General features: G+C 43.5%; 2 protein-coding genes and 1 non-coding gene across 3 annotated transcripts; 1 reads left to right on the forward strand and 2 right to left on the reverse strand.

Annotated features, from left to right (window-relative positions):
• Positions 1-18,414: 18,414 nt before the first annotated feature.
• Efcab2 (EF-hand calcium binding domain 2) lies at positions 18,415-105,554 on the reverse strand. The gene is made up of 7 exons (XM_057770645.1): positions 105,413-105,554; positions 71,246-71,330; positions 49,681-49,757; positions 27,158-27,233; positions 26,380-26,422; positions 26,221-26,287; positions 18,415-19,898 (listed from the first exon to the last, which is right to left on the reverse strand). The coding sequence occupies exons 1-7, from the start codon at positions 105,441-105,443 to the stop codon at positions 19,783-19,785; spliced, it is 495 nt and encodes a 164-aa protein (XP_057626628.1). The 5' UTR covers positions 105,444-105,554; the 3' UTR covers positions 18,415-19,782.
• On the forward strand, positions 89,464-89,941 carry LOC130875025 (60S ribosomal protein L27-like). Its single transcript, XM_057770646.1, has one exon. The coding sequence runs from the start codon at positions 89,501-89,503 to the stop codon at positions 89,909-89,911; it is 411 nt and encodes a 136-aa protein (XP_057626629.1). The 5' UTR covers positions 89,464-89,500; the 3' UTR covers positions 89,912-89,941.
• An 11,533-nt stretch (positions 105,555-117,087) lies between the features above and the next one.
• Positions 117,088-117,193, reverse strand: LOC130875277 (U6 spliceosomal RNA). Its single transcript, XR_009057206.1, has one exon. It is a non-coding gene; the product is annotated as a U6 spliceosomal RNA (small nuclear RNA).
• Between the last annotated feature and the right edge of the window lie 26,986 nt (positions 117,194-144,179).

The following is a 144,179-nucleotide window of genomic DNA, read 5'->3' on the forward strand; positions in this document are numbered from 1 at the left end:
ATCATTCCTACCAACACCCCCCTCTCTGTGGTTTTTAAGACAGGCAGTGTTTGGGTGGAGAGGGGTCTAGTTGAATGACAGGTGGGGTGGGTGGGGCCTAACCCTGCTCTTGGGGCAATCTCCTTCAGCCCATACCACTCGGGCTCTGGTCATCAGACTCCATCCCAGTTAGGAAGTTAGCTCAAAAGGCTCCTCACCTCACAAGGAGGCAGATGTTTTCATGTGTGTTGTGGAGATGACAGTGGTAGCTAGGCATGCGCATTTCATCTTGGGTCTCCTAGAGGCACCCAAAGCCAGATACTTTAGACACAGACACAATGAAACAAAAACAAGCAAAAATGTACCAGGCAAAAGAAAGTAAGGAAAACACTGAGTTCTGGTTAGGTCTGGGCCAAATGTCCCCATGTAATTTAATTCAGACCTTATGAAATATTGAACCTAACAGCAGAACTCCTTTTAAAGTGAGTGGTAGAATGAACTATGGCACAAGGGATATGCAAGGCTGGGGTGCAGCTCGGTGATAGATCACTGGTCTAGACATGGGAGACCCCAAATACCGCCTTCAGCATGGCAAAAACAAGCATACACAAAAAGCTATGCAGATACTGGCATGGTTGAGACACTTGTATATTTGTGGGCTGAATATATAGAATCTGTTGCCTGGACATTTTTACTGTGGCAAACGAAGCTCCCCAGCTGGACGATGGTGACATGTGCTTTTAATCCCAGCACTTGAGAGGAAGGTGGATCTCTGTGAGTTCAAGGCCAGCCCAATCTACAAAGTGAGTTCCAGGACAGTCAGGGCTGTCACACAGAGAAATCCTGTCTCAAAAAGAAGAAGAAGGAGGAGGAGGAGAAGGAGGAGGAGGAAGAGGAGGAGGAGGAGGAGGAGGAGGAGGAGGAGGAGGAAATAAGCTCCCCAATTTCTTTTTTTTTTTTTTTTTGAGACAGGGTTTCTCTGTGGCTTTGGAGCCTGTCCTGGAACTAGCTCTTCCCAATTTCTTGTTATTACTTTCTGGAAAAGAAATCTGGGGTCAGCTACCCTTAAGGGTTACACTCAAATTTGTATTTGCTATCATTACAACCATCAGAAGCAAGGCACTATTTTCCTGAAATATGGCTATGCCTTGGCAAAAGGTTCACACTTTTTTCTGTTTATTAATAATAAATATCTATTATGATAAATTTCAAAGCTACCTATGATTTCTTTTCCTGTTGCCAGTCATTCTTGCAATCTGGAATTCTTGAACCCCCAGTAATAGCCAGAGGCATGAGTTGGTCTCTGCCTACACCTCTTTGCCCTGGGCTGCAGGTACCTGAGGCATCTTCCAGAGTTCTCATTGGTTGTTAAAGGCTGAGATGGTTGTGTCTGGGTTCTCACCGCTCTCCAGAAGGCAGTGCAGGGGTGAACTTCATAGACATTCAGGTATCCTTACCACCTCACGTAGACAGTTCTTAGCCCCTCTCTCCCTCTCCCTCCTTCTACATCTACCATTCACAAAGGGGTGCAGCTAGGGTAGAGCACATGCTTCCCACACAGGAAGTCCCGGGTTTAATCCCTAACAGTTCTCAAAACAAGCATTACTGAGAGTCAGGGTGGTGGCACACACCTTTAATCTCAGTACTCAGTTGGCAGGGGCAGACAGATCTCTGTGCGTTTGAGGACAGCCTGGTCTACAGAGCAAGTTCCAGAACAGCAGGGGCTACACAGATGCTAACCCCGTCTCAAGAGACAAAAACAACAACAAACAGTATTACTGGCGTCCTCCTGGAAGAAGCTGCCCTGCAGTTTCCATCTCAAACATGCTTATTAGTGACGTGGCCCATCCCAAACTCCCTTCTTCTTTTTCTTTCCTGGCTTTGGGGTCTTCCAGATGTCAGTGTAATGGCAGTATGGAGAAGACAGAACAGTCAGGGCAGGTCCCTTTCATAGCTAAACTTATTTAAGCTTTGGTATTTCTCAGGGACCAGGACTGTGACTTTGATTTGAGTAGTTGTGCCCAGCCTGGTGATGCTCATTCTCCACTTAGGGCAGATCTAAAACTAAGAGAGGGATTGGGTGTCGCTCACTGGTCTAGCACACACCTCGCATTCATGGAGCACTGGATTCTGTCACCAACGCAGAGGGCAAACCAGCCATATGGTTGTACTTTAGTGTCTCTATCACCTACCTTATAATCCAGACACAGTGGTGGTCTTTGCAAGAACTGCCCATCCCTGACTGTCTTGAGGAAAAAAAAAATTCTTTACAGGGCTTAAAGACTTTTCTGCTGCTATTTCTGAATGTCAGAGAAAATCTTTGTTGGCTTTGTACGTATTAGCCTCAAGAAGAGAGGTAGGGGGAAAAGCCACCTTGGCAGACCACCAACAGCCGAAGAGCCGGGGTTTCATTACACGGCTCTTCCCAGGCATTTAGCTGATAAACATTCCTACAAGCCCAGCTCTTCTGGCGCTTCCACGGCATCGATCTCCATGTACATAGCTCAAGACAAAGATTTTAGCCAGATACTCAAGGTGACTGAAAGCCTCAGGAAAATATAAATAAAAGTTTTTAAATTTATGGTACAAAATAGAAACAAGAAACACGGGCACTTTCCCCTGGCCGGAGAGGATTTATGACTTTGAACTCTCCATCTGGCTGAGGAAGCCTCGGCCAGCTTCCTAAGGCGCTGCTCCCCACAGCTGCTGACTCTACTGAAACAGCCCCACCACTGCTCCTTAATTCAGAACTCCTGGAAGACCGAAAACCTCGATGTTCCTTACAAGGGACTGGGCAAATAAAATATGCTACAACCATGCCACAGAATACTACGCAGGACAGTTCTTCGCGAAAGTTCCACTGGTCCTTATAGCCCAGCTCATGTGCCAGTTCCCTGGGCTTAGGAGCCTGTTCTGGTCTGAACACAGAAGGCCACCACCTCTGCCTGAAGTCCTTGTTTCACACGAGCTGGTTCCCAGCTAATGGTACTGCTTTGGGGGGCTGTGGGATCTTTACGTGGCATCCCTGATAGAGAGGTGTCTGGCCCCCAGCCGATACATGTAGGGCATTAGCATGCACTTCAGCTGCCCTGATCAGCTCTGTCCTGCCTTTTCACCATGATGGACGGGATGTTCTGAACAGGAGCCCAAACAGGCCTTCCTCCCTTGTTTCTGTCAGGCATTTATCCCGGCAATGCGGGGAATAACTAGCATGCTGCCCCACAGGACTTTGCTGTCTCTCACCCTGATAATGGTCACAGCTGTGGTGCTAGCACATTGGGACTTCTCTATCCCTCAGCAGACAGCAGGCCTGGAGAGGGAGGGAAGCACGGTGGATTAGCCCCTGATCCACTCCACAGTTTGGTGCACCATGTTCAGGGAAGGGGTCTACCAGGGGGCAAATAAATGCACGAGGTTACTGAAAGATTGGAGGAGGCGCACCGGTCGGTCGGTCGCAGTTAGCAAAGGCCCCAGCTGCACTCCATAGCTTGTACACACCCTCGGGTGTCTTCCCAAGTGGTCAGCTATTCTGGAAGACTCGGAGACACTTCCTCCACCATTGCTCGCATGAACCTTTGGAATCAAGGTGATAGATCATATCTCTCTTTCGCCAGTTCGAAGAAATAAAAACAGCTCCTTTCACAGGACAAGCAGACAGGGACCTTTCAAAACACCAACATTCATGAGGGAGACATCCCCATATCTGATGTGAATAATGGCAGAAAGAGACAGCTGGTCAACCACTCAGCTATAGGCAATGATTTCCACAGGGCGGTCATGTGGGAAAGGCTCAGGGACAACCCAGGAAGATAGCCTTACAACAGAACTCCCATGCACAGAAGCGTGAGGGACGCGGGGCAGAGACTACATGGTGGTGAGAAAGCGTGCTCCGTTTGCACACAGCCCCCTCTCCGCTCTCAATGAAAACTAAATGTCAACCATGCAGAACTCACCTCACTTCTGGGATGATGGTAAAACACCCTGAGTGATTTCATGGACTGCCTATGGTTGCCCTGGCAACAGTGACAAACAACACACTTGGACCCTGGCGTCAGGTAGAACTATCTGAGTTGGGATCTGCATTTCATCACCACCTGGTCCCATCCCTTAGCCTTGTGGGTGTCAGTTTTCAGCAGTAAAGCTGGGGATCATAACAGTGACGAATTATAAGGATTTGTGAGGATTGAACGAGATAACATGAGTGAGAAGCCCCGGTACACTGCTTGGCACATAACGAATGCTTGATGACGGTTAGATGTTATTACTATCACACCATTTCCAGTGTTTCCTGGAAAACTATTTTCCTGTCTGAATGCACTAATCTCCATTTTCTGCAGACAACTCTCAATGCTGGACTGACATGATCCTCCTCCTGCTGCTGTGTTCTCAGGCAGCAAGGACTTCTTCAGTGTTCTCCTTTCCCACAGTGCTGAGTAACGTCTCCTGCATCTTTCTCACCTGGTCCAATACCCCTGGGAATATCAAAACACTGGAAGTGCCTTTCTTAAGAAGTTTGATCCTCCACTGTGTGTGTGCATCATGTGAAAACAAAGTCAGATTTTTATATTCATTCAACTGAATTCTAATTGTAGAAGTTCATGGAGGTTTTACTCCAAGTTAGACAATGGGCCAGGCCGTGAGAGAAAGGGGGCTCACTTTCAAAGGAACACTCCATGAAGCAAGTGGCCATGCTGCCAGATATACCAGCCGTAAACAGGCACAGGCATCTGGACATGGTGGCACACACCTTCCATCCCCAGCGCTTAGCAGGCAGAGGCAAGTGGATCTCTGTGAGTTTGAAGCCATCCTGCTCTACAAAGCCAAATTCCAGGATAGCCAGGGCTATTCCACAAAGAATCTTTGTCTCGAAAAACAAACCAAAACAAAAGGCATAGGTATAAAAAGGAATGCCACCCCGTGTGAATGCCCACAGTCTGTGCCATCACCTGCGGCCATGTTGATATCAAACGACCACACTGTCACCGGGGCCATACCCATCTGAGTGGTCTGCACAGTCACTCAGGGCCACAGGGATGTCCGTGCCCAAGCTGTGACAGAGGCGCTGTCTGGGTTCATGGTCCTACCATAGCTGGGGTCTGTGTTGATGTCTGTGACCCAGTATTACCGCCGGGGGCCACAGGAGAACTCTGGAGAACTGGCCCCGCCCCTCTCCGGCCACCTCAGTTGCTCCCCCCAAAAGACTGGCCCAAGTGGTGTGGCCACAGGAGAGCTGGTCTCCCGAATAGATGGCCACTATAACAGCGAGCTGGCCCCACCCCTCACCATGTGTGCAGAGAGCTGGCCCCAATGGTGAGGTATGAGATAAACAGCCCTGATCCTCTCCTGAGGGGTGCACTCCCAGAGGAGGCCAGAACGAACCAACTCAGCTACACCCAGTTGGCCCACCCCAACATCTACCCTATCTATGACCTGCCAGAGTGTGTGAAGAAACTGGTCCTGTAGAAGCATAGTGGTAGGATCTCCATGACTCTGGGCAACAGCAGGGTATCTGAGAGAAGTTTCCGGGAGAGTCCAGCATTGATGGTGTACCAGAAGTCAGAGGCATTGAGCCAAACAACTCATTGCAATGAACATTTGCAAGTATGTTGTTTGGACAAAAGGGTCTGCTCTGTGGTACCCCACAGCTCCCAAGGCCACTGCACCAAAAGAACATATGAAGGAGAGGCAGGAAAGACAGAGGAGTGAAATGTTTTCCTCTTTTTTTCTTCTTGGGTTGGGGGTTAGGCTACAAGGGCAGAGGGTAGACACGAAAGGGCTGGGAAATGAGTGTAACTGGGGTACGAGATGTGAAAGTCCCAAAGAATTAAAAAATTACTTAAAAATAGAATACCTTCTATGTAAGACAAAGGGGAGATGCCTACTGGATTCAGAAGCAGGGAGAACAGGCCGATGCTGAGGTGTTGAGATGAATTAATAATATGAGGGACCATAGGCTATGGAGCCAAACCTGAGCATCAAGACGTGGCCTTGCCACTAGCTAACTTTGTGCCCCTCCTAGACTTAACTTTCAGCTCACCTCTCAGAGTCTCAGTGTCTGACCTGTGTAGAGACAACCATGTAAGTCAACTCACGTGCTAGTATAAGGGTTACATCACATTACTCCAGCATGTCTACCTGAATGCTACCATGCTTCCCCCCATGATGCTAATTGACTGAACTTCTGAAACTTTGTGAGACACCCCAGTCAAATGTGTTCTTTACAGGAGTTGCTTGGTCATAGTGTCTCTTCACAGCAATAAAACCCTTAGTGTTTCAGGTGTCTTAGGTGCTCACCCTTGACCCACCACTGCCTGGACATGCAGGACGAGGAGGCCTAGACACTGATCACACGCCTTTCTTGGGCATTCAATTGCAACTGTTTGAAAATACTTCTACTCCATATATCAGATTAATTATACTGCTAGCCAATGATACACAATTGCAGTCCTAACCCTCGGGGAGGCTGATCTACTAAAATTGTCTCAAAATAAGGAAACAAATAAAAAGACTATAGTTGTTTGAATGAGAAAGGCTCCCACAGGCTCATACATTTGAGTACTTGTTCCCGAGTTAGTGGGTAGGATTAGGGGATGTGGCTTTGTTGGAGGACCTGTAACTTGGGGGAAGGTATTGAGGTTTCAAAAGGCTCATGCTATTTCCATTGGTCTCTTTCTGCCTCATGCTGTGGACCAGACGGTGTGCTCTCAGCTATAAATGTCTAACCCCCCATAAGGCAGAGGAAATGCTTTTTTATAAGCTGCCTTGGTCAGGGTGTTCTAACACAGAAGCAGAAAAGTAATGAGGACCAAGACCAAAAAGAAATCTCCTGACTTGCTCTGGTTATTCAGGAATCAAACTCAGGTTTCTGTCTGGTTTACAAGTCCAAATTCAGCGTTAACCAATGGCAAGTTTTTAACATATTGTAGAAGGACACAGAAATTACAGATTAGCACATCTCATTTGTGTGGACACTTGATTCGTTTCATATATTTGTTTGTTTGTTTGTTTATGTTCAGTTTTGGTTTTTGGTATTGGAGACAGGGTTTCTCTGTGTAGCCCTGGCTCTCCTGGTACTCATTCTGTAGACCAGACTGACCGGAAACTCAAATTTACCTGCTTCTGTTTCATGAGTGCCGGTATTAAAGGCAAGCACCATCATGCCCAGCTGAGCAGTGTTTTGTTTGCTTGGTTGGTTTTGGGGTTTTGGCTTTTTTGGTTTTTCCAGGCAGTCCTGGAACTCACTTTGTAGACCAGGCTGGCCGTGAACTCACAGAGATCCACCTGCCTCTGCCTTCTGAGTGCTGGAACTAAAGGCATTTGTCACTACCACCCAGCTGATCAGTTTTATTTTTAAATACACATTCTAACATGCAAGTAAAATATATAATATCAAAATATTGTGCAGTATAGGTACATTACATATAATTAAAATACATGCAATATCAGAATATATATTTATTGGTTGATTATTTAAAACTTGCTTAGGGAAGAATCATTCTGAATTATAAACTCTTGGTGTACTGGGTCTTGCCAGGTTATCCTAAATCTTTGTTTTCTTATTTCCTGGGGTTTGAAACCTGTTTTATAAATTTCAAGCATTTCATTAAATCAAATGCAAACACTTGGTTTCCACACATTAAGAATACAGAGGTGCTGTGACAAAAATAGCCATGTAACTGTTAATTCAAACACTGCGATTCACAACACAGTGAGTAAGGAGGTTACCAAGAGTGGCTTTGGTGGCATATGACCAAATGGGAATCTATAAGGGACATTGATACTGTCAATGTCAGTGTCCAGAGACGACATCACCATACAACTGTCAAGCAAAAATGCATATTTTAAAAGAAATCAAGAAACATTTGCTTTTTATTTTAAATTAAAAATTGGGTGTGGTAGCTCACAAGCCAGCCTGTCTACACAGAGAGTTCCCGGCTATTCAGAGGTGCATAGTGAGGTCTTGTCTCAAACAAACAAAATCTAATTGTTGAGACCGGGAGATTATTTTTACTTGAGTTTCATTGGGTGTGATAAGCTCTTCTTAAAATTATCAATGAAGCTCCTAATAAAATGTCTTCTGTGCCAACTGGCATGCCCAATCCATGGTTTGCTAGCTACAAACGCATTTGTAGATCACAACATCGTGTCTTGATGTCAAAAGGTTGGACACCTGTGACACGGAAAGCATTGGTGGCAGCCAATGGAGATGTTGCGTCCATTAAATCAAGCTTGCCACCCCTGGGGCTGAATACCGACAAAGAAATGGTCCAGACACACCGAGCCTCCAGGAGGAAAACAATTGAAATTAATCAAAGGAGTTGATTTAGTAAAGAAAAGACTAGAACAAAAATAAAACTGACTTTGAGTTGATCAAACCCCAAGATATAGAAGTTGGTCAATATATATGTAGGAAGTAGCTATCTTAATACCACAAAAATACAACCAAATAATCCCCAAAATGCAAAGTTCTTCTGGATCAAAGGCTAGGAGAAAAACAGTTGGATACAGGAGAGGACTGTCCTGGAGTGAAGACATACAAACGCAATGGCAGACCGTGTTTGGATCTAACTGGACTAAAGCAACAGAAAAGGCACCCTGGGAAGACGGTGGTAGGTCCTGGAACGATGTGTATTGGGACACTGGAGATTTCTCTTGGGTCTGACAGCTTCTAGTCTACTAGGGAAAGGGGAAGGAGCTCCTTACATAGCCAAGACATATCGAAGTTCTTATAGACAAAATGATGTAATGTCTAGAATTTGTTTCAAAATAACCTGCAAGGTGAGGCTGAAGGTGAAGAGAGACAAGATGAAGGGCACTTAGCCACGGATTAACAGCTGGTGGAGGCATTTGGGTCCTATTATCCTTTCTGGATTGAAGCTTAGCAAAAAGCCTGGTTTTCATCACCTAAACTGGTGCTCACTGCCCTACAACGGTAATTTCCCTCGTAACTTAAGTGTGTTTGTGCTCTGTCCATAGCTACCTGCGACCCCCACCTTACCCATCAGAGAAGCATCCATTTGTCCAAAGAAGGAACTTTGACTCAATTGGTCACTGTCTGGTGTGTGTTCAGTCTGCAGACTCCCTTTACCCTTTTCACTCTGCGCTGGGTGCGCCATCCCTCCAAGGGCCCACACTTACAGAATTTGGAGCAAGAATTTGCCTTCTTCTACAAGTATCTTGTTTTAACTTGAAGCTTAAGTATCCCCTAGGGAGTTGTGGGCTATTAAAAGCGCGGTTCCTAGCTCGGCACTGCTGAGGGGCAATGGAGCCCTCGTGAAGCAGAAGCCAATGCGACGACTTTAAGGCATTGGAGTCTTGCCTTTGAATGGGATTATGGGATGCACCCAGCCTCCTCTTCGGCTTTTCATCAGTCATGATCTGTGCATGCTCCTACCATGACTGACACACCACAGGTTCCAGAGCAAGGGCACCAGGCAGTCATGGTCTGGACCCTCCAGATCTATAAGCCAAAGTCATTATTTTTTCATTAGAAGCTGATTTGTTTCAAATGTTAATCATTGTGATGGAAGCTAACATACTTTCTGAACAGCTTCTTGGCAGACACACCTTGCCCTCTCCTCAGAGGGTCCACTCCCGCACCCAGCAATTTCAAGTCCAGCGGATTCAGACTCCTCACCCTGGCTCCTAACTGCAGAGCGCTTATGATCCTCTCCGTAGCACAGGAGACTTAAAGCCAACAAGCCTTGCTGTCTACCGCTAGCCTGCTGCTTCCCTTATGGGAGACTAACCTGGTTGGTCAGCCATGGGTCATGTTTACTTTGCTTACTTCCTGTGTAGCTGTTTCCTGGAACTGGAACGTTCCCTCCTGGAGGGCAGAGGAAGGTTTATAAGACCAGGAAATTGAAAGCCTCACAACATGAAAAAACTGAAACTTACAGGATTCATATAGCTCCCTCCACAGTGTTACAGAAGCCATAAACAATTGCGACTCAGACTCCCCTACCTGACAGAAACTGCCCGAGACTCCTGCAGGGAGATACAGGCATGCGCCGTCATGAGTTCTCACCCAGGCTGTGGTAGACTATCCAGTGAAGTCACTGCCCTCGAGCCTTCCATGCTCCCCTAATAACCCAGTGAGTTCACTGGTTCACCAAGTTAGACTTGGGTAGAATCCTCACTGCGATCTGTCATCAGTGTCCTGTCTGGGTTTGCTCAGGTCTCCCCAGAAAAAGTCACACCGTGCTATTTTTTTTAAGTCCGTACTTGGCTTACTTCATAGTTTTGTGTTTTTTGTGTGACCAACAAGTAGAGTTTTAAAACAAATTTATAGTCCCCACCTCTACCAATGGGAGTGATGACTGCACCCACGAAAAGTGAGCCTTTATTTAGATCAAGCCCTCAGCCAACTGCCGATTTACTGCTGGACAGAACAGAGGAATGCATTCACCACGCCATGCAGACGCCACCAGCAAAAGCCACGTGGGAGAAAATAGACAAGACAAACATCTTGGGTTCTTCAAAAAATTCCAAAGGAGAAAAAGGAATTGGAAATTAAAACTATGCTTTAAAGGCTTAAAAACCATGTTAACCAAACATAATAGTGTCTGTTGCATACACATATATGTTATGTTATATTCATATACATATATATTCTCTGCATTAGTGGGGAAATGATTGTTTCGACACTAGCAGGATAGCTGGTAACATTAAACAATTATTAAGAGTGATCACAATATTGCGGGCACTATGGCTTGACTGTGAAATGTTCTCCACAGCCTAACGTATATGATCACCTGGTTCCCTGCTGGTGGCATTGTTTTGGGAGGCTGTGAAACCTTCAGGAAAGGTACCTCACTGGAGGAAGTAGGTTGCTGGATAGTAGGGCTTATGTATTAGAGACTGCCCCGTGCCTGCCTCAATCTGTCTGCTTGCTGCTCTACTGAGATGCAAGCAAGATACCTCACATTCTCACGGCCACAGAGCTTCCTGGAGCCATGCCTTCCCAGTCATGATGGCCTGTATCTCAACCAATGAGCCTGGGTACTCAGTTAGCCTCTCCACATTAACTCACCCAAACCACACTCATGATTTCTCCCCAAACCTTAGTTGTTCTGCCAAATACTGTGGTACCCTTCCTTCCTCAAGGTCCCCCACACTAGGAAATCCCTTTCACTTCACCTTCCAAATGAACTCCAAATCCTATCAGTTCTCATCACACCCACCAATATTACGACTCCATCCTGTTGTGTTGACTCAAGAGCTGGCTGAGTACCATCCAGTGGTTTCCCTTCCTGTATCGCACATACAAAGTTCTTTCCCTGGCTACCTGACCCTTTGTGCTCTGGGCTCTGCCAATCTCCCATCTTTGGTTTTTTGTTTTTGTTTTTGTTTTTTGTTTGTTTGTTTGTTTGTTTTTCGAGACAGGGTTTCTTTGCAGCTTTGGAGCCCATCTCCCATCTTAACCTTTCATTCCTTCCTCTACTCTAGTGGCCAAGGTGGCCTCTGTGCTGTTCCTTCAGGCTCTTGATGTCATCTCCACGGGGAAGGCTTTTTCCAAATGCACCTTCACTCCCTTAAGGTCATTGCTCAACTCCTTAGATAGGATTTCTGATCTCATCATAGCTATAAAATACCTTTTCACTTCTTACCTCTCATCTTGCTTTATTTTTTCCATATTATTTCTCCTCATATGGCATATATTGATTTACATTTTATCTGACTCCTGACCAGAATTTAAGTTCCATAAGGGCAATGACATTGTTTACCAGAACAGTTGTTAGCACAAAGTATTATTAAAGAAATACTGTGAATTAATGAATCAACAAAGTGAAAAATGACAAAGATGGCTTTTTCATGAAGTTTCAAGTTTATGAATTCTAGGAAAACAATTCATTCATTCCTAGAAATACTATCCCTTTAGCCAACCTCATACAACTGAGAGATAACCACACCAAGCGTAGAAAATGTTTGCATTTCTTTAGCAGATTTGTACTGAGCAACCTGCGAGGACTGACGCCTCTTACTGAGTCCCATGTGAAGACAGCTTTAGTGTGCAGAGTGACTCCCCAGGCATATCCCCTACATCTGGAACAGCTGGGACTCAAAGGCAGCTGGGTTCCTTACCCTAAGCCACACGACAGCTCTTTTAGCTTTAGCCTCAAGCCTTCTCATTCTGGAACGTTTCCTCCACCACCCCCCGCCCCCAGCACTGGCATCAGGACTGCCAACATGAGCACAGGAAACACTTGAGGCCCATCTCTCGCTTCCCTTGTGAGGCCCTTTGTGCCATAGGCAAAGCTGGCTGCCGGCTGCTCCAACCCCAAAGCCCTTTGTTAATGTTGCTGAACAACTAACTGCTGCTTGGTGTCTTTGTCCTGCTGCCTCTCCCTAAGTCTTCAGTCTCTCAAAGACGAGGCTTGTCTGTCTCTAGAGCCTAACACAGCATCTGCCGTGCAGTGGGAATTCAGCAAATGTTCAGTGAGTGAGCAAATGGATTCCATGAGGAGACTTCCATGCAGCGTGCTGCTTATGGAGCAGATGGCCAGCTGGCCTCCTGCTCTGTCAACCTTTCAGGACCCTTCTTCGCTGCATATCTGCATGCACATTTCTGCACTTCCTATTTCCTTGCATGAGCTTTTGCAACATTTCTGTGCCACAGGGGCTCATCTGCATTCCTTCTGGTAGTAACTGTTCTGAAAGAAAATGTCTCTCTCGATGAATTCAGAATCTGCTGAAAATATCATGCCTCATGGGATCCTATTTCCCAGTGATCAGAGAGGTCCTTGTCTGAGGAAAGAGCCAGTGAGGTGCAAGTTTGGTGCCTCCTGGAGCAATTCAACTTGATGCTTTAGTATAATGCCACGGGCCTTTAAAAAGCTCCAGTAATGGTAGGGTTAAGTGCTGAAGGCAGTGGGGAGGATGAGGCAACTAGGTATGGTGTGCACACTTATTATCTGCGCTCTCGGAAGGCTGAGGCAGGAGAATTGTAAGTCCCAGGCTAGTCTGGGTTATACAGGGAGACCCTGTCTCAAAGAAGAAAAAAACAGCACATTCTAGGTGTGTATACATTAACATGGAAAGACACAGTGTAATAATTACTAGCAGATTACATAACATTGTGGTTTGAGATTGCAGTAAGCACGTTGTGTTTATTATTTCTCTTCTCCACAAAGACTCTGATTTCTTACCAGAGTATTCTTCCCTGAGTGCGGTTGTTGGCGGTGAGATCCTCAGGTGAGATCCATCATCTGTGATGGATGCTGAGGAGCAAAGTTGTTCTTAGCAGGTGCACGGGCCAGCAGCAGCAGTCTGCACAGGCAGCTCCACCCAGAGGATGACTGATATGCTCTTGCTCCCTGTTGCTTTGTCCTCCAAAGCCTAGTGACTCCAGTCTGCCCCAGCCCGCCCCACCTAGTCCACTGCAAGTTTGGAGCTCGGTGCACAGTCCTTTCTCTGTCCCTGTATCAGGTCCCTCTTTGCTTCTACAAGGCCACCTTGCTTTCTGCAAGTCTAAGAAAAACCCTGTCCACTCCACAGTGATATTCTGAGGACATTAGAGACATACACACATTTGGGAGAAAATTTCAGAAGAGATAAAGCCAAGTGTTAATTTACAGAGCAGTTGAAACTTCACATTGTTTCTCCAGAGACCCATTCCCCCAGAAAGTCTTAGTTTAGACTTTCTAGTGACATGAGCCAACCTGCAGGGGACACAAGAGAAAACACTGGACTCCATTTATATACCGCACACGTCAGAATCAGTTCTCATGGACATTTTCTCTGAATGGCAGGCAAAACCGCTATGGTAAGTAAGCACAAGTAGCTTCAAGAAAGCTGTGTGCTGGGAATGTGGCCCAGGGGTGCAGGTCAAAGCTAAGAAATCTACTCCTGGGCTGAAGACATGGCTCAGAGGTTAAGAGCACTGGCTGCTCTTCCAGAGGTCCTGAGTTCAATTCCCAGCAACCACATGGTGGCTCACAGCCACCTGTAATGAGATCTGGTGCCCTCTTCTGACTTGTAGGCATAATTGTATACATAATAAATACATAAATCTTTTAAAAAAATAGAAAAAAAAGGAATTTATTCCTGCGAGCTCTTTGCCAACTATGACATGAGGTTAAACAGCAACGGTATAGTCAGATTTGATAAGGAGCTAGAGAAATGAAAAGGTCGTGGATCAAGAAGACTCTCAGAGACAGATTTGCTTCAGTGAGGGTCATGCCCTGAGCAGGTAACCAGAGCTGGAATGCACTTATGACAACTAGCAAGACATTTAAACTCTAAGCACTCGGAACACAAAAACAAACTTCAGCATGCTGTAAAGCTCCATGATTGTAGACAGAGTCTGCTTGTTGTTTCCCAGCCACCCAGACCTGAATAATCACATAGAAACTATATTAATTACAACACTGTTTGGCCAATGATTCTAGCATATTTCTAGCTAGCTTACATCTTAAATTAACCCATTTCTATTAACCTGTATATCACCATGAGGTTGTGGTTCCGGTAAGGTTCCAGTAAGGTTCCTAAGGTTCTGGCGTGTCCTTCTCCTTTGGCAGCTACATGGCGTCTCCCTGACTCCACCTACTCTCTCTCTATATCTCTGTTCGATTTCTCATTTGGCTTTATTCTGCCCTGCCATAAGCCAAAGCAGCTTTATTCATCAACCAATAAAGCAATACATATAGAGAAGGACAACCCACATCACATGATAGTGACATGATATTTAACACATACTTAAATTTCCCAAATAGCAATAAATCAGTTCAAGATTTCTTACTGATTGGTTGAAAACCTAACAAGCAACATGATAGATTTGATATTTGGACAAATCATTTAACGTCCTGATTTTATGTGCTTTTTTTTCTCTTGAGTTAGGAGGGTCTCATGAATCAGGCTAGGTTCAGGCTGGCCTAGAACTCACTACATAGCCCAAGATGTCCATGAACTTCTGACTTTCAAGCATCCCTGACCCCAAGAACTGGGATTGGAAGCACGTTCCTCCATGCCTGATTTATGCAGTGCCAGGGACGGTGGAGTGCAGGACTTTATATGCTAGGAAAGCACTCAGACAACTGTGCTCCACTTCAACCACAGTCCCAAATGCATGTCTGTTCTCACTAGATCAGGTGAATGACTCATTTGCTATAAATGTGCTGTGATTGATAGCAATTCTAAAATGGAGGGAAGGAGAGACAGGAAGGAGGGAGGGAGGGAGGGAGGGAGGGAGGGAGGGAGGGAGGGAGGGAGGGAGGGAGAGAGGGAGGGAGGGAGGGAGGGCCTCCTAAATGCCCCACTTTCAAGTCCTTAACATAAACATCACAGCTGACCATTCACGGTGCAGTGACAGCCAACCTTTTGGTATCTCTCTATCAGCACCACCCTCACCTAACAAATGAAGTTTTTTTCAGCTCCCTACTTTCCCACACTCTGGCTGTCCGTATCCAGGCGGCAGGTCTCCATCTCCACCCCACCCCCGCCTGCCTGCCTAGCTGGTTTTCTATAAATAACATCTGCCTCCATCCACTATAGCTTTATGCTATCCGTCATCACACCAGCCCTACACAGCAATTCTTTCCACTTCCCACGCGAAGATGCAGAAGCTCAGTAGTACCAGTGCCAGTTACACACTCTATAAGGGCAACGTCCAACCCCAAATCCCGTCTCCGCACCATGTGATATTTCCCAGGGCAGAGGTTCGGTGGGCATTTAAGTGTGCCTAAGCCTCTCCCGCAAATCCAACATCCATTACAGAGGAAGATTTGGGGGCTACACCTCCAGAGATTCTCCTGAGGAGCTATATGATCATTCTTGGCTACACAGTTACTTTCTAAAAACCACCCATCCCCCAGGGGGCTTCTGAAGCAAGTGACTGGCAGCAGTGCTTTTAGAAACACTAGAGACCGCAGAGTGTAAGTGTGTAACCCGGAGGCTGTTTTAGCAACACTGTAGCGTGACGACGACCTCCAAGGAAATGTCTGCATAAGTGGTGATTTCTCCTGTGGAAGTTAGGAAAAGAAAGGAAAGGAGAAAGACAGAAAGGAGAGAAGGAGCCAAACATATTCTGGTCCACAGGAAATAGGCCTGTCCTTGACAATGGGTCATATTCCCAGTTAGTCTGCCTTCCCAGACAATCCTTTTGTCTCTCCTAGGCACCTGGCATGTGAACATTGGTGCCTACAGACGACAAGGCCCATCCTGGGCTCTCTGACTTCCAGGGTGTGGTGCAGAGCTCCAAGTGAGTCACAGGCGCAGTGGGATCAGAGTATGGTCCCCAGACTCGCAGACTCATGCAGCTTTGCCTGCTGAGAAGTGTGAGAACATAGCTAGCTCTCCACAGGCAGGCAGGGCCATGCAGGAAGCCAGAGGACCCAGAAGTGCCCAGCCTTTCATGTGGGTGCTGGGGCCTGAAGCCAGGTCCTCATGCTTGTTCATCAAGCACCCTTACCACTGAGCTATCTGCCCAGCCCCCGGGAGTAATCTTCATCATCATTTTCATGAAGCACATGCAGGCTGGGTCCACCCAGGGCAAATGGAGACATAAAGTCATTCCACTTATGAGAGAAGTGAAGGAAGACAAGCCACAAGGAGCAGAGTCCCAGCTGGCACCAAACTGAACAAAAAATGACTTGTGTTGTGAAGGTTTGACGTCACAGCATAACCCATGAAGACTGATCAATACAGTCCCCTATAGCTATGCAACCTCTTTGTTACTCCCTTGGAATAAAGGTACCTATTTGATTGGGTCATCAAGAGGGTTAAATGAGTATATTTAAGGAAAGCACTTAGCTAGTCCTGGCACACAGTGAGAGATGAATAAGCACTGTCGACTATTATTAATTAGTAATAGCATAGAATAAAGACATGCCCTGTAGCAATAGAATGAAGGCAAACAGCAAGCAGAGCACATCGTTTCCAGGAACGGCAAGCCATCTGAGCACACATAGCAGTGTGTGCCCTTTGGAGTCTTACAATCCTCCGTGCAAGCCTGCTCCTAGCCGGCGTCCCCTCCCACCTGAGCCTACAGACCATCGCTGTCACTCTTCTCTCTGACTCCTCACCAATCTTGACCTTCCGTCCTTCTGTTTCCCACCGTGACTCAACACTTTCCACAGTTTGCTGCTGGGCCTGAGTTATTAGAACAAATCCTCCAGGGTCTCTTGAAAACTCTTTAGTAGACTACTCCCCAGCTCTCTCATTCCCCACAATATACTGCACCATCTCCTCTAGCCTTACACCCTACCATCCTCCTTCTCCTTCACAGAGACAGCACAGCCAGACGTAGAGGCTCGGGCTGGATTCCTAGCACTGGGGAGAAGCAGCGAGGTCACAAGTTGTAAGCAAGACCCTTGTCCCTCAGAGACAGGTTTTCTCTGTATAGCCCTGGAACTCACTCTGTAGACCAGGCTGGTCTTGAACTCACAGAGATCCACTGGCCTCTGCCTCCCGAGTGTTGGGATTAAAGGCGTGTGCCATTATCACCTGGCTGCAAGACCCTATCTAACAAAAGACAGTAAAGCTAGAGGCCACTATAAGAGACTAGGACATTAGTTCACATCCATAACCAAGGTCAAGACCTTTGTAGCCCTGGATCCTGGCCCCTGTGAGTGGCCCGTGTTCTCTGCCATGTCTCAACCCTTTAAATACAAACACAGAGCACACTTATACAGTTCCTATCTTCCAAACTCCCTCCCTCCACCTCTCTCCTCTCTATACTGCCCAGTAGCCTGTCCTCCAGGTTCTTTCTCACATCTATTTACTCCTGAAGCCTCCAGACTCTACTACCTGCCACTTGGAAAGTCTGCCCCAAGGGAGGTTCCCAGTGAATGTGTTGGTGCTGAAACTGAAGGATGTTTCTCCATCATCAATTACTTCACATCTCCCCACATCTGGCTTGGTTCCTGCCTCCCCAAGAGTCTCTCCTCCCATGGCTTCCCTCTGGCTTTCCCTCCTGCCAGGCTTCTTCCCATGCTCTGCAGGCTCCTCTTCTGAACCCCACAAACTTACTCTCTCCCCCAGTTTTGCTCTTGATCATTGTATTTTCCTTCCAGACACCATGTGCTGACAACTCCAAAGCCCATGTCTCTAGCAGATGTTCCTTTATTTATCTATTGATTTTCTATGTCCTACAAGCGCCTTAAGCCGGAGATGACCACAGTCAGGCTCATCAGCCTGCTCCGTGGGTGTCTGATCTGAATGCCTGGTATCATTATTTACCAAGTGCTCAAGCCAGAAACCCAGCTTTGTGCTTGACTTTCCCTGGTCCATCAGTCGTGCCAACCAAACAGCCTGCCAGCTGGTCTCCTTGCCGCATTCAAGTTGTTTCTCAGGCTATCTGCCACTCCAACTCCTTTCTCTGCATATGCAGAATAAAATCCACACTCAAACACTGAAACCTGAACCCCAATTAGCCCATTATCTCTTAGGACATAGTTCCCTGCTCCAACCCTGTCATCTCTCATCAGGTCCCAAATATCTATAAACCAGACTTTCAATTCCCAGATTCTTGTGTTTCATGACACCTCTGGGGTTTTGATCCGCTGTCCTGCTGATGTGCTCTGTGCCCTGAAGTAACTACTCAGAGTATGACTGTTTTTCCAAACTTAAGAACTATTAAGTTTGTAAGTCATGTGCTACTTGTCTTAGTCTGTCCTCTAGAAAGCACCCTCAGCCCACCAGGCTTAGCCACCTGCTTCTCTTGTCCAATATTCAGTCCCCTGATGTGATTGCTGATTGACTTGCAAATCTCCCTCCCTAAAATGTGACCTTGATTAATTAGAATTTCTCCATCATCCACCTCCAGCTTCCAGCATGCTATCTAATGATACTCAGCAAATGCTTTTACCCACTGAGCCATCTCCACAGCCTAGAGAGTAATTCTTGTGAGAGGACCATTGTAAACGAGCAAAGCTGACTCCCTCCCAGCCTCTCTCTCCTGCTTGCTCAACCATGTGCTCCTGTCTGGCTAGCTGCACTTTGGCGAGATGCATGCAAGAGTGGCCCTAGCTCAGGGTACACAATGCTGCCTGGACCTTGACCATCTATAATGTGAGCTAAATGAACCTCTTTCTTATGGAGTCAGTCCATTTCAGGTACTACATTCTGATAACAACAGGCTCAATACACTCAGGCCTCAGGACAATATTCCCATGACAGATATTCTGAATAGCTGAGGATTCTAAAGAGGAATTGCCATTATCAGTTCTCATTCAGTCTTCCTTTCTCTGGACTCAATTATCTCACCTCCTTTAGCTATTCCATAAATGGCAACATGCTGGATGAGCAAATTTCAATTTTACACAAAGTTATTAGACTCCCAAATGAGATTTGTAATTGGCATTCACAAGAAATCAATTATTAGTGGTTACTCCAGTCGCTCTCCCTTCACACTCAGCCTGCTCAAGTGTTTACGCGGCTCTAAAAAGCAGCCAGCACCACAGTGCCGTCCATGTCCAGGCCGGGCCCATTCTGCCCCACAAGAGCTTTCCTTCTATGCCAGTCTTAGGGTGCTAGGATCAATCTTCATTTTTTGTTTAATTAATTTCAAGGTAACATTGGCCTAGTTGTGGAAAATAAGCAATAATACATTTAATGCTAAAATATTTTATAATTTCTTTTAAATAATCAACTTGTCATTCCATGAATCTGGTCATATTAAACAAATTTATGTTTTAAATTGGTCATCTCTAGAATACCTTGAAACAATTATGGTACAAGGCACTAAATATAAAAATTACAAGCCAAAATGTGAAATTAATCAGAACAAGCAATTTTTCAAACTATCTTTCAATTAGTTTACAGTTATCTTAAAAGAAGAGAAAAGAAATTAAGTCTTTGGAACATTTAATTTTCATCTATCACCATCATTGTTATGTAGTCCCTGTAATTGATGGAATTTGATTCAGGATCAATTGCAGCAGATAACATTTCTTCCATTTCCTCTTGAGAAAAAGGCTCACCTGGAGAGACAAGAAAGATCATCATTTATGGTCAGGAGTTTTTCTCTTCCCACTAGTCAGCTTCCTTGCCATGGAGCCCACGGGCCCCCAGCTGTGTCCTTTCTCCACTGGAGCTGTGCAGCCAGCATATGAGAACCTAGAGGTTCAAAAGGCATGCTGCCATACACCCTGCAAGACTGTAGACTTACTATCCTGCTGGGACCTATAGAATACATATTTCAGTCAGAACACCATGAACAAAGTTGTTTATTCACTTAAATTAAAATTATTGAAACTGCAAAAGTATTTGCTTGAAGTTAAAGTCTTATAAGAGAATCTAATTATTATGTCTAGTGAAAGTGTGGAGAGATGACTAGATGGTAGCTATTGCTGAAGAGGCTACTACATCAGGTCTGTCTCACTCACACTGGCTTAATCAATACCACGCATCAATCATCCTAAAACTCCCCCTTGTTTGAGTCTGGGCTAGTATTGATGTCAGATGAAATCAAAAGTTGGAGAGAAAATCTGTGAGCTTTAGTTGGACTCAGGTAACAACTGAGAGCCATCTTGGAAACTGGCTTCACCAGGGTAGGACACAAACTCCAGAAGAATGTAGAAAAAGCTGACTATTTAATACAGAACTATATCCCAATGCTAAGAAAAATACAGGACATCCAAGTCATCATGCTAGGCCTTTAAGGGAAAAATCTTATGCAAACCAAGGTTTGAGGGTTACTGTCTTAGTTAAGGTTTCTACTGCTGTGCAGAGACACCATGACCATGGCAACTCTTATAAAGGAAAACGTTAAACTGGGGTTGACTTACAGTTCAAAGGTTAAGTCCATTAGCATCATGATGGGACATGGCAGCATGCAGGCAGACATGATGCTGAGAGGGAGCCGAGAATTCTACATCTTTGATCCACAGGCAACGGAAAGTGAACTGAGAACTGAGACTGGGTAAGGCTTGAGCATATATGAGACCTCAAAGCCCATCCCCACAGTGACAAACTCTCTCCAACATGGTCATATCTACTCCAACAAGCCACACTTCCTGATAGTGCCACTTCCTATGTGCTTATGAGCGCCAATTACATTCAAACTTCCACATTCCACTCCCTGACCCCCATAAGTTTGTAATGATATCAAAATGCATTTAGTCCAACTTCAAAAATCCCCATAGTCTATCATAGTCTCAACAATGTTTTAAAGTTCAAAGTCTCTTCTGAGATTCATGCAATCTCTTAATTGTAATACTCTATAAAATCAAAGTAAAAAAAAAAAAAAACAGACCACATAGTTCCAAGACATAAGGCACAGGATATACAATACTGTTCCAAAACATAGGGAAAGGAGCATAGTGAGAAAATGCTGGACCAAAGCAAGACCAAAAACCAGCTGGGCACACTCCAAACTCTGCATCTCCGTGTTTGATGTTACATTTTTCTTCAGCCCTCTAACTCCTCTCATCTTTGTTGACTACAACACACTTCTCTCTCTTGGGCTGGTTCTACTCCCTGTTAGCAGCTCTTCTTGGCAGGTGTCCCATGGCTCTGGCATCTCCAACATCTTGGGGTCTCCAAGGTAATTCAGGTTTCAACCTCATAGCTTCACTCAGTGGCCTCTCTAGGCCCCATTAAGGCCCCACTGACACAGGCCTGGCCTCGGTGGCTTCCCTTAGTTGCAGAGGCAAAGTCCATAGCCCCTTTCTTCTCTCTTTAATTCCAGAACCAGATGGCCAAAGCTGCCAAGTTCTGCTGCTTTCTGCAGCTGGAACATGGCTCCTTGTTCAATTACATCTTTACCAACTTTCTGTTTTCCATGGTTTCCTTCACTGATTAAGTTTGGCTCTCCTGGAACTTGATTTTAGATCAGGCTGGCCTCAAACTCAGTGATCCACCAGTCTCTGCCTTCCCAGTGCTGGGATTAAAGGCATGTACCACCACACCCAGTTTTAACCTTTTCTTTAATTGCTTTTCATAAATTGGAAATTTAGCAGAGTGGGATCTTCCCCTGAGGTTACCATTCTTACCTGAGGTTACCTTTATTCCATTTCTTAATCTGCTTATCTCCTTGAACACAGAAATTAAACTCCATCCTACTTCCTAGTGCTCCTTCTCTTCACATTGTACATTTTGTATCTTTCCTTGCTCACTGACCACCGCTGTGAGACCGGCACTGATTCAAGTGTCTCACATGTACTAAGTTAACCAACACCTCATAAGAGGGGAGAGCTACTGGAGCACGAACAGTAAAAACCCAGAGACAGATATTGGGGTTCAACCTAAAGAACAGAAAAGCAGTCAAGCCACTAGAGAGATCTTTTACCTCTACCAAATCTTCAGACCATGAATCCTCAGATTTCACACTCCACTAAGTTGCTGTCTCCTCTCACTTTATATCACCTTATATCCCTCTCTCCATCCAGCCATATCACTCCTGTCTCCATCTCCCTAGTGCTGGGATCAAAGGTGTGATCTGGAAAACCTTTCATTTTACATTACCTTTCTTGTAACCTTTGTGTGAGCTCTCTTTCTCATTTAAACAGACTCAATCTTGTGTAGCCCAGGGTGACCTTGAACTCACAGAAATCTGTCAGCCTCTGTCTCCTGAGTCCTGGGATCAAAGGTGTGTGCCACCACACCCTGGCCTGTAGGCTTTATAACCTTCATCAGGCAACGAAAGGAGACAAAAACAGAGACCCACACTGGAGCACTGGACTGAAATTCTAAGGTCCAAATCAGGAGCAGAAGGAGAGAGAGCACGAGCAAGGAACTCAGGACCGTGAGGGGTGCACACACACACTGAGACAATGGGGATGATCTATCGGGAACTCACCAAGGCCAGCTGGACTGGGTCTGAATAAACATGGGATAAAACCGGACTCGCTGAACATAATGGACAATGAGGACTGCTGAGAAGTCAAGAACAATGGCACTGGGTTTTGACCCTACTGCACATACTGGCTTTGTGGGAGCCTAGGTAGTTTGGATGCTCACCTTACTAGACCTGGAAGGAGGTGGGAGGTCCTTGGACTTCCCACAGGGCAGGGAACCCTGACTGCTCTTCTGGCTGATGAGAGAGGGGGACTTGACTGGGGGAGGGGAACGGGGAGGGAAATGGGAGGCGGTGGCGGGAAGGAGGCAGAAATCTTTAATTAATTAATTAAATTAAAAAAATAAATAAAAGCTACCCAGAAAAAAAAGAAAAAACACAAATAATATACCACTATAAACAACCAGTTACATTTACAGCACATAAGCAATGCAGCCTGCCCTGCCAGTGAGTGGGGACTGAGTGTGAAGGCCAGATTACCAACCTTGGTCAAAGCACTCCACTGCACTGCTTAAAGGACAAGCCTCACAGATTCAAGTTCTGGTCCTCTTACTAGCTTTATGATCTTGGGCAGGTTGCTTAACCTCTCTTCCCAGTCTACACAATACAGATGATATTATCATGGGCTTGGCATAAGGATCAAATGTGTTATTATTCAAATAGCACTTCCACAAACATCTGACACATAGCAACATGTATTTGTTTTTAAAAGATTTGAGATCTTCCCTGATGCTAAACACCATCTGATGCAATGTATACCCTGAACACACACGGTTTGCCGTGTCTATCTAACAATCTCCTGGGCATTTAGGATGTACATTCTCAAACTTAAAAATGTGTTGGCTGCTCTGTGGATACTATGAAAAGATTGTGGAAATACCTTTATAGTCCCAAAGCTTGAATATGCTTAAAAACAATTTGGAATTTTGAGAATCAAAATATCACTTATTAGCCATCCCTGGTGGCGCACACCTTTAATCCCAGCACTCAGAAGGCAGACGCAGGTAGATCTCTGAGTTCAAGGCCAGCCCGGTCTGCAGATGCAGAGTGAGTTCCAGGACAAACAGTGAGTGATACACAGAGAAACCTTGTCTCTTAAAAAAAAAAAAAATCACTTCTTAAGCAACCATTTTACTGAATTAGGCAGCTGCATCTAGAGGAAGGGCACATTACATCCAATACTAATGATACATTAAGATAACATGGTTCATCTTATATGTAGAGATCAAACAGAATGGTTCATACAGCATGGAAGAAATTGAATATTTCTATTTCTATTCTTTTCTGAAAAGAACTGGTGCAGGCTCTGTCTATTAGGATATCCAACAGTTGCCCAGGAAGTCTAAGAATTCTGTAAGTATGCCTTCCTGGAAATTCTCTTAAACCAGACTCCTGTGACCCATATGGCTATGTTGTCCCTACACACAACACAGCCAGTGCCTGACTTCACTGTTTCAGCTGATAGCATTTTTGTCCCCTGCCCTCTTGTTGGTCACTATGGCCCAGGGTCCCATGATAGAGTCCTACTGCATTATCCTCTTTCTCTAGTCCCTGTGCCAGGCCAGGCCTGTGTTAGGGAACCCTGGGGATGCTGAAGGAGCCCCACAGCTTATCTTGCTGGCTGAACCTTTCTTACTCGCCTACAAACCAATCAGCACCAGAATCACTTTCAGACGGTACTGCTGCACTGGGTGACTTAGTCCAACTCTCCACCGCCCAGGGGATGACCTGAACTTGAGAGCAGGCCTCCACAGTAACACCAATGCCCTCCATTACTTCCCTGTTGCTCGTCAACAAGACTTGCAGGCTGGCTGAGCTCACCTTCTTCCGTGTGCCTGGCTGCCTATCTTCCAGATTTCATTCCTATTGCATTATCCATTTCCCACAAGCCACCTTCATCTGTCTTCATTCAATCTTACTATATCTGCCATCAATGGCTCACACTATCTTCAAAGCAAAGTAAGCTGGCTCCCATCTGTAATCCCATCTGGGAGGCTGAAGCAGGAGAATTGCCTTGAATTTAATGCCAGCCTGGGATACATAGTAAACACCAGATTCACCTGGGTTACAGAGCACAATCCCGTCTCAAAACAAAAGCAAACAAATAAATCTACCTTCTCAAGGAAGTTATTTTCTCTGTCCTCCTTCCCAGGCCCGGCTTTCCAGGCTAGTTTCAGCTTGCATTGATCCTCTGATAGTTATGTTTCTAATGTCTCTCATTGATCTCGTTCACAAGTTAGCTTTGCTTCCCCAGTAAGACTATATTATGCTCAAGAAAGGGATCAGATTCCAGTATCCACCCACTGTGTTTTATCAATAAACAAACATTGGACACACAGTAGGAGTTGCTGAAGCTCTTTGGCAGTTTTTATTAATTTCATGTGGCCTAATGTACTTTAGGGTTTACTTCCTTTCATCCTTGGTTAATTATTAAAGTTAACCACTCAGATGATTTTAACATGGTAAGTGGTCCTGGGTGGCAGCTATGACTTCCACATATTCCTTCTCTCACTTCCTGTTTCCCGATGGTGAACTGAGTCAAAATGGCCAAACCAGGTGTGCATAGAGCCTTCAACACTGTTCTCCTTGCTCAAAATGATACCCATGCCCATGGCCTCAACTGATGTATGGACTGCTGCATCACTCAGGACTTGGCCTGCGCATCCGGGAGCTGAGCAGAGGAGGCAGAACACCTCTCCTAGTACAGTGTGTGTGTGTGTGTGTGTGTGTGTGTGTGTGTGTGTGTGTGTGTGTGACAACAGCGTTAATGACTTGTCCACCAAGCTGCTTTCAGGGAAAACACATGTATATACTGACATAAAAAGAGAACATTTGAAGGAAATATATAGGTATAGGAGGAGGTCCCATTATCATAAAAAATATAGTTTTGTGAGAATTCACATTCAATTTTGGCTATATTGTTTGCAACTTTACCCCCTAAGAAGGTCTTTTAAAAGAAATTTTTATATACTATAATCCAAATCTTCTGTCAAAAAAGGCACTGGCTTATGATTGACAGTTCATGTTCTTTAAGTGGTAAGTCTTTTATTCAGGAAATATTTTAAGTGACTAAAGTAAACACAACTTATATAAGTAATCATTACACTTCTATTACACAAAATCAAATACCAAACCAAACCAAAATAATAGGAATAATAAATAAATACCTAACCAAACAATTGCTTTTAAAGTATCATCTCTTATAACTTTTGCATAATTGTTTAAAACTTATTAATTGGCACTGGAGCGATGGCTTAGCAGTTAAGACCATGTACTGTTCTTGCAGAGAATCTGAGTTCAGTTCCTGGTACCCGTGTCAGGTGGGCAAGCCCCCGTAACTCCAACTCCAGGGGACACGATGTTTCTGACCTCTATGGGTCTTACACTCACACACACAGACACACACACACACACACACACACACACACACTTTTTAAAATAAAATAAACATCTTTAAGCCTAAATCTTTGCACAAATTACTCTTATAAGAAACAAAGCCCTCTGACCTTCCTCGGTCATGTACTTGACCAGTTCTTCCTTAGTCAGAATTCCTCGTTTAGCTGGATCCAAAACCTGAGGAAAGAAGGTAGATTTTCTTTGTTGAATAAATTCTATATGATGAATTAATTTTTCACATGTACATGAATAATCTGGAAGTTACCCACCTCAAAAGCTCTAAGAAGGACATCTTCAGCAATTGGTCTGTATCTGTAATTTTTACAATAAAGTGACTTAATGCCAGCATATTTATCTCAGCCTCTACATGATAAATGACTGCATTAAACAACATAAAAGCCACTAATATACAAGGCTAATGGTACTTCCCTGGATGAAATTTCTTTGGGTTTCTGAATATGAATGTCAATAGTACCTACCCCACAGGAATGTTTGGTATTACCTATTAGCATTTCTCATTGATATGAAAATAAATTTATCTAGGACCAAAACATCTATAATCAATCAACTGTGGTATGTTAATGCTGTACTTATACTAAAAAAGTAACTAGTGTTAATTTTTATTTTAAAATTATTAACATGATAATTCACAATTAAATATAACTACAATGTTGTTCTTTTCTGTAGCTCCTTTGCCTTTTCATTGCACCTTGCTTAGATTAATAAATACTAGCCTGGCTGGTATTTGTAAGCACAGCCTGAAGCACACTGGAAGGCTAGAGGGAACCAGCCTAAGATATAGACTGGGTAAAAAGTCGAGTGGTTTGGTTTTGTTTTGAGGCAAAACTCTGTAGCTCAGGATGGCCTGGAACTATGCAACTAAGGCTAGCCTCAAATCGGTGGCAATTCTCCTGCCTCAGCCTCAAGTGCTGGAATTACAGGCATAAAGCATCACAGCTGGGAAAGTCAAATGTTTTGAAATTGAAGTAATTCTAGTTATCGTGCCTTAAAATAATAATAATAAAAAAAAAGGATTTGTTTCCTTACTTTCTTTCCAGAAGTACTCTGGTCATCACTGGAAGAAATTTTTCAAATCGAATGTATCCAGTTGGTTCCTCTTCCTCTACCTAAACAATTAAAAACAGTCATTTATTCATTCAACAAATATATTGAACAACTAATTCTTTTTTCAAACACTGAACCCAGTATTGGAACTTGATGATGAGAATATGGGCATAAATGCAGCTTGGGGCACTTGTTTTCTGTAGGAGAGACACATATAATTCAAAATACCGCAACGCTGGTAGTTGTGGAGACAGCTGTCAAAACAGTGCTTGCCAGGAAATCATGAGGTCCTAAACTCAACTCCTAGCCCTCACATCAAAAGCTACGTGTGTAGTTGAATCACAGTAGATTGTCACTCAAAGTTAACCTCTGGCATATACACACACACACACACCACAATACCACATATCCAACTTGTTTTTACTATATAGGGTAACCTCAAACTTGCAATGATCCTCCTGCCTCAGCCTCCCATATGGTGGTATGTCTGACATGAACCACCATGCCTGACTTGAATGTCTAGCTCTAGACCTATGCGAACACCATAAGTAAAGGAGTGCGGGTCTAGAGGAGCAGAGAGCACAGGAAATGTCTCTGATCAGGGCATCAGGGAAGTCACTGGCAAACAGTGGTGTTTGGGCTGGTTTCTCAAGGGTAAGAAGCAGCTGTGAGGCTGGAACACAGATCCCAACAAGGGCAGTTGCTGAGGGACAATGGTCTGTACCCCATCACTATTTTAAATAAACACTGATTGGCCAGTAGCCAGGCAGGAAGTATAGGTGAGGCAACCAGGCAGGAAGTAGAGGCAGGGCAAGGAGAACAGGAGAATCCTGGGAAGAGTAAAGATTCAGTCTGCAGTCATCATCCAGACACAGAGGAAGCAAGATGTGACTGCCTCACCGAAAAAGGTACCAAACCACATGGCTAACACAGATAAGAATTATGGGCTAATATAAGTTATAAGAGTTGTAATAAGAAGCCTAGGCTAATAGGCCAATCAGTTTATAATTAATGTGGGCCTCTGTGTGTTTATTTGGGACTAAACAGATGTGAGACCTGGTGGGACAGAAAACCTCTGTCAAAAGGCAGTGCTTCAAGGTGAGGCTGAAGAGAGACCTTACCATCCACAGGATGGTATCTGTTATCCTGAGAAGAGTGTGAAACCAAATTGGTCTCGTAGGTGCGTGTGTCTGTGGGTGAGGTGGCTTCTTCAGACAAAGGATGATGGTGCCAACTGGGGCGGTGGCCATGAAGAGGGGGTGACAGGACACCTTATGAAGACTTGGCAGGTGAGTGCGCTTACCCATTACAGACAACCAAGAGCGGGCATCTGAGATGACTCCCAGATTCTGACTTGCACAAATTCATTGTCTTCCCTTGAAACGAAGAATACTGAATGAGTTCAGGCTACGGCCAGTCAACATCTCAAGCATCGACCTACATCTTAAATCAGCCTTGGACTTATGAAATACTTCCTGAGTAACAAGAACTCTGTTCTGCTACCCTGAGTTAAGAAAATACTATTCTCAAAATAAGAACTTTTGGTGCCTAGCACTACAAGATAAGAACGAAACAGGTCTTTTTGCCTCTGGTTTCAACTAGTCATAGTTCAGCTAGCCATAGACTGACTGAACAGAGCTCTCTACTGACCTTAACTTCCATGTCAGGCAATGTATATGGAGCTATAAATTCTGCACTCTCTTTCAAAAATCCTATTAAAAGGCTCATAGATCCCAATTCAACAGATGAGTTTTTAAGAGATTTATTGTTTCAACAAAAAATAAATCTATAGGTGACTATTAAGTAGAATGTGCTGTCATTCAAATGACAACTATTTTTAATGTTCATATGAGATTCATACCTAGTGTGAGTAGAGTCTTCAGACTCTATTATCAGAGAAAATCAAACCCATCTAGGGACATCATGTTTCAGAATTTCTGTACCCATTGGTATGTGAACAATTTCTGCAGCTTCTTCTGTCTGAGTTGAGCATTTTGACATCATGTTAATATAGCTCTGTTGTACTTGGGCAGTAGTCTGAAACTCCCAGAACACAGAGACTTAAAAGTTAACTATCTGGATGCAGGTGCAGCTCATGGTAGAGTGTTTATGGACTCTGGGGTTTAAACCTCAGGGCGGACTTCTTAAAAGTCAATCTCAATATCTCCTGAAAACTTCAGAGAATCTATGCCCATGAAGTCCGCCAACATGGCTGCCTAAACATGACCTGAATACGGACAACACCAATACACATGCTAACATGGAATGGCAAATCTCAGGCAGCCTCAACCCTTGACAAAGAACTACAGGCACCTAACAACCTTCTGCTCTACTCATAGACCAGTGCCTTGCTCAGCCATCATCAGAGAAGCTCCCTCCTGCAGCAGATGGGAATGAACTCGGAAAACCACAACTGGACGACGTGCAGAGAGAGAGACCTTGGAATACACAGTTCTAAATGGGATGTCTCCACCAAATCCCTCCCCCAGGGCTCAGGGAACCCTGCTGGAGAGGAGACAGAAAGATTTTAAGAGCCGCAAGCATAGATGACACCAAGAAAACAAGGGCTCTAACTGCAGCAGGTCTGACACACGCAAGCACCCACAAAGACTGTGGCAGCATGCACAGGCCTGCATGGGTCTGGGCCAGAGGGGGTCTTGTGTTGAGAGGGAAGTGAACACAAGCCCCTATCCCTAACCCACACACTATCTCCGATTGACAACCACTCACAAATGAACAATTAGCTTTGTCCGATAGTCTCACTGGAGATACAAACCACTCTTAAGGGCAGGCACCATGCCCAGCAGTAGACAGCCAACACAAGACAAAATCAAGGGCACTTTTGGAGGGTCTTTTTTTTTTTACCTTACAGGTCTTTTGCATATATATTATGGTTTCTAATTTTGTGTTTTCATTATTATTACTTTAGATGCCCATTTGTTTTCTAAGGAGAAAAAGGAAAATGTGAATTTAGGTGAGAGAGGAGGTGTGGAGGATCTGGGAGGAGGTGGAGAAGGGGAAACCATAATCAAAATATATTGTAAGAAGAAAGTCTAGGGATATCCGCTGCTCAGGTGCAGGCCACAGCAAACAAAAGAACAGGTAAGAGGCACACCTGCCCCTGGAACCCTCACACTCTCAATTCTTAACATTTATGTCCCAAATGCAAGGGCATTTGTAAAAGAAATATTACTAAAGCTTAAATCACTCATCGAACCTTACACATTAATAGCAGGAGACTTCAATGCACCATTCTCACCAATGGACAGGTTATCTAGACAAAAACTAAACAGAGAAATAATGGAGCTAACACGTTATAAACCAAATGGACCTAACAGGTATCTACAGAACATGTCACCCAAACACAAAAGAATAGACCTTCTCAGCACCTAATGGAACATTCTCCAAAATTGACCACATACTAGGTCACAAAGCAAGTCTCAAGAAATACAAGAAAGCTGAAGTAACTGCCTGAATCCTATCAGACCACCCCTGGATTAAAACTGCATTTCAACAACAACAGAAACAGCAGAAAACCTACAAACTTGTGAAAAATGAACAACTGCCTATTGAATGACTACTGGGTTAAAGCAAAAATAAAGAGAGAAATTAAAGACTTCCTAGGACTCAATGAAATGAATACACAACATACTCAAACCTATGGGACACAATGAAAGTGGTGCTAAGAGGAAAGTTCAAGGCACTCAGTGACTTCATAAAAAAAAAAAGTGAAGTTCTCATACTAATAATTTAACACCACACTTGAAAGCTCTAGGACAGAAAGAAGCAAATACCCAAGAGGAGTAGAAAGCAGGAATTAATCATACTGAGAACTGAAATCAATAAAATAGAAACAAAGAGAACAATACAAAGAATCAATGAAACAAAGAGTTGGTTGAGAAAAATCAACAGGATAGAGAAATCCTTACCCAAACTAACTAAAAGACAGAGAGAATATTCAAATGAATAAAATCAGAAATAAAAAGGGGGGCATAACGATAGACAGTAAAGAAAGCCAAAGAATCACTGGGTCATACTTCAAAAACCTGTTCTCCATAAAATTTCCATTAAAGAAATGGACAATTTTCTTGATAGATACCTCTTACCAAAGTTAAATCAAGACCAGATAAATAATTGAAACAGACCTATAACCACTAAGGAAATAGACACTGTCATTAAAAGTCTCCTCCCACACACACACAAAAACAGACTTTCACAGAAGAACCAACGCCAATACTCCTCAAATCATTCACAAAACAGAAACAGAAGGAACAGTGCATCATTTTATGAGGCCACAGGCACCCTAATACCCAAACCATACAAAGATTCAAAAAAGAAAGAATTACAGACCAATTTCCCTCCTGAACATTGATGCAAAAATTGAATCCAAGGACACATCAAAAAGATTATGATCTATTTGATCAGGGATGGTTCATCATAAGAAAATCTGTAAATGTAATCTACCATATAAAACAAACTGAAAGAAAAATACCTCATAATCATCTCATTAGATGCTGAAAAAGTCTTTTTAAAAAATCCAACACCAACATCCCTTCATGATAAAGATCTTAGAGAGATCAGAAATACAAAGGACATACCTAAACATAATAAAGACAATTTATAGCAAGTCTATAGCCAACATCAAATTAAATGGAGAGAAACTCAGACAACTTCCTGAATAGAATATCAATAGTGCAGGCACTAAGACTGACAAAAACTTCTGTAAGGCAAAGGACACCATTAATATGACAAAATGGTAGCCTACCAAATGGAAAAGATTTTCACCAACTCCAAATGTGACAGAGTGGTAAGCCCCAAAATATATAAAGAACTCAAGAAACTAGACATCAACAAACCAAATAATCTAATTAAAAAATGGGATACAGATCTAACAGAATTCTCAACAGAGGAATCTCAAATGGCTGAGAAACCCTTAAAGAAATGTTCAACATAGTTAGCCATCAGGGAAACGCAAATCAAAATGACTTTGAGATTCCATCTTACACCTGTCAGAATGGCTAAAATTAAAAACACAATTGACAATTCGTGCTGGCAAGGATGTGGAACAATGGGAACACTCTTCCATTGCTGGTGGAAGGGCAAATTGTACAGTCACTTTGGAAATCAATATTATAGTTTCTCAGAAAATTGGAATTGATCTACCTCAAGACCCAGCTATGCCACTCCTGGGCATATACCCAAAGGACACTCCATTCTTCAAGAACACTTGCTCAACTATGCTCATAGCAGCATTATTCATAATAGCCAGAAATTGGAAACAACCTAGATGTTCCTAAACTTAAGAATGGATAAAGAAAATGCAGTACATTTACACAACGGAATATTACTTAGTTGTTTAAAAAATGACATCATAAAATTCGCAGGCAAATGGATGGAACTAGAAAAAAAACATCCTGAGTGAGGTAACTCAGACCCAGAAGACAAACATGGTATGTACTCACTCACAAGTGGATATTAGCTGTAAATTGAAGGATAGTTGTGCTATAGTCCATAGATGCACAGAGAGGCTAAGTAATAAGGAGGGCTTGGGAGAGGGGCATGAATCTCCCTGGGAAGGGATACAGCATAAATTTTGTGGGTGGACTGGGGGCAGGTGGCAATGAGAACAGGAGGCATCAGGTGGGGGAAGAGTACTGGGAAAGGCAACGGGAATTGGGGGACTTTTTAGGGGTGAGGTAGAAACCAAGTGCAATGAAAACTCCCTGGAATCCTACAAGGGTGACCCTAGGAGATACAGAGCTGAACCAGCCATCTTCTGTAACCAGGCAAGACTTCCAGTGGAGGGATTGGAGCACCAACCCAATCACAAAACCTTCAGCCTACAGTTTGTCCTGCCTGCAAGACGTCTTGGGGTAAAGCTGGCACAGATCTTGTGGGAGTGGCCAACCAATGACTGGTCCAACTTGAGACGCACACCATGAGAGGGAGCCCATGCCTGACACTGGCTGGAAGGTCAGGAGCCAGAGACTGGATAGCCCAGAGACCTAGGACAGAATCAAACATGACTGGCATTTATGAAGGAGTAAGGATGGAAGTCCAATCTTTTAATCTTAATATTTTCACTGTGGGGAAGTGAGATGGCTCAGTGGTAAAGGTGCCCACTGTCAAGCTGAGTTCTATCAAAGGAACCCACACGGCGGAAGACGAGAACTGACTCCTGCAAACTGTCCTCTGACCCCCACACATCTACAGTGGCTCACGTAACCCATGCTGACACACATATTAATCAATCAATCAACCCAAAAATATTACTGCTCTATGAATTATCTCATAACATTGATTCTTTTTTATTTGTTGAGATTATAATAGAATTACATCATTTTCCCTTCCCTTTTCTCTCTTTAGAGTTTAGAATATAACCCTCCCCCCCCCGTGTACCCAACACCTTGTTCTCTTTTAAGTTTATGACCTCTTTGTTACACACACACACACATACACACACACACACACACATATATATATTCCTAAATATATAAACACAACCTGACCAGTACATATAATGTTACTTGTACGGATATTTCAGGGCTGACCATTTGGTACTGGGTGTTGCTCTAGGGAACACTACGTCTCCAGTTCTCAGCAATTCTTAGTTACCTGTATATGTATGTATGCATGTATGTGCATACTATATATATAACTGTATATGTATGTATGCATGTATGTGCATACTATATATATAACTGAAAACAGATTTTTTAATTTATTTTTCTCTCATATATTACATTCCAACCGCAGGTTCTCCTCCTAGGTCCAGAGTAGGACAACCATCCTTCACATCCCTTAACTTGTTTGTTCCCTAAACAGCTATAGAGCAGGCAATATCTACCTTTACAAAGCCAGTCTCTTCTATCCTATAAAGATCTTCAACCTATTGATTTTAGTATTACAAAGTTCAGCTCTCTAACTCCACTTCAATCATGTGAGAACTAACAAATGACACATAGTATGTGCCTTATGCTTCCTCCCCAGATCCCTCATCCTCACAAGGCCTCAGTAATGAGAAGAGTAGCGTTGAACCTCTACAGATGGTTTTTGATTCACAGATAAATTTGAGGTTAAAAAAAAAAGTTTTATACTTGTCTTAATTAGTGTTCTATTGCTGTGAAGAGACCATGACAATGGCAAATCTTTTGAAAGAAAGCATTTAATTGTGGACTTGCTTACAGTTTAGGAGGTTAGCCCATTATCATCATGGTCGGGAGCATGGTGGCATGCAGGCAGCTGCTGCAGCAGTAGCTGAGAACCCCAGGCAGAGAAAGAGGAACTCTGGCCTTGGAATGAACTTTTGAAATTTCAAAGTCCACCCCCTGTGACACATTTCCTCTAACAAGACCAAATCTCCTAATCCTTTGAAACTGTTGTGGGACAATGGTCTTTTATCCTGTCACATGTATTATTTTTAATAAAATGCTGATTGGCCAGTAGCCAGGCAGGAAGTATAGATGGGGTAACCAGGTAGGAAGTAGAGGTGGAGCAATGAGAACAGGAGAATTCTGGGAAGAGGATTCTGCAGTCTGCAGTCATGACCCAGACACAGAGGAAGCAAGATGTGACTGCCTCACTGAATAAGGTACCAAGCCACATGGCTAGCTCAGACTAGAATAATGGGTTAATGTACGACGTAAGAAAGAGTTAATAAGAAGAGCCTGAGATATTTGGCCAATCAGTTTATAATTGATGTAGATCTCTGTGTGATTTATTTGAAACTAAACGGCTGTAGGACCTGGTGGGACAGAAACCTCTGTTAACATCAAAGAGTTCCACTCCCCAGTGACTAAGCATTCATATATATGAGCCTATGTGGACTATTCCTATTCAAACAACCACATTAATATATGTTAAAGAAGACCTCCAACGAATCAGAATAGCAAAAACTGTATAAAGTTTTCTTTTTCTTTTCTTTCTTCCTTTATTTCCCTTTGAGACAGGGTCTTGCTATGTTACCTAGATTGGCCTTAAAACTCTTAGCCTTTGTGCCCCAGCATCTCCAGTGTTAGGATTATAAGTATTTGTCATCATGCCTAGCATACATTTTCTTCAGTTTTTTTTTTTAAAAAAAAAGAGAGAGAAAGGATAAAGAATATAAACAGACTCTTGTGGTTTAAAATTAGGAAAACAGATGGCAAGATGGTCCCAAGAGCAAAAGCACTTGCTGCACCAGCCTGATGACTGTATTCAGTCCCAGGACCCAAGGGAAGGTAGAGAGAGAGAAGAGATTCCACAAAGTTGTTCTCTGACCTTCACATATCCGCTGGGGCATGCGTGTGTGTGGCCACACACACCATACATACACATACATGTGCACACACACACACAATTGTTGAAATCCATTTTGAATGGTTTTTAGAAGTCCATTTTGAAATTGTAAAATTCTTTCCATGACCTAACACTGCCCTCTAGAGGCCATATCTAGTATGTTCTCTATACATGCATAAGCAAAGGCATTTAAAAATGACTACTCTAAATGGCATTCATGGAACGTTTAATGGGTGACAAACTCTATTTTATTATAAATGGTTTTATATTCAAATAATTAGTTTCCTTTCAGGATAGTTTTAACAGAAGTTGCAAAGATAATAGAAGAATTCTCATACTTCTGTTGTTTTAAATTCTTTAGGTGTTTTATTGAAGAAAGAGTGGACAAATTAAAATTGTATATATTTAAAGGATACAGCAAGATGCTTTGATATACATATATAGTGAAATTATTATAACAACTAAGGCAATTAACATATCTGTCACCTCATTAACTTCCTGACTGTATGCAACTTCTTTAAAACAAACATGACAGCGGAGATGTATTATACTTTCCATGAAAAAGCCCAACTGTTACCAAGATAGAGTGAAATCAGTTCAAGAGCCTCGTATTGGGAATGCCCACTGGCTTCTTCTTGTATTGGTTAGGGTCTTTTATAAAATGGACACTGCCTTTTTCATCAAATCATAATCAGGGCTATAGTTGTAGCTCAGTGGTAGAGTACTTGTTTAGCATGGGCTCTGGGTTCAACTTTTAGCACCAAATAAATAAATAATTTATTTACTATGTTTGAGCAAAGATGAGCATAGTCTTATTAAAACTTCATCCTCAAAGTAGGGTGTGGTGATACACTCCTTTAATTCCAGCACTCAGAAGGCAGAGGCAGGAGGAGCTCTGAGTTCAAGGTCAGCCTGGTCTACAAAGTGAGTTCTAGGACAGCCAGAGCCACACACACACACACACACACACACACAAAAAAAAAAAAAAAACACTGTCTCAAAAAAAAAATGCAAAACAAAATCCATCCTCTAATCAAAGGCTGTAGTCCAGCAGCAGAGTGCTTGCCTAGCATGTGGCAATGGTCCAGCCTCTAGCACTGCAAAATAAACAAAACCCTTCTAGATCCTGTGTGTCATTTATGACACAAGGAGAACAATAATGTCTACCTGATGGAGCTGTGTGACAGTTTTATGAGGTAGGATATGACCACTTTATGAACCCCAAGAGTTGATGATAATGACATTACCCATAGTGTAAACCCTTCTGCTTCTATGTGGTACAATGATACTGTTTCTTAAAAGACTATGCAGAAACTCTAGGCATAGCTATGCACACCTCACTAACCATATGGTCCTGTTTCTTCAGAAGTTTGGCATTGTCTCTTATCTGTTGGTTGTTGTTTTGTTTTGTTTTCATGGTGCTGGACATTGAACCCATGGCCTCACAAATGCTAGGCAGGCACTCTATGACCGGGCTATATATTCAGCACCCTGACTTATGTCTATAAAATGCCATGTGGAATGCAGCAACTAAAAATATAAGGCACTAAGATGCTATGTATAAGCCAGGCAGTGGTGGCACACGCCTTTAATTCCAGTAATCGGGAGGCAAAGGCAGGCAGATCTCCATGCGTCCAAGACCAGCCTGGTCCACAAAGGGAATTAATTCCAGAACAGCCAGGACTATTACAGAGAAAGTCTATCGCAGGGGGAAAAAAGCTAGGTATATTGACTACGTTGTCCCTTGCCCTAGAGGACAAGGTATATGTACTGCAGTGACCTGACATCCACACACTCACATATACATTAATTCCCATAATGTCTTTGGACTGCGAAGACACAGGCTAGCACATATCCACACTGTATGGCCCTACTATTCAAAAGTCAAGGCTAGGAGTGGGCAGACACAGCTCAGCTGTCAGCATTTGCCTGCAATGAAAGAAACCCTGGGTTAGATCTCCCACACAACATAGAACAGACATGATGGCTCACGTCTCTAATCCTGCACTGGAAGGTATGAGAACAGGAGGCAAGGTCATCCTCAGTCACAAGGTCATCCTCAGTCACAAGGTCATCCTCAGTCACAAGGTCATCCTCAGAACTTTGAGGTCAATCAGGAATAATATATGAGACCCTGAATCCAAAGCAAAACAACAACAAAACAAATAAATTAAGAAACGAAACGCAGCTGTCCAATGGCTGTAGTAGAGAATGATACAAGGATAATCCAGTTGGTCTATAAGGAGGATCCACACGGTGCAGAGTAACCCAAGCAGCACTCACAGCAAAAGTCACAAAATCCATTTGCAAAGTCCCAAGTCCACTATAAAGAACCATTTATCACAATAGCATGCTGGCTGATGAGCCTGTCTGCTCATCCTCCAGTGGAAGAAGAAACCTTCCTGCCGCCAGAGGTCCCCTCTCTACGGCTGCCATGGGGTCCTCAGATGCTCCAGGGGCCCTGTAACATGGAGCTGACTCAACAAATATAGAAACACTATAGTATCTTCTCAAATGTCAATGTTTAAAACTCAATGCATGCAGAAAACATCATTTTTTCATTTTACTTTAGTGATAAGTCTGTTTTCTTGACCTATGTTGCATCTGAGGAGACACAGGCATTGGGAGATTGAGTCTAACAGAGGGCCTCAGTCTGTCAGGTGTTTGTTGGGAACACATCTAGGCTTTTTCACTAACAGCTGCATGTGAAATCGTAAGTTCCTATCTTCCCACTGCAGCATTATTTATTTTAAGGCCAATCTCTCTGAACTAGAGCAACAAAATACAAAGTGAAAATTCTCCACCTAGCAGTGTAACAATGAGTCAATAAAATGAACTATTTCATGCTTCACAAAAACACAGGATAATATCAGTAGCTAAAATGGCTTATAAAGCACTGCTTCGGATCAGCAAGCAAGAAATACATAATGGATTTTAAAAACTTTTTGCCGCAAAAAAAAAAGTGAGATATTTCAAGTTAGACTCTAAATACCATCCAACACATACATTTTTAGACAGACCATTCTTCAAAACAACATAAACATAGAAAATATTTTAACATTGGATTGAATAAAATATTTTTAAATTGACCAATATTTTCCAGAAGTGTTCCCTTTGCAAATGATTTTTAAATGTTTACTTATTTATTTATCAAATGCCATGCCCGCATATAAGTGCTCCACTATCCCTATCCCATAAATGGAAAAGCTTTAAGCTACTGCCTTCAAAAAAAGTATTAACTCTGAGTGGGAAAATGGCTCTGTGAGTAATGGTGATTGTCACCAAGCCTCAACCTGAGACAATCCCTGGGAAATGAAAGACAGAACCAGCTCCTGCAAGTTGTCCTCCGACCTCCATATATGAGCCATGCCATGCACGTGTGTGCGCACGTGCACACACACACACACAAAATGTAATAATTTTACATTTTTATTTATTCTAGGCCATAAGTTCTTTTTCTATTACTGAAAGAATTTAAAAAATAGACTGAGCTACTCTTTTGTTGACTAACTGTTGACTTCTTAAATAAGCGGTAGCTAAATCATGTCAGTGACCAAGGATCCTTCTAACTCCAGATGTCCACGATTTGAAGTCATGGAGCAAGCGTTGAACAAGAGCCTGAGCAGCCGCCAGTTTCTCCACCTGCCCTCCTTAGGGAGGTTCAAGTGCTGCAACTGCTCTAAACGTCCATCCTCCTTGGCTCCTCCCACCGAGGGGTAACTGCCCCTCGCCCTGGTGTGGGGTTGTTTTATATTTAACTGGCAGCTGGGTGCTTTTATCTCTTTGGCAGAAGGACCAGAGGACTATCCTAGTGAATCAAAAATGCAAAAGAGAAAATTCTTACAGACGTCGGTGATTGGGACTCCCACATCACCTAAGGTGAGATTTGAAACTGACAAGCTCTGCAGTGCAATGGCAGCACGAAGCTTGGGGGTACCAATCAATATCTGACTGGATTTAAGGCTCACTCCATGAGATGGAGCCCATCCCCAACATGCTTAGGTGGCCAAGAACCGAAGACTAGACAGCCCAGGGACCTAGAGGAAAAGCATATACTAAAGTTCTGCTAAGGGAACATAGCAATAAAATAACCCCTATCAACATGCTGTTATACTCATAGACCAGTGCCTGGCTCAGCCATCATTAAGGAGGCTTTCTCCTGCGGTAAATGGGAACAAACACGGAGACCCACAACTGGACATTGTGTAGAGGTTGAGAGACCCTTGAACACTCCGTTCTAAATAAGATCTCTCCATCAGTCCTTCCCTGCAGGGCTCAGGGACCTCTGCTGAAAAGGAAACAGAAAGATTGTAAGAGCTGCAAGGGATGGAGGACATCAAGGAGACAGGGCCTCTAAACACAGCAGGACCAGTGCACATAAGAGCTCACAGAGAGGGGCTGGAGAAACGGCTCAGAAGTTAAGAGCACTGGCTGCTCTTCTAGAGGTCCTGAGTTCAATTCCCAGCAACCATAAGGTGGCTCACAACCATCTGTAATGAGATCTAGTGCCCTCTTCTGGCCTGCAAGTATACATACAAGCAGAACACTGTATATGTAATAAATAAAGATTTTTTAAAAAAGAACTCACAGAGACTGCGGAGCATGCACAGAGCCTACATGGGTCTGGGCCAGATGAGGCCCAGTGCTGGTTGGGGGAAGGGGGAATGGACAAAAGCCCAAATCCCTAATCCAGACACTATCTCCAATTAATAACCACTCACAGATGAAAAACTAGTTTTCTCCAATGGAGTCTAGGGAAACAAACCACTCTTAAGGTCAGGCCCCATCCCCAGCAGGAAAACACAAAACACATTCAGTGTTATCTTTGGACATTCTTGATCTCATAATTCTCTGTTAGGGCCTTTTCTTTCTTTTTTGTTTTTGTTTTAAGAGATTTTTAGAGACAAAGTTTCTATGTGTATACCTGGCTATCCTGGAACTCACTCTGTAGATCAGGATGCCCCCCACCCCCACCCCGTGCTGGGACTAAGGTGTGTACCACCACTGCCCAGCTTCCTTTTTTAGCCTTATAGATTCTTTTTTTTTTTTTAAGATTTTATTTTTAATTTATTATGTATACAGTGTTCTGCCTGCAGGCCAGAAGAGGGCACCAGACCTCATTACAGATGGTTGTGAGCCACCATGTGGTTGCTGGGAATTGAACTCAGGACCTCTGGAAGAGCAGCCAGTGCTCTTAACCTCTGAGCCATCTCTCCAGACCCCTAGATTCTTTGTGTATATATTATGGCTATCAGTTTTGTGTTTAATGGGACTCCTGTGTGTGCAAGTATGTGTGTCTCTACTATAGGTACTTTTTTTTTTTTTTTTTTTTTTTTTTTTTTTGGTTTTTCGAGACAAGGTTTCTCTGTGGCTTTGGAGCCTGTCCTGGAACTAGCTCTTGTAGACCAGGCTGGTCTCGAACTCACAGAGATCCGCCTGCCTCTGCCTCCCGAGTGCTGGGATTAAAGGCGTGCGCCACCATCACCCGGCCTATAGGTACTTCTTGTGTTGTTTCTTTGGCTCTTTTTCTTCTGTTTTCTTGTTTGTTTGTTTTATCCTTTCCTGGTTTGCTTGTTTTTATCTTATTTGATTTACTTTTTTTCAGTGCCTGTTTTCTAAGGAGAAAAAGGGTGTGGATTTGGGATGGGAGGGAAGTTGGAGAGGGATCTGGAGGAGTTGGCAGAGGGGAAACCATAATCAGAATATATATTATGAAAAGAATCTATTTTCAATTTTAAAAATTCACTAGCTCTGTGCATGAGCTATAGGCTCATTAGTTCATTAACATTCAAGGAAACCTCCTTACAAAATGAGCAGCCAAAACAGACGCAGAGATCAACATGAAGGAAAAGGACCATTCAAACAGAGCTTCGGAAGGTAGGGAAGAAGAACATGAATGCTGTTTGCAAAGGAACATTCGAGAACAAAACAAGCTCCCATGAGCAAGTTAGGACTGAGGACTTGTTATCCACCAGATGGCTAAGTCTTCCTTCATTACGTTCCTTTCTTCTGTCCCTCCTACCCACATGTCAAGCTTGCACTGTATTCTGACACTCCTTCACCTCCTCAAGCTCTGACAGTCCCTACTAAGTCTCTCCAGTCTATGGCTCGGGTTCAGCTTCTTAGAGTGTCCACAGGACGACATGTGTCACCAGAAGTGATACAAAGAACACAGGCAGTGAGAGGGACTTCTAAGTCAGGCTGGCTCTTCACTTTGTAGGCCGAAACGCTGACAGAGCGCTGTGGAAGCCTAGTGATAAAGATTTTATGAAGGAAACTGAGAACACGTAAGAGATGCTCGTCCTTACGGGAACCTAACCAGCGCAAGCATGGCAACAGCAAGAGAGAACAGTGCCCGTAAAGCAGAGCAATAGCTGTACGCTGTACTGAGGCCTGGGAGGAAATGAGCACCGAGGGCTTTGTTAAGCGGTTGCTAGCTGTCAAAGAGCCTTGTCTCCTACAGGGAAAGGCAGACTCGGTCACACATCAATCAAACACGAGTGCTGCGACTCCATGAAAGAGAGGGTAATAAATGTTTTAGGGATTGCTGGATAGACAAGATTTTTGTGTAGATTTTTCTTTACTTTTATGATATTTAAAAAGTTGTTAAACCGTCACTGATGCTCAGTCTTCACTGTGGATCTGAGTCTGTTAAGATCACCTTGGAAGACTGCGGAGACACTCAGCTGATGACGGCTCATAACCAAATATCAAGAGTCACTTTGGAAAGTCACCTGTGCGTGCGTCTGTCGGAATGTTTCCAGAAAGGGTCAGTCGAAGAAGGGAGACCTTCAGTGTGGGCAGCATCGCTCCATGGTTGGGGTCCTGGGCTGAATCCTATGGAGAAGGGAAGCTGAGCACCAGCATCCATCTCTGCCTACTAACGGCAGGTGCAGTGTGACCAACTGTCCTGTGCTCCTGCCTCCATCCATTCCCTACCATGACGGACTCAAACTATGTGCCAAATCACACGTCTCTGCCCCTCCTGGGGTTGTTTCTGTAGGGACTTTGTCACAACAATAAGAAAAGTAATGTATATACCATCCTTAGATCGGGCTTCAAACAATAGGCTGCGAGGAGGCACGTACACTCTAGTGTGACATCCTGAAATAGAAAATGCAGTAAAGACACCCAAAGGTGTTGACATGCTCAGGCGAAGCAGATACTTAAGGCCAGAGTGCTGGCTACAAGGCCTGGCACGCTGATGTGTGGGATGGAGAAATCAAAGGGCAGGTCCCTCAACAGACACTGACTAGGCAAATCCCATGGAGGCACTAGGCTTGCATCTACCACTTTCTAACAGGAGGTGGCAGTGTTGTGTCGCAGAAGACTCTCACCTCAGGTAACAGGCACCCTTCAGGAACTGCCATGTCTCTCCTATAAGGTAGACTGGCAATTTGAGTTAAATGGCAGGATAAGCTAGCTGGGGAGGCACTGGCCTAACAGGGGAGGAAGGAAAATGCATACTGAAGGAAGGAATGAAACTAGCTAGGGTGAACAGGAGGCAAGCCTTGCTGATGAGAGGTCTAAAACACAAGACAGGGAAACAAAAACTGTCAGCTACTTCCCAGGACACAGGGCCACCCCTCTGGCAAGACCCCTTCCTCTGGTAAGGAAGACTTATTGCCAGGAAGGCTCTTAGGGGCCTGGGATAACTAAGAGACAACTAACCAGCAAGTGAAACAGAAAGGCCAGTTTTCTCCTCCGCACGGACTGACTGGGACAGATACAGCATTCATGAGTCAGAAAACCACCGGAGATTATGTTCCATGAAGATGGTGAAAGGAACAGTGCCCTGCTCACTGAGGGCATCGGGACACGCTGGCGAAAGCAGCCTAAGCAGCACTCGGGCCCAAGATGGTCGCCTCAGAGAGTTGCCTTGTCATGCCTGGGTTCACTAGCCCCTGTAGGATGCACTAGACCCCATATACACAAACCTGGGCTGGTTAGCATCTGTGGGTAATCTGCCAGCCAGTTCCCTCTAGGCCATGGCAATGTGAAGTTGTTTGACCACAGAAGCTTGAGGCCTCACAGCACTGACTGCTAAGGACAAATAGAGAACCAAGGTGTGCCAGCAACTCTGGCCATCAAGGCGGCTACAGCTGGAACGAGCGGAGCCCAGAGGACTGGGCACACGGGTGAGGGGCTTTTCCTTAATTATCTGAAGTGGAAACACACTTCTAATCTGATCTTTGCAGTGGGGAGATAACACTCTAATCCAGATCTTTCGAGGTGGGAAGATCCACCTTTAATCCGGACCACAGGGGCTACTAGCCGCCTATATAAGGGATAAGGAAGAAGGAAGCTCTCTCTTTGCCTGCTTGAGCAAGTCCATTCCTTCACTGGCATTAGAACCCACTTCTTTGGGATGCTGGTATATACTGAAGACCAGCTGAGATACCCAGACTCATGGACTGACAACTAGTGGATTCTTGAACCTTCCGTTCATAGGCAGCCACTGTTGGATTAGCTAGAACTCTATGTCATTCTAATAAATCCCCTTTCTATCTACAGAGTGATTCATTCTGTAAATTCTGTTACTCTAGAGAATCCTGACTAATACACAAGGAGATCCCAAGATACCTTCTAGGGAACACAGCACATTAGTAGCAAAACAGAGGGGCCAACAGGGACACTGCTTGCTACCCACAACAGGCAAGTGTGGAGGAGCAGGTGGCTGAAGATGTCTCCCCAATAAAAGGCACAATCAGAATTTAGTTCTGAAGCCTAGATCAATAATCCTATCAACACGGGTCTTTTTTTTTTTTGAGACATCTTTTAGCTTTCCTCTATAATACAATTCTCTTTAATTCTATGTAAGTTTGAATTTCAAAGGACATAGACCTTTAAATAGTATTTCTCTCCTCCCAGCTCCCACGCTCTGAAGATCCTAGATATCTCTGTCTTAATATCAGAGGCAGGGCTGCTGGGTAACCTGCGTGCAGTTAAGATTTGCACTAGCCTTCCTTCTCATACCTGCAGGCTTTTATAACATCCTATGCAGAAAGGGGTAACTTGGAGCAAGTTGCTACTTTTAGAATACTAAACAGATGAATCAATGTTGAGGAATTTAAAAACTGATCTATTTTAAGAGATTTCTGATCTTCAGGAAGCAAAGAGCTGAGAATTTAAAAAGTTATGTTAGAGATGTCTCTGTCCTAAAATTTAAGAACATGATAGCTATAGAATTCAATTTCCAGATAAAAACTTCAAAATTTTAACAGAATTATTAAATATATATTATATATGTACTGTATATATAATAATCAAATAAGTGTGTGTGTGTGTGTGTGTGTGTGTGTGTGTGTGTGTGTTTAGAGGTTGGAGAACAGCTGTGGGAATCAGTTTGCTTCTTCCATTACGTGAGTTCCAGGAATGAAACTCAGGTTGCCAGGCATAGCAGCAAGGTCCCTTTCCTGCTCAGCCATCTGCCAGTCCCAGAATAATTTTAAAGCATACATATAAATACATTTAGATTGTTTGCTCTCTGAAGTCATTATAGAACATTTAGCAATATGATATTCACCTTTAGATATTTACTGTTGTGGATTTTCAATGTCCTAAATGTACAAATATGTGTGTACTCTTCTCATTTATCTGGTAAAATTCAAGAAGGGTGGTCAAAGCTGTTGTAACTCTATTGCTAGAATTAACTGGAATAAATTGTGTTGGCACACCAGTAAACTTTTACAGAACTTATATAGGCTGGCAACCCAGTTGAACCACAACTATTATGTATGTAATTTTCAGGAAAAACAAGTATTTCTCCCAATCTTCAAAACTTTTTTCAGTTACTTATATTTATAATAGTTATGGTCTGATTGGGGTCACTGGGCTGGTGGTGCATGCCTTTAATATGCCAGCCAGCACTCAGGAAGCAGAGGTAAACTTATTTCTATGAGTTCAAGGCCATCCAGGGCTACATAGTGAGTCTATCTCCAAAAAATAAAAAGAAAACAAACTACAGATAATATTTACATAAACGGGGTTTGTGGTATTTGGATGGTGTAGGCAGGTTTTTTTTTGTTTTGTTTTGTTTTGTTTTGTTTTTTCTCAGATTCCTAGTATATACTAAAACACACACGCACAAGCCATTCTTCTTCCCTGGTCTTCAGTTCTTAGTCTTGTTCTGTTTACTGAACACACACTAATTCTCTTTTGTTTGTTGTTATTTTTGTTTTTCTAGAGATGGGGTTTCTCTGTGTAGCCCTGCCTGTCCTGGAACTTACTCTGTAGATCAGGCTGGCCTCAACCTCAGAGATTCAGCTGCCTCTGTCTGACGAGTGCTGGGATTAAAGGCGTGCGCCACCATGCCTGCCACACACTGATTCTTATTTCATCATGAATTCATTTCCCAGTTCCTACCTTCCTCATGGCGCCTCTTTGCCTCTCCGTGCACAGTTCCAGCTTTGTGTATAAATGTTTTGAAGCAGGCATCTAGAACACCTTAAGGGGATTAGATGGGTTCACAGGAAAAACAAGCCTTTTTCCTAATCTTCATTCAAATAATTTTTGAGATTCCAAAGTAGAAAAACAATATATTCTTACAACTTAGAATATCTTACTAAATATTCAAATAGTAATGAGGAAATGCTGCTGCTGCTCTGGTCTGTACCTGAAATACCCACAGGCTCTTGTTTTCAACACTTGTTCCCTAGCTGGTGGCACTACTGGGGAGGCCATGGAACCTTTAGAGTGAAGTCTACTAAAAGTAGGTAGCTGGGGTGGGTCTTTGAAGGTTATACCCATCCACTTCCAGCTTCCCTGGTACACCAGCAACTGGCAGGCTCCGCCATGCCTTCCCAGTCACAATGGACCAAAACCCTCTAAACAGTGGTTCTCAACCTGTGGGTCATAACTCCTTTGGCAACATCTCCAAAAATATTTACATTGTGGTTCATAACAGTAGCAAGATTAGTTATGAAATAGCAACGAAAATAATTCTAACGGCTGGAGGTCAGCACAACACGAGGAGCTGTGTGAAAGGGTCGCACGCAGCACTATGAAGGTGAGAGTCGCTGCTCTAGAACCATGCTCCAAAGCAAGTCTTGGCTCCCTCAAGCTGTCTTCGACAGGGACTGTGGTCATTGGAACATGAAAACAGCTAAGAGCTGCCACGGTGCTAATAGCTGAGCAACAGTGTCCATCTGACTGTAAACTGCCTCACTTTCCAGTGTTTTTCCATTTAAAACTGGCTTGTAATACATTACTGAATGTGTCTTTGAGGCAAACTTTGAAGTTGGCATTATTCTGGAGAAACTGATACTCAACAGAAATCAACTGGCTTGCCCTGTTCTAGAATGGATATGCCTTCCTAGTGAGAAATCACTCCACACACTTAGAAACTCATAAAAACTCTCCAGTGCAGCAGCACCCAGCTCTGGCTAATGCTCAGAGGGGCCGGCCTTGAGCAGGTTTTCTAACTTATACACACCATAGGCGTGTGCGTCTCACAGATGCTGTCACCCTCGCGCCTCCTTCAGTTCTCAGCTCCAGGTTCCCTTTGAACAATTTAAACAGAGACAGAAGACTGCAAGTCTAGCCTTTTGGACAGATGGACAGACGGACAGATGTGAGGGTTACACAACAAAGATATTGCCAGAAGCATTTCTTAAGTACCCCAGTGCTGTTCTTTTTGAATAGTGGCTACCCAGGGCCATCTTGTCCACCTGGCAGTGCTGTGCTTTTCCTGATAAGAGCACAGAGACGTAATGGCAGGGTGGTTATAACCCTTGAACTGGCCCTTGGAGGCCTGTTCTTTGGTATGGGATGAATCTAATGGCTGCTTGTAAGTCAGTTCTCTCCTTTTGCTATGGAAATGGAGCCTAATTGGAGGTCAGTGTTACTAAATAAACATTGGCAGAAACTCTCCTAGCATCCCTAAACTTCAGACTTCAATTGTGGTACAAACTTTCATTCCTAGCGTTTCTGACAGGTCTGGTGAGTACAGTACTTATCTCCCAGTCACATTGGGGCAGCACTCCATAATACGTTCTAATTACGGCAACTAGTAAATCCTTTGTAGCATCAACTTTACTACTTCAGGTTTCTCCTCCAGCAGCCTAAAATCCAGAATTTCTTCTTCTTAACCTTCTTACATCATAGAATGGTGTGGAATAATGTTTGTACACTGTGAAAATGTGTCCTCTGGCAAGTGCTGTGGGACAATGGTCTTTCATCCTGTCACTTGTATTTATTTTTAATAAAATGCTGATTGACCAGTAGCCAGGCAGGAAATATAGGCAGAGCAGTGGCAACCAGGCAGGAAGCAGAGGCGGGGCAACAAGAATCCTGGGAAAAGGAAAGATTCAGTCTGCAGTCATCACCTAGACACAAAGGAAGCCAGACACAGAGCAAACAAGATGTGACTGCCTCATCAAAAAAGATACCAAGCCATGTGGCTAACACAGACAGGAATTATGGGCTAATATAAGTTATAAAAGTTAATAAGAAGCCTGAGCTAATAGGCCAATCAGTTTATAATTAACGTAGACTCTGTGTGATTTCTTTGGGAGTTAACGACTGTGGGAACTGGGAAGGACAAAAACCTCAGACAACAGTTAAGGTGCCTTCTGATTGGTTTACTAAAGAGCCAAAAGAGCTGAATGACCAATAACTAGGCAGAAAGAGGATAGGTGGGACTTCTGGGCAGAGAGAGGGGGAGGGGAGAGGAAATGGATGAAGGCATTAGAGTGACACAAGAGGACATGGAGAGGAAATGGGGTACAAGACGGAAGAGGTAAAAAGTCACAAGGCAAAACATAGATTAATATAAACATGTTAATTTAGCCGGGCGGTGGTGGCGCACGCCTTTAATCCCAGCACTAGGGAGGCAGAGGTAGGCGGATCTCTGTGAGTTCGAGACCAGCCTGGTCTACAAGAGCTAGTTCCAGGACAGGCTCCAAAGCCACAGAGAAACCCTATCTCGAAAAACCAAAAAAAAAAAAAAAAAAGAACATGCAAATATAAACATGTTAATTTAAGCTACAAAAGCTAGTGGGACAAGCCAACGCTATAGGTCAATCTTTCATAATTAATAATAAGTCTCCATGTTGTTTTTTGTGAGCTGGCAGCCCAAAGAAAAATCTGTTGGTAATAGAATAGACAAGAGCTCTACCAGTACAGGGAGTAAGGGGATAGGTCAAATTCCACCTCTTAGCTTTTCTCTCTCATCCCTTGTTAATCCTCCAACCAAACCCACCTGGCAAAGAAAAACAACTCTGTGGCCCATGTAGCTTTTCCCCCTTCAGGTGTCCCTTTGTTAAACTAAAACCTTCACTTAACATTCAATCAGAGATCTTTCTGAAAGCCAGACGGAGTATGAAGCTCCCTGGGCACGGACTGCTCGTCCACTGCTTTCTTTCTCCCAGCCTCGGCTTACGCTGCCAGCAACGATTACTAGTGACTTTTGTTTTGGATTCAACTCTTATACTAGGTCCCAAGAATAGACTTAAAATCAAAATGGAGTCACCCATGATAAAGTCAAACACTGCCAAACATAAATTTCCCAGGAAAGCCAGCTTCAATGGGCATGACAATAAATTCCTTCTGTTTTAATCTTTGGCAAAAAAGTTGCCTGGAGTAACTTGATGTTAACTTGTCAGTGATTCTCCTATTGCTCTGTCTCCCTGCCTTATAAGGAAAGTAACTCCAAAGCAGCCAATCAGATCTTTGTCCTTTGTTCCCTAGAGGCTGAGGAAAACATAAACACCAGTCTCCTCTGGTCAGTAATGTTGACCATTTCAAGGAATCTATAACCACAGAAGAAAGCCAATCAAGATCTTTTAACTAGTAGTGGTTAACTTTTTGTTATTATGAATAATAATTTTTTTAGATTTTTAGACTGGTTAGTGTTCTCTATTTTAGTCGATTTATTATTACATGTGCCCTGAAACTTAGTTTTATTTCCTTAAATAAATAAAAATTGCAGTTTCTCTGCATACATTATTACTAAATATATCTATTATTGGTCTTTCCCTATGTGGTCAGACTTCCTTGTCTTCATTGGTCTATCTTGAACTAATTTAAAAACTATATATCAATAGTAGTCTTTTCTTCAAGACTTGATCAAAATGCTTTCAGGTCCCATTGTTGACTTACGTGCATAGCTACCCTAACACTCTCAAACAGCATGCTGCGTAGTGTAGGGAGTTTTTAGTTTTTTGTAAGATTTTTTTTTAATTACAAGGAGTTCTAGACTCGCCGAGTGACACTTCCTCGCCACCTACCTACCTCTGCAATGAAATCATGTAGCTCTCCTTCAGTAGGGCAGCATCCCAGTGACCTGATAATTGTCCCAATCTCTCTAGGAAAAAAACAGTTGTAAACAGTTTCAGAATATAAATTCTGGGAAAGCAAGTATAAATTATCAAATAATTATCTAAATTATCTCAGATCACCAGTAATATTGCAAATCACCTCACTCAACTATTGGCTCACAGCTGTACAAGAAACTTTCTGGGAAAAGTAAAAGGCACACAAGTGAACCAGGACAGACCAACGCTTTCACTGACTGGCAAATGCAAACCCTGACTAGTTCAAAATCTCAAAGCTCCAGAGAAGGGATCAGGACGGGATGACAGGAGGAAGAAAGAATGGCAGCCACCTGATGTCTGATTTCAACCGTTGCTTATCTCTAATGGAGAAGGAAAGAGAATATATGTTAAACATTTAGTATGCTAATATGCACCTAGCAAATCTAACACTAGCCTTATACTGTGGGAGCCTCATAAGTTCTAGCTATAGGACTAAGGAGAGACAGGCTGGGTTCAATTTTACTTCTCTCTGCTCACTGTACTCCTGCTTATTTCAGTTGAATCTTGTCCTCTTATCTTGAAAAGGCAAATGCTTACAAAGCTATCTGTAGAAATAGTTGGCCATATTTGCTAAAGTAAGAAAGACCCAATGGCCACCACAGCATCTGCTTTGGCAAACACACTTAAACTGTAATGTGAAACATCCCTTCAGTGGTCATGAGATCCAGAGACCACCCTCATATGGTCCATGCAGATAGGAATTTCATACTGTTGCTCAATCTATATAAGTTGTAAGAAACTGCAGGATGGGACCAGACTTTGCAAAACACTCGCTTTGGTCCATGCCTAGTGGACTTAAATAAAGCTTTGCTGTACAGCTCTCTGGGTGCTGCTTGGTTTGAAAGATGGATTTCCATAACACTAGAGCCTCAGATTCCACATCTGTAGAATGAGGATGCTGTTGTCTATCCCAGATATTTTCCATAGAGGCTCCATTAGTAACAAAGAACTTAAATCATGGTCTCCAGAACCAAACTACATAGGATCAAACGATGATGCCACAACTGGCTAGACTGGACGAGTTCCCTTCCTAAAGGCAAAACAGCCAGTACCTTCCTCTAAGCACACAAATGGATCTGGAGACACAGGGAGAGTCAAGTACTAGTATAATAGAAAGCTCAGCTGAGGACAATGTAGCCACTTTCTCCATCCTTCCCCATAACAATGAAATTCAATCCACCAAATAACCTTAAAAAAAGTATCCAACTCAAATTCTCTGCAAATAATGATGGGATTTGTAGTCGATTATTATACATTTCCATTCAAACTAAAGTCATATTTGAATGTGAATAAAATTTCACATATGTTCAGCCAACACTTTAATTTCCTTACCATTTTGGATAATTTTAGAAGAATTTTATTTGTTGTGTATTTTAGCAAGAAAAAACAAATACTTTCTGTGAGAATTATTAAATTCTTAGCTTAGCGGCTGTGGTGTGAGCTGACACGAGAGGCAGAGCAGCAGCGGGGAGACACACATCCTCATGACAATTCATCACCACCACCACACCATGCAAGGTGTACTGCTTGGTTCTGTCAACCCGACACAAACTGGAGTCATCTAGAAAGAGGGAACCTCAACTGGAGACCTGCCTCCTTCAGAGTCTTTGTGTTGTGTGATATTCCTGGCATTATCAATATAAAGCTGAACAAAGGAGATTAGATTCAGGGATCTCATTCTAAAACGCAAAAGGGGGATACAGATATGTAGTGATATTTATTTCATTTGTATTTTAATAAATAAAGCTTGCCTGAAATTCAGAGAGTAAAACAGCCACACTGATCAGCCTTACAGACCAGGCAGTGGTGACACAAACCTTTAATCCCAGTAGCCACACTAGTTTGCCATAGAAACTGGGCAGTAGTGGTGCATGCCTTTAATCCCAGCATTAGAGAGGAATATAAGACAGGAGGAGACAGCTCTCACACACAGTCTCATTCTGAGATTCCTGGAGGCAGGATCACCATTTCAGACTGAGGTAGAGGTAAGAGCCAGTGGCTGGCTGTTTTGCTTTTCTGACCTACAGGTTAGCTTTATTTTTTAAAATACAAATGAAATATCACTACATAGAAATGATAGGACAAAAGGGTAGATTATGGAATCTACTTTTAAACTAAAAAAGCAACTACTAGTCTTAAACATTTTACATTGGTATGGATTTGTGTATAGTGATACAAATTTAAAGTTAATTTTTATTATACTCTTGTTTGGGGTATCATGTTTATGCAGGCTCCAGATTCCTGCTTGAGTTCCAGCCCTGGCTTCCCTCCATGATGGACTGCGACACCGAAGTGTAAACCAAATAAACCCTTCCTCCCTTTGGACACAGTGTCTCTCACATCAACAGAAGTCAAACTAATACACGGCCCTCCTGTGGTTTCCTTTGACCCTTCCCTTGTTCCCTCTCATTTCAACCCTCTGTACTATTTTTTTTTTAACCATAGAGTTTATCTAGGCAGATCCGAACATGATGGCCACTAGAAATATTTTATAAGATTATACTTTCTCTTATGTAGCCTCTAGCAGCAACATAAAACTGGGTAACGCCAAGTGGTGTGGGAAGTCCTTCTGTATACGTGTTGTTTTTATTGGTTAATGAATAAAGAAGCTGCTTTCAGCCAATGACGTAACAGAATATAGCCAGGCTGGAAGAGATATGTAGAGAGAGTAGGCAGAGTCAGGGAGAAGCCATGAATCCACCAGAGAAAGCACAAACCACCAGGTGTTGTAAATAATATAGTTTCTGTGTGATTATTTTGGGTCTGGGCAGCCAGGAACAAATAAACAGCCATCCTACTACATATACTATAATAAACATGCTATTGAAACAACACATTAGCTACTTACTGAACACATGAGAACAAATGTTTCATAAAGCAAGGATAATACAAAGACAAAAACCTGACAGCTCTTGCATAGGGAATTTGAAGAAATTAGAAGCGCCTATTGTCCAATACCATAGTCACTATATCTGGCTCTTAACTATTTGAAATGTGGCAGAATAAATACACATAGAAAAAATACACATAGATTTCAAAGCAGTATAAATAGAATATTAAATATCTCACTTTTATTTAATATTGACCATAAATTTAAGATATGTTAAATATTGAAACATTTTAGATATACATATGTAGTACATTACTAAAATTAATTTTAGGGGGATGGAGACATGGCTCAAGGGTTCATACTGCTCTTATAGACCTGAGTTCACTTCCCAGGAGACCCACTTTGGGTGAACCACAAATGACTGTAACTTCAGCTTCAGGTATCTAACACAGGGTCTATACAACTACCTACACACAAAGACATGCGAATATACACATTATATATAGCAAATCTTTAAAGTTGGTTTTAATTACTTCAATGTGGCCAATTACACACTGTATTTATGTATTAATACCACACTGGATTCCACAAATGAGTACATGTGTGCATTTTAAAAACTGTTTTGATTTTTATTTTTGAGACAAGTCTCATGAAAGTATTGCTCAGGCTGGTATCAGATTTCTAAGACCCTGTCTCAAAGAAAAAATAAGGAGGAGGAGGGAAGGAAGAAAGGAAGGAGGGAGGAAGGGGAAGGAAAGAAGGAAATAAAGAAGAAACGAGTTTAGGATACATGGAAACAAAGAGTTCATATTGAATTTCCAGCATGAATATTCCTGCTAGTTATGTCAGCAATGCAAGATTCTGGTCATTTTTTAGAGATGCATTCATGGTGGGCCATCTCAGGGGATGAGGTGATCCCTGCTTTTCCACTGTTGGTCACGAGAGCAGAACACTCCCCATGCCAATGCCGCTTTTCTGCGATGGCCCTACTAGTGGAGGCAGTCATCTAGATTGCTGCTATAGAACCTGGAGGGCAAAGTCATCGCTCATGCTGACTGTGACGGAAGGAAGGCTTTTGTTACTGACCAAGGAATCTCACGTCATTATCCATGAAACAAGAACAGGCTAACCTCTGAGTTCACAACTGAGGAGAAACAACCAGAGATGGAACTTTACAAGCATTGAGTTACAGGAGATCTGAGCTGGAGATGCACATCAGGTATGGGAGCCCCAGGGGCCTAAGAGCTCCTCTAAGAAGAGCACACCAGGAGCTCAAAAGATGGAGCAATGGTTAAGAGCATTTGCTGTTCTTCCAGAGGACTCAAGTTCAGTTCCCAGAACCCATAGCAGGCAGCTCACAATCACCTATAACTGCAGATCCAGTATATATGAAGACCCTGTGTTATCATCTGCTGGCCTGGTCCATCACCTGGGTACCCTGTCCCTTTAAGAGACATGCCCCTCCCTCTCCCATCCCTCCCCTTCTGCCACAGGAAGCAGATATCCTGCCTCCTCCATCCTGGGCTCTCTCTCTTTTCTGTTTCTCTCCCTTCTCCCCTTCTCCCTGTCTCTGGTTCTCTCTCTCTCTCTCTCTCTCTCTCTCTCTCTCTCTCTCTCTCTCTCTCCACTAAATATACACCCACTTTCTCTGCATGGCACATTTCTGTCTCTCACCAACCCTGCGGCTCCCTGCCTGGGATCAGCTGCCTGCGTGGCCAGCTGTGGTCTTATGCCTGCTGCCCACTGCCACCACTCGGGGATCTGCGGTGTTTTATTTTCACCATAACATTTGCTGCTCATGACTCGGCCAGGCTCTCTCCACGTTCCCTCCTGCCTTCAGGCAGGCCGGCTGAGGACACATGAAACCCTGGGCTCGGGAACCAGGTTTCTTTACAATAGCTCTGTGTTCTATCTACCTCAACACCGACCTCCATGCGTACCAACAGCTTCGGTGGTGAGTGCTCCCCTTCCAGTTCCCAACCACAGCCTTCATGGCTACAATTGAGCCCTTTGCTAACATTCATTTCTGGTTGCTTCCCATAGCTAAAAACATGACCAAACTAAAGGGGTTAGTCTTCCCACGCTAGCACTACAAATGCTGTGTGGTGCATTCAATTTGGGGCCCGGAGTCCCTCAGATTTTTCTTTCTTTTTCTTTTCTTTTGGACCACTCATAAATGGTCCCTGTCGTGAGAGACGGCTTGGCGCGGCCTCTCTGGCTCCTGAGTTGCCAGAACTTGAGTCAGTCAAGCTTCAACGCCCCATCTGGAGAGAAGAGACATTTCCTATAGGCTTTGCGGTGTCGCTGTTTCATCCACACCCCGCCTGTAGAGCGGAGACATCCTCCTATTGACCCTGCAGCGTTTGTGTGGGTTTTCACATTTTCAGCTATGGTATAAACCCTCAAACTATCAGCCACCCACCCGTGACTGCTCTGCCAGTGTCCTGTGGGCTCCGCTTTTCCATGCCACTGCTACTGCTGGTCCCGTGGAAACCGACAAGATCAGTCAAATCCACGAGGCAGCTATTTTCAATTCCAGAATTCCAGCCTTTGCTCCCCGCCACAGCTTGTGGTATGGTGACTCAGCAACAGGGAGTATCATGCCTCTAGGTCTCTCTTATTATGTTTAAAACTCCTGTGGCTCAAAAAACATGGCTTCTCCATATAATATGTGACTGCTGCCATTTTGACTGAGGTCAGGTGACCTTATAGCAATCTTAACTGAGGTCAGGTGACTTCACTGCCATCTTAACTGAGAGCCAGGTCAGGTGACCTTGACCCACCATCTCTACTGAGGTATTCCCTGTCTGGTCCCCCAGTGTTGACTCCGTTGCATGTGTGTTGTGCGCAGTGGCATGCCATTGGTAGGGCCCCCCAAGAGCATCCACTTACCCAATTCCTGTTCACTGTGTGTGTGCATACATGTAACTTAAATGCACCTATGTTTACTGTTAAATGTTATGACTGTCTGTTCATTGTATCTCATTTCAGACTATAAAAACAGTAACTCTGATGTTTTAAATTGGTATGTACTTTTAAGTCTCTTAATCCAACCCTGCTTTACCTGTTGAGAGCCAGTACAGTCAAGCTTGGGCCCAGCTCTCCAGACAGATTCTATACTGTAGTTATAACTCATCTATATCCAGTAAACAGCCCTCAGCTGCTCAGAGATCTGGGGAAGATGGCATTTAAATGCTTAATTATTTAAAACTTTTCATAACAAAAAGAGACAGGTTGGCTCCTAGCAGCAGCACTCTATTTCCTCCAAAGAAGACAGGGGACAGATGGGGACACAACAACGTCCATCTGCAATTCGTTTCAACTGCCAAGCACTGACCACTGGGCAAAAATCTAAACTGAAGATGTCCACACAATGGACAGAGTCACTAGAATTAACAGTCTAGCTGCTCAGGACAAGGTAGGTTGATCTTCCTACAGATTTCTTAGCCCACAGGATCTCCTAAAACCTGGCAGGCCCTGTGCGAAACAGCAAAAGGCAAATATGACCCTCAACGACCATGGAGGACCCTGAGGAGGGGCTCTGGGTAGAAACTAAGTAAGTTCTCTTGTCGTTTTTTTAATCAATAACTCCTCAAGTAAAATTTTATCCTTCTCAAAGATCTCTGATGCCGTTTTACAGCTGAGAGGTTTTGTCAGCTTAAAATAACAACTTCACCAAACAAATTTCAGTAAAATACAAATCCAAGTTATTAAGGTGTGTACCTGCAAGTTATAAAGGTGTGAGGACAAGTGCACACTATCAAACTTTTCTCTCGTGCTGCCTTTCATATTCTTAAAAACACTTTTCATTGTGCAAAAATATCTGTCACAGTCATTCTGACATAAATATGCTATTGCTTATACAATGTATATGTCTAAAACTTAGGTTTTCACAAACCCAAAGAATTGTTGTGAGTTCCAGAGAGCTGAATTGAAGAATCCACCTTAAATAGGTCAGATACACCCTTCTCAATTCCCTGGTCCTGAATTTTTTTTCCTCTTCCTAAACGTAACTTTGTCCTCTATTCTGCCAAACCTTGCCAGGTCCAAGAGACACCAGACATTTCCATACCACAAACCCTGGACAGGAGTAAAGTGACCAGCTACTCCAGGATGTGGCCAGTGCCCAGCTTTCTCAGAACCCCCCCCCCGCAAGACAACACCCACAAATAAGCAGGAAGCAGTCTTGAGAATCCTCCATCCCAATTCCTTTAACCTGTTGTGCCTAATTTCTCACCTTTTTATTATAAGAAAGAGATGGGAAGGTTATGATCTGCTGGCGTGGTCTGACACCTGGTTGAGACTGGGCGTGTGTCACGAGAAGCAGGCGTGTCTGGTTCTCTGACGATTGAGTAGCACTTCCCTGCTAAATGGCAGATGGACATATGGCCAGAGAAAACAGCTCATGAGGAATTACCTTCAGTGGCAATCCAGGGAAGGCAATGCAGAGTACAGATGAGGAGATAATAGAAGGGGAAATGAGGAAGGGATAGGAAGGTGGCATTTAAATGCCACTACTTTTAAATAGTTCTTTAGATGGCAATGAAGTGAGATGAAGCGATTCCAGTAGGTCTCCATGTGTGAGGCCCTGGGTTCAATCCTAAACACCAGCAGGGATGGAAAGTCCCCCAAGTCTGTGAGGTGGGAGGAAAGGGCAATCACAGCAGACACCTGGATGACTCAGAGCTTCCCCTGTTTCCCGTGGCCTGAATAAAAGCCAAGGCTGAAGACACAGAAGACTAAGCGATCCTCTAAGCTATTCTCACACGGCACTGGTGCCAGGAACATGGGAACACAGCAGAAGGGCCAGGTGGGCACTGCAGAGCTACAGATGGCTTCTAGATGAGCTGGGATGCTATGCTGGCCGTGGTGAGAAAACTGGGCTGCTGATGCTGCAGCCTTAGGAACAGTGATGCTCCCAGGGGTGGGAGACAGAGAAAAAAGAACACAGGCAAGAAAAAGACTGGGCCTTTGTGATGAAAGAGAGGGGGGCTTAGGAAGGGAGAAAACTTGAAAGAGAAACGTAGGAAAGCACCAGAAGAGATGAAAAATGTCAAACATGGTGGTACACATTCGTGATCCCAGCATTTGGGAAATAGAGGCAAGAGAATCAGGAGCTCAAACCCTCTCCTCAATAGCAAGTTCAAAGCCAGCCTAGGCTACATGAGACTCTCTCAAAAACAAAAACAAAAATGATAAAAATATAATTTCAGGAAATACAAAACAGAAATTCCAACAACAAAGGAAAAAACAAGTGATAAAAAATGTAAGTCGAGAATTAGAAATGAAACAAAAATATAAAATAAGAAAACCATAGTGGGAGGGTCTTCCAAGGAAGGAGAAACAGAATGTAGTGCTATAAAGTATAAAGAGGAACTTACAAGGATTACGTGGGGTGGGGGAAGGAAGGACAGAGTAGAAGAGGGGATATGGGCACGACTACCACTAAAGGCCTTTGAAGAGCCTCGTGAAAACCTACTGCTGTAGCATCCTAAAGTATATACATGTGTAAAGGAACTTAAATGGAGTCACTATACAATGGGGAGAGAATACCCCAAACAGACAGCAGACGCTGCCAAACTAAACCCCTAGTAACAAGAATGGGCTATATCTTTTTGAGTCATTGGCCAAAGGAGTGTTCCATAGCTCCCCAAAACACTGTAAGTTATTGCCAACTTGATGATAAGACCCTACCGCTGCTGGGTGGTGGTGGCACACGCCTTTAATCCCAGCACTGAGAGGCAGAGGCAGGCAGATCTCTGTGAGTTCGAAGCCAGTCTAGTCTACAAAGGGAGTCCGGGACAGCCAGGACTGCTACACAGAGAAATTCTGTCTCGAAAAACAAACAAGCAAACAAACAAAAAAAAGACCCTATTACTGAAAATACTACATACTTATGGCATAGAACATGAAGAAATCTAAGTGGTACTCAGATTCACCCCACTAGCTAGTGTTCATACTGCTAGAAGATTCTATACATAGTACCTGAAAAGAAAAGTAATCATTAAATCTCATCCAGCTACAAACCCTGTGAGATTTAGTAATGACCTACCTGCAATATATGCTCACCAATATAATAGAGGCATGAATGTTAGGGAAGTGGGCAACCTTTTTTAAAAATGAGGTTTAAGGCCCACTACCTGAGATGGAACCTACACCTAAGACTGAATAGGTCATGGGCCCTGGGAAAAACCTACTACTATTATTTTGCTAAATGATCATAGAACTAAAATTATTCCTAATGACATATTGCTATACCCATATATCTTAGGGTTTTATTGCTGTGAAGAGACACAGTGACCATAGCAACTCTTATAAAGGAAAACATTTAATTGGGCCTGGCTACAGTTCAGAGATCTGGCTCATTATCAGCATGGCGGGAAGCGTGGCAGCACACAGGCAGACATGGTGCTGGAGAGGAGCTGAGAGCGCTACATCCAGATCAGCAGGCAGCAGGAAAAGAGAGTGCCTGGCTTGAGCTTCCGAAGGCCCACTTCCAGCGACACACTTCCTCCAAGGCCACACTTCCTCCTAATAGTGCCACTCCTGGTGAGCCCATGAGGGGGGCATTTTCATTGAAAGCACCACACCATAGATCAGTACTCTGCTCAACCTTCAGCAGGGAAGCTTCTTGCAGTAGGCAGTAATGAGCACAGAGACGAACAGCTGGACAACATGCAGAGAGGGAGATGCTCAGCCCTAAATGGGATGTCTTTGTCACACCCCTCCAGAAAGGTTCAGGGATCTATGTGGAAAGGGGGAAAGAAAAATTCAAATAGCCAGAGGTGGACAATTTTATGAAATAGCATTTTTCAGACGCAGGGGAAAGAGCGTGTATGAACTCACAGAGATGGTGGCAGCAGGTCCAAGACTTGCACAGGCTCAAGGCTGGCAAAAATCTCAACACAAAAGAGGGGGAGCGGGCACAGGATCCCCGTTCTAGCAAAAAAGCTACTCAAAATTAATAGCTTCTGGGCAAGGCAAGTCAGTTTTCTTCGATGGAGTGATACTGGGTGTATCAACCACAATCCAGGGCAGGCCCCATGCTCAAGAGTGGATGGCTAACACAATAATACTCTATGGTTTTATTACTTTTTTCTCTTATTTTTAAGAGAGATAACACAAAGATGGGTGGGTAGAGAGCAGAGAAAAAGCTGGGAGGGGTTGGGGAATGGTAAATAATATGATAAAATATATGGTAAACGATAAATGGCAATTGTAAGAAGAAAGCAGCAGCTAGAATGATATAAAATGTTAAACTTAGTTAACCAACTTCTAGCAAGTGAGATTTTTAGATCAAGTGAACTGACTGAAAATTATTTTGTTTTTTTATTTAAATCTCATCACATTTATTTGCTTGTTTTTGTGTATAGCCATGTGTGACTATGTGTCTTTATGTGTACCACATGCATCTGGGTACATAAAAGGCCAGAAGAGGGAATCAGAGCCTATGGAGCTGGAGTTCCAGGTGGTTGTGAGCTGCCCAACATGGGAACCAAACCCAGGTCCTCCACAAAAGTGCTCTTACCTGATGAGCCATCTCTACAGCAATTAAACTGAGTTTAAGTGCTTTTTAATATCAACTAGTCTTTAACAGTGGCTTCAGAACGCTTGAAAACCTGACAGCTCCTCTGCTGGCTTCTGCACATAAGTCTCTGATGCCGAGGAGCACCGTCACTTCAGAGAGCTGACACGGGCTGTCCGTGCAAAGTCCAGCAGCTCCTCCATGGTCGTTATTAGGACCAACTCACACAGTAATCTATCTGCACAGAACGCAGAAATCAGCAAAACAGTTGCTTCATTTTTTAAAATTTTCTTTTGAAATATTATTTTATTCTTTATAAATCTGTTTTATGGAATTTCCAATAAACTGACAAAATGAAACATTTTGATATAAATGTTCTAAAATATGGAAACTTTATCCTATTAAAGTACAGAGATGTCTTATATCAATACATACAAATCAGCTCCAAAGCCTTCTAAATAGACGAATTTGTTTATACAGTCAAACAAGGCATCGGGTTGGTTCTTGACATGCAGACATTCGATGGGTGTAGTATCGTGTTGTGGACACACGGTGGCACCAGTGCTATTGAGCTACCCTGTGAGTCGTCCATTAAGGCAGTCAAGGTCAAAAACCACCCCAGTGAAGACAGACTGAGGGCATCTGACGCAATTAAAGGGGGCAAAGGCGGCAAACCATTCGCCCTCTACGATACAGCTGCCCACAACAGTGGTTGGTGCGCACTCAGTTTCAGTAACCGTAACACACTTTGGAGATGTCTAGCAACAAAGCAGAATTTTGGAAAATGGGTTCCATTTATTCAACAAACATTTGCTGAAGATCGCTACGCTGGGAACTAGTCACGGGAGAGAGGACAAAACAAGGGCTGGGCCTTCTTCCCCGAGGAGAGTACTTTTCATACATCCACACTATTTTGATGCTAAATAATAAAATAAAGCTAAAACAAGGGCAAAATCTCTAGGGCCAAGAAAGAACTATCCTGTTCCCAAAAGGTGGCCTCTAGGTTCTTTCTAATCAACTGAAGAGCCTTTAAAAGAACAGAACAAAAATCTGGTTCTTAATTTCTACAAAGTTATTTCTTCTTAGTCACTGTGCTGGAGGTCATGGCCTCAAAAGAACTCTGGGCTCTGTAAAACAGCAGACATAACAGACAGAATCAGTAACTTAATGACACAGCGACTTTGGCTCAGGGCTGTGACTACCGTGGGGAACGAGAAAGGCGAATCCCGGCTCTAGCCTTGGAGCTTGCAACTAGGAGGGACAGAGCATAAACGTAAGTAAGTAGAGCTAATTTTAGTCAGTGATAAGCACTGTGAAGAAATAGCACCAACATTGTTTCTGTTCCTGTCAGTTTGCTGAAGCTCCGGTGATAAAGTGTCACACAATGTGGGGGGAGGGGTGGGGCGCACACAATGTCAGCAACTTCTTTCCTCACCTCTCTGACGGGGAGGTCTGGACTGTGGCTTCACTTAAGGCCTTCCTGCTTGACTGGCTGTGTTCTCATGGGTATCCCTCTAAACAGACCCTCTGGTGTCTGCCCGGTGTAAGCCAGTGTAAGCTGTGTTCTCATGGGGTATCCCTCTAAACACAGACTCCCTGGTGTCTGCCCGGTGTAAGCCAGTAGCAAGCCATATTCCCGGCAGTGAGTCTGACTAGGCCTCTTTTATAGCATCGTTTTAAATCTGATCACCTCTGAAAAACATCTTATCTACACATAAGCTCGCATTTTGAGCTATCAGATTAAGATTTCAAAACACAAATGAGAAACACTTAAGACAGGTATAGGCGATGATTTTTGTTGTTGGTGGTGGTGGTGATGGTGGTGGTGGTGATGGCAGGAGGCCTGGAAATCTTAGCATACAGAAGCCAGGAGTGAGTTCTATCCTACAGCATAGAACAGTGACCAGGGCTTACAAGACCTTTATATACTGTATGAAGATCTGGAAGAAAGGAATTTTAAAAACCCAAAGATAAACGTGTAAGACTGAAATGTTAATTACCCAAGTTGATCATTGTGTACATGTTTGCAATTATATCATGTGTGCCTCATAAATATACAAATTATCATGTGTCAATTTAAAAGAAAAACATTTCAAAACATGAATTTTGAGGAAGGCAATAACATGGTTTTTACCCCCTCCTGTCCGGGCCACTCCACTAGCCTGCATGTCGCGCTCTGCTTCTGCTGTCCCCGTCACCCTCTCCACTGTCCTTACAGCAGCACAGCAAACTTACAAGCCATTGTATCACCTCTTACTCAACACCCTCCACGGCGTCCACCAGCATTGGGGCACTCCTCGCTGGGGGCCTATCAGCCTTCTCGACTCTATCTGTACTGCACTCTGAAACACAAGCCCACTACTCCCTCCTCTGCCTTTCCAGAACATGCTAAGGCTGTGTCCCTTCACGGGACCTTTGTATTTGCTTCCCACTAATTCTAAATATAACTATTTCTAGTCTTCTCTTCCTTTCCTCTTTCCCTCCTCTCTCTCTCTCTCTCTCTCTCTCTCTCTCTCTCTCTCTCTCTCTCTCTCTCTCTCGTGAATGTACACATGCATGAGTGGCCTCGGGAGCCTCTGTGAAAACAGCAAGTGCTCTTAACCACTGAGCATCCCTCCAGCTCCTGCAGTATGCTCTGCTAGCAAATAAAGCTGCACCGGCCTCCTTGCTCTTTTCTGTCAGTTGCCTTGGCTGTTCTAGCTTACTTTTTCACATATCCATTAAAATTCTCTTGTTGAGTTACAGAAAATTTTCATTCCCTTTTGTGCTGAACTTATGTCAATTTAGGATGTTTTGACAGACACCTTTGTTTCAAATTTTCTATCCCTCAAACATGGTTTCCTTCCATGTGTTCTATTTTTATATCACGTGGGTTTTCCTGTGGTATAGTTTATGTATTTCTGTTGCAGTTCTCTCTAAACTATATTTTTGCTATTATAAATGGTCTTACCCTCCACTGTATCATATACCTGGGCTCTCTTTATAGAATCGTAAGGCTCCTGATGTCTATATATTATTTTATTTCGAAATATTTATTCATTTCCCCTTGTAATGGGTGTGGTGGCGAGTACAGTAACATCCATGCCACCGAGAGAAGGTGGAGGTCAGAGGTCAACTCTCGCGAGGCTGGGCTCCCCTGCCACTCGGTGGGAGCCAGAGATTTCTCTCAGGCTGTCAGGGTGCACATAGTGCCTCTCCCTGCGAACCCTGTCACCAGCTTTCTGAGGATTACACTTCCTTCTTACCACTTCACAACGTTTTTTCTTTGCAATAGTTTCTTTACTTACTCTCCTAGATTTCCTAGACATTTGGCCATACATCTGCACATAGTTTTTCTCCCTCCTACTATTTCACATCCAGTATCTATATCAATGTTATCACTTGCCCGATTGTGTTGGTTCATGCCTTGTATTAATATCAATTTACAACAGCAAACGTAGATATCCTTATCTTGTTCCTAATTTTAACGGAAACACTGCACACACCTCCTCATGGAGTAAGAGCCTCAGTTTGGGGCTAAAGAAGCACTCCCTAACGCCTACTTTATTGAGGCTTTAAACTTAGGACCATGCGCTAAGTTCTGCCAAGGCCTCTGAACTACCTACGGGGATGATCCGTGACTTTTCTTCTCAGGTATATTTACACAATGCACTATATTAATAAATGTCTAATATAGCGATACTTTTACATTCCTAGAAAAAAACATAGTTCGCTACTAGATTTTGTTGCTACTACTTAAATTTTATTTTTCAAGACCGGGTTTCTCTGCACAGCCCTGGCAGTCCTCGAACTCAGAGAATCACCTGTCTCTGACTCCCGAATGCTGGGACAAAAGGGGTGTACCACCACTGTCCGACTAGTTGATTTTTAATACTTTTTTGAGATTATAATATAGTTACATAATTTCTTCTGTTTCCTCCCTCCAAACCCTCCATATGCCCCCTTGTTCTCTTCAGAAATATTCTGAAATATAAATTTCAGAAACAATTTGTCAGCTTGGGGGAAAGGGTGGTGGGGACTGAGGCTATAACTCAACAGTACAGAGTCTACCTACTGTTCACAAGGTCCTTCATCAAATTCCTAGCCTAAGAAAGAGATGCAGGAGAAGTGGGAAGGAGGAATAGGGAGAGAGAAAAAAAATGAAGGGGAGGGAATGAAGAGGAAAAGAAAGATTTGCTAATTACTCTACCCATCTTGATATGTGCCCCACATTCCATGACACTGACTCAACTACATGGACTCCTAGACCACAATCCCAAGTCCCCTGGAAGTTAGAGCGGGGCTACAGCTCAGAAGGGAAACATAAGATCCCCACGCCCTACCACAGTGCCCACTAGGACATTAATCGCTAGCACAACCATCAGAGCATGGGTAAGAAACCAGTGAGTTTACCACAGAGTTCCAACTGCCAGTCTAGAGATTGGGTCAGAATTCCTATTAGGCTTAACTACCTCACTGGGATAAGGGTTTCTTCCTGAACATATTTGCTATCTTTTGTGCTGTTTGATATGTCTCCCCAGGTACAACTGCTTGAACCAGAGGTGGCTACTTAACCCCAAAGTCACATCTCTCTAACGGTCTTCAACAGAGGCCCCTGAAGTCTAGCATGAGCTCTGCCCAAGAAGGGTGCCCTTTGCCAACTATTAATAAGTGATCAAAGCATACCTTCCCTGTTCTCCCCAGAAGTTTTGAGGTGAGACATACAGAGCAGTACACCTAGGAGGGGAGCAGCAGAGAAGGCGGTAAGCAATACCCTAAGACTGCAGAAGTCCTGAGTGAGTAAGTAGACACGGGAAGGACCTGGGAGAACGGTCACCAGCACGTTAGCTGAGCAGATTTGATGTGCAGCCACCACAGTGACACGAAATAGAGAGAGAGCCCCTGAAGCCTCTCAACGTCAACAAACACAAACCCAGAACCTGGGCAGCTCAATCCACTGCAGTGGCTTTCTCTTTTTCTTTCTTCTGTGTGTGTGTGTGTGTGTGTGTGTGTGTGTATGTGTGTGTGTGTGTGAGAGAGAGAGAGAGAGAGAGAGAGAGAGAGAGAGAGAGAGAGAGAGAGAGAGAAAGAAAGAGAAAGAGAATAGGTTATCTTGTAAGTAAAAATAATTCATAAGATAACTTGGAGAAATACAAGGAATTTTTTAATTTTTTGTTTGTTTGTTTGCTTTCTGCATGAAACAGTCCTGACTGTCCTGGAATTCACTCTGTAGATCAGGCTGGCCTTGAATTCACAGAGATCCGCCTGCCTCTGCCTCCCAAGGGCTGGTATTAAAGGTGTGTGCCACCACCATCCATCTCAGAATAAAATAAAATTTTAAAGTATTGGTTTTTTTAGAGCAAAAAGCTAAATGGTACTTTCTACATTTGAAATCTCCTAAAATCTTTTCTGAACTTAAATGATGTCTTATATGACACCACTTGAGACTCCAATGCAAATTTATTTTTTTCTTTTGTTAATTCAATAATTTTGAACAGAGTCTTATGCAGTCAGGCTAGCCTAGAAGTTACAAGCTGAAGATAACTTTGAATTCTTGTCCCTTCTGTCTTTAGCTTCCAAGTGCTATGATGACAGTTGTGAGCCACCATATCATGCTCAAGCAAATTCTTTTTATTTTTAAAAACCATGCAATTATGATCATGTATCTATAGCCCACTACTCATCCTATGTCCCAGTGACAAAATAAGGTGCAGGTCTACCAAAGTTCACCGAACTACTTCATGTGACAGCAGGGAAAGAAAGCCAGTGACATAGCTCAGCAGGTGAAGCTGCTTGCTACTAAAGCCTGACCAAGCTAGGTTCAATCCCTGGAGTCCAGCTAAGAGGCCAGATGAGCTGATGTTCATCTGCAATCTATTGGCCCTACACTGTGATGGGAATGGAGACAAGAGCATCACAGAAAGCTCGCGGGCCAGCTAGCATGGAGGATGCAGCACTGCGGGCACAGCAAGGGACCCCTCCAAGGAATGAGGAGGAAGAGCCAACTCCCAAAAGCTGCCTCTGCCCTCCACATGCACATGTGGTGTACATACACACCCGCACCTTCATACACATACATACACTCTCTAGGGGAATCAGAGACGCTTGTACACTCAGGAGCTAGAGATAAAGAGACTCACTTATGAAACAGTCTCTGTACCTTTAGTATTTTTCTCCATATACATATTTCATCTATTCAAATATTTAACTTTTAATCTTATTAATTTCTAAACACAAACTAAGAAACTACATATAAGTAATAATGAAAATATATTATGATCTGTTTTATATTAAGCAAAATCAAAATGCCTCTAGCTAATGATCTTAAAAACCTGTCCAGTATTTTTCAAGGAGCTAGGTTTCAAAACCTAATTTAAAAATGCAAAGGAAAATTAAATGCTTTATAACTCAAAGCATAAAACAACACAGAAATAAATTAAATTTTCATTTACGATATTATTACATATACCACAACATTGCTTATACCATATTAAATAGAAGAAAAAGTTTATAAATTATTTACTTAAAGAATATAAAGTGGAACAACAGCAATAATAGATAATATTATTTGGAGTTAATTGTTTCTGGTTAATAATTTTCTAAGAGCTATAAAAATGTTCACCAGTGACCAGTGTGTGAGTTTGTGTGTCTGCATATGTGCATGAGCCGGTCAAGGGACAACTTTTGGAAGTTGGCTCTCTTTCCATTCTGTGAATCCCAGGAATCAAACACGGATCATCAGGTAAGTACTTTTACCCACTGAGCCATCTCACTAGCTCTATTAATTCATTTAGAAATGAATCTATTGTACATTTATATAAATAAAATATTGTGGAAAATAATGTTACACATCATGTATCCTTTAAAATTCTCATGATAAAACTAAGAGTGAAATTATTTAATACTGGAGGCTGGAAAGATAGCCCAGTGGTTAAGAGCATTGGCTGCTCTTACAGAGGCTGGAAAGATAGCCCAGTGGTTAAGAGCATTGGCTGCTCTTACAGAGGTCTTGGGTTCAGTTTCAAAGCACCCTCAAGGGGAACAGGCTCACAGTTGCTTCTGACTTGCAGGGAACATGGCACCTTCTGCTAGTCTCTACAGGGACCTACACACATTTGTATATACGTGGTGCATAACTGTGGATAAACATACACACTAAACAAAATAAATCTCTAAAAGTATACCTAATACATCCTCTGTCTTATTAATGCGAATAGTTTTAACTTCTCAGTCACATGCGGTACACTGAAGATGTACAGGATGTCTCTTAACCACCTAGAAAATTTCCTGTCCTTCCAGTCCTGTGTGGCAAAAGTGAAAGGAGGGCCACAGAAAACACAAGTTCCTTACCATCAAGAAATTGGGTTGGGACCCAGAAAGTGTGTTTATTCCCAGGTCTGAAGAAGCAGAGGAGACACTTCATAATGTTTCATATAGTAGCAAGAAACCTACAGCTCGCTTGGCATTCCCAATACCAGGCCTCTTTTCTATCTATTATAATAAAAATTCAAATAAAAATCTTTCCATTTATGCACAGCAGAGAGAAGGGGAAAGGAAAGAAGCCACCAATAAAATATTCAAGGCAGCCTAGGTCTACATCAAGGGAAGCAATTCCACAACTCCCCGAGGCCAATGTCCTGCTCTCCTCTCACAGAACAGCTCTTCCTGCCCAATGCAGGCCACTGTATATCCCTTGGCACTCTTGCTACATACAAAAACATTCTTCTGAGTTTTGAGGGGCATTTAAAAAAATTCTTATTTTGTTGTTCAGGCTGGCTTTGAACTTGTGGTTATCCCCCTGCTTCAGCCTCCCAAGTGCTGGGATTATGCGCAAGATCCAATATATCTGACTCAAAGACAGTCCTCTGCACCAATCAGTCTACACAGAATACTGCCTCCAACCCACAGTGTCTGAAGAGTAATAAACTCTTTATCAGATGTTAAAGCATTTTATAAATTGATAGCTCTTACTGGACTGTTGAACTTATTGATGATAACACAATAGATAAGAAGCCAGTTGAAACTGGATCCAATTGTACAAAAGGTAGCATGTTACATAGTAGGCCTAACAATTCAAACAGCAAATATAAACTGCTTAGTAAGTTAAAAATAAACATCTATTTAGACTTTCACTTTTAGTCATAAGTCATAATAAATTCCAAACAGAGCAACTGCTTTATAAATGGAGAGAGTTGACCCTGCTCACCACAGCAGTCCCAGGGCCTCCCTTGGGACTGGGGTACAGCCAACTTGGAAAACGCTGCTGAACAAAAGAAAACTAACTCGACTTCCCACTCCGCTGCTCACTATTGTGCAACCGTGGGCAAGTGTGTTTGTGTCTCTGTCCTTCACATCCAGTTTATAAAGGGCGATTCGTGGTTTGGTGACACCAAAAACATGAGAACGAAGTTCCGTTTAAATCGGAAGTCTAAGGAGTCCAGCACAGCGGCATATACTGTGGAAGTCCAGCACTTGGAGGCTGAGGCAAGAGGACTGCCACGAGTTTGAGGGCAGCCTACACTACAGAGTAAGACTCTGTCTCAAAAGGAAAAGAAAGCAACAAAGAAAAAATAACAAAAGTAATCCAGATTAGAAAGCTGCAGTCATCCACGTTACCACTCTTCAAATATTAATCTTTTAGTGCTAAGAACAATGCCAACTCTCTTAGTAACCATCTATTTAATAAAGTAGACTAAGTTATAAGCACATACACTATCCCTTGGGGCCTCGGCAAAATTGCTTTATTTAGGAATAGGGAAAAGTTGAAGCCCATAAACACATCTTTTTTCCTGAATTGGCCCTTTTACCAAAAAAGTCCTGGCTGGCATCCCCGCCCTATGAGATATGTGAAATTTCCCTTTCACTGCTACTGTCAAGAAAACTAAAGGCAAGAAACAAGCCCAGGAATCCGTGAAGGGCTGGGCTGGGAGGATGAGGGCAGGCACAGTCCGACACTTAGAACTGGAAAAGCCCTGGGGTGACACTGAGCAAAGTATATACGGTCATTTGTCTCCAAAACCGGAGGTGCTACCCCTCTCACACAAATAAAAACATTACAACAAGGTGATGGACTCAAAGCTCCTAGATGTCAACGACAGGACAGCTAGACTGTGGACACCTTTCTCCTTTCCTCTCTCTCTCTCACAAAGCTGGGGCAGGGCTGGAAATACGTAGCACAGCAGAAGAATGCTTGCCTGGCACGTACAAGGCCTTGTCGCCATCCCCAGAGATACCAACCAAACAGATACGTCTAAAGCTGTATGTTCCCAACAGTACTTCTCCCCTGGCCCAGGAGGAGAGCCATTCAGGTTCAAGGAGAGGTTAGAGGACAAGAACTTGTCCATCATCTATCTCGTCCATCTAGTTGCAAGATACTGCTGCATGCTCCATGTTACCAGAAAACCCTGCAACCAACACCATCCCTTCCTGCTGTTTTCCTGCAAGGACACACAGACTCAGCACTCTTTGAAGAGCTGTTCCCATAGAGTAAGATGTGACCAGAGCTTCTGGGAGCTGCACAGTCCTGTCATACTAACCTTAAGTTCCCATCACATTTCCACTGTAATAGCTGAACCAGACTCACACTGCCCATGATGGTTAACCTAGATTGTCATTTTGACAGGACTTAGACTCAACTAAGAGACAAGCCTTTGAGCATGCCTGTGGGATAAGATTAGGTCAGCTTCTGGGCATGTCTGTGAAGGATACTGGAACGATCTCCTTAACACTGGGCCTGGCTAGAATAGGAAGAGATGGGTGGCCCTGGTGTATAAGCAGTTCCCTTGTGCACCACCATAGATGGCTCCCCACTGCTTTGCTGGCCTTGGTACTAGAAGCTCTTAGATTGTGAACTCATCAGATAATCCTCACTTTGCCTGACCCCCTGGAAGAATGGATTCATGACTTTCCCTTGCTGTATGTGGTACAAATCCTACAATTTCTATTAGAATCCTTTGTGATTTCCTTCACTTTCACCCCTAACATAGAGTCTCCCTACCTAGCCAAGGCTGGCTTCAAATTCATAATCCTCCTGACCTAGCTCCTAAACGCTGCAATTACAGGAATGGACCACCACACCTGTATTCTGCTCTAGCTACCTATATTCATGTCTTTCAATTTTTTCATGCTCTGTTTAGCCCATTTATTATTTTACATGAGGAGTATATCATTCTCTAAACATTCTTTGTAATGGTAGCTGGATAATACATATCTATGTATGTTTTATAATATTTTTTAAATTATATATACTATATATAGTACAGTTCAGTATATATATACATATATACTATATTATTACATATAATATAGTACAACAGTTTCTCAACCTGTGGGTCCTGACCCCTTTGGCGTCAAATGATCCTTCACAGGGGTTGCTGAAGATTATCAAAAACACAGATATTTACATTATGACTCATAACAGTACTAAAATTAAGGTTATGAAATAGCAACAAAAAGAATTTTATGGTTGGGGTCATCACAACTTGAGGAGCTATATTAAAGTGTTACGCGTAAGCAAGGTTGAGAACTACTACTATTGTATGTGTAGAATGCATATGGGGGGAGAGGACATCAGGTGTTTTCTTCTATTGATTTCTTTATTCCCTGAGACAGAGTCTCTCCCTGATCCTGAAGCCTGCTGTTCAGCTAGACTGACCACTGAACTCCTGGGATCTGCTTGTCTCTGCCCTCCAATGCTAGGGTATGTGTGGTCACACCTAGCTTTTACATCAGCACTATGGGTCCAAACTTGGGTTCTCATGCTTGCACTGATTGAGCCATCTCTCCATCCCATATTTGTATATTCCAAAATGCAAATTCTATTCGTTCACTAAACAGAGATTTACTGAGTACCAAACATGCGTCATCACTAAAGCTATAATGAAGTTCATCTTTCTTGGCTCACAGTCTGTAGGTTGGAATAGGCAATGATAATATAGTCCACCAACTAGACTACAAAAAATAGGAAACAATTTACCTTGAAGTTGTATTTAACAGAAACGCAGAGCACAAGAAAATAAATACTTTAATAGTATAATAAATGCAAAGTATAGTATAAAAAAGAGAGGGGGAGAGAAAACAGTCTCTATTTTTCTATGAATTGTGTCCATAATTTAGAATTATAAGAACAATAAATATTTCCAAACCTCACGTCTACTGTATTATTTGTTTCATGGTCAAACACTTCAAAGGCGTCTTTGATCTTCTTATGAAATTCTGCCACTATTGCCTCTGCAAAATAAAAAGTAAACAAAATTTCCTTAATTATTAATTCAAAACAAAATCTCAGTAACCTAACTAGAATTTTTTTGTGGTTTTTCTTTGTTTGTTTTGTCTGACCATCCATCTGTCTGTTTTTAGACAAGGTCTCACTATCGCAATACGTGGACCAAGCTGTCTTTCAACTTCCTCAATGCTGAGACTTCAGGTATGTGCTATCATGCCTGGCTAAAGTAGAAAGCTAAATAAGGAAGAACCTGAAAAGTCATTCTTGGTCTCCTCTATAAATTATATGTCATATTAACTCCCTCTGGAAATGCCATAGAATAGTTCTGACAAAAGCAAGTTAAAGAAGGAAGGGGTTATTCCGGTGCATTGCCTCATGTTGGGTAACTCATGGCACCAAACTTTTTTCTAGGGTATAATAGTAAAATTACTTCAATTTTCATCTTGTGTGTGTATGTGTGTGGTATGGTGTGTGTGTGCATGTGCGTATGTATGTGCACATGCATGCGCACGTGTGTGCACATGCCCACGCCAGATGTAGAGTTTATTGTTTCAGATAGATTAGCTAGCCATACCCCAGAACCTGCCTGTCTCTACTCCCCCGCCCCACTTCTGGAGTTATAGATGTGCCCTGCTTCCCCTGGCTTTATGTGTTTGCTGGTGATTCAAATCCATGTGCTCTTGTTTGTACCATCTCTTGTCAATTCAGTGACTGAGCCATGTCCCTATTGAGCAATCTCTGCAGGCCATAATTTTTTTCTCTTAGATGCACAGAGTATATACTCCTAAAAGGCACCACCCAGATCTCAACGGGAGACCTTCCAGCCTACCCTTTATCTAACGTAGTTTGGGTGCCATCCTAGTTCAACACTCAAGACAACAAACACCATCTACTTGTTAGGTCTGCTCATCATCTTTGTTCTGTTCTTGAAAAAGGTTGAAGGTGGGTGAGAGGCATATAAACCCACCTGTGTATCCTTCAAAGCCCTTTAAACAAGTGTGGGATTGAAGCTCACTTACATGAAACAGTGAAGTAGTCAACAAGTATTACTGACAATGTGTTACATTCCAGACACTTCCAAGGTCAGAACAAGAATCCACACAGACAAAAGTTCTGCCTCACAGCTACTTTTATTGGGAAGATATATAAATGCCTACATATTTGCTGACACGTAGGTTGCATGACCTTGAACAGAGAAAAAAAAAAGAGTAAGAGATGTAAAGAGTCCCACCTTAGGGAAAAGGTGGCAGGGACACAACTGTCAGGTAGGAAGAGCCCATCTGTAAACATCTCCAGAAAGATGTCACACAGAGGAAACAGAAAGTGCAGAACAGCAGCCTGAAAATCAGACAGTGTGAGCTGTTGTGTGGGAAGCTGAATCCATTAAGGATTTTGAACTTTCCTCTGAATGCAACGAGAAATCACTGGAAGGTTCTAGACACTATGGTGACCTGATCGATCCTCTTTACACCTTTGTCACTGCGTTGAGAAAACACTGGAAAAGTCACAGAGACCAGGGCAGACGCTGATTCAGGATCTCTTCAGATATAGTTGTCTTAGTCGGGGTTCGACTGCTGTGAGGAGACACCAGGACAGCGGTGACTCTTACAAAGGAAACCATTTATATGGGGCCGGCTTATAGTTTCAGAGGTTCCATCCATTGTCATCATGGCGAGAAGCACGGCAGCATGCAGGCAGACATGGTGCTGGAGAAGGAGCTGAGAGTCCTACATCTGATCCACAGGAAGCAGAAGGAGTTGGTCATACTAGGCCTACCTTGAGCATGTAAGACCTCAAAGTCCGCCCCCACAGTGACACATTTCCTCCAACAAATCCACACCTCCTAGTAGTGCCGCTCCTTATAGGGCAAGCCTTCAAATACACGAGTCAATGGGGGCCACGCCCATTCAAACCACCACAGTGGCTGAGACCATAAGGGAAACACAGACATAAAAAGAAATGATAGGATTTTGGTTACGATCACTAAGATGTGCTGACAGATTTGGGGGTGGGGGGGCAAGACTGACTTCAAAGTGCTTAAATGAGTAAAAGAAGGGGTAACTAGAGATACAGCTTAGTGATGGAGTACAAATGAGAGGCTACCAGTCTCGCCATAAAAGGGGGTCATTATCGAGTCTCAAATTTTTACACTGATACATGTAATCAAGTCTCGAAGTTTGTGAAGTAATATGTACAAGAAGATTCCCAGAAAGGAAGAGAAAGATAAAGTATGAGCATAGTTCACCACAAATATAAAACCACCAAATACAGAAAGAGACTTCACACCTGCCCCCACCTTAGGTAGAGGCCACAGGAAGAAATAATAATTTAAAAGTCAAAAGAAAAACAGGGGAAATTTTATCACTCATTGTCTATTCTAATACAGTCACTAATCATTTTCTATATTTCCCTCCAACCTTCTTTTATATGTATCCTTTATACAGGCCATCTCAGCACTGCCATTCATTCACTCATGAAGTACCTACTGAGAGCCATGGAGCCAAATACCTTGTTCGTAGACCTGAAGAAACCAAGGTTCACTGAGGCTCAGCAACTCGCCCAAGAGTTTATTAAGAGGTAGAGTCGGAAGAAACCCAGATCTGCCCCACTGAATCCTGTTCTTCACTAAATCTCTCTCCATCTGACTATTAGTAATCACAACATAAGAACTATAACCTGCAGTTCCTTCCTTTAAACGTTCTTTTCCAGAGTGCAGCATAATCTCCATCCTCAGCAGCACCACAGGAACACAACAGAATTTATTGACATCATTAAATTTTACTATAGCATGGCAATGAAAAGCTTCATTACTTAGATCTACACTTCTCTGATTACATGTGAATCTCAGTAATAGTGCATGTGTTTGTTTGCCACCTGTTTTCAGTTACGACTCGTCAGCTCCTGTTCTCTACCCAACCCTACCAGGGTCTTCTACTATCACTTAACCATTCGTGTGAACTCCTTGGAAAGCAAAGACTTAGTGCCTGCCAAGAGCACTGCCAACAATTTTCAAGGTCACTTCTTTAACTTGGTTTTGTAAAATGAGAGCAGAAGCTCTTGCTGGCCATCAAAACCATCCAATACTCACAGCAAGGCAAAGGATACGGGAGAGCTTAAATTAGCTAGAATCACCTAAAAATCTTTACCTTCTCCACCCAGAATCAGTTACTTGATATTGTCCCGTGACCTTTCACTCAAAGATAACATGTAAATATTCTTCCTTCTCAAAAGATATTGCACTTTGCATCTTTGTGACTGCTTGGTATCTAATTAGAGATCTTTGCCAAAATTAATTCAACCAGCTCTGCAATTGTGGACATTTTGATTATTTCATCAGTGAACAATCTTATCCAGTTCATTTTTGTGCAATGTCATCCATCTCATTGCAATTCAATGGTAGAGGAGACTGGGAAGGTGGCTCAGTAGTCAAGTGCTCACTGAAGAGCATGAGGACCTGAGTTCAATCCCCAACACCCACATAAAAACTCAGCGTGACAGCAATGCTTGTAATCTCAAGAGTAGGGCTTGCTCACCTGCAGTCTAGCCGAATCAGTAAACGCCAAGCTCAAAAGTATAAAATGGACAGCAATTGAGGAAGACATCTGATGTTGTCTTCTACACACAAACACACACACACTCATGCATTCACACACATATATGAGTATACACATACCACAAATGTGCGTGCACATGCACAGAAAGAATATGGTTGAAGTTATACAGAATATAAGAAAGGTGTTGTTGTTATTGAAACAAAGTCTCAACATATCCGAGGCTGACCTCAAACTGACTATACAGCAGTAGGTGACCTTGAACTTCTGGTTCTCTTTCCACCACCTCCTGAGTACAGGGAGTACATTCAAGTGCCACCACGCCTGGTTTCTGCAGTATAGGTATCAAGGATCTAAGTCACCACTTCACAAAAGCTAGTAAAGTACCAACTGACCTACATCCCTAACCCCAGGGAAGCTCTTATTAGTCAGAACCATCAGAAATCAGAGAGCCCACAGTTACCCACTCTGGGAAGGAATTCAGGGAACTCCTGGGAAATGGATTGACTTTTCAGAAGCCCAAAGCTGGCGTTCATTTTAATATGCAACCAGTGGGAACTGGGGGCTGGTGGCTCTACAAGACCAGAACAAACACGCATAGCTGGCAGTGGCAGCTCATGTCTATAATCCCAGCACTCGCGAAGCAGAGGCAGGCAGATGGATCTCTGTGAGTTCAAGGCCAGCCTGGTTTACAGGGAAAGTTCCAGGAGAGGCTCCAAAGTTACAGAGAAACCCTGTATCGAAAAACCTCTCCCCAAAAACAGTAATAATAAGTTTCTTTTTATTAAGTGTGTGGGCATGTGCACTTCTGAGTACAAGTGACCACAGGTACAGAAAAGGGTCTCTAATCCCCTGGAGCTATATTTACAGGTACTATGAACTATCTAAGGTGGATGCTGAGAATCAAAGTGGGTTCTCTGAAAGAGCAACAAATGCTCTTTATTACTGAGCGATCTTTCCAGACCAGAAAGTAAATTGGAAAAAAAAAGAGTAAAATTCTTTTTAATATTTTAGATATTGTAGCAGGTAGGGAGAATTTTGAATTCAAGGCCAGTCTCAACTACACTGTGAGACCCTGTTTCAAAAACCAAGGAAGGTTGGCACGTGAGTAAAGACGCAAGTCTGACAACCCGAGTTCAGTCCCTGGGACCCACGTGAACGGTGGAAGGAGAGAACTGCCTCCCTGGAGTTGTCCTCTGGCCTCTCCACATACACCACACACACCTCCCACAAGGAGGATGAGGATGATAATGAACTAAAAACAAGGGGATGTAGCTCAGAAGAAACAGGCTTGCCTACCATATGCAAGGTGATAAACAAAAGACTATCTCCAGCACTCACAACAAAAGAAGGGTATCATGCTGATTATTAATGTCCAAAAGCTCTTCTAGTTATTATTCTAGCATATTACACAATATTATTTTCCATGCTTAGCTTTGAATGACAAACCATTCATGGCCCAAAGGTCATCCATCACCTTAAACATTTTCATTCTCCTATGGCTCAGCTATCTCAGGGACTCAAGACTCACCTCCTGCCTTTTGCCTTCCCATCCTACTCAAATAATCACTAGCTATATTCCGCTCCCCAATGCTCCTCGTAGCCTCCTACTCATAGCTTGTCTTTTCCAATTTTTTTAATCAAGAAACTTTCAAACATACAGAAAAGTTGAAAGCTTAGTAGTTGCCCTATGCCCACCACCTAGATTGAAATATTGTTAAGACTGCCATTCTTTCCTGTCCTCCCTCCGTCTCTAAGTAATTGCAGGCACAGTGATACTTTACCCCCCAAAACTTCAACATGCATCTCCTAAAAATAAGGACAATCTCCTATATAATCTCAACACTATTTTAATATCCTTAAAAAATAACCAAATTCACTAAAATCATCTGGTGTCTATTTCATATTCAAACATCTCCATCTGTCCCAAATGTCTTTGCTGCTTTCTTCAAGCTAAAATTGTATAAAGTTTATGTACTCCATTTAACGTGTGTGTATTATTTTCAACAGTCCCTATTGTTCACTACTCCCCGCCACACCTATAAAATGAGCTTCTTGGCGAGACTGTGCTATACACTAGTTTATGTAAAAGTCCCCTATAATCTGGACTTGACTGATAGCTTCCCTTTCAATTACTGACCCATGAAAGTCCATGCCTTCAGGGAATGCCACCTACCAAGTCTCTTTGTGGTCAGATTCCTGATCGAGTGATCTCTTTCTCTCGCTCCTCCTCCTCTCCCCTCCAAATTCAACATTCAGACTCATCAGTTTACAGGGAATGTGCAGAGTTCTATTTCACAGTGAGCGGATTCTTAATCTATTTACTACACGTCTTTGAATTGGTCCCCTGCCCGCCCATCTGTGCTACCCCCATCTAGGTTTACCACCTCTGAACATCTCCTTTCCTATTCCAATCCTCAAACAATACTCACATTTTGCTTGGGTGTTTTTTTTTTCTTTTCTATTAATTTTTTTCTTTATTTGTTTATGTGGTAAGGGAACTAGAATCTGGACCTTAAGCAAGATAAGTAAGCATTCTACCACTGAGCTACAGCCCAAGGCTAGGATGATCTTTCTGAAACGGAAGTTTAATTCTGTGACTTTGAGCTCTCCAAGCCTTCAGTGGTCCCCACAGGCCACTCCAAGTAACCGCAAGCCTTCTTAACTGGACACATGAAGGCCTTTATGAACTAGGCCCCAGCCTGTCTCCAGCAAATATGTTTATTTTTATTTTTATTTTTATTTTTATTTGAGACAGAATCTCTGTGAAGCCCAGGCTGCCCTCAGAGTCATTATGCAACCCAGGATAGCCTCCTGTTTCAGTTCCCCACATGCTGGGAATACACGTATGTGCCACCATGCCTACATTTCCAAATATATGTTTTAAGCTCTTACAATTCAACATGAAAACATTCTGATTTTAAAATGGGGAATGGACTTAATTAGATATGTCTTTAAAAAAATACAAATAACTAATCAGAACATGAGTGGCTGCTCTAACTGTTAGTCATGAGGGAAATGCTAATCAGAGGCATAATGAGATGGTACCTCATGTGCATTAGGATGCCTATTGTCAAAAAAAAAAAATGGAAATACCAGGTCACTATGTCTGAGTGTCTGTCTCCTCTAAAACTCGGGCTGGGATTTAACTGCTACTGGAACAGTTCTAAGAGTCAGGATCTTTACGAGGTGACCAAGCCACCTGGCCTGAGCTCTCTCAATTGATTTAATGTACTGACTTCAGAAACTGAGTGGAGTCAGCCTCCAGAGTGGCTTGTTTTATGTCACCTGACACAAAGAGCCATTTGAGAAGAGGAAACTTCAGTTGAGAAAATGCCCCCACCAGACTGACAGGTGGGCAGTGCCACATCTGGGCTGGTGGTCCTAGACGCTGTAAGGAAGCAAGCTCAGGAGCCATGAGGAACAAACGGAGTTGCCCTCTGGCTTCTGCCTTGAGTTCCTTCCCTGACTTTCCCTCATGATGGATGTGATAGAGTCATGTCAGCTGAAATAAACCCTTTCCTCCCCAAGCTGCTTTTGGTGATGGTGCTGTATCACAGCACTAGAAATCCTAAGACAGAATTAGTACCAGGGGTACAGTCAGGCCGTATTGCTGCGACAGGCCTGACCCCATGGTGTTCTGGGGAGGACTGGGGTGGCATTTGGACTTTGTGCTTGAAAGCCATTGAGTCCTCAGAATTCAGTAGGCTGATCTGTAAGAATTTAGGAGACAATGCTGAGAGCAGTGACAATAGTGGATGCCCGTGTTTGAGAAGCTCCAGAGGGAGGTTCTGTTGTTGTTTGCTTAGTTTCTGTTGTTTTTTAGTTTGTTTTGTTTGTTTTTTGAAACAGGGTTTCTGTGTAGGCCTCACTGTCCTAGATGGCTCTGTAGACCAGGTCAGCCTCTGCCTCCTAGTGCTGGGATTAAAGCCATGTGCCACCACACGCTCAATTCAGAGGGAAGTTTTAAGAGTCCCTTAAAAATGATTTGGTTTTTTTTTTTTTTTTTGGCAGGGGGGACAGCAATGATCGTGCACACCTATAATCCCAGCACTCGGAAGGCAGAGACAGGCAGATCTCTGTGAGTTTGAGGCCAGCCTGGTTTACAGAGAACTCTGTCTTGAAAAACAAAACAAAATCCATGTTTGGGTCATTTTATATTTTGAATTAAGAACCACTAAAGTGAAATCTTTGCTTTTCTAGGACAATTGATACTGGTTAGCTGGGGCTTAGAAATTAGCAGTGGTACAAGGAAACCATCATCTGAAACAAAGTCTGGGAAGTCTTTCTACAGGGCCAGCACACAGATGCTGTGGTCCAGAGCAGGTAGGTCAAGGCTCTACCTTTGTTGGTAGCCAAACTTATCAATGTGTAAGAGTCTTTCAAATGGTTTCTAGTTTTTAAATGCATGAAGTTGTCAAGAGTGGTGGCTCACGCTTTTAATCCCAGTCTTTGGGAGGCAGAGGCAGGTTGATCTCTGAGTTCTGGTCTATAGAGCGAGAACCAGGACCACCAGGGCTATGTATAGAAACCTTGTCTCAAAAAAAAACATGAAGAAGGTGCCACTGGTAAGGTGGAATCCCAATCAATCACAGTGGAGAGGCTTTTGCATGTTAATATTAACATGCCATCTTAAAGACAAATGGGAAGGGAAATATGGAAATATTGAAAGGGGGTGGATTTTTTTTTTGTCAAGTGACGAAAGGGTCAATTGTGTTGGCTAGTTTTATGTCAACTTGACACAAACTGAGTTATTTGTGAAGCAGGAACTTCAACTGAGAAAATGCCCCCCACCATACTAATCTGTGGGCAGGCTTGTGGGGCATTGGGCTGGTGGTCCTAGAGTCTATAAGAAAGCAGGCTGAGCAAGCCATGGTGAGCAAACCTGTAAGTTGCACCCCTCCATGGCCTCTGCATCATCTCCTGCCTCCAGGTTCCTGGCCTGTTTGAGTTCCTGCCCTGATTTCCCTTCGTGATGGACTGTGACTGGGATATGTAAGGTGAAATAAAATCTTTCCTCCCGCCGGGCAGTGGTGGCGCACGCTTTTAATCCCAGCACTCGGGAGGCAGAGGCAGGTGGATCTCTGGAAGTTTGAGGCCAGCCTGGTCTACAAGAGCTAGTTCCGGGACGGGCACCAAAACTACAGAGAAACCCCTGTCTCAAAAAACCAAAAAAAACCTTTCCTCCCCAAGTTGCTTTTGATCATGATCTTTAATCACAGCAGTAGTGACCCTAAGACAGCCTCCTTCTCTTAGCTTCTCTCTTCCTCCTCCTTCCCTCTGGCTGTCCATCATGGACTGCACAGCAAGAAGGTTCTTGTCGTGTGCTGGTGATTTGATCTTAAACTTCCCAATCCCTAGAACTTTCAGGAAATAAACTCCAGTTCTCTACAGTGTCATCAATATTTGTTATAGGAGCACAGACAAACAACGCGGAGAATGAAGAAACCTTGTGAATTGCCTCTGGGACTATAAAATGGCACAGATGCTATTTTAAAAAAACAATATGGCAACTCCTCAAAAATTTAAACATTTCATTTCTATTGCTCCAACAATTCTGACTCAAAATTAGACAGCAGCAATCTAAGTACTCATAGTCAAATGGATAGCAAAATGTGGTATACATATACAATAAAATATTACTTAGTGTTAAAAAGAAGGGAACTGCCGGGCGGTGGTGACGCACGCCTTTAATCCCAGCACTTAGGAGGCAGAGGCAGGCGGATCTCTGTGAGTTCGAGACCAGTCTGGTCTACAAGAGCTAGTTCCAGGACAGGCTCCAAAACCACAGAGAAACCCTGTCTCGAAAAAAAAAAACCAAAAAAATAAAAATAAAAAAAAAAAGAAGGGAACTTTGAACCTTAAAGTCTTTTACACTTAATGATAAGTTAGACACAAAAGGACAATACTGTATGACTTGACTTGTATGAGGTCTGTCAGCCTGCTGAAGACAGAAGGCATAACAGGAATTGCCAGGAGCTGGAAAAGGAAGAAATGGGGATTCAGTGTGGGATGAGGAAATGGTTCTGGAATGGACAGTGAGGGATGACGCATTATGAATGCATTTAAAACCACTGAACTGAACACTGAGGAGTGGGTGAGGCAGCTTGAAAAGGACCTAATTTAAATAAAGGCTTAAAAGAATTAACCATTGTGGTTTTCTAAAGGTCCTACGGTTGTATATACTTGTGAATATACAAAAAAAAAAATCTGAATTAAGACTTCAAGAGGTGAACTGAATAAAAGATAGACTACACCTTAGTAAAAGTGTTATTTAAAGGAGATGGGAAGATACCTCATAATTCTTTGATTCACAGAGAATACAAATATGTAAGAAAGCATTTCTATTATTCTAATAACTAGAGTATGCTTTATACAGACAAAAAACTTAATGATTAAGAATAGAAATGCTAAGTACTTAATGCAAATTTTCTTCTAGAAAAATCCCAGCAATACATTCGCATTTAAATTAAAGCAATCCATTTTATTGTGGCAATATACATACTGGCAAGCATTGAATTCATGTATCCTTGAAAAAAGCATTTTCTTTGGCAACATTATAACAGTTCAAGGGTAAATTTTCAGACATTTATTTCCTCTCCAAATGATTCCAATATAAACTTGTTTGCTTAAAATTCTGAAGTGAAATAATGTTTACTTTAAAAAATCAGTACTAGCCCAAAGCTTCCCAACTCTAGGATAAGTTCCTTTCTCCATAGTAATTTAATGATTGATCAGAAGGTCTGTGTGCATGACTAATTTAATGGTAGAATTCATTTTCAGAAACATTAATATAGTTCATCAGGTAAAGATACTTCTGGCCAAGTTTGACAACCTGTTCACAAAACCTTCATAAAAGAACCAACTCTAGGGGCTTGAGAGATGACTCAGAGGTTAAGAACACTGGCTGCTCTTCCAAAGGGCCTGGGTTCAATTCCCAGCACCCACATGACAGCTTACAACTGTCTGTAACTCCAGTTTCAGGGGATCTGACACATTCATACTGAAGTACATAAAATAAAATGAAATCAATTATTTGAAAAAAGAAGTAACTCCAGCAAGTTGTCCTTTAACCTCTATGTGCCCCGCTCCCTAAATAAATAAATAAATAAATAATACAGAGGTACAGTATTGAAAACAGCTTGGTATTGGCATAAAAACAGAGAAGTCGACCAATGGAATCGAATAGAAGACCCGGACTTTAACCCACAAACCTATGAACACCTGATTTTCGATAAAGGAGCTAAAAGTATACAATGGAAAAAAGAGAGCATCTTCAACAAATTGTGCTGGCAAACCTGGATGTCAATCTGTAGAAGAATGAAAATAGATCCATATCTATCACCATGCACAAAACTCAAGTCCAAATGGATTAAAGACCTCAATATCAGTCCGAACACACTGAACCTGATAGAAGAGAAAGTGGGAAGTACTCTACAACACATGGGCACAGGAGAACACTTCCTACGTATAACCCCAGCAGCACAGACACTAAGGGCATCATTGAACAAGTGGGACCTCCTGAGACTGAGAAGCTTCTGTAAAGCAAAGGACACTGTCACTAAGACAAAAAGGGAACCCACCGACTGGGAGAAGATCTTCACCAACCCCGCAACTGACAAAGGTCTGATCTCCAAAATATATAAAGAACTCAAGAAACTAGACCGTAAAAGGCTAATCAACCCAATTATAAAATGGGGCACTGAGATGAACAGAGAATTCTCAACAGAAGAAGTTCAAATAGCCAAAAGACACTTAAGGTCATGCTCAACTTCCTTAGTGATCAGGGAAATGCAAATCAAGACAACTTTAAGATACCATCTTACACCTGTCAGAATGGCTAAAATAAAAATCACCAATGATAGCCTTTGCTGGAGAGTTTGTGGAGAAAGGGGTACACTCATCCATTGCTGGTGGGAATTCAAACTTGTGCAACCACTTTGGAAATCAGTGTGGCGGTTTCTCAGGAAATTCGGGATCAACCTACCTCTGGACCCAGAAATACCACTCTTGGGAATATACCCAAGAGATGCCTTATCATACAACAAAAGTATATGCTCAACTATGTTCATAGCAGCATTGTTTGTAATAGCCAGAACCTGGAAACAACCTAGATGCCCTTCAATGGAAGAATGGATGAAGAAAGTATGGAATATATACATATTAGAGTACTACTCAGCAGTAAAAAACAATGACTTCTTGAATTTTGCATGCAAGTGGACGGAAATAGAAAACACTATCCTGAGTGAGGAAAGCCAGACCCAAAAAGAGGAACATGGGATGTACTCACTCATATTTGGTTTCTAGCCATAAATAAAGGACATTGAGCCTATAATTCGTGATCCTAGAGAAGCTAAATAAGAAGGTGAACCCAAAGAAAAACATATAGGCATCCTCCTGAATATTAAACTTCATCAGGCGATGAAAGGAGACAGAGACAGAGACCCACATTGGAGCACCGGACAGAAATCTCAAGGTCCAAATCAGGAGCAGAAGGAGAGAGCACGAGCAAGAAATTCAGGACCGCGAGGGGTGCACCCACACACTGAGACAATGGGAATGTTCTATCGGGAACTCACCAAGGCCAGCTGGCCTGGGTCTGAAAAAGCATGGGCTAAAACCGGATTCGCTGAACATAGCGGACAATGAGGACTACTGAGAACTCAAGAACAATGGCAATGGGTTTTTATCCTACTGCACCTACTGGCTTTGTGGGAGTCTAGGCAATTTGGATGCTCACCTTACTAGACCGGGATGGAGGTGGGTGGTCCTCGGACTTCCCACAGGGCAGGGAACCCTGATTGCTCTTCAGGCTGACGAGGGAAGGGGACTTGATTGGGGGAGGGGGAGGGAAATGGGAGGTGGTGGCGGGGAGGAGGCAGAAATCTTTAATAAATTAATTAATTAATTAAAAATAAAATAAAGCCGGGCGGTGGTGGCGCACGCCTTTAATCCCAGCACTCGTGAGGCAGAGGCAGGCGGATCTCTGTGAGTTCGAGACCAGCCTGGTCTACGAGAGCTAGTTCCAGGACAGGCTCCAAAACCACAGAGAAACCCTGTCTCGAAAAACCAAAAAAAAATAAAATAAAATAAAATAAAAATAAATAAGTAAATAAATGCAAAACGCATTAGTATAGGATAGAGTTAAGTATTCTAATTACTAGCCTAAACATGCTGCCGTTATCTCATGCCCTTCTATCTGTTAGCAATTTCCATGAAGCTAAGAATATTAACTATGGGTAAAAAATCTTCTATAGAACAGCCTAACAAGGGGGCTGGAGAGAGGTTCAGTGGTTGAGGAAACGTACGGCTTTTACAGCAGACTGAGTTCAATTCCTAGTACCCACATCAGATGGCTCACAACCACCTATAACTTCAGCTTCTCTGGCACTTTCACTCATACCACACACACATACATGCACACACGCGCACACTCATGCACACACGCATACACACACGCACACACACACTCACACATTAATTAATTAAAAATAAGAAAGTAGGGGCTGAAGAGACAACCAAGGGGTCTGGAGAGATGGCTCAGCGGTTAAGAGCACTGGCTGTTCTTCCAGAGGGCCTGAGTTCAATTCCCAGCAACCACATGGTGGCTCACAACCATCTGTAATGAGATCTGGTGCCCTCTTCTGGCCTGCAGATGCACATGCAGACAGAACACTGTATACATAATAAATAAATAAATAAATCTTAAAAAAACAAAGAGAGAGAGAGAGAGAACCAAGGGTTAAGAACACTTGCTGTTCTACCAAAGGACCTGAGTTCAGTTCTCAGCACCCATGTCAGGTAACTAACAACTTCCTGTAACTCCAGTTGGCTTCCAAAAGCACTCATACAAGTGTGGCATATGCTTGAGAAGACATATATACATAAATAAAAATAAATCACTTAAAAATAAGTCAGTAAGTAAATAATGCAACAGCCTAAGAGCGAGTTCATATCTACTCCATAACTAAGCAGTAGATGGAAAAAAGCAGATCTTTCTAACACGGAGGCGAGACACACACTGCACTGTAGTTATGTCCCCACTGTCTACTTATTGTGTGCTTACCACGTGAATATCCTTTTGTCATATACCCAAGACCTTTACTTAAGATACAAACACATCTACGTATAATGGTGCATACATGCTATCCCAGCTGGAGACAGAAGAATTGCTTAGGTCCATATGTTAGAAGCTAGCCTAGGCAACATGGCAAGACCCAATGTGTGTGTGGGGGGGGGGGGCATGCAAACATACGTAACGCAATAATAAAAGGGAATGGAGTGAAGAAGAGTGAACACCACACCTTCACAAACTCTTCCAAAATCTGAACCGAAGGAAACTCCTCCCACTCTCTCTGAGTGTTAAAATAAACTTGATATAAGCATTTTTCTTTTTCATTCTTTCTCTTTTCTTAAGTGTGAATACTCCATCTGGTCCACGTTGGTCACAAACACCTAGGCTCAAGTGATGCTCCTATCCCATTCTCCAAGTATGAGCATTCAAGCCACATAACCACAGCCTAAACATGATAAAAGACACACACACAAAAACAAGCAAAAAACAGAAAAAGGAAAGCTACAGACCAGTATTTTTTCAAGTAACAAAATCCTTCAAAACCACTAACAAGGGCCTGGAACAGTGGCTCAGTAATTAAGAGCAGTTGCTCTTGCAGAAGAACTAGGTTCGGTTCCTAGAACCAATGCAGTGGCTCACAACCATTTGAAACTCCAATTCCAGGGGATCTATCTCCCTCTCTGGCCTCTACAGACATCAGACACACACATGGCACACAGACATACAAGCAGGTAAAATATCCATTCACATTAATTAATTAATTATTTTATGTGCACTGGTGTTTTACTTGCATGCATATTTGTGTCAGAGTGCCAGATCCCCTGGAACTGGAGTTACAGACAGTTGTGAGCTGCCATGTGGGTGTTGGGAATTGAACCCAGAACTCTGGAAGAGGAGCCAGGTTTTCTAACTGCTGAGCCAATCTCTCCAGCTCCTTAAAATTATTAAAATAATAATAATAAAGAAGAAAAACAGGAAAAAACACATGATCATCTCAATTACGTTAAAAACTACCTGACAATATTCAACATCTTTTTATGATTTAGAAAGAAAACTAGGTGTATTTTAGTGTTCTCGAGCACAATAGAAGCCTTATGAAAACCCTAAAATCAGACTTTCCAGTCAAAGTATTCCACATTCCCCAGAATTAGTATGGACAGAACTATCTACTGAGTGTCAACCTGGCACACAAGTTTATAAGTTTCTTTCTAAGGTTACTCTGATCCAAGTTTACAGCACAGAAGCCAAAAATAAACAGATTGGGGAATACTGAAGAAACAGCCTGAGGTCAGAATATCTTTTTACTTTCTGTTTTATTTTCTCAGTATATTGAGCAGGCTGCCCATCAAGTAGCCCCCAGCTCAGTGAACTGAGTAGCTGAGTCTCACAGGCAAGTGACAGCACAATGCTTTTATAGCAAACCTATTACTAATATTCTAGGCTTCTCTCCTCTTGCTGATATTCTTTTTGTTTTATAATTTGCTAGCTTTTTTTCTATATACTTATTTAGTGATGTTCTGAAAAAGATTTAGGAGTAAGAATTGTAAGCCAGGCAGTGGGGGTGCATGCCTTTAATCTCAGCACTCAGGAGGCAGAGGCAGGAGGATCTTTGTGAGTTCGAGAACATCCTGGTTTACGAACTGAGTTCTAACACAGTCAAAGGTACACAAAGAAAATGTAACAAGTCATATGAAAGAATATAACTCCATATGTCATCACCAATTTACAAAAATGGATAATCATCATGCTTCTCTTTGGCTAGGAAGCAGATCATTAGTTAAATGTTAAATGTTTGCCTCATGTGTACCAGACTCTGGATTTGGTCCCCAGTACCACAGAGAAGGGGGAAACACACAGATCACACACACACACACACACACACACACACAACAGTCAAACAGTTCTTTTCGGGATAAGAGGATGCCTCGGTGGGAAAAACAAAACAAAACACTTGTATCAAAAAGCTTGAATACCTAAATTCAAATCTCAACACCTACATTAGAAGTCCAGGATGGCTATGCTCACAACTGTAACCCCAGCACTGTGAAGGACCGAGAGTGGAGGATCACTGGGCTTGCTGGCTCCAAGTTCAGTGCAAGACCCTAAGAGAAGACCTATATTTAAGACCCCTTCACAAGGCAGTCTGTTATTGTTTCTCTCTCTCTCTCTCTCTCTCTCTCTCTCTCTCTCTCTCTCTCTCTCTCTCTCTCTCTGTGTGTGTGTGTGTGTGTGTGTGTGTGTATGTGCGCGCGCGCACGCGCGCCACACACATGGAGCCCAGAGGGCAATCTCAGCTGTCATTCCTTAAGCACAATCCGTTTTTTCTAGAACAGTCTCTAACTGTCCTGGGATTCAAGAAGCAGGCTAGGCTGGCTGGCCAGTGAGCCCCAGGGATCCGCCTCTCCTTGCCTCCCCCACAGGGCTAGGATGACAAGCCTGTGCCAAGATGCACAGCTTTTTTTTAAATGTGGTTCCTGGGAACCACACTCTGGCCCTTCAAGCATTTTACTGACAGCTATCTCCCCAGCCCACAAAGTCTTATTTTAACTTGATTCATTAGTCATGTCAATAAACAATGCCATAATTCATACATTTGCTCTAGAAATAACCAACTTCTTGCTACAGAAAATGTTTAAAGTATAACTTTACCATATATAAAAACATGATTGGTTGATAATGGAAGTACACCTATTTAATTACTATTATATCTAATTTAATGCCAGAAATATTAAATAAGTTATATAAAATTAAATAGTAAAACTGTAGTGCTTGAGTTTTCAATAAATTCTATGCAGTTCTGCTGAGCTTGAAGGACAGTATTAAGAATTATGTATTTATTCTTTGGACAAACGGCATGTTCAACAAATGTTTTAGTAAATGTTACTTTATATACAATGCCCATTTCCAAAATAAAAACAGAGAGCTGAACCACATGTGAACATATGATGATCAGAAGCTAATACCAGAACCACCAATTAACAAACACAACCACTGCAGCGTAGTACAGTTCATTTCCGACTGTTTTATGCATCTTAGTATACTGTTTACTGCCAGAAGGCTTATCTATTTTGGTAAAATAAGAATCTTAGTATTTTTTTAAATGTTAACAGACAGGAACACTGTTCAGTTCCTGCTACCCTCCATTCCCCATGCATTCTTCTGGGTATTTATCATCTACTAATTCTTTTTTTTTTTTTTTTTTGTTTTGTTTTGTTTTGTTTTGTTTTTCGAGACAGGGTTTCTCTGTGGTCATCTACTAATTCTTACATGTGCATTTTAGAATGATTCTCCTTTGTATTAACTTAAACATTTTTATTCTCTTCTCAAAGTATTTTTTTAAGGATGCTAGCCAAGGGAGGTGGCTCAGTGGTAAAATACTTGTCTAGTAGAGCAAGGCTTTGGATTTGTTCCCCAGAACCACTAAGAAAGAAAACAGGAAGGGGGAGAGAAAAGGAATGAAACCGCAGCAGAAGAATTGAAAAGAACATAATACAATCTCAGAAAAGAACCAAAAAGCACGAGGAACAGTTCTGTGTTTTGCTCCTTAATGTCCCTTGAATGAGATATAGCTAGAAGAGAGAATTCCAGCAACATCAGACGAGCTTGAACTTTTAGCTAGCCACAGTAAAGGAGGCTGGAGTTTATCTAAGAGCAACAAGACAACTGAAGAGTTTATAAACGAGTACCTGTGGATCTCATATGTGGACATTAAAGTACAGAGACTCACTGAGGGGCTGGAGAGATGATGGCTCAGCAGCTAAGACCACAGGACCCAAGTTCAGTTCCCAACTCCCACAACAAGTAGTGCTCAACTGCCTGCGACTGCAGCTCCAAGGGACTGACACGCTCTTCTGGTCACCATGGCCACCTGCACATGTGTAGCATTCGTGCACGCATACACAATCATCATCAGTTTTAATGTGCATATACATATTGTTTGGGGCTTTTTGTTTGTTTGCTTGCTTGCTTGCTTTTTGAGACAGTCTTATTATGTAGCTCTGGCTGGCCAGAATTCACTATGTAGACCAAGCTGGACTTGAACTCACAGAGATCTGCCTGCCTCTGCCTCCCAAGTACGCGGATTAAAGATGTGTGCCAACAGGCCTAGCATGTGTATTTAAAATTTTGTTTCATTATCTTTATTTATGTGTGTATATGTGTGTCTGTGGGAGCCAGGGGAGTTGGAGCTCCCTGGAGCTGGAGTTACAAACAGTTGTGAGTTGCCCAACATTGGTGCTGGGAACTGAACTCCTGTCCGCTGCAAGAGCAGTATGCACTTTTAATGACTGAGCCATCTCTCCAGTCCAATATACATATAATATAAAAAACAATTATTGAGCTGGGGCTGGAAAAATGGCTCAACAGTAAGAGCACTGACTGCTCTTCCAAAGGACCCAGGTTCAATTCCCGGCACCAACATGGCAGCTCACAATAGTCTGTAACTCCAGTTCCAGGGGATCCAACACCCTCACACAGACATACATGCAGGCAAAACACAAATGCACGACCTCCTTTCCTTTCTGCTGGGAACCGGCTGCTCGCTGTCGAAATGGGCAAGTTCATGAAACCCGGGAAAGTGGTGCTCGTCCTGGCTGGACGCTACTCGGGACGCAAAGCCGTCATCGTGAAAAACATTGATGATGGCACCTCAGACCGCCCTTACAGTCATGCCCTGGTGGCTGGAATTGACCGCTATCCCCGAAAAGTGACGGCTGCCATGGGCAAGAAAAAAGTCGCCAAGAGATCCAAGATCAAGTCCTTTGTGAAGGTTTATAACTACAACCACCTGATGCCCACAAGGTACTCTGTGGACATCCCCCTGGACAAAACTGTTGTCAACAAGGATGTCTTTAGGGACCCAGCCCTGAAAAGACAGGCAAGGCGGGAAGCCAAGGTCAAATTTGAGGAACGATACAAGACAGGGAAGAACAAATGGTTTTTCCAGAAGCTTCGCTTTTAGGTATATTTTTGTTTACATCATTAAAGTTTAAAAAAAAAAAACACAAATGCACATAAAATTAAATTAAAAAACAATATTTTGCTTGGTGGTGGTGGCACACACCTTTAACCCAGCACTCGGAAGGCAGAGGCAGGTGGATCTCTGTGAGTCCCAGGCCAGCCTGGTCTACAGAGCGAGTTCCAGGACAGTCAAGGTTACACTGTCTCAGAAAAGGAACCTTGTCTCAGAAAACAAGCAAAAAACAAAGAACAAAAACACAAAACGAACTATTTCTAGAGCACCTAACTGCTCAAGATAACCGCTGCTGCTCTGAAGTAACTCAACTGGAAGGGGCAAGGCTGAGGATGTGAAGGGAGAGGGATGAATGCACCCCTACTGCGCCCTGTATCCCCGGGATACACAGGAACTGTGAGCCTGTCTCCCACCCCTGCTCCCATTAGACGGCAAGGTCAGTTAAAGCCTCACCAGCTCATCTAAGCTGTCTCCCCGGTCCCAGCATAAAGGGACAGGGTGGCTACTTAGAGCTCCATGAAGTTTAGGGTATGAATGGTTAAGTGTTGAATAACTAAGAGACCCCAGGTTTCTTCATCTTAAATCAAAATCTGAGAAAGAACTCTGCTTGCAAATAACTTCTAAAAAGAAATATTTATTGTGTGAAAGCTAGTCTTAAAGAGGCTCCTTGCCTGGTCACCACCTGCAACAATTCTCAAGGCCAGTCATGTGAGCAACCCAGGAGCTAATTTCAGCTATCTAGCAGCTCTGCTCCTGGGACAGAGTTCTGGTTCTGTGGGTGTGAGGGAGATCCAGGAATCTCTCTCCAGAAGCTTCTTTGGGGGGATTCTGATGAGTGGTCTAGTTTGGGGAACCATTCCATTAATATAACATTGCATTTACGAAGAATGTTAGACTGCAAGCAGAAGGACCCCACAGTCAGTCAGTGAGCTAACATAGACCAAGGCGACTAGAGAAGTTATTTCCCCTAAGGACTGCAGACATTTTGCCTTCTCCCCCATGGTAGATGTCAGAGTCAGGGCCTTGTGCGTGCTAGGTGAATGCTCTACCACTAACCTTCATGCTCATCCTAAAATTCTCCTAAATGGAAATAATTCTGTATTCAGAGAATTCTGCATTCATTTCCTTTCATTTTCCCCACCTGCTGGCTCCTAACACAACAGAGTGTCTTCAGCAAGCCTCCACTTACTCCACACTCCCCTTCTGCCTTCCCTCATTCTCAAGGCCAGGCTAACTACCTGTCCTCTGGAGTTCCTTAACTCAAGTGAGTACTTATTAGGCACTAAACACTAAAGATAGTGGAGAATAAAGTAGAAAGACTTGTGTTGCCATTCTACCAGGAAAAAAAAGACACTAAACAAATGACATAAAAAATTGAATGTGTGCCGGGCGGTGGTGGCGCACGCCTTTAATCCCAGCACTCGGGAGGCAGAGGCAGGCGGATCTCTGTGAGTTCGAGACCAGCCTGGTCTACAAGAGCTAGTTCCAGGACAGGCTCCAAAACCACAGAGAAACCCTGTCTCGAAAAACCAAAAAAAAAAAAAAATTGAATGTGATCAAATCCTTACACTGCAACCAAGTGTTTTACCTCCACTATACATTAAGTCCTTCAATGCCATTAAAAGTTCATCTTTAGTGTATTTAGTAGTTCATCTGTATTTAGTGGTATCTGACATAAGAGGAAGAATTAATAAATCATCTAAGAAAGATGCTTATTTAATGAAGGAAGTCCTGGAGAAGACTAGGTGGATGAGATCCTAAATATGAATGGGGAAGTTAGCTGTGAACAGAAGGAACTGATCTTCTACCAAGATGGCTATGGAAGGACAGGGGTAGAGGTATGGCTCTGTGCTACAGTGCTGGCCTAGCACAGTCAAGATTCCGGGCTCCATCCCTATGACTACAAAAACAAAAATAAAGGGACTTCCTACTTTAAGGGACACAGGAAAGAAAAACAGTCATAAGGTAGGTCTCAAGGCAACAAAGGCTCATCCAAGCCTAACAGCTACCACAAAGCAACACCAGCCCTGGAGTCTTCGACACTGAAGCTGGAGCAGAAGGCTCAAAGGCAGACTTTTCTCCCATTCCCAAAACAAAAGAGGGCTAGCATGGACACCTTCCAGGGCCATGGACGCCTCCTGCCCCTGCTTCTTTTTCTCTTCCCCCTCCTTTTTCTTTCTTCTTCATTCTTTTTGGACATCCAGGATCCAAACACTACTCCAATTTGGAAGGAACCCCATTGTGTAAAACTCTGTCTGCAAGTGGTGACTGCCTCTTACCAGATAAAACAGATAAGGTAGGCATGCCTTCTCCCAGGGTTCAGGTGGAAACAGAGTAGGCATGTGATGTAGGCTGGGAGCTTAGATGTTTTGTGCAGGGTTCTGAGTCTTAATAAGATAATTCTAGCCAGGTGTGGTGGCCCAGATCTTTAATCCCAGCACTTGGAGGGCAGAGGCAGAAGGATCTCTGAGTTCAGTACCAATCTTGTTTGTCTACAAAATGAGTTCCAGGCCAGCCAGGGCTACAAATTGAGACCTTGTCTCAAAGAAACAGAGAGAGAAAGAAAGAGAGAATTTTAAAATGTAGAGAGGAGATTATTTGTGGGGATGACTTCCGGCAGTGGTCCAGGGAAGAGGTTCTGTCCCGGCAGCATACCATCAGCCAGGCCTCCTCTGTTCTCATCCAAGCTGGTTCTGTGTGGCTGCTGGTCCTGTGAGCTCTTTGCTACCTTTCCATAAACTCCTTTCCTTCCACATTAACCAGAATCACTCTTGTCTGACTGATCAACTGTGGGCTCAAGGAAGCTAGAACTCTTGATAGAGCCAACACAGACTGAAGTGTAGGGGAGCAGAGCACCACTGGGAATCTGGAGACTGGGTTGGTCAATACAATGAGGGAATCAAGATTTCAAAGTGGCTCGCAGAGTTTAACATGAAGGTAAAATACTGAAAAAGGGTTATCTTAGTCAGGATTCCTACTGCTGTGAAGAGACACCATGACCATGGCACCTCTTACCAAGGAAACATTTCACTGACTGGCTTACAGTTGAGAGATTTAGTCCATTGTCATTATGGTAGGACATGGCAGCATGCAGGCAGACATGATGCTAGAGAAGGAACTGAGAGTTCTACATTTTGATCCATAGGCAACAGGAAGTAAACTGTGTCACTGGGCATAGACTGAACATAGGAGACCTGAAAGCCCACCTGTACAATGATACACTTCCTCCAACAAGGCCATACCTACTCCAAAAAAGCCACACCTCCTAATAGTGCCGCTCCCTGGGGGAGACATTTTCTTTCAGCCCACCATAAGGATGAACAAAAACTCAGATCATTTCTTTGCTCTTGCCCTACCTCCCAGGAAACACAAAAACATAAAAAGTTTCTACAAAATGCTGAAATGGAAGTCAGGCATGTTTGTGCACACCTTTAATCTCAGCAATCAGGAGGCAGATGCAGGAGGATATCTGTGAGTTTGAGCCCATCCTGGTCAACTTAGAGAGTTCTAGGATGGCCTGATCCACCTAGAGAGACCCTATCTCAAAAAGAAAACAGAAATGCTGAAAGGGAGGAGAGGGGAAGTGAAAGTCACAAGTTAAAGAGTCTATGACATGAGCTTGCTGGGCAAAGCTTACATGGCCACTGAAATGACTACTGAAGTCAACCAAAGGGATGAAGGGATTTAGAGTGAACAGAAAAATTAACAAAGAAATAACAAAGTCTTTGTGCAGAGGAATAAGCTAGAGAGAGACAGTGAAAAGGGGACAAGGAGTGACAGAAGGCACTGAGGTGGTATAAATATCAACGTTTTCTATCATATGCAGACTCTAGACTTAAACACACATTTACATATATACATACATGTGTAATAGGAAAACAGAAAGGGGACTATTAGGGTAAGGTAAATGACAAGAAAATAGAAGAGCAAATATGAGCAAAAATCAAAGGTATACATAGAAAAAGGTAAACACAAGGAAACCCATGATTTGTAACTATCTGAAATTTTAAAATTAAAATTTTAAAATGAAAGTACAAAAGAAAGATTTTCTATGACAATGACGAGCAATAATTTTGAATCGAATTGTCTATGAATTGTACTACATAAATGTAATCCCAGAACTGGGAGGCTGAGGCAGGATTACAAGTTCCACATTAGCCTATATTACAGAGTTAAAGCCTGGCTCAAAAACAATATTTAAAATGTTTTTATTGAAAGTAAAATGACTAACTTGTGTTCTTGAATTAAAGGAGACAGAGGAGGATGAACACCTTTCTTCAAGATGCCCAACAGTGGTCCCCAGAAGCGAATACTAGAGTCAAAATACAGAAATGAGGGGCTGAAGAGGTAGGGTCCGCAGTTAAGAGCACTCACTGGCTGCTCTTCCAGAAGACCAGGGTTCAATTCCCAGCAACCCACATGGCAGCTCACAACTGTCTGTAACAGTTCCAGGGGATCCAACACCCTCACACAGACATACATGCAGATGAATCACCAATGAGCATAAAATTAAAAAAATAAATAAAGAAGAAATGAGATGGACTTTTTATAAAACAAGTATTTGTAAAGAAGTTTATTGGTGTTAGAAAACACTCTGAGGGGCCAAAAATTTCATGGCAAGTGTTCAGGGTGGGTACGAAAACAGTGATGAATGCCAGCCATGCAGAGAATGGGAGAGAATGAAAGACAGTGGACCAGGGACAGCCAAGAATAAAATGGGAGTTAAGCATCTTACTCTTTCCCTTTGAATCCTAGATCTTTAAACATCCCCAACATTTGCCCAGCTCACTTTTATGAACTACTGCTGCCTCTTGGTGTCTCTTCCCTTCCCCCTCTTGAGTTGATGTGATGTCTCCATGGGTGTTAATCTTTGCCAACAAACACCGGGTGGGAAGGAATGAATAACTGGTGTCTTAACATTGGAGGACTGCAGACTTGAGAGCAGCTGTTCTCAAGGAGCTGGGAAGTAACCACTGCAGAAATCTCACACCTGACTTGATTTGGATATGACAGTCTTGACTTTTGAGCAGATGCTCAAGGGACTACAGGCCATGAAACAGGTACTGGGAAGCTGTGTTTATGCAGCGCTGACACCTCATTGGGTCACCAGATAACAATGAAAGCCTGCCATCTCTGCTTTCATCTGTGTCTATCTCCTACAAAGGAAAAGAGAAGAAAGAAAGATAAGGGGGAGGCCTAAGGCCTCCTGCCAGTAGCCATACAGTGAACTCCAGAGTTATTCCAGAAACACTTAGCAAACCGTGTCTAGAAGCTGTGTGAGGAAAGTGTTTGTACACTGGAGCCCGTTCATGTGGGTAACTAGATGCACATTACCAGGTAACTAGGACAAGGACTGTCTAATTTATTTGCTTCTGATATTCGCTACTTAAATTCTTATTAAGTTTGATTAGTTTTCCTTCCCATTACCATTTTCATCTGAATTTTTCATGTTGTTAATTTTATAAATAATTTGAAGTTTGAAAAGTCATTTGCAGGTAGTCTTAAAAAGGCTGTCCTCGCTGAAAACACACTGCGTTCTACTGTTGCTGTTGTCCCCACCTTAAGAGCCGCGGTCCAGACGAGCCCGGGATAAACAGGGCTGGCTCCCCTCTCGTCGTGTGTGCTGCTCTACTGTAAACAGCTTTCATCAATTTGAAAGGAGAATTTCCATTTCTGAAAAAATTTATCAAGTTTAAAAACAGTACGCAGCCACAGACATGTCTATAAAAAGATGTCTGTCAACTGTATCTTGTGCTTCAGAAGAAAGCTTGTTGCAGTTTTCAGCTCGCTGGCAGCTATTTCCATGGGAAATCTTTTAGTATGGTGTAAAAACAGTCGCGACATGTTAAAGGTGTACAACTGATCTCTTCAGAAAGTCAGCTAACAGCTCTCTTTACATTCTGTTCTATGAAATACAGCAATGCCTTCCTTTAAAGGCTAAAACTATGTGACGCTAATTTGAAAGGTACTGAATGTCAAGAAAAGGCATACAGCCGGACAGTGGTGGCATAAACCTTTCATCTCAGCACTTGGGAGGCAGAGGCAGGTGGATCTCTGTGAGTTCGAGGACAGCCTGGTCCATATAGTGAGTTCCATGACATACAGGGCTACACAGAGAAACCCTGTCTCAAAAAACCGAAATAAATAAATCTATAAAGGAAGAAAGGAAGGAAGGAAGGAAGGAAGGAAGGAAGGAAGGAAGGAAGGAAGGAAGGAAGGAAGGAAGGAAGGAAGAAGAAAAGCATGGTTTCATTATGGATATTTGTTTACAGACTGAATAAATGTCAAGATCTTGATGGGTTTCCAAAATTTCTGTATCGATAATATAGAAATTTGAAAGAGCAAACAAACTCAGGCACAGTGGCACACACATGCCTGTCAGCACTTGGGAGACTGAAACGGGACACTCATGAGTCTGAGAGCAACCCAGCCCTTAAATTCCAGTCCAGCCCAACCTATTTAGGGAGAACTTGTGTCCCAAACAATAAAGATAGAACTAAATAAACAGGAAATAGTAAAATGCTGCCAAACAAGCCCTTTTCTAATTAACTAATACTTAACACACACACATATATATTGTTCATTGAAACAAAGTCTTGCTATGTAGATCTGGCCCACCTAGAATTCTCTGTGTAGTTCAGGCTTGCCTCAAACTTAGGGTCCCCCTGCCTTAGTTTTCCAAGTACTGGGAACACAAATTTGAACTACCATGCCTTGAGAGACTAGTACTCTGCCACTGAACTACTCCCCCAGTACTAACTATATATTAAACAACCAAGTCCTTTAAATAGACCACTTGTACAATAAAATAGCATCTCATACGGCTGTATAAAGATTAAATAAATTAAGTACATGAACTAATTAACATAAAATTTGCTCATAGTAAACAAGTCCTTGGTGAATATAACCAAAGTAATGATCAGAAAGACTAATACCCAAACAAAAACCTGCTAAAAAGAAAAATCAGCTCCATTCCATGATCTCCAATGAGAGATGAAGGACTGGGGAAGAGGGCCAATCACAAATAAGCAATAATATAATCAACCACCATAAAATGGAATCAATGGAGTCACCATAAAAATGCTAATAGAAGGGTCTGGAGAACTTCTAGACAGAAGATGATGCACCACAATCCTACAGGGACTGCGGATCCTGAGTAAGAGTTTTGGAGGCCTCCTCTTCCTTTGTGTCCTTTGACACCTTTTATAACAGTCTAGTAAACTCTATCCATGCTCCCATCAGTTCTGAGACTGGTTACAGCAAATATCAGACTAAGAAGGGGGTGGTAGGAATGGCCAGCTTGTAGCCAAGTCAGTGAGAGGTACAGGCCGCCACTATCTACACCTGGCATGTTTTCATGGAACAGCTTTGTGGGGACTTAACTGATACAGTCAGCACTCTTTCCAGTAGTGTCAGAATTGAGTGTGTCATAAACAACCACTAGTGTCCACAAAGAACTAGAAGGCTGTTTGATAAAGAAAACCCACCCACACTTTGCCTCAAAAGTGCTGGGAATAGAAATTGGGGGGGGGGGGGAACAGACCGAAATGCTAACAAGATTAAAGTATGCGTGATAACAGGTTAAAATCCAACCAGAGGGGGGAAGTGTTAAGCTTAACTTCAAAGAAAGAAATTAATGACAGTCTACACAGAGACCAGTCATAACCAAATAGAGTTCAAACACCAAAGGGTAGAGAAAATTTTGAAATAAGAATGCAGCTGAGATTTTTCTGATACTGAGGTATCTGTGTACATATTCACACACTTAACTGGGTGCTCAAAACCTTAACCTGCAAAAATGAAGACAAGATAAGTCCCAAGAGAAGCATTTGCCATGAGAACTGTTTAAGTACACAACAGAAGGTAAAGGAATGCCCTCAAGGTTAGTTAACTGGAATGTGTGTTACTGTCCTGCCTGACTCAAGTAATGCCAGCATCTATTCCAGACACTGTTTAAAAACAGCCAAGGAACGGATTCTTGTCTGTGTGGAGGCAGAAGTTCTCAGTGATTCATATTTTATGAATAATTTCATCCAAAGAGAACATATCACCAAACACCCAGCCAAAACTATCATAAGTCAATCATCATCTAGCTTTATACATTGTGTTTTTATAGGAGATGTTTACTGAGGGTTGGCTATGGTTCAGTTGAAGAGCACTAGCCTAGCATGCTTGAGGCCCTGAGTTCAATCCTTAGCGCTCGCACACATACACAAAGGATTAATCATCCACTTATTGTAGAGCCAACCTAATTGTAAAGGAAAACACATCGGCTACAATAAATCATAACAGACCAATGCTAAAACTCAGCAGGGAACAAATGATTCTGTAGAAATACCAGCAGCCTTCACCTCAGCCCTGAGGATAGGCCCTAGAAACTCAGTCTGACTCAATACTAGAGAGGTGTTAGCCCCAGCTCTCCTCCAAGTAGTCAAATCCAATCCCAAGAAATCTAGACTTACTAGACTAAATCTTCTGTCGATTCTGTTACCACCTGTCCTAGTGTGGTTTCTGTTGCTGTGATAAAGATGATGACCAAAAGGAACTTGGAGAGGGAAGGGTTTATTTGGATTACATATCTGGGGTCACGGTTCATTAAGAGAAGCCAAGGCAGGGAAGGACTGCAGAGGCAGGAACTGAATGAAGCAGAAGCCACAGAGGACACTGCTTACTGGCTTGCTCCTCGGGGTTTGCTCAGTGCACTACCCACAGTGAGCTGGGTCCTCCCACATCAAAGAAGAAAATGAACCACAGGCCAGTCTGGTGGGGCCATTTTCTCAATTAAGTTCCCTCTTCCTAAATGATGCTAGCCTGCGTCAAGGTAATATAAAAACTTGACAGCTATAACATACTTAAAGGTATACAGAAAAGACCTTGATCTTCTCTAAAAATTTATAATAAAAAATTCAAGGGTCAAGATAATTTGCATGCTGCACATAGATGGATTATTTACTAATAACATTTGAACCCTGGACACCCAAAACTCATCCCATACTTTGTGTATCTCATCAAATCCACATTTAAATTTTACTGTGTGAAATAATCACATTTTCTCAGAGATAATAGGAAAGCTATGAGAAGGAATGACCAGTGGACACTAAGCTACCATTACAAAAGCACGAGCTTTTGTGTGCCACCACACGGCACAGTGACTACGGCATGGACTGAATATTCCAAACAGCTGAGAGGAAGGAGCTTAAAGTCACTGCAATAAATGGACCAGGAGACAGACACAACTGACCTCTAAGGCAAGAGCTGCCTGCACTGCCCCCGTTCTAAATGCTCCAATGGCTTCCTCTTGATGGAAACAGACGCCACCTCCCGTGGTCTGATTTCAAGGGGAGCGGCCTCTGCCCCTGCTGTACCCCTCCTTTCACACCCTCTGACCCGCACCTTCCCAGCCCAGCCACACTCCCCTGCTTAGTTCCTCTAAAAAGCCAGTTTCCTTTCTGCTTAGGGCTTTTATGAGTTTTGTTTTTTGTTTTGCTTCAAGCTTTTGAATTTTAGCCAACTGCTTTCCAGAAGAGGAAAATGTCACACTGAAAGCCCCCGAAGTAAGAAAAAAAGCCCCTTGTTCCTCTGCTGCGGCCTTGAAGGTTTTGAACAATTTATTGCATATGTAATTAAATAATTACATAATTCTGTAATGGTTCTCTCAACAGTAAGTAATCTCAAAGATGACAAGGCCCACATCTTCCTATTCCTCATGAGCAGACTGTTAACACAGCAAGCACATTTACAGACATTATTTACTACACATGAACTGCTTGCTACATGCTCCCTCACTGAATGGTAGAGTTCCGCTACACTCATTCAGCATATGAAGAAATCAGAATGCTGGGGCAAATCAGAAATTTTACTACAGAGTCTATGTTCTGAGCTACTAACAAGTACTATTTACTAAGTGTAGGATGAAAAACATAATACGTGCTGATAAGACTAACAAATAAGCCGGGCGGTGGTAGCTCACGCTTTAATCCCAACACTCAGGAGGCAGAGGTAGGCAGATCTGTCTCAAAAAAAACCAAAAAACTGACTCCAAGGAGAGAACAGTAAGAGGTATAAGGAAACTATAAATCTCTAATGATGGGAACCCTTTCTGAATCAATCAATATCAATATTGACAATATAACAAAGAAACCCAAAGGTACTATTCAGATCAAATGAAACCAAAGAGGTCAGTCAACTATATCCAATGTGGGATTCTTGGCTGAAACCTATACTGGAAGAAACGCAGTAACAGGCATTATTGACAATTGACAAAATTAAAGGCATAAATGTGCCGTCTACTGTGTGAAAGATAATAACCATCCTATGGAACCCCATCCCCCATCATCAGCTATGCCAGCAATCTTCAAGTCCTATCTTTAAATAAAGAGATTTAAAGAGTATGGAAGGGTAAAATAAATAAATAAATATTAAAAAATTATTCTTCTTTGTTTAGTGACCTAAAACAGGAAGAACAGTTATTAAATGGCCTCTGAAATGTGCATAAATGCTTTAAATATAATCAACTGTTTTGATCAACAACAGGACTTAGGTTTGTTTTTCTTACCCTCAGGTTTCATGTCAAAGCACATACTAGTAATCATTAGGCCCTAAAATGCAAGGTGCTTTCCACAGTATTCTCGTGCCAGGCACTGTGGGTGCTAGGGACATAATGAGGAATGAGAAGATACCATCCACATGGCGTGATGGTGCATACCTTTAATCCCCGCACTGGGGAGGCAGAGGCAGGCAGGCAGAGCTCTGTAAAGTAATCACGGCTAGCCTGGTCTATAGAGTGAGCTCTAGGACAGGCAGGACTACACAGGGAGACCCAGTTTCAAAAAGAAGAAGGAGGCGGAGTCATCATCCTCATCACAACATAAAATTCTCTTTATATTTGAGGAATCTGAGGCTCCTTAGGTTTAGCCCCTGGGTTGGGAAAGACAACATACAAATCCAGGTCTCCCTCCAAGCCTCATCTAGGTTAACTGCACTGTTCAAAGCCTTTAGCATATAATCAACAGTTACTAATAAAAAAAATATAAGTTCACTTTCAATTTCTCCATTTCCTCTACTTCAATCTAGATTTCTTCTTTTCAGGGTGTGTCTGTGTGCGTGTGTGCATGGTGCTTGTATGCGTGTGTATGTGTATTGTATCTATGTAACTATGTGCGTGTGTGGAGACCAGACAAGGAAACTGGTGTTCTGAATTATCCTGCCTTAACCTTTACAGACAGGTCAGGGTCTCTCACTGAACCTGGGACTAGGCAGGTAGCCAGCAAGCCCCAGGAATCCTCCTTACCCTGCCCCCCAGTTTTACATGCACCTGCAGCAATGGCTGGCTTTTCACATGGGCCCTGGAATGCAAACCCAGGTCCCCCTGCTTGTGCAGCAAGAACTCTTATTCATACAGCTATCTCTCCAGCATCTCAACTCAGATCTATAAATGTTTTGGTTTCAGAGTGCTACCATAAAAATTTAAAAAAACACACACACAAAATATGTAAAACCTCCTCCCCTTCATAATTGAATTAGAGTAACTGCTGACTTATGTTTTCGGAGGGTGCAAAATATCAAGTATAATTTAGTACAGACAAAAATAATAAATATGAAAGGGAATTTATTAGAAAAATTGATACTCCTAAAGATCCCTGGTCTGCCAACAGAATTCTACACCTAAGCAGTTGCTTTCCTGGACATGGTTCTAATTGTAAACAGAAGATTCTCCTAGTACTGTGTAAAATCTCCAGGAGACATGAACAATGGGATTAAAATATCCAATAAGTTGACAACTGCATCAATTGCCCATTTAAACAAACAAAACTAACCGGAAGGGGAAAATTCAAACAAAAATGCTGAGGAAACTTCAAAGAAATGATAAAACTTCAAAGGGAATTTTTTCATCACATTTTAAACATTTTTTTCAGTACAAAAAAAAAAACAATAAAGGACTTAAAATTGACATGGAAGTTCTTCTGTATATGTGTTGCTTTTATTGGCTGATGAATAAATCTGTTTGGCCAATGGATTAGCAGAGTAAAGCCAGGTGGGAAACTGACAAGTCGCCATGGTGAGTGACTGTCCAGGCAGCAAGATGTCTCTGTCAATTCTAGAACTTTGGAAGTTGCTTACAATGCACTTCCTGTTTACTTAGGTAATATTATATCCTTCGGGAGTCTTTAAAGAGTTGAAGACAGATAATTATAATTATAGTTTTCCTTAGTTATGATAAAAGATAAATTAGATATAAAACTTTAGATTCACAGAGATGGGATAAATGATAGAGTGTTTTCCTTAATTTGCCAAGTGTAAATGGACTACATATTGTAACTATAATTCTTGCTTGATAATTGTTTTTTATAGGTAATTTTACTATGATAAAGTTAAAACCTTCCTTTTTAATTAGACAGAAAAGGGGAGATGATGTGGGAAGTCCTCCTGTATATGTGTTGCTTTTATTGGTTGATGAATAAATCTGTTTAGGCCAATGGCTTAGCAGAGTAAAGCCAGGAAAATATGAACAGAGATATAGATAAAGAATAGGAGGAGTCAGAGAGTCTCCATGTAGCTGCCAAAGGAGACAGACACCAGAGACCCTTACCCAGTAAGCCATAGCCTCATGGTGATACACAGAATAATAGAAATGGGTTAATTTAAGATATAAGAGTTAGCCAGAAATATGTCTAAGCTATTGGCCCCGCAGTGTTGTAATTAATATAGTTTCTGTGTGATTATTCAGGTCTGAGTGGCTGGGAAACTAACGGACAATCTCCACCTACACACAAATTAACTTGGTTTTAAAATTTTAAAATCATTTGCTTTTTAGCTAGAGAAAAAAATGTAATCTAGGAAAAAGTAAATTACACTGTTCAAACACAAAATAAGCAATAGAGAAGCATACCAATATATATATACACCACATAGAAAGTGAGACTCCCACTTGATCCACTAGGCTGGACAGAGATACAGCACACCTCTGCAGATGCTGTAGGACTTTTCCCAGGGACAACTGGATCTTGAGGGTACTAACCTAATCTACTTTAATCCATTGATAGATTAAAAAATTTGAACAGAACTGAAAAAGGTGAGGGCTCATGGGGAAAGGAGGACGCTGGGGGTGTTCCTTGGGGGTCTTGTGTTGGCCCTGGCTACTTTTTATTGCTCCACTTTACTTCTTGTTTTCCACTTGTGTTTATCTCCCTTACTGACATCACCTTTGGGGGGGGGGGCAATCCCTTCCTCATCTTCCTGTTCACTAACTTCTGACTTCACCTAAGGGCTACAGTTAACCTATAAGCCCCACTTGTCCAAAGACAGCAAACTTCCTGGAATGTTGTGACAAGTCACATGTTTTCACTTCAATAAACAAGGGTGTTTGCCCCAGGATGTGCTCCATCAGTCCGAGGCTGGAGATCCTGTAGGCAGGAAGATTGTCAGGATGTGTGCTTGGCCCCCAGTGGCTGTGGGTCTGCCCTTCCAGAGCACCGGACTGAAGTCATTCAGTGCCATTACTCTGGGAACCCTGGATACGAACCTGGTTAGTGCTCACCTTCCTGGTCAGTGGACAATCGTGGATTAGGGCTTTCTTCCCACAATTCTTAGGTTTAATGCTCACCAGATTACTTTCCATCAAACAAACATTAAATATACAAGAACTTGAATATATGAAATATGAAATCCAGCTCTCAACAGCCACTACTTAGACAGTTCTTCCTCTAAACTCATTTTAACAGAAAACTATGTTTTGTTAAATAAAGAATCAGGAACACTCTCTCTCTCTCTCTCTCTCTCTCTCTCTCTCTCTCTCTCTCTCTCTCTCTCTCTCTCCCCCTGTAGGGATAAAAATTGTAAAAATCAGGCTGGGCATGGAGGTATACTTCTTTAATCACAACACTCAAATGCAGAGTCACGTGAATCTCTGTTGCGTTCCTGGACCAATCAGTGCTACAAGGTGAGACCCTGTCTCTAAATAAACAAATGTATTAATTGCAAAAACCAGCAGTATACTCCAGTACTACCCTAAACATCTCCTTAATGGCTTTTTTTCCCTTTTACTTTCTTTTTCTTTACTCTTTTTTTCTTTTTGGTGGACGAGGGTAAATAAACAAGAATCTAATTTAAAACAAACTTTCTGGGGAAGTTTCTTTATCTGAATTTTCTTTTTTTCTTTTTTCGAGGCAGGGTTTCTCTGTAGCTTTGTAGCCTGTCCTGGAACTCGACTAGGCTGCCTCTGCCTTCTGAGTGCTGGGATTAAAAGCCTGTGCCACCAACCACTGCCCCAGCCACACAATATTATTTTGATAATATTCTCTCCCCTCCCCCCAAAGCCTCTCTGATCCTCCCCACCTCCCTACTCACCAACTTCATGGTCTTTCTTTCATTTAAAAAAAAAAAATGTGGATACTTTCCTTAGAATGTATCTTTCACATCTAAAGCACAAAATCTTAATACCTTTAAGTAGAGGTTTAAAAAAGTCCCGGCTTCTGAGATTTTCTCATGTATAAATCTCAATTCCTAGTTATCAATAAACAGATCTTTGGCACAGTCTCCTGTTTCCCTGCCGATTTTCTGTGATCACCATGACGATGGACTAAACAGCTCATGTAAATATTAGTTAACCACTTTGTTCCAGACTGAGACGGGAGGGGCTAGGGTCGACAGGGTGTGTAGTGAAAACTCAAAAACCGAACAAAGATGGAGCGTTACTTTCACTTCTATGTTTGCCCTTTTCTATTTTAGGGCTTGCTTATTTGTTTGTTTGTTTATTTAGCGGAGATTTCGACGATTATCATGTAATTGCTGTTTGGTCACTAGATGCTAACCACGGGTCCGAGTTTAAGCCATTCTGCTGTGTTACAAACAACTCAAAAAGGTCTTGGCAGTTCAAGGCAGATGATCCGTTTTTCGGGTCCCCTGAGGGCTCGCGGGTCACTGCAGTCTCAGTTCCCGGCACCATCGGTGAACCCGGCCAATCTGGGAGGCCCCGATGGGTCCCGGCTGGGTTTTCTTTCCGTCCTGATTAAACTGGTGATTGGGGTATGTCCTCCTTTAAGCAAGACCCGAGCGGGCACCGCGCAGGGTGACCTCGAGGCCCTGCTCCGCCGCCTGGCGGAGGAGGCAAGATGGAGGCGGTCGGCGCCTGGGGCGGGGCGGGGGTGACGGCGCGAGCGCGGAGGATCCGCCGGGTTCCAGCGCCAGCTCGCGTTCCCCGGCAGGGCCGCCCTCCCTCCCTCCCTCCGGGTCCGCACAGCACAGGCCGCGGCCGGCGCCCTCACAGGGCGTGGAGGGCCCGGGAACAAGGACGCCATTATGAACGTCCCCTGTGGGGGCGGCAGCCGCAGCCCGCGCAGACCTCAGCCGGGAAAGGGCGGGAGGGCGGGGCGGCCGAGGGCGGAGCCGACGGCGGGGACGCGGGTTGGCGCGGTTCCTCGGCTCACCGTCTGCGCGCCGAGGGGCGCAAGATGGAGGCCCGCCTCGGTGGCACCCCGTCAGCCTTCCTACCTGTTCCTTCCCGGTCCTTTTCCTCCGCCATCTTGGTGCGGAGCCCGTCGCCTAGGAGATGCCCATGACAACCCCGCGGGGCGCGCGAGCGGGGGGCCCCTTGGCGCGCGGGGGTCCTCCCTCTTCCGCCCGCGGCCCGCTCGGCTTCTCCCCCACCCCCACCCCGGGAACCGAGGCCCGCGTTCTTTAGGCCGAGGGGCGTCATTTATTCCGGAGCCCGCCTTAGCCTCTCGGTGACGGTCCTGAGAGCTAACGCACACCATGCTCCCCCTCGGAGGCCGTGCCTCACTGGCTTGCCGGCTTGTTTATTAATTTGCTTTTTAAGGTTTTATTGAGGGTTTTTTGGGGGTTTTTTTGGTTTTTTTTTCCGCAGAGCTCATTCACAGCCGAAAGGCCGCGCGCCCGCCCGCCAGGCCCTGTGTCCCCTGCGTCCCCCGCGTCCCCTCTAAGCGGAGCCATTGCGCAGCCCAGGGAACTGGAGCGAAAATGGACGTGGGCCGGCTGCGGGAGGAAGCCAGGCCTCTCTCCGGGATCGCGGGAGAGGACTCGCTGTAGGAAAAAAAAAAAAAAAATGTGCAAAATAGGCGCAAAACACTGTGTCGTCAAGGTTGCAATTTCTGATACAAAATAGTGTTCTCATGGCAACAAATAAATTGCCGGTCTGATCTCAGCATTACACACATTGATATGTTGATGGAGTAACTTGGCGTGACCTGCCAATGAGAATTTTGAATCCTATGTTCCTGAGAAGCTCGGCTATAACGTTTTGTTATTTTATGGATAAGCTCAATATACTTGCACGGTTTTTTTAAAAAAAAAAAAAAAAGTTTTAAAATGCCTAACAATGTGGCTCAAATGAATATCTCGTTTTAATCCTTAATGACATTCCGGGGCATGTGTGTACTCGTTTAAAAAATTATAAAAGTAACTAAATGTTGAGGCCCTTAAAATGCAAGGTATTAGTATTTCATTTTTTATTACTGTTTTTTCTTAACTGAACTTATGTCATTGCAATGAGTGAACCCTCAAAACAGGCCAACTATAGTCTTCATTAAAATTTTTTTTCCTTTAAAATAATTATTTGATGCACTGTCTGGCATTACACCGAAAATAATTACAAACTTGAATAGTCCCCAAATGGTGCATATTCGAAAATACTCGTGGGATAAACTAAAGTATGCACAGTAAACTTGATACCCCAAATATGGAAGAGTAATCAGTACTCATTTATACTAATATTTACATTTCATGTGTTCCCCTTTCTCTCCTTGGGGATAAGCAAGTGTGGGGAGGAAGCAACCTGACCATTGCTGACTGCAGAGGATCCTAAATGTCTCCTGCTCCCTAAGTATCTCTTCCTCAGTGGTCCCATAGTCCCAGAGCTTCTCAAAGTGGTTTATAGTGCTTTTACTTACTTGTTTATGTCACAGAAATTTCCAACCAGTAAAGTTGTGCTATACACTGGGACATTCTGACCGGAAATTGTGTGTGTGTGTGTGTGTGTGTGTGTGTGTGTGTGTGTAGTTTGTGTCTTTAGTATTCTCTCTGGGTGCCCAGGCTGATCTTGAATTCCTGGGATCCACTGATACTCCTGTTTCAGCCTTGATGAATAAATTTAGCACCCCAGCTGCACGTGCCCACATCCAATTTGAAGTAATACAGGTCTTAAAAATGAAGACAAGTTATCGTTCTCCATGACTTTCCCTAGAGGGTCACGTCGGTCAGCTTCCTGTAAGACAGACTTTCCTTTTGCATATGTTTGCGTCAGGAAAAGTATTAGCAGTCCATGATAAATAAACTGGGATCCTTCTATGAGCATTTGTACCTATACCCAGTTAACATTTTTTAAAAGCTGAACAGATTTCTTTAACCCCCCCCTCCCAATATTTTGTACAGTCCATTAAACTATTCAATAAAGTATTTTGTCTCAGTTATTCGAAATCATATCTATACTTCTTTGAATTCCCCTCAAATATTTAAAGTACCATCGTCGAATCAGCTGTGGAAGATTGCACTTGTAGTGCCAGGAGACAGAAACAGAGGGCTCAGGAGTTCAAGGTCCTCCTCCTCCTCCTCCTCCCCCTCCTCTGGCAGTGAGTTCAAGGTCAGCATGTGCTTGCCATTTATAAAGCCTAGCACCAGTAGAGACCACAACAACAACAAAAAAAAGGATTGAATGGGCTACATAAGACCCTGTCTCAAAAACCCTTAAATAGTTAACTAATAAACTATTAAGCTAGGTTTGGCAATTGACACCAATAGTCAGAGCGCTTGGGAAGCTGGGACAAGATGATTCCTGCAAACTTAAGGTCAACCTGGGCCACATACTAAGCCCCGAGATTATAGTGGTATATTATTTGTATTTTAATAAATAAAGCTTGCTTACAGATCAGAGGGCAAAGCAGCCATACTAGTTAGCCATACAGGCCAGGGAGTAGTGGCACACACCTTTACTCCCAGGACTCAGGAGACAGAGGCAGTTGAATCTCTCTGAGTTCAAGGCCGCCCTGGGCTAAAGATTGAATTTGTCTAAAAGAGAAACATATCCCAGCACTAAAATCCCACACCTTTAATCCCAGCACTAGGGAGGTGGAGACAGGAGTGATATGGCTGTGTGGAGAGAGGAACATAAAGGGGGAGGAGACAGGAACTCAGTGGAGTGTGGAGTCTGAGGTTGGTGGAGTTCTTTGCAGGATCGCCCCTCTGTCTGAGCCTTAGTAGAGGTCAGATCTCTCTAGTGGCTTGGCTGCTTTGCTTTTCTGATCTTCAGCTTGAACCCCAATATCTGTCTCTGGGTTTTTATTATTTGTGCTTCACTAGATCAAAAAGGCAAATTTAAAATTAAAAAAAAAAGTATGTTATGTTAGCTAACACTCCCCCTCTGAGTTTAAAGACAAGAGACAGATCTTACTCATAGCCACAATACCTAGCCTCATTAGAGCACATTTTAGGTGCTTAATACAATTTTCCAACTGGCTAATTATAGGTTTGACATAATGTCAAATTATTCTGGAAAACTTCCCGCAGGTGAAGACTGTTTTCCTAATAAAATATGGGTTTATTCCCTGAGGACCAGCTTTCATGGTACCAGAAGGAGCCATATGTGCTTCCTAAGGAGGGGAGCAGCCAACCGGCCTACCCAGCTGTGATGCCTATGAACCACAGCAAGGACCAGCATGACATGATAACCCTAAGAGTAAAGTACCGGCATGCATACCTCGGCGGTAACTAACTGTTCTCTAACTGGACTTAAGACCAGCTCAACAAGAGGGAAATCATGCTTGGTACTGGAATCCTAGCCAACTACACAGAGCTAGTGAAGTCATAGATCTTGGATAACTGTGGTGGTTTGAATAGGTATGGCCCTCATAGACTCATGTGTTTGAATGCTTGGCCCATAGGAAATGCCAATATTAGGAGTCATGGCCTTGTTGGAGTAGATGTGGCCTTATTGGAGAAACATGTCACGGCGAGGGTGAGCTTTGAGATCGCATATATACTCAATGTGACAATTAACTTCCTGTTGCTGCGGATCAAAATGGAGAACTCTCAGCTACCTCTTCAGCAACATATCTGCCTGCATACAGCCATGATGATAATGGACTAATCCTCTGAAACTATAAGCCAGCCCTAATTAAATGTTTTCCATTATAAGAGTAGTGGTGGTCATGGTGTCTCTTCACAGCAGTAGAAACCCTAAGATAGGAGCTGTAGCTGGGCAATGGAGGTGCATGCCTTTAATCCCAGGACTTAGGAGGCAGAGGCAGAGGCAGGTGGATCTCTGTGAGTTCGAGGCCAGCATGGTCTACAGAGCGAACTCCAGGACAGGCTCCAAAGCTACACAGAGAAACCCTGTCTTGAAAAACAAAAAAACAAAACAAAACAAAAAAAGAGGAGTTATGGCCTTTTGGGAGTAGGTGTAGCCTTGTTGAAGGAACTGTGTCACTGGGGGTAGGTTTGGGGTTTCAAATGCTCAAGCCAAGCCCAGTGTCTCTTCTTACTGCCTGCCAATCCAGACATAGAACTCTCAGCTGCTTCTCCAGTACCATGTCTGCCTGTGTGTCACAATGATTCCTGCCACGACCATAATGGACTAAACCTCCAAAACTTTAAGTCAGCCCCAGATAAACGTCTTCCTTTATAAGAGTTGTCATGGTGTCTCTTCACAGTAGAATGTAGACAAAGGTATGGATTTCATATAAGAAGAAACATGGGAAGACAAACCCGATCTGTGCCCTGAGATTCTACTTCTACCTGGAGAGTCTGCTTTCTGAGTGTTTCACAGGCACACGAGGGATGGGCTGACCCCACGGTGCTCATCACTGCCACAACCTGCTGCCCATATGACACGTAGTATTTGATGTAGTTGACCGTCTTTCAGCTGGCCCTTCTTGGTTCCCACCTAAACCTTACTAAGCAGATGTGACCTTCACACATTGCTGGAGCTCCAAACACAGGGCGGGGAGATAGGAGCACCTACTACTCTGGTCTGATTCCAGCTTCCGAATTGTGGGCGCATATGCTCCCTGGATGATGAATATCAAGAATGCCCACGTCACTCTATCAATAGGTCAGTAGTCCGACCCTATAATCTCAAAAGAAAAGTTTTATCAGACGTCAAAGAGGGCTAGGAGTATCACTCAGGAGTGTATCAAATGGTGAACATGCAGAAACACTGGCTGTGCACCCAGAACCATATACTCAAGTCAACACATTAGGGATTGGATTCGTGACAGAGCTGTAAGTTAAAAATAGTTCTTTTCCAGCTGGAGATGTACCCAAGTTGATACAATGCCTACCTAGCATGGGCAAAGCTCTGAATTCACTAACATCCTATAAAGCAGGGGTGGTAGTATATGAGCACTAGGAAAGTAGAGGCGGGGGGGGGGGGTGGGGGAGGCGGGGGGGGGTGGGGGAGGCGGGGGGGGTGGGGTGGGGGAGGCGGGGGGGGGGGGTTGGGGGAGGCGGGAGTCCAAGATCATCCTTGAAATTCAAGGTCAGCCACGGCTATAAGAGACTCTGTCAACAGTTTTTGTTTTTGTCTTTTTGGGCTTTTTTGTTTGATTGTCTTTCGAGACAGGGTTTCTCTTGCTGTTCTGGAACAACCTGTAGACCAGGCTGACCTCAAACTCACAGAGATCCACCTGCCTCTGCCTCCCACATGCTGGGATTAAAGGTGGGCACCACCACCACCCAGCTCCTGTCAAGATTCTCAATTAAGCTATGTGAAATACTTTGATTACAGTATGCCTTTTAATCTTTATGAGGTTGTTCACACTCCTGTTTTACAGGTGAAAGATATCTTTATATAAATGATATGCTTTACGATATTGTACGTAGTTAAGTGTCTAGTATAGATTACAGCACATCTGGGCTCTATTTCTCTTTCATGACTGTGTCATGGGGAAACCCTACTTAGTGACCAGAACACTTAGAGAAAAATTCTCCACAGAATTAGTCACCTCTTCTTGTGGCTTTTCTTCTTTTCTTTCTTTCTTTTCTTTTTTTTTTTTTTTTAAAATGTGCTTCAAAACATGAAGCAAAACATCTGGTAGAATCTCTCCGAGACACTAAAGGAAGCAGACGGGGTGTGCTCCTTGTCCTGCCTAGACAGATGATGATTTAAACTAAAGGCCTGGCCAGACGATGGCTCGTCTCTTTCCCACATTGCTACAGACTGAGATTTCAGGCCTCTGTCATGATTGAAAGTTGTAGCCTTGGACAAGATCATTTTCAGAGCCAGAGGTAGTTTCAGTGTTCAGAGACGTTGGACCCAGGAAGCCAGGCTGTGGGCAGTTCCAAAGCAAGCCTTGAAGGAACCTCAGTGTACAGGAGCAGCTACCATCCCTAGCCTTTCTCCCAAGGTGAGGCTCTTTCTGCTTCTCTTAAAAACACACGATGACATAGAAAATGACTGTTTAATTCATTGCTTACACAGCTCTAGTCCCTAAGCAACCCCTTCCAAGGACTCTGAGCTAAGTCTCTGTCCTTCATGCACTGACAATGAGACCCTCTGATCTAAGAGAACCGCTGTTCTGCTTGCACAGCTCACGCAGATGAAGCTCAGAGACCTGGATGGAGGTGGATGCTCCCAAGGAGCTCAGCTTCCATGGGACTCTGTTGGTCCTTTTCTCCCCCAAACTTGTGTGATATTTTAATCATGTTCTGACAAATAAAACTTGCCTGGAGTTAGAGGGAGGAGTTAGCCACTAGCTGACTACAATTAACCACAGAGGTTTTGGAAGACAGAGGACAGATAGGAGAGGAAGTAGTAAGTGGGGCGAAGAGGGATCTGTCATGTCGTGCCGTTTGGAGGAAGGAACAGAGCAGATAGGAAGGACCGGTGGCTCCTCCGTTTCTCTGATCCTTCAGGCTCTTACCCCAATATTTGGCTCCTACATTTTCATTGACAAAGAATAATTAGAGTAGGCCGGGTGGTGGTGGCACACGCCTTTAATCCCAGCACTCGGGAGGCAGAGGCAGGCGGATCTCTGTGAGTTCGAGGCCAGCCTGGTCTAGAAGAGCTAGTTCCAGGACAGGAACCGAAAAGCTACAGAGAAACCCTGTCTCGAAAATCAAAAAAAAAGAAAAGAATAATTAGAGTAATGTTTCACAAACTCACCGTGGCTTCCCACCTCCTTCAATAAAAACACCAGGACACTATACAGCAGTAACAGTGGGGATGAAAGATGGATCCGAAGGCAGAGGCACACACTCCCACGTCTGGTGAACTGCATTCATTCCCTATAGCTCAGCTAGGGGAAGGAGAGAAACAATGGCTGCAAGCTGTTCTCTGACATTTCAGGAGTAAACCATGGCACACATGCACACACATCACCCCACATACACAATAAAAAATATAACTCTTTTAAATAGTAACAATAAGTCCAGGAGTGTGACTCAGTAGTAAAGCACTTGCCTAGTGTTTGTGATGTTCTGGGTTTAATCCTCAGCATGGAAAAAAAGAGGATAATAGGAAGAAGAGGATGAACAAAAGGAGGAAAAGAAGAAAGTAAAAAAGGAAGAAGAGGAGGAATAAGACCTCTGGGCTGGAGAGATGACTCAGCAGTTCAGTGCCCTTATGGCTCTTCCAGAGGACCTGAGTGTGATCCCAGACAGCCACAGCAGGAAGCTTACAACCGCCTCTAACTCCAGCTCCAAGTAATGAAATACCCTCTTCTGGCTTCTGCAGTCACCTATACACTGGCCTTCAATTTGATATGTAGCCAAAAATCTGCCTGCCTCCACACCCCAGGTGCTGGGATGACAGGAGTATTCCATCCCACATATACTGAATTGTTTATTCTCTAAGTATAATAAACAGTCAGGTACTAAAAAGGGAATTTCTGCCAGACATCTTGGTACTTACCTGTAATCCCAGGTGGTGGGTGAGGGGCAGGGTGGCAAGGTGGGTATAAAGGGCAGGAAGATCATAAATTGTTTGTGTGTCTGTTAAGACTGTCTTACTATGTAGCCCAGACTGACCTGGAACCTGCTATGTTGACCAATCAGAGATCAGTCTACCTGTACCGTCAGGGTTCACCTGGGCAGAATCATACTTTTGAGGGCAGCCTGGATTACAGACTGAGACTCTCTCGCATGCAACAAAGTGATTTGTTAATTTGTTACAGAGACAACCTGGTATCATTTTTTGATTTAAACCTGAGCCAATAAAAGTACCGAATGCTGTACTTTACCCTGCCTGTGTGAGCCCAGCCTGTCATCATGACCAGTTAGCAAACAGGGATCAGTTGAAGCTGACATCCCATGGTTTAGAAGCTAACTTCTCCATCAATAGAAAGTCTTTCCTACATGATTTCAAATGCCTACTTAGAAATAATGGTCATAAATAGCTTTTTTTTTTTTTTTTAAACACAGAGTTTCTCTGTGTAGCTTGGAGCCTGTCCTGGCTCTCTATAGACTAGGCTGGCCTCCAGCTCACAGAGATCTGTCTGCCTCTGCCTCCCAAGTGCTGGTGTTAAAGACATGGCCACCACCGCCGGCATAAATAGCTTCTTTTAAATGCTTTTTTTTTCCACTTGAAAAAGATTATGACCCTGTCTTTCTTTGTGCTCCTTATTTGTAAAGAAATATTTTTTTAATTTAATGTATAGAAATGGGACGGTGGTGGTACATGCTTTTAATCCCAGCACTCAGGAGGTAGAGACAGGAGGATCTCTGTGAGTTTAAAAACAGCCTGGTCTACAGAAAGAGTTCCAGGACAGCCTCAAAAGTCACAGAGAAAGCCTGTCTCAAAAAGACAAACCAAAAAAACAAAAAATAAATGTAACGTATAGCAATGTTTAGCCTGTATGTACATGTGTGTACAGTGCCCACAGAGACCAAGAAAAAGGCTCATATCTCCTTGAACTGGAGTTACAGATGGTTATTAGTTGCCATGTGAGTGCTGGGAACCAAACTTAGGTCCTCTGCAAGAACGGCAACTGCTCTTAACCACTGAGTCATCTCTCGAGCCCGTGTTCCTTAATTTTAAATGAATGATCTCTGTATGAATGTGTCTGTATCATGCTGTTCAAGACACTTTTGTTTGTTCGTTTGTTTTTTGAGACAGGATTTCTCTGTGTAATAGTCTTGGCTGCCCTGGAACTAACTTTGTAGACCAGGCTGATCTTGAACTCAGTGAGATCGGCTTGCCTCCCTCTCAGGTGCTGGGACTAAAGGTGTACACTACTACCTCCCAGCTGCCACCACTGTCCAGCTAAGACACTCTTAAGACAGCTCTTTTGTTTTCCTGAGACAAAGCTTTGCCATGTACCTCTAACTGTCTCAGCATGTGCTGTACAGCTGAGGGTGGCCTCAAACTTGCAGCAGTCGGCCTGCCTCAGCCTCCTGAGTTTGAATTCACGAGCGTGCACTGCGAGTTTTACTCTCGTTTCTGTCGCTGTGATAAAATCCCAGCCTAAGGAATTCTAAGGAAGAAAAGGTTTACTCCGCTTACAATGGATGCAGTCTAACCCTGAGGGCAAGTCCAGGGGAAGGGAACCAGAGGCAGCCCGTCACAGCCAAAGTCAAGAGTAGAAAGAATAAATGCATGCCTGCTCAGATCCTCCTCTACTTACCCAGGACCCAAATCTAGGGAATGATGCCTCCCTCAGTGGGTGGTCTTCCAGCTCTAGTAAGCAATCAAGTAAAACCCCCACAGACATGCCCACAGGCCTAGACTTACCCGCAGTGAGACTCTCTTCCCCCTAGGTTGTGCCAAGTTGACAAAACTAACCATGGAGCTCCGCCTTTAAGATCACTGGGTGCTCTTCCAGAGGACCTGTGTTCAGTTCACGACACCTACAATAGCAGCTCACAACTGGTTGTAACTCCAACTCCAGGGGATCTGATACCCTCTCTGGCCTCTGCCACCCTCCCCCCCACACACACAGTATACAGACATGCACGCAGAAACAACACCCATAAACATAAAAGAAAAATTTTAAAAACATATCTGAAAAGCAAGACACCCAATGTCCTATCCGCTCAACTCTCGCAGGGAGGGAACCAAAGGCATCCCAGTTAAGCAACTGTTTCTGTGGCGTTCAATGCTGACATCCAAGACACTGCCAACGCTCCCGTGTGACTGGCTGAGAGCTTCCTGTTTGGTACCCATTCTTCCCTTCAAGTCCATACCCCACATTAGTTACTATCCTTGTCTCTGTAACAGAACATCCAACAGAAACACTTTAAGGAGCAAAGATTTGGGGTTCATGGTTTCAGAGGGTTCAGTCGGTTCTGATGGGGACAGCACAGTAGAGCAGAGAGAGCAGTCCACGTCACTGTGTGCCGGGAGGCAGAGAAGGAAAACTCACCTTTGGCTACCTCCTCTCTCCTCTCTATCTCAAGTATCCAATAATACTTACAGTCTCTATTATTTTCGGAAGATCATAAGATCTAATATAAGAGTCCAGTGTGTTCAGTTTATATATAACATACAGGAAAATTCGCAACTACTCTGGTTAGTCCCCTACTCCCCCGCCACTCACCATTCTAGAAAATTGTGCCCAGAATTGAGGTCGCTCCTCCAAAGACCAGTTTGTATTGACCAAACGCAGGCTACTGGACTGCAGATTTGACACTAGTAGCCACTCCCCTCTCCTGTGTTTATATCCCCAGTTTTCCTAACTGCCACAGCATTTTGTAAGTGTAAGCCTCTTCCACATTCCTTTTAGGAGAAAATAACACTCATAAATTTGTAAATAGTCCTTTTGTAGGATTTTCTTTTCTTTTAAAATATGGAATACTCAGGATAGTGTTTTCTATTTCCATCCATTTGCACGCAAAATTCGAGAAGTCATTGTTTTTTACCGCTGAGTAGTACTCTAATATGTATATATTCCACACTTTCTTCATCCATTCCTCCATTGAAGGGCATCTAGGTTGTTTCCAGGTTCTGGCTATTACAAACAATGCTGCTATGAACATAGTTGAACAGATACTTTTGTCATATGATAGGGCATCTCTTGGGTATATTCCCAAGAGTGGTATTACTGGATCTTGGGGTAGGTTGATCCCAAATTTCCTGAGAAATCGCCACACTGATTTCCAAAGTGGTTGCACAAGTTTGCATTCCCACCAGCAATGGATGAGTGTGCCCCTTTCTCCACAACCTCTCCAGTATCCTGAGTGAGGTATCCCAGACCCAAAAAGAGGAACATGGGATGTACTCACTCATAATCGGTTTCTAGCCATAAATAAAGGACATTGAGCATATAATTTGTGATCCTAGAGAAGCTAAATAAGAAAGTGAACCCAAAGAAAATCGTATAGTCAGCCGCCTGGATAGGGGAAGTAGACAAGATTGCAGGGCAAAAACTGGGAACTTGCGGGTGAGGTGGCATGGGGCAAAGGGGAAATGGGGTGAGAAACGTGAGAATGGGAGGATGGGAGGAGCTTGGGGGAAGGGTGGATACGGGAGCAGCGAAGTATATATCCTAACTAAGGGAGCCATCTTAGGGTTGGCAAGAGACTTGACTCTAGAGGGGTTCGCAGGTGTCCAGGGAGATGTCCCCAGCTGGTACCTTGGGCAACTGAGGAGAGGGAACCTGAAATGACCCTATCCTATACTGATGAATATCTTACATATCACCTTAGAACCTTCATCTGGCGATGGATCGAGGTAGAGACAGAGACTCAATTTGGAGCAACGGTCTGAGCTCTTAAGGTCCAAATGAGGAGCAGAAGGAGGGAGAACATGAGCAAGGAAATCAGGACCACGAGGGGTGCACCCACCCACTGTGACAGTGGAACTGATTTATTGGGAGCCCACCAAGGCCAGCTGGTCTGGGACTGAATAAGCATGGGTTGAAACTGGACTCTCTGAACATGGCGGACAAGGAAGGCTGATGAGAAGCCACGGACAATGGCACTAGGTTTCGATCCTAATACATGAATTGGCTTTGTGGGAGCTTAGCCTGTTTAGATGCTCACCTTCCTGGACGTAGATAGAAGACCTTCGTCTTCCCGCAGGGCAGGGAATTTGGACTGCTCTTCAGTATCGAGAGGGAGGGGGAATGGTGTGGGGGGAGGAGAAGAGGAGTGGGAATAGGGGGAGGGGAGTGGGGGGAGGGGGCAATATTTGGGAGGAGGGGAGGGAAATGGGAAACGGGGAGCAGGTGGAAATTTTAATTAAAAAAGAATAAAAATAAAAATTAAAAAAAATAAAAAAATAAAATATGGAATACGTCATGAATTTGCTTGTCAGCCTTGCGCAGGGCCAGGCTAATCTTCTCTATATTGTTCTAACTCTAGAGTATGTGCTATCAAAGAGAGCACTCTATCATTTTTTTCTTATTTTTTTATGGCACCCAACAAATTATTCTTTAAATGTACCTGCTTTTATCTGTATTTTTATGGAATAACTTTTTTTTTCATACAGGGTCTCACTGTGCATCCCTGGCTGTTCTGGAACTCATTGTGTAGATCGGGCTGGCCTCCAATTCATAGAGATCTACCTGCCACCATGCTTGGCTCAGAGCAATTTTTCTTAATTGCTATTACTTTAAGTTATAATACACACCCATCTGTCATATTCTTGTGGGGAGGGAGTTGTTTTAGGATAGACTCTCACTCTGTAGACCAAGCTGGCCCTGGGTGTACAGCAATTCTCCCTCAACTTTCCAAGTGATGGGATTATAGGCATGTGCCACCATATCGGACATTGCCATTGTCCTTTTGATGGCCATAGAATATGATAATGTGATTTAAGGGTAATTATTTGATAATCGTGTCCACAGCTGAGGTACCCTAAAAACTGAGAAAAAGGAACCAAGCACTCCAAACAAACTTTTCTTTTTTTCTTCCTTCCTTCCTTCCTTTCTTTTTTTTTTTTTTTTTTTTTTTTTTTTGAGACAAGGTCCTGGAACTCACTCTGTAGACCAGGCTGGCTTTGAACTCACAGAGATTCATCTTCCTATGCCTCCTGAGAGCTGGGATTAAAGGCATGCCCCACCAGCAGTTTTTGAGAGCCAGCCAAGGTTGTGGGGAGTGAGTGCCTGGCACAGTGAACAGAGTTGTCTGCCATGCCAACTCTCAACCCAGGGTTTCAGATGACAGAGCAACAGTGCTAACCCAGCTCTCTAGTCCGCCACTGCGAACTGACGGAGCGCAGAGGGAACGGTCACCCTCCTCTTTTAGCTACTTACCAACTAGCCATGTGGGCATCTGTACCTCAAACACTTGAAACATTCATTATTCCTGTTGCTGACTGTGTCGGCACACATCTGTAATCCTAGCACTTGGAAGGCTGAGGCAGGAGCGTTGTCGTGAATTTGAAGTCAGACTGGTGTACATATCAAGTTCTAGGCCAAATGGTGAGACTTAGCCCTGTTTTCTTTTCTAATTACATAAGGAAATAAATCCTTTCTCCTCCACTTAAAGATTTTCCAAGGACCTGAATACTGTATTTATGTCAGTATCAACCTTCAACATTAAGAAATTGCTACATATTATTGACGATAATAAGAATTTATTATCTTAGTCTGCTAATTTGCATATGTATGCCTATGCATGCTCTCTCTGCTGCGGGAAAGGGACAGATGAAACTGAATCAGAGATGGGTTAATTTCGTGCAAACGCACAGCCAGTTCACTCGGCTTCTCTTTCAGTGGCAGCCACCGTCACCACTCCCCATGGCTTGACAGCGAAGATTGAATTTCTCTTCTAGCTGTGTTTAGCATCTATTTTTAACTTGGCCAACTGACTTACCAGGGAGCCGTGTGAGTGCTGCTATTTTTAGATAAACAATAATTGTCCCTGAAACCCACTAACAGGAAAGCGTTGTCCAACTCTCCTGCACGCAACCCATGGTGTAAACTGCTTGTTTGTTTGTTTTTGAGATAGGGTCTCCTGTATTCTCAGCTGTCCTGGAACTTACTCTGTAGCTAAAGACAGCTTGAACTTCTTCTGACCCTCACACCTCCACCCTGCTCCAAGCTAGGGATTTACTACACACATTATAAACTAATAATTATAAAAAAAAATAAGCACTAGGCAGGCACGATGGTTCATGCCTTTAACCCCAGCAGTAAGGAGACAGAGGTAAGTGAGACTCTATGAGCTGTGGGCAAGCCTGAGTTTCACGCCAGATAGAACATCATAGTGAGATCATCTCAAAATAAAGAATATTTGCTGAACCCCGCTGTATGCCTAGACTATGTACTTGTGTATGTTTTCTCAGCTAATCCTCACAAATAATTCTTCTTGCCTCATATACACACTAAAACCCCGCAAATAACAAATTACAGCTCAGAGGGCATGCATGACAGTCAGCCCTGAGTTCAAATCCTATCCTTGCCACTTGTTGGCTAGGTAAACTTGGGCAAACCACTTGAGCCCTCCGAGTCTCACTCAGCTTTTTCAACTCTTAAAGTGTGGGCGGTGCTTCTTGTAGGCGGGGATGTTCCCTGGGTGCACAGTAAACCAAGCCCTTCCACAGGGCCTGGGGCAAGCAGTTACTCAGTGAAAGTAGTTGCTGTGGGAGATGACTCAGCAGATAAAAAAGTAGTTGCTGTGGGAGATGACTCAGCATATAAAAAAGTAGTTGCTGTGGGAGATGACTCAGCAGATAAAAAAGTAGTTGCTGTGGGAGATGACTCAGCATATAAAAAAGCTCAGGAGCCAAGCCTGATGACCTGAGTTCAGGGCCAGTCCCTGCAACCACAGGGGAATGGAAAGAAATGACTGCTGAAAGTCCTCTGACCTCCACATATGTGCCCCATAAACAAAGAAATAAATGAATAAACAAATAAGTGAACGAACGAGCAAATCAATACATAAATGGATGTATGTTTTGTTTTTGTTTTTGAGACAAAGCCCCATTATGCAGCCTTCATCTGGCTTAGAACTTAACTCTGTGGAATAGGCTGGCCTCAAACTCATAAAGATCCACCTGCCTCGGTCTCCTCAGTGCAGGAACTAAAGGTGTGTTCCACCAAGTCTTACCCAGATATTATTTTAACTTCCTTTTTATTTATTCTTTGTGTCTGTCACATCATGTGTCTCGATCCCATTCATCTCCCCGTCCCTTTGTGTCTGCCCTCTGCCCCAACCTCTCCCCCTACCAAACAAATAATTAAGAGAAAAAAGGAAAAAAAATCTTGGCATGGAAGCGTAGTATGACAGTGAGTCACACAGTAAACTCTTTGATGCATTTGTCTTAACTAGCAAGTGTTCATTGCAAAGAGTCATTGCTCTGGTGAGAGGCCTCTGGTTTATGCTATACTATCGAGGCTGGGCCCTCACTGGGTCTCCTCTTGGATATCCTGTTGTCTCCCTGTGTCATGGAGACCCTCATCTTTGGGTCTGCAGGACGGGCACCTTCATGTGCTCCAGCGGATCAGAGATGGAACATGGTGGATGTTTGGGAAGGATGTTCATAATCCTGGTTCTGAACCTGGGTAGTTGCAGAGCTGGACAGTCCATCAGCTCTCCTGTCCTCACCACCATGGCGAACTCTCCAGCATTGCCCCAAGTAGTTCACCCTTACAGCAATGAGCACGGTGGGCCTGGTTCTCCTGCTTTCAGGCCCTCAGGTCAGTTTTCCCACACCCACACTAGTAAGGCTACTCTTTCTGTGGTGCCCAGGCGGGGTACAGGGTCCACTCTCCTGACCGCTGAAGCTGGTGAGGGGCAGGACAGCTCTGCTGCTCTGACGACCTCAGGGTCAGCTCGCCCACCTGCCACAGGAGCTAGGGTGGGGGAGGGCATCTCTCCCAGGCCCACTCCCCCATACAACGGATGAGGAGTGAGGAAGGTCTCCCGTGCTCACGTTCTAGGTCTGCCTCACCCATACTCCAGTCAATGGGGGTCTGCTCTATTGTGCTGCCCTGGTGAGGTGCGGGACCGTTTTCTAGAGTGCTATAGCTGGTAAGGGAGAGGGTCAGCTCCCTTGCCTACCACAGGTGTCAGGGGGGAAGTGAGGAGGGCATCTTTCTCTTGCCCTCACCACCACACTGCGGCTGAGGCGGGGTGTGGCCAGCTCTCCCACTCTCCCACACTGGGGGCTGGCTCCCCCATCTCCGCCAAAAGGTTCAGCTCTACTCTGCTGCCCAGGAAAGGGGCAGGGCCCAATTTAGGTATTTCTGAGGTAAGGTCATTCTAAGTTTCCCACCACATCCAATAGATATAATTTTTTTTTTTTTTTTTTTTTTTTTGTAATTTCTGGGGCTGGCAAGATGGCTCAGTGGTAAAGAGCACTTGGTGCTCATGTAGTGGTCCTGGATTCAGTTCCCAGCACCCACGTGCTGGCTCACAACTATCTGTAACTCCAGTTCCAGAGGTTTTGATGCCCTCTTCGGGCCTCTGTTGGGGCAACAGGGTGTGGTGGGGCACATCTTTAATCCCAGCCTTCAGAGGCAGCAGCAGGCAGACCTCTGCGAGTTTGAGACCCACCTGGTCTGAAGATAGAGTGCCAGACAAGTTCAGACCCTGTCTCTAAACAAAGAGAGAGAAGAAAATGCTGGGGTTTTATTGATGATTATTGTTTTTTTTACATCCTGGAAAAAAATTTCCAAATGCTAGATCAAGGATCACTTTGTAGCTCCTTGAGCTCCAACCTGAGTAATTTCAATTCGTGTGGCAGGAGATTGCTCCAGTAACCCAGGCTGGCATTTGAACAATTGTCAGGTCTTCTAGTGGGTCCCGTTTGCCCCAGAGGGACCTGAGACAGCTGCCAGAGTGTCATGAGTGAACCCTGACAGTCACTTCACAGAACAGGTGTGGCTTCTCCTGCTGGCCTGGATACAGTTTATGAAGCAGCGACTCCGAGCCGACCTGTGAGGAAATGTCTCCTGGCTCCATCTGTCTGTGTCTGGTTAACCCACGAGGGCTAGCATCCAGCCTGCTACTCTCCCGGAGAGACTTGCAGCTGCTTTCTGCATCTAAAGCCCAGAGCTCTGACGGGCCAGTCTGAAGCTTTCCTTGGAGACTCCCAAGTTTATCCTTGAATACCCACAGAGGAAACAGATTCCGTCGACCTTGTGCTCAATCATCCCCCTACTTGTAAACTTCTCCTGTTTGCTATTGGATATCCATATTGGATGTTGATAGGGTTTTTTTTTTTTTTCCATTTCAAGGCTTCTAGAAGTTGATTTAGGTCTGTATACAGTTTTTCTGTCCCACCATCCCACCATTCAGCTCTGTCCCACCAGCTGGCTCCCAAACAACCAAGTAACTGAGACTTACTAATAATTATAAATATTATAAATGATTGGTCAATAGCTTAGGCTTGTTACTAACTAGCAATTACATCTTAAATTAACTCATATTTTCTTTCTTTTCTTTTTTTTTTGGTTTTGTTTCCTTTATTTGATTTTGTTTGTTGTTTTTTTGTGGGTTTTTTGTTTTGTTTTTTAAGACACGGTTTTTCTGTGTAACAGCCCTGGCTGTCCTGGAACTTGCCCTATGGACCAGGATGCCCTTGAATTCACTGAAATTCACCTGCCTCTACCCAAGTGATGGGATTAAAGACGTATGCCACCACCTCCTGGCTACCCATATTTCTTATCTATGCTCTCCCACTTGGTGATACCTTTGTTCAACATGACATATTCATCTCTTGCTTCTTCTGTGTTTCCCTGATGACCCCCTATTTCCTCCCTTCTTCCCAGTGTCCTCTCAGTTTGGATCTCCTGCCTAACCTCTTCCTACCTGGCTATTGGCCAGTCAGCCTTTTATTAAATCAATCCGAAGGCACCTTGGCAAAGACACATCTTCACAGTGTACAAAGAGGTGAGGAAGGAGGCAGAAAGTCTTATACCCACTGAGAACTACTTTATCTCAGAAACTTCCCAAGGGAGAGCCAGAAGTGTCTTCCCTTCCTACTGGGTTTGTTTCCCAGAAAATAATGCATGTGGTCTAAAAGCTAATTGAATGCGAGGCATGGCTGCACTTGCCTGCAACACTGAAATTGGGGCGGTGTCAGGTGGATCCTGAGAACTTGCTGACCGCACAGCCCCTAACCTCAGGTGAGCTTCAGGAAGAGATTACGTCTTAAAAGAAAGAAGGCATTGAGGGATGGAGGCAGACATGTGTTTGCTGGGGTGCACGTACCGCCACCCCCACACAAAAACCATAAAACAAATAATTTTATATGACAATTAAATAAGTAATTTTCTTTTGGTTATCCAAACACCCTGAATTATGTATGAGTCCGCTTCCATCAGGTGCTGACATAGTCCATGCCTTTACGTTACGATCTACTCAGCAAGGAATGTTTGCAGAATGGTGTTCAGGTTTCTGGTCCTTTTGCTCTCTGGTCCAACGGGCTTTCTCAAGCAGTTACCATATTGTTCATTATTTATTCACTCCTCAAAGCAAGGATTTGGGCTTTCAGTTTTCACTTCTGGTGCAGGAGACGGAACCAGGACCTCTTACATGCCAGGCAAATGCTCTAGCATTGAGCTAACCCAGGTTAGGCTTTCATCCTCTGGCATTTTAGAAACCAACTCACACAGTCTCTGTCTCAGTGAGTGTGTCAGAGCGGTTGCTGGGGCAACAGCAATCACAGCAAAGTTGTTTAGCATGTCAAAACTGGAACTGCTCCCCCAAATAACTATTTGTATGAAATTTTACAAACTGGAGAATTTTTTTTTCTTTTCTTTTCGAGGCAGGGTTTTTCTGTGGCTTTGGAGCCTGTCCTGGAACTAGCTCTGTAGACCAGGCTGGTCTCGAACTCACAGAGATCCGCCTGCCTCTGCCTCCCGAGAGCTGGGATTAAAGGCGTGCGCCACCACCGCCCGGCACTGGAGAACTTTTGATTTGAGGCATAAACTAAGTGATCTAAGAAATGTTCAGGCCAGGTAGTGGTGGCGCACAACTTTAATCCCAGCACTCAGAAGGCAGAGGCAAGATGATCTCTTTGAGTTCAAGGCCAGCCTGGTCTACATTGAGAGTTCCAGGACAGGCTCCAAAGCTACAGAGAAACCCTGTTTCTAAAAACAAAAAAAAAACAAAAACAAAAAAAAAACCCAAAAAAAAAACAAAAAAGAAAGGGAAAGGAAAGGAAAGGAAAGGAAAGGAAGGAAGGAAGGAAGGAAGGAAGGAAGGAAGGAAGGAAGGAAGGAAGGAAAGAAGGAAGGAAGGAGCTGGGCAATGGTGCATGCCTTTAATCCCAGCACTTGGGTGCAGAGGCAGTCAGATCTCAGTGAGTGGGAGGCCAGCCTGGTCTACATAATGAGTTCCAGTGAGAGTCTAAAATCTTTTGTTGCTGTTGTCTGTTTGTGTTTGTTTTTTGTAGGCAGAGTTTTCCATTCCCAAACACCTATTCCCAAATGCCAGGCAGCCACTTCCCAAACTGTAGTGGCATTTCATTTGTATTTTAATAAATAAAGTTTGCCTGAAGATCAGAGGCCCCACTGGTCAGCCTTATAGACCAGGCAGGGATAACACACACCTTTAATCCCGGTAGCCACACTAGTTGCCATATAAACTGGCCAGTGCATGCCTTTAATCCCAGCCTAGAGAGGATTATAAAACAGGAGGAGATGCCGGGTGGTGGTGGTGCACATCTTTAATCCCAGAACTCAGGAGGCAGACGCAGACAGACTCTGTGAGTTCGAGACCAGCCTGGTCTACAAAGTGAGTTCCAGGACAGTTAGGGCTATTACACAGAGAAACCCTGTCTCAAAAAACAAAACAGGAGGAGACAGCTCTCAGTCACAGTCTCAGTTTTGAGATTCTTAGAGGCAGGATCACTATTTCAGATGGAAGTAGAGGTAAAAGCCAGTGACTGACTGCTTTGCTTTTCGTATCTTCAGGTTGAACCCCAATATCTGTCTCTGCTGAGTTTTTATGAATCGTGCTTCAACAAATAATTGACTCAGAAACTTAATATAAATTACAAAAATGTTCAGCCAATAGTTCAGGCTTATTACTACTAGCTCTTACAACTTAACCTATTACTATTAATCTATGTGCTGCTCTGAGGCTTGTAGCCTTTACTTCTATCCCATTTTGTGTGTCTGACTCATTCTCTGTCTGGCTGATGACTCCTCTGACTCCACCCTTCCTCATCCCATCATTCTCAGTTTGGCTTTCCCCCCTAACTTTACCCTGTTCAGCTATTGGCCAGTCGGTATGTTTAGTAAACCAATCATAGTGACATATATTCACACAGTGAACAGAAGGATTATTCCACGGTAGTTTTTTGTTTTTTCAACACAGGGTTTCTTTATATAAATCTAGCTATCCTGGAACTCATTCTGTAGACCAGGCTGGCCTTGAACTCACAGAGATCTGCCAGCCTCTGCCTTCCGAGTGCTGGAATTAAAGGCATGTGCTACCGCTGTCCTAGAGTCTAAAAGCTTGGCTATCTTGTGTATCAAGTCACTTTTCTGTTGCTGTGATAAAACCCAATGACTCAACATGATGTATAGAAGAAAGAATGCTGGCTTTTGTTTTGTTTTTTGGTTTTGACTTACAGTCCCAGAGAAACACTCAGAAGGCAGAGGCAGACAGATCTCTTGAGTTCAAAACCAGCCAAGGCTATACAGTAAGACCTTGTCTCAAAATCAAACAAACAAAACAAAAAGTTAAACTTAAAAATAAAATAAAAAGAAGTAAAGAAAAAAACAGAACTTCTTTATTTGTACATTTTTGTCAACTCTTTGTTTTGTTATTTTCTCATAGTCAACTATTTTATATTCCCTTGCGTGGTTTTTTTCTTAAGATTTATTTTATTTTATTGGTGTGTGTGTGTTCAGGTGCCCTCAGAAGCTGGAAGAATGAGTCAGATCTCCTGTAATTGTAGTTTTAGGCAGTTGTGAATCACCAGATGTGGGTGCTGGGAACTGAACTCAGATCCTCCGCAAGAGCTAAGAACTGAATCTTAGCTCTTGAGCCACCTCTTCAGGACCACCCACCCTGGTATTATTAGTTACTTGCATATACAGTATCTACCTTTAGCATATTTGTTTTCTAAGATTTAAAAAATATTTTTACAGCCGGGCGGTGGTGGCGCACGCCTTTAATCCCAGCACTCGGGAGGCAGAGGCAGGCGGATCTCTGTGAGTTCGAGACCAGCCTGGGCTAAAAGAGCTAGTTCCAGGACAGGCTCCAAAACCACAGAGAAACCTTGTCTCGAAAAACCAAAAATAAATAAATAAATAAAAATAAAAATATTTTTACCCATTAAAGTTTATGCCGTAATAGCAAATGGGATTCATAAAGACATCAGATCAGATCAAACACATTTATTTGCTCTGGAAGAGGGTTGTCCAGGCATGGTGGCGCGTGCCTTTAGCCCCAGCACTCAGGAGGTGGATATCTGTGACTCTGGTTAACATAATGATTCCCAGCACCTAAACTAAAACAACGCAAAATCAAACATGTCAGAATCAACCAGCCCCACACATTCTCTTCTTTGACTTTATTTTTTTCAACGTACCTATTTTAGGAGGTGGGAGCTAGTGGCTACGCACACTTGCCACAGAGTTCATATTCAGAGAATCTCTTCTCGCTTTCCACCACATGGGACCAGGGATGGAACTCGGGTCATCAGGCTTGGCAGCAAGCCTCTTTATCTGCTGAGCCATCCCACTAGCCGCTCATACATTTTTAAAACCTGGTATAGAGACAACTTTTCCAGCTTCCTGCCCAGTGACATTTCTGTCCTGCCTCAGCCTTTCCTCTCCTAAGACTAGCAAAGAGGAAATCCTGAATGCTTTTTCTCAGACTGTCCCCTCAGCCCCACACCCTCTTCTGTGTATCAGATTGTCCCTGCCATTTGTGGCAGGCAGAGCAATTCAGAGAGAAAGGCTTCCTTGTAAACAGGCACTTGTAGCCAGGCTCCTGGGTTCTGGTTTGCCACTAATTTGCTATGGCACCGTGGACAATTAATTTAACCTCTCCTACAGGATCCTTATCTTTAAAATGAGGGTAATGGCAGCAACTTATTTCCCAGGGTTATATTTTTGAGATTTACAGCTTTTAGATTATTGTCAGACACAGACTGTGTGTTATTTCACACAAAGTTTATTTCTGTCAGCTGTTGTTTGGGGGACATGCCCACGGGTAAGCAACAAACAGCCCCGAGGGTCTGAAGTTAGAACTTAGATCTTGACTCTGAAGTCTTAAGGTAATGCCTTCCACCATAAGACATTGTTATTCCACTGCCAAACTGCTATTCATATTCTCCAGAGGGACTCAAGTCAATCACCTCCTCCCAGCTGGACTGGGTGTGCAGACCTGTTATCCTTGCTACTTGAGAGGCCCAGGCAGGGAGATGTAAATTCAAAGCCAGCCTAGGCTACAGAGTGAGTTCAGTCTGGATGATTTACTGAGATGCTGTTTCAAAATAAGAAGTCAAGGCTGGGGTATAGCTCGGTGGTAGAGCCTTGCTTAGTATATACTAGGCTCTAGCATCAACCTTAACGCCATTTTAAACGGCGAGAGGAAGTCCCTCTCTACCTCATCCTTGCATGACTTTCGCTGACCTTCGGTGTATTTAATTGATTGTAAGAGGCATCATTAGGCCTGGGGAGAGGCTCAGTCCGTAAAGTGCTTGCTGAGCACTTGAGAGCCCCAGCACTCACATAAAAAGCTGGGCTCCTATTGGAAAAATGGGGACAGGCAGATCCCGGGAACTCACCGGCCAGTCAGCCTTGCCTAATCAGTGAGACACAGGTCAACTGAGAGATTGCAAAAAACAAAGAGAAGAACAACTCAAGAAGACACTCCATGTCTCTGTGTGTGTGTGTGTGTGTCTGTCTGTCTGTCTGTCTGTCTGTCTGTCTCTCTCTCTTTCTCTCATACACACACACACACCAGAAGACCAGAGCTCAGTTCCTAGAACCCACATCATGAGGCTCACAACCTGTAACTCCAGCTCTGGGGGACCTGATGCCCTCCTCCGGCCTCCAATGCCATCCACACACAAATGGCATACACTCAAGCAGACATACATATACATACACATAAATAAAATAAACATAAATATTTTAAAATCTCAAATAATATGGAAAAACTGCTTCTAGAATCTACTGTGTTGATCTTAAACAGGCATGGAGAAAACTCGGGGGAGAGGGGTGTCTGTAGAACAAACCAGCTTGCCCTAGAAGTAAGCTATAGTCGGGTGATGGTGGCACATACGTTTAATCCCAGCTCTTAGGAGGCAGAGACAGGCAGATCTCTTTGAGTTCAAGGACAGCCTGGTCTACAGAGTGAGTTCCAGGACAGGCTCCAAAGCTACAAAGAAGCCCTGTCTCAAAAAAAAAAAAAAGAGGAAGGAGGAAAAGAGAGCTATAAAAGATAGGTCCATTAGGTAGTCTAGGGTAAGAATCACACACAACAGAAAAGCCCAGAGTAAATGATGAAGAGCTGCTGGGTCAGCTTTCAATTACTATAATAAACCACTGAAATTATCCCTCCTGAAGGCAAAAGGCTGTCAGGCATGATGGCACACACCTGTGATCCCGGCACTCAGCAGATGCAAGCGGGGACAGAGTTCAAACTGGCCTGGGCTATGCAGAGATTCTTTCTTTCAGATAGGGTGGGAGAAGAATTATTATTGCTCACAGGTCTAGAAGATCACAGCCACGATCTGTTGGCGTCATTGCTTGTGGGTCTTGGCAGCACATCGCAGGGGAGGGGGGAGCAGGACACACAAGATCCCTAACCTCGTGGCTAGTGAACAAACAGAGAAGAGTGAGCTGAAACACACTGACTCAGGTGAGTCACCCTCATATGATTAGGGACGTCCTCTTGGTTGTCATTCAAGAATGGTTATATGGGGCTGGAGAGTGGGCTCAGTTGTTAAGGGTACTTGTTCTTGTAGAGGACCTGGGTTCGGTTCCCAGCACCGACTTGTTGGCTCACTGCCATCCATGACTACAGTTCCATCCATGCTCACTTCTGCCTCCTCCAGCATCAGACACACATGTGGGGCACTGACAACTTATATGCACACGGGTAAAACATTGATACACATAAATAAAATAAATCTTAAAAAATAAAAGAATTGCTACCTGCTGTTATCTGTCCTCCTGAAAGGCAACAGTAAAGGACACACATGTTAATTTTGGTTGCATTTACTCAGTGCAGCACTGAGCACTGATATCAAAGCTAAGCTTGCATCAGTTTATGTCTGGAGCCATCATTAGACACTGTCCTTGAACTTTGCTCCCAGGAGGGACTGTGTCTGGCGGGACTTGTAAATTTGGAGTGAAAATGGAATTCAGACAAAGAGCAAAACTTTTAAAGACATAACAGGTCAATTGGTCTGGCGTTACCCAATCCTAATCTCAGGGTTTAAAGAAGCAGGAGAATCAGGATTTCAAGGTCATGCTTGGCTACATGGCAATTTCAAGGCAGGTTTGAAACCTGTCAGAGTGAGATAATTAATGTAGCAGGGATGGGGAGATAGCCCACTTTATAAAGTACTTACTCTACATGCTTATAACCCCAGTGCCAGGAGGTAGAGCCAGGTAAACCCTTCAGGATTGCTTACTAGTCAAATTGGTGGACCCTAAATCTCAATGAGAAGTTTTGCCTCAAAAACCAAGGTGGTGTGCTGGCTATTTTTTATGTCAACTTGACACAACCTATAGTTATCTGAGAGGAGGGACTCTCAATTGAGAAAATGCCTTCAGAAGAAGGGGCTGTAAACAGACAAGCCAGTAAGGCATTTGCTTAGTTAGTAATTGATGGGGAAGAGGCCAGCCCACTGTGGATGGGACCAGCTCACTGTGGGAGGGGCCAGCCCACTGGTGGTCCTGGATTCTATAAAGAGCAGACACGATGAACAAGCCAGTAAGCAGCACCCTTCCATGACATTTGCAGCAGCTCCTGCCTCCAGGTTGCTGCCATACTTCAGTTCCTGTTCTGATTGCCTTCAGTGATGCCATGGAAGTGTAAGCTAAATAAATCTTTTCCCCTCTAGGTTGTTTTCGGTCATGGTGTTTCATCAAAACAAAAGCAACCCTAACTAAGACAGTGTGGGAACAGCGAAATGGCTCCGCAAGCAAAGGTCCCTGAATTCAGAACCCACTGTAGGCGGGAACTGAGTCCTGCAAGCTGCCCTCTGATCTCCACCTATGTCGCACGGCAAGCACACACCCACACACACAAAATAGACTTTGATAAAAAAAAAAAATATTTTTTAACAACTTAAAAATATCACAGTTGTAGGAAGCACGGCCTAGAGTAAGCACTGGAGAAACCAGAACCGTCAAGCATGCAAACGTGCTCTCTTCAAGGGAAGCAAGAACGATGCCAGGTCACACAGAATGCTGGAGTGACTCATCAAACAACCTGGGGATCCTCTGCTCTTCTGTCAGGAGCCAGCCTCCACCTGAATTTCCCCCAAATCCTGGGAACTGTTTAGGCCCTTTGTGTCTCAGTGAGTAAAGCTCATCCTTGTGCCTGGAGGTGGTGGCACACGCCTTTAATGCTGGCACTTGGGAGGCAGAGGTCGGTGGATCTCTGTGAGTTCGAGGCCAGCCTGGTCTACAGAGTGAGTTCCAGGACAGCCAGGGCTACACAGAGAAACCTTGTCTCAAAAACCAAACAACAACAACAACAAACATTTCATCCTTATGAAAGAAGCCCCATGTACTTTGCATCCTCCATCAACAGAATCAATCTTACGCTTATTACCAATTCTCCCTCTCTAAGTCATTGGCCTAAGCATTGTTTGCCAGTTAATAGAACTCGTTATTATGATAAAGGTCTTAGGTACTTTTCTATAGTGGGTATTTTGCAAGGGAATTTTGCTGTAGCCATCCCTGAAGCTTTGTTATGAAAACTGTTGTGTAGAGATATGACAGTTTTACTGTGTTTAAATGTGTAAGAAAACTAAACCATAGGATCAGATCTCGTAGTTTTTGATCCAGTCTGACGGACCAAGTCTGGCTGGACGGAGTTTTCATTTTCGCCTTGTTATGGTTTGTTTCCTGCCGGCTGTTATTCCTGCAGGGACACCCCAGCACCAAGTGACAGCAAAGGAGGAAGACCACACAGGAGTCCTCTGACGGCTACACCCTAAAATAAAACCATTTTATATTAGCATAACTTTTTTTTTTTTTTTTTTTTTTTGGTTTTTCGAGACAGGGTTTCTCTGTGGTTTTGGAGCCTGTCCTGGAACTAGCTCTTGTAGACCAGGCTGGTCTCGAACTCACAGAGATCCACCTGCCTCTGCCTCCCGAATGCTGGGATTAAAGGCATGCGCCACCACCGCCCAGCTATTAGCATAACTTATGTAAACCACTTCTTGACTTTTCCAGTGCCAAGTACAATTCTTCAGGTGACCATACAGTTCCCCACAGCCTTCCTCCATCCTTCCCATCAAATTACTTGTTCCTCCTGTCACAGCGCTGGGGATAAACCTAGGGCGCTGGCGCATATGCCAGGCAAACCCTTGACAGATGCTGAGTGACATTCGTGCTCTCTTCTTTCCTTTTTTTCCTTTCTTTCTTTCTTTCTTTCTTTCTTTCTTTCCTTTTCTTCTTTCTTTCTTCCTTCTTCCCTCCCTCCTTCCCTCTCTCTCCTTTCTTTCTCCTTCCTTCCTTCCTTCCTTCCTTCCTTCCTTCCTTCCTTCCTTTCTTTCTTTCTTTCTTTCTTTCTTTCTTTCTTTCTTTCTTTCTTTCTTTCTTTCTTTCGAGATAGGATTTCTCTGTGTAACAATCCTGGCTGTCCTGGAATTTGCTAGGATTGAAGGCATTCATCACCACGGCCTGGCTTCTTTCTTTCTTTAGAAAAGATCTTTGCTATGAAGTTCTGCCTGGTCTGGTGCTTGATACATACTCCAGGCTGGCTACGAACTCACACCAATCTCCTGTTTGCTGGGATCACAAATGTAAAATACATGTCCAACCTGTCCATGTAATCTTTGAATTGTTTCTATCTGTACTCTTGGTCCTAGTTAAGAACTATTTCAGGGCTGGAGAGGTAGCCCAGTGGTTAAGAGCACTGGCTACCTTTTCAGAGGACTGGAGTTTGATCCCTAGCACCTACCTACATGATGGCTCACACCATCTGTAACTTCAGTCCCCGGGGATTCAATGCCCTCTTCTGGCCTCCTTGGGTACTGCAGATGTGTGGTGCACAGTCATACGAACAAAACACTCCCAGGATAAATGTGAGGAACCATTCCCTTCATCTTCCCTAACAAAAGCCCACTGTGGGATGGTACTAAAAGGCACTTAGTGAAGGCTGTCCTCTGAGGACATGTTGAGAAGCACAAGTGATGAAAGCGGTCATTGCTGAACTGAAGGCTTGATAAGCCAGGCAGGAAGAGTTAATAGATGGCAGATGACCCATTATTATGAAATGCGTACAGGAGGCAAAACCGTAGAGACAGAAAGTAGACTAGTAGCTGCTAGGGGTTTGAGGGAGGAGTGAATGGGAATTGACAGCTCATGGATATCAAATTTGTCTGGGGATGATTAAAGCATTCTGGAACCAGGATCAGCAAGATGGCCGAGCAGGTAAAGGAGGCTAACACTATACTTGACATGCTGAGTTTGAGCTCAGAACCCTCCATGGTGGAAAGAGAGAACCTGTAGGGCCCGGGTCTACCCTTGTTCCTGGGGTTCATCTTGAGGACAGTTTCTGGTCAGCTAACTAAAACATTCTGTTTTGTTCCTGTGCTCCCTCTGCCCCACCTGGTGATTAGCTGTAGGGCATTGTTGACTCCATCTTTGGTGTGGTAATTTCCCACCTGCCTGGGCAGAAATCCTTGTGCAGTGTTGAGGTAAGTAAGGATTTCCCCAAGGTTGAATTAAACGGCATTCGAATGACCCAGGTCTCTTGTGTGTTCTTTCAATCTCCAGGCCCTTGCCCTACTCGCGTACAGTACAGTGGCGCGCAAACTGTACCGAGGGGGTAACACAGAATCGGGTGTTACAAGAACCAACTCCCACAAGTTGCCCTTTGACATATATTGGCACATGAACATATGCAAGCATGCAAACACAGAGAGAGACAGAGACAGACAGAGAGAGACAGACAGACAGATAGAGAGAAATAATCTTTTAAAACTCAGGGCCAGCAAGATGGCTCAGGGAGTGAAGCTGTACATGAGCCGGATGACCCGAGTTCAATCCCTGTGACGCATGCAAGGATGGAAGGAGAGAAGTAACACCTCAAAAATTGTCCTCCAGCCTCCACACAAACCATGGCATGGATGCACCCACACACACATGTTATACATACAGCAATAATCAATTAACTGCAAGTAAACTATTCCAGAATTAGGTAACACTGAGTTTAAGGCAAGCCTAGGATATAAGAGACATTAACGTAAAATTGTCAAATTTCATGCCAGGTTATGGTAGTGCACACCCTTAATCTCAGCACTCAGGCAGATCTGTGAGTTCAAGACCAACCTGGTCTACAGCGTGAGTTCCAGGATAGCCAGGGCTATATGGAGAAACCTTGTCTTGAAAAAATAAGATAAAATTAATAATATTACATGTGTGGAATATACATAATGTACACACACACTAAGATTGTTAAATAACTGAGCAGTATAGATACTTAAGCACTAAGTAAATTCATTCAACTCAAAAAAAAGTGATTTAGATTCCAACGAAGGGAGCTGGGAAAGTGGTTTAGTGGTTAAGAGCACTGGCTACTCTTCCGGAAGGACCCAGGTTCAATTCTCATCATCCACATGACAGTTCACAACCATCTGTAATTACAGACCCAGTGGGTCTGATGTCATCTTCCTGGCTCTTTGGGTACCTGAAACAAATGAGATGCACAGACATACATGTAGGCAAAAAAAAAAAAAAATCCTCATATGCATTAAAAAATTTAATAAATAGATTCCAGAGAAGGGGTTCTAGGAGTGGAGACAGAGCTGTAAAGTTAAATGACTCCAATAGGAGAGAGAAGACTCTAGAGCAGGGATGAGCATTTTGATGATGTTCGTGTTGCAGAGTGGTATGATCCACAGCCAAGGCGGAGCTGAGGGCTCAGGGTTCAGTAGAGCCTTTGTGGGGTGCTAGTCCTAGTTCTTTCTGACTGAGGTTTAACAATGAGGTAAGCTGAGCCTGAGTTTAACTCTGCCATCTCCTGACAGATCCTTGGAGATTTGCCTTTAAGTTACCAAAAGGACAAAACAGTCTCCATCATTACCACACCCCAGACATCAACAGATACTGTCTCTTTCAGATGCTCAATACAAACTCAGCAGAGCCAGGGTGAGGCTCGGGGTTTGAGCACCTGCTTAGCACGCATAAGACTCTGGGTCCATCCCCAGTACCAATCAAACACACACACACACACACACACACACACGCACATACACACACACAAGGATGGAGCCAAGTAGACAGTTGTCAGTGTGGCTGAGTGGCCAATAGAATGGAGTCCAAGCCAACTTCCCTCTTTGAAAAAACATTTTTTTTTAATTCTATGTATGTATGCACAAACGTGTGTAAGTGCCCTGGGAGGCTAAACAAGGGCATTAGATCCCCTGGAACTGGAATTACAGGCAATTATGAACTTCTTAATGTGGCACAAAAAAACCAAACCCTAGTTCTCTGCAAGAACAGCAAGTACCCTAAACGGCTGAGTCATCTCTCCATGCCTCCGGTTGCCCCCCCCACCATGCCCTGCCCTTTGAAGTCTGACTTTGCAATGTTCTGACTGTATCATTGTGAAGTCATTTCATATCTCAATGTTCTCATCTGTGAGATGGGACTCATGGAAGTATCTTCCTCACAGGATACCTGTGATAAACATTAAGTGAACGGCCGACAATTCTGTCATCTATTAAGAAATGTTTATGTTGCTGTTATCAAGAACAGAAATTCTGGACCAGGCAGCGGTGGCACATGCCTTTAATTCCAGGCAAAGGCAGGCAGATCTCTGTGAGTTCAAGGCCAGCCTGGTCTACAGAGCTAGTTCCAGGACAGCTAGGGCTGTTATACAGAGAAATCCTGTCTTGAAAAACCAATAATAATAATAATAATAATAAATTAGAAATTCTGTGGGTGGGGCTGGATCTCAACAGTAGAATACTTGTCTAGTTTCTGGGAGGTCTTGGGTTTGAGCCTCAGTATACTTGAGCATGCGTGTATGCATGCACACACATGTGCCCAAGCCCTCACGTACACATGCACATACACGTGCGCGCTGTGCGCGCGCGCACACACACACACACACAAATTGAGCAAGGAAAAAAAGCATATGGACTCCAGAGCCATATTCTGCTGTTTATCAAATGAGGCCTCAGGTCTCCCGTTTGTAAAGCGGGTGTCCTAACGACAGCCCCAATTCCACAGGCTACTGAAAGGATAAAGTGTGCTGATGGGCGCAAAGCCCCAGCACAGGCTCTGATGAGCCCGACAATATGAAATCAGACTGTGCCGTTTGCTCAGTCACGGGGCTCTTCCTCTCGCTCTGCTGCTGCAGCTGGCAGGTGGCTAACACACTTCTGAATCAGGCAAGACGATATTTATGGACTCGGTGTAGTTCTGCCACAGTCAGTTCCTCTCTGGCTTCCTTCTAAGGCGTTCTGCACTTTAAAATAAATGTTATAGTCTTCATGTCCAATGCAGCATGATAGGCCCCTACTACTGAACTGTGCACCCTAACCTCTTTTTTTTTTTTTTTTTTTTTATTTTATTTTCGAGACAGGGTTTCTCCACAGCTTTTGGTTGCTGTCCTGGAACTAGCTCTTGTAGACCAGGCTGGCCTCGAACTCACAGAGATCCGCCTGCCTCTGCCTCCCGAGTGTTGGGATTAAAGGCGTGCGCCACTACCGTCTGATTATTTTTCTGATGTCTTTATTTTGCGAATGATTGTCCTGACTGTATGATGTGCACCACATTTGTGTCTGGTGCCCTCAGGGATCAGAGGAGGGTGTTGGATCCCCTAGAACTAGAGTGACAGATGGTTGTGAGCTGCCATGTGGGTGCTGAAACTGGGTTCTTTGGAAGAGCAGCCAGTGCTCTAAACAGCTGAGCCATCTCTCAGCTCCAGGAATATTTTTAAAAATATTATCACATCATATTAACATCTATAGAATAAGATTGTGGTTGTTTACTATCATTGACAAAGTTGTCACAAATTTCCTTGATTTTTCACGTTACCTTTTTATTACATTTTACTTATTTAATTAGTGTATATGTGTGTATACATGTGCGCATGTGTGTGTATGTGTGGGGGAGCATCCCGAGCCTCCAATAAATGAACAAAATACCAACTGCAGCCTACTGAGACACATCAAGCATGATGATGCTCATACGCCTTTGGAAATAAGTCCCTTGGTCACCTAGAGAATGCTAGGGGTGCAACTCTTTATTCCAAAAATAAAGAGGGGAGCATCTCTTCGATGTGTCCTGGATGCTCTGTAACTCACAGTTACCAAAAACTGACAGGGAAAGATCCTGCTCATTAAAGAAGAAAGGATAAACCTACAGTTTTGCCATTCAACATCGAATGAAATAAAATCCCTAAGCAATGACTGTCAATGACTGCTATATCCATGGGTAAGAAGCTGACAGATGACCTCATAGAGAACATACAGCTGACGGATGACCTCATAGAGAACCATACAGCTGACAGATGACCTCATAGAGAACCATACAGCTGACGGATGACCTCATAGAGAACCATACAGCTGACGGATGACCTCATAAGAAAACGGAACAAAAACTTTAAACTTAAACTCAGGATCTAAGCTTCCATGTAGAAGTACCGGCTTCAAAGTAGTTTGTACTGCTCTCTCAAATGATTGAATTTTTTTTAAAAAAAAGGCCATTAAAAACCAATAGGGTAGTGGTGGCACACATCTTTAATTTCAGCACTTGGGAGGCAGAGGCAGGCAGATCTCTGTGAATTTGAGGCCAGTCTGGTCTACAGAGTGAGTGCCAGGACAGGCTCCAAAGCTACAGAGAAACCCTAAAACCCTGTCTTGAAAAACAAAAACAAAAAAAAAAAAAGAAAGAAAAGAAAAGAAAAGAAAAGAAAAGAAAAGAAAAGAAAAAAAGAAAACCAGGCATTTCTCAAACCAGTCACTTCTTAATGGTGGGTATGGCACACGATCCCACTAAGTAAACCCAAGCTTTTACCCTCACTTTGTTAAATCGAGGAGGAGGGGCGAAAAGTCTTCAGTGCAGTGCAGAGTGGGCTGTGAATCTTGGGACGTGACAGGGTTTATCCCCCTTCCAGACCGTCCACCCTGTCCTTCAGGATGCAGGGCACTGAGCGCCAGGCATAGCGTAACCTGCTTAGGCAAGCTCTCTATCGGTGAGCTACATACCCCCAGCCCTGTACTGCTCTCTCTCTCTCTCTCTCTCTCTCTCTCTCTCCTCTCTCTCTCTCTCTCTCTCTCTCTCTCTCTCTCCTCTCTCTCTCTCTCTCTCTCTCTCTCTCTCGTCTTTCGAGACAGGGTTTCTCTGTGGCTTTGGAGCCTGTCCTGGAACTAGCTCTTGTAGACCAGGCTGGCTTCGAACTCACAGAGATCCGCCTACCTCTCCCTCCCAAGTGCTGGGATTAAAGGTGTGCATCACCACCACCGGCTCCCCAAGTCCTGTATTAATTGGTCTTTTGTTTCACTCACAGTTCCTGACATTTATTTTTCTTTTCCTTCATTCATCCATCCACTGTGCTGCGGGGGATCTCTGAGCTAGCTATATACCCTCAGCCCTGGATGGGTGTAGCTCTTTTTCTGTCCTCATCTGGAAGGTGAACCTGTCTTCCGCGCATGACCAGGCTTTCCAAGGCGGCAAGCATCTGTCCCGGAAGCAGGCGTCACGAGTCCCTCCCGTGAGGCAAGAAGGGAGGAGGTGGCTGTGCCAGGCCCCCGCGCGCACGTGATGCAGTGTGGACGCGCGCCCGCCCGGAGCAGCCGCACGCTGGGCCCGACACAGTTGTCAAGTGGGCTGGTGCCTGGCCCCGCCTGCCGCCATGGGCTCGCGGTTCCCAGGAAGTGCAAAGTGCGCACCAGCCTGCTTCACGATTCCCTGGGGCTCGGGGATATTTATAGTCTTATCCCTGAACACCTAGGCCTCCTAGGCTTGCTCCTGTCTTCCCTACAGGATACAGTTCCGTGTGCCCATAAAAGGCCACACAGATTCACATAGCACTTTAACGGATAATTACATGCACTCCTAAATGCCCATCTCAGAGATTACACACCCGGTACACAGGGCCTAACATTCTGAACATTTTGGAGTCGCTCAGTATTGATGCACTACTTAAGAATACTAGTGCAAGCAAGCAAGCGCACACACACACTTACAGGCACACACACACACACTCGCGTGGGCGCGAGCATATTGGGGAAAAAGAGTGCAAGCCACAGCAGCAGTATGGAGGTCAGAGAAAACTTTTGAGTCCCTTCTTTCCTTCTTCAATCTCCTAGGGATTGAACTCAGGTTTGGCCACAAAATATGGTAGGTTCTTTCATTTTCTTGTTTTGTTTTTCAGCGCATAAAAGGAGTAACCAAAATGTGCTTTAAACATAATTTTAGGGAGAAGAACATCATTTGTTTCCAAAGAATAGAATTCACATCGTTTTCTGCTCTTCGGATTTCTAACACAACCTGACAAATTGTTAGAAAAAGATGGATCCGCCTGGTATCCTGGCCTTTGCCATTCTCATGGAAATACGGAAAACACTGCTCCCTCTGAGTGGTGGGATGACCACAAAATTCTGGAGTCCCCAGGATTGGCTCCTTTCTGTTTTCTCTTTTAGGGAGGTGGTGTGGGAGACACTGGGAACTATCTCCGATTTCTCAGCTTTATGAGGTAAATCCAAAGGGGCACTTGGTTCTGCTGGATGAAAGGTGACAGATCAGTCTCCTGGTTTACCTTCAACTCAGAGGAGAATAATTATTCGAGACCTGACATTTAATACCAACCAGGGTCACTGATACTGCCACCAAAAGCTTCCCCAACAAAGTACAAACAATGTCATCTAATTTAAGTCCCAAGTGAGGGGTAGAGCTGGGAAGTGTGGGTAAATAAATGATCCCTATGTTCAATAAATCTTTTGAACACAGGCGTGCTGGGGGGGGGGGTGCACAGACTACTGGACCAGCAAAGCAAAGAGAACCATGTGTATCCAGTAGGTATGAGCTCATGGGGGCGTGGGACATCCAAATACAAGAGGCTAGCTGTGAACAATTGTCCTTACACACACTACTTTACCCAGCCCTGTGGAATCTAACCTCCTGGGAATGGTTTCTATGTTGCAGTCTCTAAGCAAAGAACGGACAGGATGAAGTGAAAAGACGGAATTCCTTTTGTCGCGCTGCATCCGTAATTATTTCTCTATGTGTCCCTGAGCCCCTGTCGCGCCCCTGCAGCTCTCTTTTATAAGATAGCCTGTGTGTGCTGCTCTGTTAGTGGTACTTATAGCCAAGATACTAATTACTTCAAAAGGCCCATTATCTTGTTTTTCAAAACCTGTTTTGACAGCAGATGATGGTTGCACACTTGGGAGACAGAGGCAGCTGGATCTCTGTGAGTTCAAGACCAGCCTGGTCTACAGAGTGAGTTTCAGGACAGCCAAGGCTATTCAGAGGAACCCTGTCTCCAAAAAAAACAAACAGCAAACCTTGTTTTGACGACCACAGTGGGGTATTACTCAGGCTCTGCTTCAAACTAATACGATTCTCGAAATTTCAAGTTTTAGTTTATAAACAACTGTTGCTAAGATGTTTCCCCCATACAGAAATTTTTATTTAATTTTGGGGCTGGAGAGATGGCCAGCTGTCCAAGCTTGAGGACTGGGTTCAGATCTCCAGCACCCATGTTAAAGCCAGGCATGTCTGTAACCATGCTGGGGAGTGGGCTCCTTGGAGCCAGCCTAACAGTGCACTCCGGCTTTAGCTAGAGTCCCATTGCAAAAAATAAGATGGAACTAGCTGTGGCTTTGTTCATTTTTAATCCCAGCACTCAGAAGGCAGGGGCAGTAGATCTCTGGGTTCAAGACCAGGCTGGCCTACATAGTGAGTTCCAAACTAGCCAGAGCCACACAGTGAGAACCTATTTCAAAGAAAGAAAGATGGAAGAGCCAGAGGAAGACGCCTAGTCTCTACACGCACACATACAGATGAGCGCAAGCCCACACATACCCTCCATCCTGCACATAAAACATCTTACATGAATGCATCCAAACTGTCCATTAAATACTGTGCCTATCGTGACAGTGTGCTGATACAATCCCACTTCACTTTCTCTGGAGCAATGAGGAGGCTGAGAGCCACCCTCTCCTTCTTTGATGCCAATGGTACAGTTACAAGAAGTGCTCAGGGATTATTTGCTGAACAGAGAAAGGTTTATGAGTCTACTGTGTTCATTCTTGTTAGATGCAGACAGCAAGGTGAGAAATTACAGAGCAACACCATGAAAACGACGTTAAGATCCCAGCTGTGTTGTGGAGGTTGGAGGAGAGGCCTACTAGAAAATAGAAGAGTTTCCCTGCTTCCCTTAAAAAACAATGTAAGACAGGCATGGGAGATAAGTCTGTAAACCCAGCACTTGGGAGGCAGAGAAGCAGCAGGGGCAACAGTTCAAAGATAGCTTCAGCTGTGTAGAGAATTTTATTTTATTTTTTTTAATATTTATTTATTAATTATGTATACAATGTTCTGTCTGTGTGTATGCCTGCAGGCCAGAAGAGGGCACCAGACCTCATTACAGATGGTTGTGAGCCACCATGTGGTTGCTGGGAATTGAACTCAGGACCTTCGGAAGAGCAGGCAATGCTCTTAACCGCTGAGCCATCTCTCCAGCCCCCCTGCGTAGAGAATTTTAAGTCAGCTTAAACACACAAGACTTTGTCTACAAAACAACCAAGAACTAAGGCCAAGGATGGGGAAACACCTCTTCATTTGGCCTGTGTGCCATCCTTATTCACAATGAGTCAGTTACCTTTCATCTTTTTTCCTTTTCCCCAATCCCAGCCCGACACCCCTGTGGATCTCAGTGCCTCGTGCGCAGTTGGTAAACTCTGTCAATGAACTGTACTCCCCAGCACAGGGAGTTGACTTATCATACTCAAGTTCCAAAACAAATCCACTACAGCCCGGTGTGTTTGTGTGTTTGTAAGCCGTAGCTGGAGGAAGTGGAGGAGGCAGGAGGATCAGAAGGTCAAGGTCATCCTCAGTGACTCACACCCTGTCTCAAAAAAAAAAAAAAAAAAAAAAGCCCAGGCACAGGCCTATAATCTTAATTACTTGGGAGATTGAAGCCACAGGATCACAGGATGGCAAGTTACAAGGCCAGGCTACGCACTTTGGATCTTGTCTCAGAAGAAAAGGCATAACCAGGGTTGGGGACATAATATAACCCAGTGGTAGAGTGCTTGCCTGGCAGGTTTGAAGTTATGGGTTTCATGCCCGGAATCACTGGAAAAAGAAAGGAAGGAAAGAAAAGAATCTATCTATAATGATTTGCTTTATTTCCCTTCATATAATTTGTTTTTGCTGAGCATGTTGGTCCACATCTATAATTCCAGCACCAAGGACACTGCAGCAGGAGGATCAAGCAAGTTGGTGGTGCCTGCCTTTAGTCCCAGCACGCAAGTGGATCCTGAGTTTGAAGCTAGCCTGGTCTACAGAGCAAGTCTCAGGACTGCTAGGGCTACATAATTTGACCACCTCTAATAATAAAAATAGTAACGATTATTATTATTATTATTATTATTATTATTATTATTATTATTATTATTTACTTTTAATTACACATATGTAGATACTTTCCATGCTGAATCAGTCTCAGAAGAAATTAACCTGAGTGCATACCAATCCACAGCATTGTTCTATGCTGATAATTAACCAGCAATTTTTCATGACTCTGAGTGAGAGCCTGCGATACTGCCCTGTGCACTCGCACATGTCCACGTTAGGTTCTTTCTTATGTAAAATGCCAGTTTTTAGAGGTGGAGCCCAAGGAAATCCCGAATTCCAACACCCTCCATTTCCTAAGGAAGGAACAGAGATCCAGAGTACCCAAACATGACGCTCGGGCCTCATTCGTTGGGCCTCCTTCGATGGGGGCAGAGCCTCTGGTAATTACTAATTAATTCTACCATCTGGCAGGGAACATGGCAGCATGCAGGCAGGCATGATGCTAGAGAAATAGCCAAGTGTTGTACACCTTGCAGGCAACAGGAAGTTGATTGACATACTGGGTGGTATCCTGAGTATATGAAACCTCAAAACCCGCCCCTATAGTGACACACTTCCTCTAACAAGGCCATACCTGCTCTAACAAAGCCACACCTCCTTATAATACCACTCCCTATGAAATTATGGGCTTATGGGAGCCAATTACATTCAAGCTACCACACAACAACAGAAAAACAAACAAGACATTATGTATCCCAGGTTGTCCTCGAACTTGCAACAATACTCTTGCCTCACCCTCTGAGTATAAAAAAAATCTAACTCCTTGGAATATCCAAAGTACTCTTCCTCCCCCAAAGACTTTGGCAGTGAGCAGGAACAATGATCTATCATCACACGAGAGTTCTGAAAATAACTGGAGGTAGGATGTGGCTCGGTGGTATGATGTTTGCCTAGTATGTGCTCATGGGGCCCTGGGTTCAATCCCCACCAGAAGAGTATGTGGGCATTAAAACAGTATGTTACTGAAAGCACTGAATGTTCTTGAAAGACTCCAATTGTCAGTTGGCACGTGCATTAATGATAAGAATAGCAGAAGACAAGGCTTGTCAACTGTTCCCCATGCACCAGCCTTGCTCTCCTAGTATTCTGCGAACAGTGACTTCGATTAACATCCACAATTCCAGTCCTCAGTCCGATTGGTATCCTCATACTACAAATGCAGGAATGGGGAGACAAAATCAACCTGCTTACAATGCAAGCAAGCAAATCCACCAGAACAACTGGAATGGAGCAATTGCTAAGTGACAGAGCAGGGATGCGCCTTTCTCTTGGCATGTGTGTTACTGCTGTGCATGCTCAAAGCCGCAAGTCGCAGGTTGTAGGAGTTCCTTCGGACGTGTTGCTTACCCATGGTATTGTACTCCGTTTGAAATGTTTATCTCTGCATTATGTGGGCAGAGATCACCTATTATATTAGTCAGAATTCTCTAATGAAGAGAATCAATAGAATGAATCTAGATGAAAGGGGGGCTTATCACATAAGATCACAGACACAGCCTACATAATCTATCAATGTTCATCTTCACACTGAAGAAGCTGAGAACCCAGTAGGCTATGAGGCTGGTGCCAACTCCTCCCCCTCCCCCTCCCCCTCTTCCTTTCTCCCATATTCAGCTCCTTCCTTTCCCTCTGCTTTTTTATGTGCTAGGTATGAAACCCAGGCCAACACATGCTGGGCAGGTAGCTCTACCACTGAGCCATACCCACAGCACACCCAGTTGACTTTGAAAGTCTTCCTACCCGGGCCTGGTTTTGATTTCACACAGATGTTACTGCCATGATTCTTCTCTATTTCTATACTATATACTTCTTCTATACTATGTATTCCAACTATACTGGCTGGTTTTGTGTGTCAACTTGACACAAACTAGTTGCTAATCCTGTCTCTCTAGCCCAGGTTAATTTTATTTAATTAACGCAAATACAACACATCTTTACATAGTTAAACAAATATTCCACAACAACAAACCATGGGGAGAAAGCCAGTAAGCAGCTCCCCCGCACAGTCTCTGCATCAGCTCCTGCCTCCAGGATCCTGCCCTGTTTGAGTTCCTGTCCGGACTTTGTTCAGTGATGGACAGCAATGTAGAAGTGTAAGCCAAATAAACCCTTTCTTCCCAATTTGCTTTTTGATCATGGTCTTTTATTGCAGCAACAGAAACCCTAATTGAGACACCAACCATCAGCCTAGGCATTTCCCCAATTTTCAGAAAGATGCTGTGTGTGTATCCTATGTCATTGCAGCTCAGTTGTGTTTTCTCATACGGATGGGTGCCTGGAAGGATGGAAGAGTGGACAATCTTATTCTCCATGGACAGCTCCAGATTCAGGCATAGTGTTAGTATTGTGTTGATTGGGTGTGTTATGGTTTTGTTTGAAGTGTCTTCTGCTGGTTCATGTTTTTGAACACTTGGTCCTCAGCTATGATGCTGTTTGGGAGGTGAAGCCTTTGGGACATGTGGCCTACTGAGCTGGTTATTTTTAAATATCAACTTGCCATAGTCAAAAATTATCTGAAAAAATATATCTGAGAAGGAAGTCTCAGCGGAAGAATTATCTAGATCTGGTTGACCTGTGGGAGGTTGTCATGTGAAATATTCCTTTACACTGTGTGAATATATGTTGCTGTGATTGGTTTAATAAAGAGGCTGACTGGCCAATAGCTGAACAGGTTA

The sequence above is a fragment of the Chionomys nivalis genome, chromosome 5, assembly GCF_950005125.1.
Source record: "Chionomys nivalis chromosome 5, mChiNiv1.1, whole genome shotgun sequence".
NCBI classification, from domain to species: domain Eukaryota; kingdom Metazoa; phylum Chordata; class Mammalia; order Rodentia; family Cricetidae; genus Chionomys; species Chionomys nivalis.

What these genes read in the sequence shown, in the direction of transcription:
- LOC130875025 (XM_057770646.1), top strand. Translation starts at nt 89,501, where the DNA reads ATGGGCAAGTTCATGAAACCCGGGAAAGTGGTGCTCGTCCTGGCTGGA.
- Efcab2 (XM_057770645.1), bottom strand. Translation starts at nt 105,443, where the DNA reads ATGGCGGAGGAAAAGGACCGGGAAGGAACAG. An exon ending in TGATTTCATTGCAGAGGTAG is followed by an intron (nt 27,234 to 49,680) that starts GTAGGTGGCGAG and finishes TTGTTTAGGTAG; the next exon opens with AGGAAGAGGAACCAACTGGA. An exon ending in AGAGTACTTCTGGAAAGAAA is followed by an intron (nt 26,423 to 27,157) that starts GTAAGGAAACAA and finishes TAAAAATTACAG; the next exon opens with ATACAGACCAATTGCTGAAG.